The sequence below is a fragment of the Mustela nigripes genome, chromosome 7 (assembly GCF_022355385.1).
Source record: "Mustela nigripes isolate SB6536 chromosome 7, MUSNIG.SB6536, whole genome shotgun sequence".
Lineage (NCBI taxonomy): Eukaryota > Metazoa > Chordata > Mammalia > Carnivora > Mustelidae > Mustela > Mustela nigripes.
The window spans coordinates 52704297-52815499 of NC_081563.1; the positions used below are offsets into that span (position 1 = coordinate 52704297).

General features: G+C 45.2%; 2 protein-coding genes across 3 annotated transcripts; one reads left to right on the forward strand and one right to left on the reverse strand.

Moving 5' to 3' along the window:
• The first annotated feature begins 4891 nt into the window (after positions 1 to 4891).
• Positions 4892 to 110272, forward strand: ADD2 (adducin 2). Of its 2 annotated transcripts, none has more exons than XM_059405896.1 (16): positions 4892 to 5280; positions 63363 to 63480; positions 68867 to 69083; positions 70814 to 70952; positions 77483 to 77634; positions 78047 to 78127; positions 80778 to 80927; positions 82348 to 82491; positions 85009 to 85107; positions 89368 to 89541; positions 94274 to 94531; positions 95632 to 95751; positions 96649 to 96738; positions 98688 to 98835; positions 100381 to 100506; positions 105946 to 110272. In XM_059405896.1, exons 3-16 carry the CDS (start codon positions 68901 to 68903, stop codon positions 106251 to 106253), a joined length of 2172 nt encoding a protein of 723 aa, XP_059261879.1. In that variant the 5' UTR covers positions 4892 to 5280; positions 63363 to 63480; positions 68867 to 68900; the 3' UTR covers positions 106254 to 110272. The 2 variants fall into 2 exon arrangements, with proteins under 2 accessions (XP_059261879.1, XP_059261881.1); XM_059405898.1 differs by lacking the exon at positions 4892 to 5280 and adding an exon at positions 58951 to 59012.
• Positions 26007 to 26487, reverse strand: LOC132022346 (large ribosomal subunit protein eL32-like). Its single transcript, XM_059407636.1, has 2 exons — positions 26469 to 26487; positions 26007 to 26410 (listed from the first exon to the last, which is right to left on the reverse strand). The coding sequence occupies exons 1-2, from the start codon at positions 26485 to 26487 to the stop codon at positions 26007 to 26009; spliced, it is 423 nt and encodes a 140-aa protein (XP_059263619.1).
• Positions 110273 to 111203: the final 931 nt, after the last annotated feature.

Genomic DNA, 111203 nt, shown 5'->3' on the forward strand with positions numbered 1-111203 from the left:
GCAGTGCACATTTGCAACTGAGTAGCTTTGTGGTCTCATCCTGTAAGATCCAAGGAATTCGACAGCCTTCTTTCATTATGTCCTGCTTTAGTTCAATCTAGCACTCTCTCTTTTGGAAAAACCCATCTCTATTCCTAGCCTCTGCTAAGATGACTGATAAAGTCCATGAATTACACTCCATGACCTCTTTATCAAATGGTTATTCAGCCATACCCTTAGTGCTGTCTCCAGAACAAGGTTTTTCACTTTTGGCAACATGGATGGGCTGAGAATTTTTCCAGTCTTCAAGCTCTGATTCCTTTGTGTTTAATGATTCTTCCTTTAATTCATCTCTCCTCTTGTATTTTACTATAAGCAGTAAGAAGGACCCTAGTTGCACTTACACTATTTTGCTTAGAAATCTCTCCTGTAAAATACCTGATTTTATCACTTGTAAGTTCTACCTTCTATAGAACACTAGGACACAATTTAGCCAAGCTCTCTGCCACTTTATAATAGGAATTACCTTTCCTCTGGAGTCTGGGACCTTTCTACCAGCTGTGGGTGCCGCTTTACCACCCTGCCCTATATGGTTCTTCCCTGGGGTTAGGGCTGCTGATTGTCTCATTCTGATCAGTAATAAGACTAAGTACTTACATTTGGTATCCTAATTTGTCTGCATGACAACCCTGGATGGTAGGAGATTTAGTTTTCTAGGGTTGTCCTAACAAATTACTGGGTGACTTGAACCAGAAGTTTACCGAGATCAAGAAGTCAGGGTATCAAGAGAGTTGGTTTTCCTCTCCTTGGCTGTGGGTGGTTGACATCTCCCTGTGCCTTCACATGGTCTTCTGTCTGTGCCAGTCATGTCCACATTTCCTCTTATAAATATACCCATCCTATTGGATTAGGACCTATCCACATCACCTAATTTTTTAATCTTTTAAACATCTCATTGATTTATCTCCGTTATCTCTTTGAAGACCCCATCTCCAATTATAGTCACATTTTGAGGTTCTGGAGGTTAGGTCTTCAACATAGCAATTGGCGACAGGGGTTTGGTAGGGGGAACACCATTCAACCCACAGCAGAGGGCAAGGGCTGTTACCCTTATTATACAGCTAGAAAGTGAAACCTGGGTCAGTTCTTCCTCAGTGCACACAGTCACTAGGAGTGAGGCTGGAGCCCCAGGTCCTGGACTCCCAGTTCATTTTCTTTCCACAGCAGGCCTCAGCCACAGGTTGGCTGTACTTTCGCCTGCTTGGAGAGGGGCATCTTCAGGAAACCTAGACTTGGAATTTATCATTGGTCTTGCTTTGAAAGCACTGTATTTCCTCCCTTCTTAAATTTGATTTCCCTCAAAGTAGGCTATGATTTATAGTTTATTTGGGAGACAAGCCCAGGAACTACCAGTAGGATAGTGGGGAAGTAATATAGGGGAGAAAAGCCAGACTATGAAAGATGCATGACTGGGCAGGTTGCTGCTGTGGGCCACTGGGTCTTAGTCCTGCTGAGGCACTCTGGAAGACTATGTACAACATGCTTCAGAGGTGTCCTTCCAACATTTAGGAATGAGGGAGCCAGGCTGTTCCTCAACTCTTGATGGTCATTGTTTGAGAGCTGATCCTCTGGGGTGTCAATCCCTCCAGCACCTTTGACATGCCCTAGAGAAGGCCATCTATAACTATGCTTGTACCTGGAGAGTGCTAAGGCACTGTATTAGTTATATATTAGTTACTACAAACATAGTAACTTAACACATTCATTATCTCACCATTTCAGTGGATGAGGAGTCACACCTGGGCATGGCTTAGCTGGGTCTTCTGCTTTAAGCTCACTCTCAAGGCAGAAATCAAGGTGTTAGTCTGGGCTGGGGTGTCAGCTGAAGGCTTGACTGGGGAAGGGTCTGCTTCCAAGTTCATTCCTCTAGGACTTATGGACTGATGTTTTAGCTGGTGGTTGACCAGGTATCACCTATAGTTCCTTGTTGTATAGCTCTTCTTAGCATTGCTACTTAATCAAAGCATACAAACCAAGAAGGCAATCAAGAAAGTCAGCAAGATGAAGAATCTTATGTAAGGCAATCACAGAAACGATATCCCATCCCCTTTGCTGTATTCTGTTGGTTAGGATCAAATCACAGGTCCTGTGACACCTAAGAGGGAGGGGATTACACAAGGACATGAATACCAGGAGGTGGAGGCACTATAGTCTATTTCATAGCCATCTGCTCACTTGATAAGTTATTGCTGACTGGAAACATTTTTTGTCAAGAGACCTCAGGATTAGAAATAATTTTACTGCAAATCAGTCAGAAAATCTAATTTTAAACTAAAATTTATTAAAATTTATTTGATGTGGTCATTGGGGGCTAGTCAGATGTGATTTTCTGGACTTGACATGGATTCTTCTGTGCTTTCCTGTCCCTAGTTAAGGGCTAGGCATCTTGGGTTTTCTGTGGTAGGGACTCTGAATTCTTATGATCTTCCCAGGATAGCCTGTGGGGTCAGCTGCAGTTCTTGTTCCTTTTGTAAGATTTCAAGGTGAATTTGGAATTGAGTGAGAACTTCAAGAACTTCAACTAAAATTCCATATAGGTTCTTAATATTATAATATAATATTATATTTATAAATATATAAATTTCCTTAATATGGAAATTTATATACTGAAGTCTTGCTTCCTATCTGATATTTGAAGAATTCCTATAGCCACAGGATGGCATTAATCTTTCCAGCACTTGTCACATGCAGACAGCATATAAGAGAAGATGGCGGATTTTTTTTTTTTTTTAACTGTGATGACCAGAAGAGCAGAATCACTTTTTGGGGAAAGGAATATATCAGCCTTATCAACTTTATCAGTGTCTTGTACTAGTTCTGCATTTTTAAAAAAGATTTTATTTGACAGAGAGAGACACAGCAAGAGAGGGAACACAAACGGGGGGAGCAGGAGAGGGAGAAGAAGGCTTCCCACTGAACAAGGAGCCCAATGCGGGGCTTGGTCCCTGGACCCTGGGATCCTGATTCGAACCGAAGGCAGACACCTAATGACTGAGCCACCCAGGAGCCCCCTTGTTCTGCATTTTAAAGTTAATTTTTTTTTTCATCTCCTTCCAGAAGCCATGTGCAGGGTAGTGGTTAGGGCTTATAAGCTGTGGAGCCGTATTGTGTGTGTTTGAATCTTTGCTCAACCACTCACTAGCTGTGTGACCTTTGGTCAGTTACCTCTCTGTGTGTCAATCTCTTCAACTGTAAAATGGGATAATGATAGTACTGTCTTTATGGAGTTCTTGTGAGGATTAAATGAATAAAAATGGATGTAAAGCCTTCAGAACACTGGCAGGAGCCACCAAGAGTTTGCAATTACTAGTTTGAGAAAGCTAAATAATACATCAGGAAGAGAAATTTTTGAGTGATGGAGATGACTAAGGGGATTTATGAAGCCTGCTATTTCTGGACTAAACAAAAATTCTCTATTCCCTTTATGGATTCTATTTCCGAAAAGGGCCCACCATAACTATAATTTCAGGGCTCTGGAGGAGATGTTCTTAACTCCCTAGGTATCCTCCCTCAGCACCAATAATGCATAGCCACCTGAAGTGTCTCAATAAACACATGACTTCCTGGTGCTGGCCAGACGGAACTTGGATCTTCGTGACTCAGCTGCTTATAATTCTAGCAGGTTTTGACAGGAGAATGGGGAAAAAGCTTGTGGACTCAGCAATTCTGAAAGTGAAATGGGAGTGAGTGAGAAGCTCTGGGTAAGAAAGGAGGGGATAGAGACTGGGGGATGGAGGGGCTGGAAGAGCTAAAGCATCTGAGATGGAGTATTGGCCAGTTCTTGGGTGGTTGTGGTGGCCATCTTCTCTTTTTCCACACCAGGAGTAGCTCACATAGAGTGGCATTTCTTACATGTCAGAGTACAAAGGAATTACTAGGGATGCTTGTTAAATAAAAAGCTTCCTAGGCCCACCTCCAGAAATTGTTTCTGTGGCAGGCCTGTGATGGAGATTCGTGGGTTTTATGGGAGCATCTAACGGTGGTGGTGGCCTAGAGCTAGAATGAGCAGAGGAGCCATGATCGGGTTGGGGGAAATGACCAGGAGCTTTTCTGGAAGCCATACTTGCCCTGCAATCAACATTAAAACAAAAAAACAAAAACAAAACCATGTGGAGTGAATGCTGATTTGGGGAAGCTGGTGGGGCTGGGTGGGGGGAGTGGTTTCCAAAGTCCTAAGCTACCACATGATATTCCTAGTCTGAGGGCATATTGAGAGAAACTGTCAGAAAGTAGAAGTGGAAGATGCTTTAGGTATGCTGTCATTTTACAGACTGAGACAGTATTGCCCAGAAAGGTTAAGTGATTTCATCAAAGTCACACAGCTAGTTAATGGCAGGTCTGAGACTGTAATCAAGTATTCTGGTTCTCCACCCAGTTCCCTATTCACTAAACACCTGTTCCCTCTGGGATGAGGAGAGGGGTGAGAGGAGAAAAGTAATGAGAATTGGAGGGAGCTGGGCGCACAGTCCCAGACCGCAGGACAACAAAAAATTTTGCTATAGTAGAAGAATTAGAATAGGGATAATTTGGGCTCAGATTCAAATGGTCAACAATTGCTATTAAAACCCCTAATAGTTAATTTTCTAAAGGCAGATTTCCCAGGCAATAAATATTTCAGCTGAGGGACTTTTTTTTTTTTTTTTTTTTTTTAAATCCTAGGGAGAATATATCGTTAAATGAAGGTCACGTTTCAGATTTCCTTCCTAGTAACAAAATCCTCATACTAGCTCTTGGCTAAGTTCGTAGTGCCCGAGTGGACGTGGGCAGAGGCCGGGCGGTGGGACTGCGGCAGCGCGGGCGGCGGGCATTGCGGGTGGGGGCACTGCAGCATCGCGGCCCTGGGGCAGCCGGGCAGCGGCCCGCTAGAGGGGGCGCTGTGGGCGCCGCCAGGCGTCCTTTTGTCAGCGCGCACGGCCAAGAGAGCTCTCATTTCCTCCCAGCCTTGTGCGGGAAATGGATTTAATTCTGACCGCAGGGCTGTAAGGGACGAGCGTGAGCGACAGCCTTTTGTCAAGAAGTAGCGGCTTCTGTTGTCTGTAATCACCGCTGACGCGGGGAAGCTGCATTGCTGGTGGAATTCCAGGCAGCTCTGACAAGTGTGGGGCTGCAGGATGGGAAGAAAACATTGCTCTGCAGATTAGCTGGGTGCGTTTATTAAGCAGACACCCACAGGAAAAGACAGCAAAGCAAAACAGCAACCCACCGTGGAAGACCAGGGATGGATAAGATGCTGTGCAGGAGGTAAGTCCGGCTTGGGAATGGGCGTCGTGGCTTGCCTTGGTTTTGTTTCTTTTGATGGAATTTGAGACCCCTACGGCAACCGTCCGTCCACCGTGCGCGAGCTGGTTGGTCCCGATTGTCAAGGGTCTGCTAGTGTGTGTGTGAGTGATGCCGCCCTTCCCCACAGCTGTGCGTTTTGTGTCTAAAGGTTTCTGTGGATGATGTAAAATTGGAGGATCTTCGGAAAGATCCTCCGGGGCTGAGTAGGGCTGGCCTCAGCGTGGGGACGGTGGGACGCACTCGCTCCGAGCGCCACGCCTGACAGGTGGGGCATTCTTCTGGGTCAGGGCTGGCGGGCGGCAAGCGTCGCTTCACGGGGGCTGCCCCTCCCTAACCTTCCTGCTTGGCCGCCGCCCTCCCGGGAAGCGGTGAGGGGTGCTCGGCGGGCTGGGCGCGTCCCCCGGGCGTCGTCAAGGCTCGAGGCGGGGCGCTCTGCCGCAGCTGCGAGGCAGCAGGTGCGGCATCGGCGGCGGCCTGCATTTGGAGCAGGGGAGCTGGCACGTGAGCGGGCCCCAGTGGATCTGGATTTTTATGCCACTCCACCACTTTGGAGGGAAAAAGGGCCACTGTCCCCAAGAGGTCTTGCCAGTCTGCTCCTCCCTTAGCTTTCATCTTCCCTCCCCTCTATTTTCCTGCCTCCTCTCCCCTCCTCTGCCCCCGGTTGGAGACCACCCTTGGTCCGGGAGGCCGGGTGGTGGGGTGGGGGGCGGGCAGCTTCTTCCAATTTTGAAATCACAACCACTGAGCTACCAGGTGATAGGTTTGGGATGGAGTGGGGGCGGGGCAGACTGCTTTAGGATGCCGATCAGGCGCTCGGTCTAGCCTATTGTCTTGCTTTTTCTCCCCCTTCCCTTTCTTCTATAATCTCCACCCCTCGCCAAAGAGAGGGAGAAAGAAAGACCGAGAGAGAAAGCCCCAGGAGAGAGAGGGAGGGAGGGAGGGAGGGGGAGAGAGAGAGAAAAGGGAAGGGGGGAAAAAAAGCCCCAGCCCACACCCTATCAAATTCTTTTTAAAAATTGTCATTTATCTGTGACACATGATTATTACCCATCTGTTTCTTTACACCCACTCTTGCCTCTTGCAGTTTGTTGTCTGAGATTCAACTGACTCAAATGAGCCTTATTAATAATAGAAATCAAATCTCAGTTTGCTAAATGGACATTTTGTGCTTTCTGACTAAGCCCAAAGGAGAGGGTAATCTGACATCCTGGTGGGAGCAAGTGATTGGAGAGGGCAGACCCAACTCCTTTCACATCTAGTGTGTGGGTCTAGTTAAGGTACATGCATGAGATGCATGTTTAACGTGTAGGGGTGGCCTCGTTAAAGGGATTTAAACATTGGGTTTCATTTTAAGAGAGAATTGGTAAACATCTGAAATGAAAATGGTTTAAATGATTAAGAGCAGTTAGCTGAAGTTTCAGACTTGCAAGTCACTCTGGCCACTAGCATATGAATAGTCTATGTTAGATTTTACCGAGGGATTTAGATCATTTAATATTTTTGCTTTATAATGTTCTACCTTCATTCTGTGATCAGACTTTTGTCAGTGGGTAGGGACCAGGATCTTGCCCAGACCTGTCTCTTTCCCCACCCCTGTCCACTTTTCATCTCTCCACCCCTAATAGCAAACCTTTTATTATTGTAATTTCAATATATTTTGGAGAACCACTAAAATCTTTGATCCCAAATCCATACAGTTTGTAGGAAGCCATATATTCTTTCTTGTCCAATTGCTTAACCTTATTAAAAATCTGTTTGTTACATACAAAATACATAGCACTGCCTGAAATGACGCACCACATGTGGTTTCTGGGCTTGAGTTGAGTTGGCTTTAAATGTTAGGATGGCGCTAGAATTAGCACATCACAGCTATTCTCTAAGAGTTTACAGGTGATGACATATGTTTGTTGGGACAGAATTCAGTGTTAAGGTTTCAAAAGTATGTTGGAAAGACTTTGATAAATGTATTTATCTACCTTGTTCTACAAGAAATCTAAGACAGTTTATTGGTCTTCATAAACCATACCAAGGGAGACTAACTTAGAAGTAAATGACAAAGAAAAAAGAAGACTAAGGATAGAGATATAAAATGGTATTAAGAATGAAACTAATACAAAAATACAAGCATAAGACCCCCTGTACTTGTTATGAAAGTAAACAAATCCAACTCTAAACTTTCCAGCATGTCACCGAACAAGAACTGACCAACCCATGACTCATGTGTTTATTTATTTATTGACTCATCCACCCATTTCTTCATTTAACAAACACTCAGTGAGGCCCTACTATGTGCCAGGTTCTGTGAAGGGTGCAGGGCAGACATGGTCTCTGTCTTGACAGCACTTAGCGATGAAGGAGAGGAACTGACATTCATCTGGAAACTCTGTAAATGAATGTATAATCACAGATCATTCTGAGAGCTATGCAGAAAAAGTATGAAACACAGAATGTCACATGTCCAGAACATAAAACACAAAACAAAAATGTAACTGAAGCACAATAGTTCTTGATTCTAAGAGCAGAAAAGAACTCTTCGAAAATATAACAGTGTTTGGAATGGTGGCTTCAGTCATGTTCTTGTCAGATACAAGGAGGGATACATACTGCTGTTGTTTGTTTTTTTTTTAAGATTTTATATATTTATTTGACACAGAGAGAGAGAGATCACAAGTAGGCAGAGCAGCAGGCAGAGAGAGAGGGGGAAGCAGGCTCCCCATTGAGCAGAGAGCTCAAAGCTGGCCTTGATCCCCGGACCCTGAGATCATGACCTGAGCTGAAGACAGAGGCTTAACCCTCTGAGCCACACAGGTGCCCCAAACCATGTTTTTAAAGTGTTCCTCAGTGTGAGTTTATATCACTCATGGGTCTCTCAGACCACTGGGGTTCTGAGATATACACATTTTGAGGGATCTGTGTCTTCTCTAAAATTAGCAGTTTTACTTCAGTGATAATCTTAAATAATTAGTAATAAAATGTGTTCTGTATTATCTTGATGGCAACTCCAAAGCCAATGGTAGGGCCTGTATTTGCCTCTGTGTCTTTTCATGTGAGCCAGGAGCAGGCCTGGTGGCTCAGGTCATGAGGCAGAGAGGAGTTTAACTAGAGGTACATGGAGAGAACGGTGAGTCCCCACAGGGCACAGGCTCGTCAGACTCAGAAGAACAATTCCTGGGGGGCACCTGGGTGGCTCAGTGGGTTAAAGCCTCTGCCTTCGGCTCAGGTCATGATCTCAGGGTCTTGGGATCAAGCCTTACATCCGACTCTGCTCAGTGGGGAGCCTGTCTCCCCCCACCTCTCTGCCTGCCTCTCTGCCTACTTGTGATCTCTGTCTGTCAAATAAATAAATAAAATTAAAAAAAAAAAAAAGAACAATTCCTGGGATCAGCACTATATTGTCAAAGACTGTTGCTCTCATGCTAGTCATAGTCATAGTCATAGTCACTAAGTTGCAGGAACTTATTAGCAGCAGGTGTTGTAGTGAAAACACAATGACAGAGTTCCTGTTGCTAGTTTCAGCAATAATTGGATTAGATCTAAATTTGATGCAGATTTAGTAACCTCCAATAACTACCTTGTGTCCAAAACAATGAGACCGGTAATTTGGTGTAATGATTGAGTGGAGCCAGACTGTCTGACTTCAAATTCATTTTTCTACTTACTAGCTGTGAAACTTGGGCAAGTTACTCAACCTCTGTGATCCTCAGTTTCTTTTGAAACTATGGAGATAAATACATGGTATTGATTTCATAGTGACATTGCAAGGATTAGAGTCACTACATGTGAAAGACTTGGAGCATATAGTAAAGTTCAGTAGATGTTAGTGATGTTAGTTACTATTTTTATTAGTATAAAATGGCACCCATTTAGGTAAGCATCTCAGGATGGTTTTTAGAAGAATTTTAAATTATGATATCTGATTATCTTCAAGGTAGCAAACACATTTTTGAGGTTACTAATATTATTTTGCCTACATGCTTTATTAGTTGCCCCCATTGGTATAATTGAAGCCAAAATTCAGAGAGTGATAACATGTAGTAACTAGACCTGAGACTATATCTTTCTGTTGATAAACCCAAAATGGAGTTTTAATTCCAACAAAACAATATCATCTGTTGCAAGAAGATAACTTTATGTATTTGACATTTTAAAGTTTTATAGTTGCATTTATTCATAAATTTATTTTGGCATTTTAGTTATATGAAAGCTGTAATGCCTGGGTGTTTTTAACTGGTCTTTATGAGTGTACTTATTTAAGTTACATTTTAATAAATGTGACGTAGGTCAACCTTGGGTCCATAAGAGATTTTTTCCTTCAAAAGAGATTTCTGTAGGGGTGCCTGGGTGGCTCAGTGGGTTAAGCCTCTGCCTGCAGCTCAGGTCATGATCTCAAGGTCCTGAGATCGAGCCCTGCATCAGGCTCTGCTCATCAGGAAGCCTGTTTCCCCCTTTCTATGCCTGCCTGCCTCTCTGCCTACTTGTGATCTCTGTCAAATAAATAAATAAAATCTTTAAAAAAAAAGATTTCTGTATAGTGGAAGCATTTTGGACTGTAGACAAAGACACACCCAAGATGTTTGAAATAGAATTTTGAATCTCTAGAAGAGAGATTGCAGCCCTAATATTTTACTCTGTATACCTTGGCTACCATAGGTTTAACTTGAAAGAATTTTAAGACCATAATACCAAAAACTGCCTCTGCTTACAACAACAACATCAAAGTCCCCCAGACTCGTAGAGCACCTATGGAATGGCAAGGTTCCAGCAAAGATTCATCCTGACCTAACTTCCATAGTAAACTACATCTGAGAGGTTTGCCAATGTTGCTAAATGAGGTGAAAAGAGTCTTTTCTCTGTGAACTACAGTGTTCAATTGTATAGTTTAAAATGAGTTTACTGATTATATTGTTCAAATCTGTTTTTAAGTTTTCCTTTTTTTTAAAGATTTTATTTATTTGACAGACAGAGATCACAAGTAGGCAGAGAGGCAGGCAGAGAGAGAGAGAGGGGGAAGCAGGCTCCCTGCTGAGCAGAGAGCCCGACATGGGGCTTGATCCCAGGACCCTGGGATCATGACCTGAGCCGAAGACAGAGGCTTTCACCCACTGAGCCACCCAGGAGCCCCTGTTCTTAAGTTTTCTTTGTACTTAAGTGATCTGTCAAAGATTACAAAATTATGACAGTCTCCCACTATAATTGTTTTTGATAGCTTTCCTTTTAATATATACCTATCATAAAACTATGCATTTATATTGTATTCTATTACACACAGGTTTTATTTGCTGCTGTGTTACTTAGGGCCCTGGTTGCCAGGGACTGATGGCTTTTTTGGGATGGGGGACATTTCATGCTAAAACCAGGACATGCCAGGCAAAGGAAGACAGATCTATTTTAGTTGCAGAGAAGAGAGAGATAACAAAGGGCCTAGATTCTTCAAGGACTCTCTAGAAGATATGGTAGAGATGGTGCCAACCAAGATCAACCAGCCCATGAGTCAACAGGGGCCCTCCCCAGAGGAAGCAGGGATATTCTTCCAGCTGAGTCCTAGAAAAATACTCAGGCTCAATGCACCAGACCTGGATGTGCTAGGGTGTGGTCAGTGGGAAGATGGGGGTAATAATCAGAGGGCTTTAGGAACTTTATCGGCACCTTCCACCTTGAGTAACTGGACCCCCAATCCTGATGTGTGCTGAGGGACCCCTGAATAATGTGGGGCTTTAAGATAGCAAGCTTCAAACCAGGTCAGTTCTGATCACCCCCAACAGTTAGAGCTGAAAATAAAGTACATAAATAAATGTCACTTGACCCAGCTGTAAATATCTCTAGTGTGCTTGGTCTGACAGAGGACCCCCTAAGCAACCCAGGCAGGACCTGGAGGCTAGGGAATTTAGGATGCGGTTGTCAGAAAGCAAATATCAGTGCTCCATATGATATCTGGCACGGTCTTCCTGGGCCCAGCCTTGAAAGTACTTACCAAGCCAAGGAGAAAATGCCTTTGACTACTGTGAGTGGCAGCTTTAAGGACCATTGACATCCTTCACCCATGCCTTCCCCCCCCTGCAGACAGCTGATTGAATAGGCATAGACCTGTGAGGACTTAGGATCTCAGGGCAGGGTGTCCATATGAGGCCAAACAGGGAGGGGGAGTCAGGGTGAGGAGGTAAAACACAAAAACCAGTTCCCGCCCCCCCCCCCAACACCATCCAAAAGAAAATGAACAAACAGAAAAAACAGACATGAGGGCGTTAATAAGTCATTCCCCTGCTCCCCTAGCCAATTTAGAGAAGAAGCCACTTGGTTTTCTTGAGGTGGCCAAGTGATTCTTGTTCTGGTAGCTTCCATGAGGCCCAGCTAGACATTTGGTCTCTGTGTTGATGAGGTTGCCTTTCATCCTGCCGGGGCTAGTTTGCTTGGGCTTGGGTTTCATCAGTCCCTCTTGAATTCCTCTGGATCTTCCCACTTCTCTTGCCTACCTTGAACTCAAACTCCTTCCATCAATCTACAGTGATCTTTCTGAAACAGAAATTGAATCTTGACAATCCTCTACTCTTGGAATAAAACCCAAATTCTTTACCTTTACATCTTCCTTCACACTCCACCCACCATCTTCCTGGACATGTCCCCTCTACAAACCTCCCTCACAGTCTCCACACCTTTCTCAAGCTCTTTCCTCCAACCTTACGTGCCCTCCCCCCACTTTTGTCTGGCAAGTTGATTCTTTTAGAAAGCCAACTGAACAGACAAGCTTCTAGCAAGCCTGATTATGATTAAAACAATACTAGAAATGAAAGGTGGGACAAAGCAGAGAAGAGATTTGAAATCATAACAATGCATTATTGTATGCTAACATATGTGAAAATCTTGATGAAATGGACATTTTCACAGGACATGTAAACTACAAGTATTTCAGAAATCCCGAATGTCCTGTTTCTGGATGGGAAGAGTTGATGTAGCAAAGATGTCGGTTCCTCACAGATTCTGCCACGTGGTTGGCAGCCTTCCTGGTAACCAGAAGTGATGCAGATTTGTTCCTATTTTTCTCTTTTTTTGGTCATTTTCTGTGGAATTTCGAAAGGGTTACTTAACTGCATATGCTCTTTTGCAAATCATTGTATCGAGGGAAAGCCAATACATGTGCATTTGCATGTCATTTCTAAATTGTTTTTCTTGAAGAGCGAATGAAGTCATTAAACTTGAAATGCTTGGGGACTTTATGAAGACAGTTTCTTCTAACAATGGACATGATTTTCAGCCCATGTTATTTTATTGAATATGAATTTTATTTTATTTACTTTCTTTACTCAGCAAGGAGCCCATATAAGAATCTCCCGACTTTTGCTTTTAAAAAAATTGATGGCGAAGCGGTGCCTGGGTAGCTCAGTCAGTAGAGCATCCAACTCTTGATTTCAGCTCAGGTCATGATCTCGGGGTCATGAGGTCGAGCCCCGTGTCAGGGCTCTGTGCTCAGCATGGAGTCCGCTTGAGATCTACCGCACCCCCCACCCCCTCCTGCTGACCTTCCCCCCACTCATGCTTGCTCACTCTCTCTCTAACTAAAATCTTTAAAAGAATTGATGGTGAAAAAATAGTCAAAAAGTGAGGGTGTGTTCAGTTCTTTCCTCCTTTACTGTGTCAGATGGCAGAGCGTCCATACTGATTATCTCGACATTCCTTTATTTAGAATTGATTCTTCTTCCCTCTTAGCACCACATTTCTCTTAGATCCTTCCAACACCCTCATTTGTGTCCCAAATTAGCTACATCTGTTACCATAGTTATGTGGTATCCAGCTTAACCCGCTCCAGGCTTGTTCCTGCTGCAGGGTGTTTGAGATTTCCTTTCTTGCATATCCAGAAGAACTGTCACTATTTTTCTTTCTTTTTCTCCTCCCCTCCCCACCCCAGGTTTGTACTGTTTTAAAGGCAATGCGTGTGTATAGTTGATTAATCAAATAGGACTGAAGGGCTTCTAACAGAAAGCAGCAATCCCTGGCCAGTCCAAATCCTTATCCACAGACAGGCAAACTGCTTTTAGCTCTTTGCCGTTCTCCCATAGTTACTTCTGTTATCTCAAAATAATATGCATACACTGCTGCTTCGATCAACTTCGATCATCCTTTGGTGACCTTCTGCCACGACAGTCAAGGATGTAGTTTATTTACATCATGCCTACTGCCTCTCCTTACTCTCTTTGTCTGGTCATCTCTGAGACTCCAGACAGGGCCTTCATAGGGGGTTTGGGAGAAGGGGGTGGGATTATGGACATTGGGGAGGGTTTGTGCTTTGGTGAATGCTGTGAAGTGTGTAAACCTGGTGATTCACAGACCTGTACCCCTGGGGATAAAAATATATGTTTATAAAAAATAAAAAATTATATTAAAAAAATGAGCTTTCTCATTCTATGGACTGTTAATTGGGTCACTTGACTCTACTCTGTGTAAGGTAAGGCTATTACCACCACCTCTTCTTGCCCTGCTTCCTCCTTCCCTCTAGCTTTCCTTTACTTTTGCTTTATCAAAGTTGATAAAATATTCATTCTGTTCCATGGCCATAGTTAGTTTCTATGATTTGTCTATAATGATGGTAATTCTAAAAGTTGAACAATTTTAAACTGTTCATTATCTGTGTTGATATTGTTCACAAGTAATAATCTAGAATTTCATATCCTTCTCAGGGGCTCCATATCTCAACCCTTGGGCCCCTAGATAGGAAACGTTTCCCAAGATGACCCTGGGGTCAGGAACACCACTACAGCTGCCCTTGTTCACCCATGCAGGGTGTGCAGTTTCCCTAAGAAGACCCCTCCGCTGATCAAACTGATGAACTGAGAACACCTGCCTACTATTTTGAGATACAGAGGTCACCACAGCTGAGTGCCTGGCTGGGGGGTGGGGTGGGGTCACTGTGTATGGGCACAGGAGAAAAGGTGAGTGAGCTCTGCTCTGCCATAGAGACCCACAATTTGTGCTGCGGTGTCCAGTCTCTTTTTTCTTCCTGCCCTTTATCTTGCCTGCCATATCACCAGCTGGGACACTTCAGGGCTGTGCCACAGATCGTCTGCTTCCTGGGCTCTAGCATCCTTTGCCTAAAATTTGGGCTGAGGCTTCTTTTGCTTCAAACATTAGTCACCAGTTCCCCATCTGCTTTTTGTCCTAAAGAAACTTGATGAAATCTCTCCTCTGATAACAACCTGCTTTTACTTTGTTATTATGGGATTATGCATTTTTATCTCCTTATGGTCAATTTAATGGAATCTAAGGAGAAAGAGAGAGAGAGAGAGAGAGAAGAACATAGGGCTATGTGGGATTAGGACCGCCATCTTGAATTAGAAGCCAAGGACATTAATTTTCAATCAAGCCATGCATAGTAGTGATAAAATAAGCTGCTGGCATGCCTATGGTTTAAATTAAAACCCAGTGAAGTTTGTTCTTCTTTGTTTTGAAAATGCCTTCAAATATGTATGGTACCTACCAACTCAATTCCAACAACTTCTCTGGTCTAGGATAGTGCAAAAACTCTGAATCATTCTTTCACCCCACTCTAAGATGAATGACTTTTAGCTTATATACAATTCTAACAGATTCAGTTGTTTCTCTTCAGAAAGGTGCAAGTCGCAAATTAGAAGAGTTTGGCTAACAGTCTGAAAAAGCCCAGGATAAGATGAGGGTTAAGAGAAGATAGAAACTTCTTAGGGGAACCTGGGCTGCAGTTATTGGCTAGTTGCTACGGAAAGTCATTTGTCAGAGTAGCCAGTACTCGATTTGGATGCAGAAAGTAAGGAACTAACAGAGAAAGTTAGTGAATAAACACTGTGTGTCCTCATAGAGGGAAGGGCTGCTGGCTTTTTTTTTTTTTTTTTTAACCTTGATAAAAAGGAGGGATTTTGGGGTTCCAAAGGTGCTTTGTTCAGAAAGTAAATGTGGAATTATACATATTAAGAAGTTTCAGTTGCCTCTGTTTCCATTTAATTTGGAGATAATTGCTTCATTTTTCAGCTCTTGCAGTGATCACTGAGACCGAAGACAGTTTTGGGGATCTTGCTTTATAGATCTTAACTGTTGAAGTTACAAGCTATAAAAACTGTTACCAGTTTTGAAGCCTGTCCTTGTTATACTTGGTTCTGAACTGAAAATGTATCAGGTTTAAGGATGTCAAAGAATTAAAACCTGCTTTTCAAAATCTATTATATTTATAGATGAAATGATCAATGTCTATGATTTGTCTCAAAATCTTCTTTTATTGGGTTATAGGTGGGATTGAGGTGAATTGAGATGGACTACAAGTTGATAGTTTTGAGACTGGGCATAATATCTAAACTGACACTTTTCAAAGTAAAAGGAGATGCTATTAATAATTACACTGGGACAAGAGATGTGACCCAGACCCTCTCAGGAAAATTGCAATCTACTCTAAAGTTAGACAATGGGTACTTGGAGTTCATTATATAGTATGCTCTCCAATTTTGCATATTTGTGAATTTTTCCATAATTAAATATGTCTGCTGTTTTATAGTGTTTGCTCTTTTGTTATAATTGGAGACTTTCATCTTAATCATGATGTTAAACATTAGTCAACTTCAAACACAAAAGGAAAATAGCTAGAGAATATTGTTAAAGGACAAATCTATTAAGTTAATTTATAATAATGGGACAAAAATCCATAGCTCCTACAACTGGGACACCCAGGAAGCAATACTTAATTAAGTCGACAATGTTTTAAAGCAGATCTCTAGCTTTAGTTATGCAAAAGGACCTCATTTTTATTGCTGTGGATTGGGTTCCTTGGGATTTTATGGATAGCTGGGTACATCCCCAGAAAGTTCAAGTCTGCTGGGAAATGAAGAGCCAAGCCAAGAAAGTGGGGCTTCGATTTGCAGAGCAAGTCTACAATGCTGATATGTAATTATCTTAGTGTCTCTCCTATTGAGGTTCTGCATTACTTTTCACCTGCTAAAAGAGTCTTTCAAAGTTAGTCAGAATTTGAGAAAGAAGGTCGCTATTCTTGCTCTATAATTGCCATGGTATGTCATCCCATGGTTACTGAAGTTTTTGCTTCTGCCAGTGTGAGGTGATATGGCTGACGTATGTGGATAAGGCAGCAAGGCTGAGCTCTGTGTTTTAGGATGTCAGTTATTCTGTTTCTACCCATCAGAGGACCAAGTGGTTGTGGATTTGGAGTGAGGTTCTTAGTGCCCGACAGAGGGACTGAGATGAATGCCCAGCTGCTAGATGGTCCCTTGAAAGGAGCCTGGGAGTACCAGGAAAGGTACTCTGTCGTATGTGAGCTCTTTCCATTCTAATGTGCTGCTTCTGTGCGATCAGGAACCAGTTCTGCAAAAATGATTTTTTCTGATGCTACTTGTGTTACAGGTATAATTTACTATTGTGTCCCATGTGTTATGCAAAAGAACATCACTTTTTAATTTATTGGCTTGTGCTTTTTAAAGTCAAGCTTGCTGAGATAGAGTACAGTTCACCTTTCTTAGGTTTATTGTTCTATGAATTTTGACAAATATGTACATTCATGTAACCAGCACCACAATTAAGGTTCCTTTGTGCCCCTTTGGAGTGAATCTCCCCCATCCACCCACAGCCCCTGACAACCACCCAACTGGTTTTGCCTTTTTCAGGATGTCCTATAAATGGGAGCATACAGTGTAGTCTTGTGTCCAACTTCTTTCACTTTGTATAATATTTTTGAGATTAAACCTTGTTGCTGCAAATATTAATGGTTCATTTCTTTTGATTGCTGAGTAATATTTATTTGGATGGCTGTACCAGTTTGTTTAGTTATCCACCCATTAAAGGACATTTGGGTTGTTTCCAGTTTTTGATGATTATAAATAAAGCCACTGTACATATTGATACACAAATTTTTGTGTATTTTGGTTCTCATAGGTAAATAATATCTAGGAGTGGGGTTGTGTTGTGGTATCCTAAGTGTATTCATAACTTTATAAGAAACTGCCAAATTGTTTCCAAAATGACTCTATCCCATTTTGCATCCCCACCAGCAATTATTAGAGTTCTAGATGCTCTACACTTGGTATTGCTAGTTTTTTTTTTTTTTTTAATTTTAGCCCTTATGATAGAGGTGGGGTAGTATCTCATTGTGGTTTTAATTTGCATTTCCTTAATGTCAATGACTTTGAACATCTTTTCATGAGCTTGAATGACACAGTATCTCTTTTTTGGTTGTCTCTTGTCTTTTAAATGTCTGCACGTTTCGGCCATTCTAAGGCAAACAGGAGAAGGGATATTTCCTTAGTCTCAAAGGGGGAGCAGAAGCATAATGGGCCATAGTGAGAGTGTGGGGAGCACTGTAGAGGGATGTAAGGAGAGTTGCCCAAGAGGAAGGTAGTATGGGAGAGGTGGAGGGGGTGAAGTCAGGAGCTAAGCTATCTCATCCTTCCCTCCTACCCCGGCTGCTTCAGGATTTCTTCTCTGGAGGATATTATGGTTTGTATTATGAGGAGCTACTCCCTTAGGAAGTAAGGGAGGGATGGAAGAAGACAGCTGTAATACTGACTCCTTTCTTTTTCTTCTTAATGTGCTTACTTCAAGTTTGGTCTTTACTGGTTATAAAGACCAGTTAATATCTCTTTAAAATAGATGTTTAAAATAGAGAATTTTGAAATAAGTCCAGTTTGCACAGCTGTATGCAAGGGTCAACTACTCAGATGTACACTTGTAGTATTTAACCAAAGGTGGGGCTCTCTGAGGTGAGAATAGTAGAGGAGAGAGGAACAGAGGAGTTAGAGGTACTTTGCAAGGGGATTATTACCTGGCTGGACTAGTTAATATAAGCTAGATAAGAAAGGATGTGAAGAGTGAACTTTGGGGGTACATAGTGAAAAAATGTGTACAAGGTCTCGGAGACATTGGAGAATCAGAGTAGGTAGGCTGGAAGGGGATGGTCCAGGAGGAGGATGTGAAATCCATATGTTGGAGATGGTAATCTTATTGGTAATGGCAAGATCTAGGGTATATAACTATGGGAGTGGGTGGCTGAGGCTGGGGTGGAGAGAGAGATGATTGTCATGAGAGGAAAACGTGAAGGCTGGCTGTTGGTGGATCACCACATGGATGTGAATGTTGAAGTCATCAGGAATGAGAAAGGAGGGGAAGATGGTAAAGTCATCAGTGAGTAAGGGGAATGACCAGGAAATTGGAGGATAGCCACAAGGTGGCTGATGGCAAGTCTGTCTAAATGGGAGTCATGGACTTCCAAGGCAGTGGGTCTGGAAGCAGTGGAAGAAGTAGATGTAAGTGGCTATGGGGCACACAAATGCTATCTACATGGTGCCAAGGCCCCAAGTATATGGGATGTGGCTGTGAGATAACAGTGAGGAGAGTGTGGCTTTAGATTTTTTTTTATTTTTGGATCACAGAAATGGGCTTTATGTAGCAGATTTAGGGAATCCTGCAAAGAGTTACAGGATTGTTCATGAGATTGGCTTCCAAGCAGGAAGGAGGGTAACCAAGGAGGCATTATTGACTTTGGGCTTGTTCAAAACTCAATTAAAGGCAATTAACAGTATCTGGTGTTGTTTATGAAAGTACTGGTCTCATGAGAGATCTCCTAGCAGTCCTCATGCATTGTGAGAAGAGAAGAAAAACTTCCTCTCTTGAGGCATCTTTTGTCTTCATGTCATTATTCATGCATTACCCCCAGCCATAAAGCTCATGGAGGAGACAGAAGGCTTCTGTCCTTCCATATCACCATCTTGCTGTGGCTCTGAGATGACTTTTTTGTCTAGACTTGCTCTATTGATGGTGACCTTTAACAAAATAAACTGCGACAAGAAAAATAAGGATTGATGAAGAAGATGAACTTTCTCAGAATTCGTACTCATGCATTGGAACAGGACGTATTTTGAGGAATGAGGCATGTTAAAGGGAAGTGTGAGGTTTCTTAAATGCCTGATCAAAAATCTCAGAAAAGCACCGTGCCCTATATGGCAATCCTGGGGCATTTACTTTCCCACTCTCCAAAATAAGTATTTCACTCCCTTTTTTTTTTTTTTTTAAATCTCCTTTCTTTCTATTCTCACCCACCTTGCTGGGTGCCTCCAATTTCACTGAGAGACAGAAGCAATGAGGAGAGTGGCCCTGCTTTTATCAGGGGCCATTCTTTCTCTGGGATCTGGGCCCTGGTTCCTCTCACCTTCTAAAAACCACACTCCAGCAATTGGCCATTCTATTTTCTGCATCATTGGCTTCTCTCTTTCTCTCTACTGCAACGTTTCCATTGGCATTCAGGCATGTTCTAGTATCTCTTACCTAAGCATCTCAGGTGCTACCCCATTTCTCTCTTTATGTTCTCAGCAAAACTCCTTGCAAGAATTGCCTTGCTCGCTGTCTCACTTTCTCTTCCCCATTGTCTCTACATGGGCTTCTGTTCTCTCTGTGCTACTGAGACTACTCTTGTCAAGGTCATTAATGGCCTTGTTGCTAAATCTAATGGCCTCTTCTCTGTTCCTATCTTACTGATGCATCAGCAGCTTTCAACAACGTGAACCTCTTCTTGCAACATTCTATTCTTTGGCCTTCTGGGACCTTTCACTCTCCTGGTTTTCCTTTGCCTCTCTGGGTGTTCCTCTTCTTCCTCTGTGAGGTTCTATTCACCTCTACGAGACCTCTGAATGTGGGAGAGTCCCATGGCTCTACTCTGGGCCACAAGTCTCCCTTACACACTGCCCCCCCCCCCCCCCACACCCCTAGGAAGCTCATCCAGGCCTTAGCTTTAGACTCTGTGTATATGCTGATGAATCTAGTCTCTTTTTTCCCCACAACTCTATAGCTTAGTGCTACTCAAACTTCATTGTGCATATGGATCACCTGGGGATCTTGTTAAAATGCACGTTCTGATTCCATTGCTCAAAGGTGGTGCATTTCCAACAAGCTCCTTGGTGATGCTGAGTCTGCTGGCCTTGGGATCTTATTTTGAGTAGTGTTGATCAGTGAGGTTGCAGACTTGTATTCCCACCTGCCTCCTTGACACTACTATGTGATGTCTAACAGATAACTCAGACCAAGCCTAACCTGGCCCTAGGGGAGTCTTGATTTCTTTCCTCAAACCTGCTTTTCTCTGTGTTAGATCATCCTCCCCATTGTTCATTACCAAAAGATCTTGGAATTGTCCATGGTTTCTCTCTTTTTGTCACTTTTCTAACCAATCTATCCAAATTCTATCGGCTTAGTCCTCTAAAACATATCCCAAATATTTCACTTGGCTCCATGAGAAAAGTAGTAGCTGACTTTTACTGAGCACTTTCTGCATATCAGGCTGTGTTAATGATTTGCTATAGACCAGATGTTTATTTCTCCCCAGAATTCATATATTGAAATCTAATCCCTAATTCTATGGTATTTGAAGGTGGGGGACTTTGGAGATGATTAGGTCGTGAGGCTCTGCAATAATGAGATTAATCACCTTATAAAAGAGACCTCAGAGAGTTCCTTTGTCTCTTCTACTATGTGAGGACAGTGAGAAAACAGCTGACTATGAACTAGAAAGCAGGCCCTCACCAGACACCAAATCTACTGGCACCTTGATCTTGGAATTCCCAGCCTCCAGAACTATGAGAAATCAATTTCTGTTCTTTATAATCTACCCAGTCTATAATATTCTGTTATGGCAGCTTGAGCTACGATAATATTGTATATTTGTTTTTATATATATAAAAAATCTGATGATCACAACCACCCTATAAGGAGGATGGTATTATTAATCTCATTATGTAGATGAGGAAAACTTATTTCTAGGTAACAGTATATAAATGAACAGTTTATGACTTAAAAAACCCTATTCATTCCTTTGGTTTGTTCGTCTCCTTTTTTGTACATATGGTAGTCAACAGGGCTATATACTTAGAGAATTAGGGAGGTACTATCTTAAGTTTCTGTGGCCTTGCTTAGTACAAATTACATTGCAAATATCCATAGGCAAATGTCCAAAGGGTGTGCATGCTACAGAATTTATAACCTCTTTAGCTTTCTCAAGCCATTTTTGGCAAGGGCTAAATGCACTTAAAACATTAAAAATATTTATGTCTGATAATTATAATATGATGCACCTTACAAAGACACTGTGTCTTGCAATGTCCTTGTGCAACGCAGGGATTCTTTTATTTTCACTCCTGCATTTCCCATAACCTATAGGATACACTGAGAACACAGCCTTTAAACTTTAAGATGGATTCCTTTGCTAAGCTTCATTTGCATTGATCGGTTTCAAGAGTGTGGTGCTCTGTGTTGGTTATCACACTTATAACCTACGATGGGAAGTGGCTGGGGTTCAGGAACAAACAACCTACATGATCTAGTAGAGGGGAAGAACTTCGTATGAAGAAAAATCTCAAGGATTCAAGGGTTGTTTAGAGAGAACAGGTTGAGCCACTAGTTTGTTATACTGTTCTTTTTAAAGGAAATCTTTAGTAAACTTGTTGGTAAAATAAAGACATAAAGATATCTCTTTTTAAAATAAGATTTATTGGGCGCCTGGGTGGCTCAGTGGGTTAAGCCGCTGCCTTCGGCTCAGGTCATGATCTCAGGGTCCTGGGATCGAGTCCCGCATCGGGCTCTCTGCTCAGCAGGGAGCCTGCTTCCCTTCCTCTCTCTCTACCTGCCTCTCCATCTACTTGTGATTTCTCTCTGTCAAATAAATAAATAAAATCTTTAAAAAAAAATAAAATAAGATTTATTTATCTTATGCAGAGGAGAGGGAGTGGGGAGATGGGCAGAGGGAGAGAATCTTCAAGCAGACTCTCATAGAGCCCGACACACCAGGCTCTATCCCACCATCCCGAGATCATGACCTGAGTCGAAACCAAGAGTCAGATGCTTAACCAACTGAGCCACCCAGGAGCCCTATAAAGACATCAATGTGAGTAATTGGCCTGACTTTAATATGAGTTTCTCTTGTGGGGGAGGGAGACACACATTCACCATTATCCTAGTGATTTTTATTACACCTTTCTCTAAAGAACCACTCCTCTCTTTTAGAACTTCCATATGCCAAGGCAGATATTACACCAAACAACCAAATATAACAGTGCAGTCCTTTCTCCAGCTCAGTTCGTATATCCTTGGAAGTAAGATTCTTACCTATAAATGAACTCAGGAATGCTCTAAAGAAGCCCTCACTATTAGCAAGGGCATTCCATTTTTATGTTTCTGGGGAACATGTGGCAGATCTCCTATATATGAAATGCTCCCTGGAATTCCAGTATGTCAAAGTGGAAGGGGCTATGCAGACCTTGCAGACCTTCCAGTTCACCCCTGGAGTTCTAGAGAGTGGACAGACAAAGCCAAGAGAAAACAAGACACTGACCCAAGGTAAGGCCATAATTACTGGCAAATCCAGAGTTCCTGAAAAGCTGTTCTTCAGGACATTTCTCTTTAAATGTCAATTTCTCCCTTTTTTAATGTCAGAGTTTTCAAGATACTATTTGGTATCTTGACAGGAAGAATCTAAGTTCCTTGTAAGAATCTTAAGTATGGTAGAGGAGACAAATGGGGCTGAGCCAGGCCTCCATCCATGAAGACCCTTAATCCTCATCCTGGACATGGGGAAACTTTACAGTGATTTAAACTTTATTACAGTGTCACAAAGTATATCAGTTTCCTATGGCTGGCTTAACAAAATACTATAAACTGGATAGCTCACGCAGCAGATTTATTTGTACATAGTTCTGGAGGTTGGACTTCTGGAATCAAGGTGTCAGCAGGGCCATGCTCCCCCTGGAAGATCTAAGGGAGGAATCCTTCCTTGCCTGTTCCTGCCTTCTGGTGGTTACCAGCAATGCTGGGTATCCTTGGCTTACAGCCTCATCACTCCAGTCTCTGCCTCCATCATCACACAGGCTTCTCCTCTGTGCTTGTGTATCCTCTGTGTCTCTTTATACCTGAATCACCCCCTCCTTATAAGGATCTCTATCAGTGGATTCAGGGCCCATCCTAATCCACTATGACTTCTTAATTTTCTACAAACACCCTATTTCTAAATAAGGTCACATTCACAGGTTCCAGTTAAACATGAATTTTGGGGAGATGCCATTTAATCCAGTATGCAAAGCTGCAGTGATTTTATGTTTTAAATTTTACTAAGAATTTATGTTTGTATGCTCTAGAAAGGCATGGTTTTTTTGTTTTGTTTTGTTTTTCAGTCCAGAGAGAGAGACAGAGAGAGAGAGATGCACCTGAAACACTGTTTTCCAAAGTGTATCTGGTAGAACACAATTCTCAAGAAATGTAACATGGAATAAAAGTTTCAATGGTCAAGAAACTTCCGGAGACACTGTATCCTGCTCTCCTCTTGAAGCATCATGATGTACCTACGATAAAAAATGTTGAGAAAGGTCCTGTAACCAGGACGTGTGTATACCTTACCAATTCCAAAGTTTATAGGACAGGGAGCACTTTTGTCTGTGTCTCTATATTGATTAAGGGCTGCCTCCACCTCATGAAAAAGAGCCAACCACAGTAGCTTAGTCTAGTAGGGATTTATTTGTCTCATCTAGAACGTTTGGAGATCAGAGTCTGGGATTGACACTGGCTCATTATGGTACCAATAAATCGGACTCCTTCTGTCTCTCTGCTGTGCCATGCTCAGCAAGTGGGTTCTTTCTCTTGAATGTTTGCAAACCAGGTACTCCATTTCTAATCTCCCAACTACCTCCCAGTCAGGAGTAGGAAGTGGTGAGGGAGAAGCAGTAGCATTTCTATCAGGAAACCCGGCTTTCCCAGAAATTCCCAGCAGATTTTTTGCTTGTACATTATTATGAGGACTGTATTATATCGTGCTTCCAGCTTCAGGGAAGGCTGAGAAGTGCAGGGGCTTTTGTTGGATACAGTGTACTTTGGATGAATTTGAGTTTTTGTTAGGAAGGAGGAAGGGACGTGATATTGCCTAGGCAGCTGGTTGGGACAGCCACACACGTAATTTTCCATGGCATTAGTGACCAAGAGATCACTCTTGTTAAAGGTGTGTCCACAGTGTCCCTCACTAGAGAGTGTTTCCTATAGAGTGCTAAGTGTTTCCCACCAGCCTCCAAGTTTAATACTACCAAACATTCTAGTTCAGCTCAACTCAGGAAGTTTGAAGTGCCCATACTTATATGGCTCCACGCTACCCTAAGTGCCTTTTAAATTATTAATGGCTTGATGTGTGCTTGTACTCCTAAGCTAATTTCATTTTCTTTAATGTGCTCTAATGGAATTTGGAGCTTCCCTCTCTATGACCCCAAATCCCTTAAATATATAGCTGCCCTGTTTAATACATTCAGAATGTATTGTAGAAGCATCACCATTTTTTCTGCCCAACATTTAAAGCAGTGAAAAGGGAAACTTCCACCTTCTCTGAGACAAGGATGCTGTCTTGTGACTTAAGAGGCTTTGTCATTGCCAGGGTTTTCAATGATCACTGTTGCCAGCACTCATTCTAATCACTAGGGGCTCCACAGCGCATGCCTCCGTTCCCAGATAGGACCTGCAATTGGAAGCCTATTGCAGGAGGAGCCTGCAATAAAACTCTTTTTCCTTCCCCCCTTTTACTTTGTGTGGTCAGGGAGAACACACAGGCCAGGAGAAAGAAGGCTAGCTAGTGTAGCATAACATAGCTTAGCCTGAATACAACAGGCTATAATGTCAAAGATACAGAAACATACAGCATATTCTAAAAAAGGTTTCCTTTTTAAAATTTTTTAAAGATTTTATTTATTTATTTGACATACAGAGATCACAAGTAGGCAGAGAAGCAGGCAGATAGACAGGAGGAAGCAGGCTCCCTGCTGAACAGACCCCAGCACTCTGGGATCATGACCTGAGCCGAAAGCAGAGGCTTTAACTCACTGAGCCACCCAGGCACCCCAAAAGGTTTCCTTTTGATCTTGTTTGAATATGTGGTGTTTCTAATCTTACCTCTGGAGTTAGGTGAGGAGGAGGAAAGGACCCACAGGGTGAGGCAATCAGGTCATTAAACCTGAGAACAGCAATGTTCTTTGCAAGTGAGGGCCTTAGTGGCCTGGGGAAAACAATCATGGAGATGGGGCCGTTTTCCATTCTCTGCTATGTGTACAAGATCTTTCCTTCATTCTTGGTGCAGGTAACCAAACTGGAATGTCAAAACACCTGTTTTTCCTTTCAGCAAAAACACGTCAAGATTTCTTAAAAACCATTTAAGTTTTATGCCATCATACATTTCTAACAAAACACCGGTTATACTGACCTATCCAAAGGCAGCAGCTGAAAGGAACAAATGCCCTTGTACTCTTTTGGTAGTTGACATACTATTCAGAAAAAAAAAATAGAATTTGTAATCCCCCTGAGAGCAAAGGAAATGATTTATTTATCACAGAGTAATGTCTCAGAAAGGTCGATCTGAAAATTGTAAGTGGTTCCCATAGACACTGTCCCTGGAGTAGAAAATGTGTATAGAAGGTATAAGGAGAAGGGTGATGTAGCAGACGCCAGGGTGAGTTTCTCTTGCCTGAGTGACTGGGTTGGGGTATGGTGGAGGAGCTCGTGCCCTGAGGCTCGGGATTGTATCTCAAGACTTGGCTTCCTTGTCTGAATCCACTGTTGGAGTCTTAGTTCTGGATTTCAGGGATCATTTGCTAAACCTTTTTTTTTTTTTTTTTTTGGTAGTTGTCTGGTTTTATTAACACAAATACGATGTGCACATAAGCTGTCTATTCATTTTCTTTCCTGCGCAGCCTGGCATTGGGATTGGCGACTTTGGGGGCCAGCGGGGCTGCTCTTTCTGCAGTAGTCTTATGGTTCTTGGTCAAGACATTGTCAGCAGACCCCGCATACTGAGATTTGTTGCACACCAGCAGTCCTTCAAGCTCCTTCATGCTGTGGGCTGGGGACTTCTGGAAGCCATTGGGCAGCCTGTGCTCTGTTTTCTTGTCGCTCCCATAACCAGGGTTGGGCATCAAGATCTGGCTCTTAAATCTTTTGTGCACCCTTTTGTCAGTGCCTCGGGGTTTCTGCCAGTTGAGCTTAATTTTTACATATGGGTCTGACTGGTGCCAGAGGAACATCTTGGTCCTCTTTTTGATAGTCTTGGGCTTTGGCAGAGGTCTGAGGGTGACTGTGATGCCAAGCAGGAGAGGGCTGCCACCTCTGCAAGCAGAGCCTATTTGCTAAACCTTTGCTGTCTCCCAGCATGTCGCCCAAAAGCTGTGAGATGAGTAAGGGCACGGGAAAGAAAGGATGCCCTGGCAAATCCATCTAAAAACATTTGGTTCAGATGCTAACCCAGTAACCACAGGCTGTACTCAGTGGTGGGAGGCCGAGACCCTCAAGGGACAGTTGCTATCCTTGAGGTGAGGATGATGAGACCTGGAACTCTGGGCTTGCAGGGAAATCTCAAGGCCAGGGAGTCCAGTGAGTACCGTAGGATGACACGGCTAGTAAACTACCAGAATAAGACCTTGACCCCAGGTATTTGGACCCTCAGGCCAGCACTTTCCCATCTCCCCGCAGTGTGCAAGGTGGAAGAATGGGATTGCCTGACTTAGAAACCTGATGGTCCTCACTTACTAGCTGTGTGACTGAGGACACATCTTTTCACCTCTGTTGCTGGGTTTACTCCTCTTGGTGGGACCTACTTCACTGCAGTCATTGTGAGGATCAAAGGAATGATTGCACGGGGTTAGTGCCTGGCCCCATGAACTGTTCCCTCATGTTAGCATCTGCCAGCTCTACTGTTAGAGCTTTTCACATTTGCATCTTCTTTAAGGCCCCAGAGTAATAAGAAAGCTGAGTTGTATGCAGGTGCTGAAATAGTAGAGAACGACCAGAGAGACTCCCCATGATAATAATCCCACTACCCGCTGACAAGTGCCGTAAGGACTCGGATGAGAGGCCTGTTAATTCTGCTCAAGAGATCAGAGGAAGCGCCGCAAAAGCGCGGACATTTGAGCTGGGCCTTACAAAGCAAGTTGGAATACTCCAGCTTGATTTGATTCCTTCTTGAAAGACTCCTTTTAAGCACAAAAACTTTATTTATTGGATGCTGTTCTATAAGTGATCATTGCAGTTGCTGGCTCATTATTATTTGTGTTCTGTCAAGGGGATATTTATTACTTACGACTTCTCCCCACCATTTGCATAATCTAAATTCACAATGAATTTAGATTATTAGTCCTTGTTTTGGCCATAATCTGCATGGAGGGATATTTATGCAATAGATACAGTTAATTTGTTTCTCTCACTATTGGCTACAGATGCTAGACTCAATTTATCTCCTCTCTGCAGGGTCCTTTGTTGTCCTTGAATATCCATCTCACATATGTCCCTGAGTATGTGCAACTGATTAATCATAAAAATGATGACATTCTTTGGAATAATTGGACATTATATAAAAAGCATCTGCTGTGCTTTTCCAAGAGGGAGGGGCAGGCAATCTCCCAGTCGGCGGAGCAGCTGCTCTTCCTGGGGGGCAGTGTTCTGAGGCCATGGTCTGGCAGTGGATGGGGACTTGGCCCTCAGCACATGGTGCTTCCCTGCTTTGTGCTGGGATATTAGAAATGCCATGCTACGCTGAGGGCTGTGGCCTGTGCCTCAGGAGCAGACCAGCCCCTGTCATATCTAAAGGCCTCTTCCATACTCAGAAGAACTTCTCCCCACAGCTTGCATTTGCTGTCTCTGGTTCTGTACTTTGTGGCACTGTCTGGAAAAGAGGTATGGGAAGAAGAAGCAAAACAAAGCAAAGCAAAACCCAAACCTATAGCAAGGGTAAGGTGGGGCACTTTAATAGCTCCCCTCGAAAGCTTAGGTTCAGTTCCCTTAGCTGATCCGAAACTTAAGAGGACCAGAGGGCACAACCAGGTCACTACCAAGTCCTGTTTGATTTTTTTCATCCGTCTTCTGAACATTCCCAAATCCATGCACTTTTTCTCATCTCCCCTTTCCCTGAGTCCAAGCCTCATCATGGCCGTCACCCCACCTGGACAACTGCAGTGACCTCTGACTAGCTCCCCATTCCCACTTGTGCCCTGCCCCTGAGCTCTGTGGTTCACACTGTTCTTCTTGCTTCATTGTTTCTCTTACTCTTCTTCACAGTATCAGCTCCGAGGTAATTTCCCCTGGCAAGCTGTCTCAAGCCTGCTTTGCTGTAAGTATAGGTATTCCTGTCATGGTTGGGTCCCTCCTAAAAAGAAGTAATCACAGGTACACATACAATTGTTTCTGCATTACTGGCCAATGCCAATTTCTTATATCAAACTGTAATTTTCATATTTGCTAGGATGCTTCCTGGTTTTGCTTACCAGCGTACCTTCTATACAGCATGTGCCAAATCCTTTTTTCCCTCAACTGAATCACTGACAACATCTAACAACAGTGTTCATTTCTTTTCTCCGAGTGTTCAGTTTGGATGGAGTCAATTGAACAAGCCCCTCTGCCAATTTAAATCATTAGTGTTTAGGGGCGCCTGGGTGGCTCAGTGGTTTAAGCCTCTGCCTTTGATTCAGGTCATGATCTCAGGGTCCTGGGATTGAGCCCCGCATCGGGCTCTCTGCTCAGCAGGGAGCCTGCTTCCTCCTCTCTCTGCCTGCCTCTCTGCCTACTTGTGATCTCTGTCTGTCAAATAAATAAATTTTAAAAATCTTTAAAAAAAGTCATTAGTGTTTGGTAGATAATTCTTCTCAGTGGGCTTTTAATACTACAAATTGTCCAACAATGCTATTAAGTTTTTCTTTAGCTATTCTACCCAGATATTTACTCAGTTTAAAAATAGTCAAATACGGGACGCCTGGGTGGCTCAGTTGGTTAAGCAGCTGCCTTCGGCTCAGGTCATGATCCCAGCGTCCTGGGATCGAGTCCCACATCGGGCTCCTTGCTCAGCAGGGAGCCTGCTTCTCCCTCTGCCTCTGCCTGCCATTCTGTCTGCCTGTGCTCACTCTCTCCCCCTCTCTCTCTCTGATAAATAAATAAAATCTCTTTAAAAAATAAAAAAAAATAAAAATAGTCAAATACGTGTTCTTTGGAATGTTCAGTTCAAGTGCTTTCATTTTTCAATACTGAATGATGTGTGAACAGATAATATTGTGACCCTAAATTGCCAAATTAGGTTCATTTGATTTATTAAAAATATCAACAGGATATGCAAACTAGGGTATTCTTGTTATGTTTTAGAGGTAGCTAGTAAGATTCTTGTCAGAGAAATAAACCCAGAATAATTTCTTGCATTTAAAATATATATATAGGGGCACCTGGGTGGCTCAGTGGGTTGGGCCGCTGCCTTCGGCTGGGGTCATGATCCCAGGGTCCTGGGATCGAGCCCGGCATCGAGCTCTCTGCTCAGCAGGGAGCCTGCTTCCTCCTCTCTCTCTGCCTGCCTCTCTGCCTGTTTGTGATCTCTCTGGCAAATAAATAAATAAAATCTTTAAAATAAATAAATAAATAAATAAATAAATAAAATAAAATATATATATACCAGCACCTTGCCTTGAAATAAGCAATAAAAATTGTAATGAAAAGCTAATATTCTGGGATTTGGTCTCCAAAATATTACAAAGAATTCTCGATGAGAGTGTTTAAAGACAATGTCTTAATTTGCTTGTCACATTAAAACCTTGACTTGAAAGCCGTTGCCTCCTTCTTAATAGCTTGTGCACAAGGATAGCTTTAAATAAGCTACAACCATGCTTTTGGGATATCTCTCCCCCTGGGTTTTTAAAACCAGGTTTAATTAAGGGGTGCCTGGGTAGTGCAGTCAGTTATGCATCAAGCTCTTGGTTTTGGCTCAGGTTGTGACCTCAGGGTTGGGAGATCGAATCCCGTGTAAGCCTCTGCACTGAGCATTGCGGAGTCTGCTTGAAATTGTCTCTTCCCCTCTCTCTGCCCTTCCCACTCATATTCTCTCTTGAGCTCTCTCTCTCTCAAATAAATAATTAAATCTTAAAACCGGGTTTTATGGGCACCTGGGTGGCTCGGTGGGTTAAGCCGCTGCCTTCAGCTCAGGTCATGATCTCAGGGTCCTGGGATCAAGTCCCGCATCGGGCTCTCTGCTCAGCAGGGAGCCTACTTCCTCCTCTCTCTCCGCCTGCCTCTCTGTCTACTTGTGATCTTTGTCTGTCAAATAAATAAATTAAATCTTTAAAAAAGGGGGGTTTTATTTTTATCTTATTTTTTAAAATTTAAATTCAGTTAATTAACATAGAGCATATTATTAGTTTCAGGGGTAGAGTTCAGTGACTCATCAGTTGTATGTAATACCCAGGGCTCACTGTATCACATGTCCTCCTTAATGCCCATCACCCAGTTATCCCATCCCCTCATTCCTGTCCCCTTCAGCAGCCCTCAGTTTGTTTCCTGTGGTTAAGAGTCTCTAACGGTTTGTTTCCCTCTCTGATTATGTCTTGTTTTATTTTTCCCTCTCTTCTTCAGTCCTCCTTTGTTTTGTTTCTTAAATTCCACACATGAGTGAAATCATGGGGTAGTTGTCTTTCTCTGATTGACTTATTTCACTTAGCATAATGCTCTCTAGTTCCATCCATGTCAATGCAAATGACAAGAGTTCAGAAACCAGGTTTATTTAAAAATAAACCTGACAAACCTTTCCAAATTTAACAAATGTATTTGAGATTTTATAAAATATTTTCTTCTCTTCTTGTATTAAGGTTAAGTGTGTCAAAGCATGTATTCTTCCTTAAATTACCTGAGTGATTGTAATATCCAAAAAGCAGCAGAAAGAGAACCACAAGTTCCGACATTTTTCTGTCAAAGAAACTGAACATTTCCTGTAGAGCAGAAGTTCCATATGCTCACATTTATCTCATAGTATTCCAACTCCCAGAAAAAACAGTAAAAAATATGACCAGATTTTATTTTGTATGTATTCTTTTGAGTCAGACGTTACAATGTACATATTACATGCACATTACTGTGTGGGACCATCCGTAGAAAACCATGCTCTATTACCATTGAGATGCTCAAGGATAATTTTGACTTTAACCAATTTTGTCCCTTTTAATGCACTTTGGAACCTAATTCATCACAGATGTGACTTTGTGGTGATAATTTTGACCCACTTAAATCATTAAATGCATAGTCTTGGATTCTTGGGGAGACTGTGCTGACAGCAGTGTTATATTTTTAAAGTAGGCTTTTCATTTAACACATATGTAACAAGGTCCATAGCATAAGATTTAATAAGCTTTTTTTTTTTTAAAGATTTTATTTATTTATTTGAGAGAGAGTGAGAGAGAGCATGAGTGAGGAGAAGGTCAGAGAGCGAAGCAGACTCCCCATGGAGCTGGGAGCCTGATGCGGGACTCGATCCCAGGACTCCAGGATCATGACCTGAGCCAAAGGCAGTCGTCCAACCAACTGAGCCACCCAGGCGTCCCAAGATTTAATAAGCTTTTACAAGAGAGCCTGGGGTTTTCCCTCATGGACAATGTTAAACATGCATGGTCAAACTTAAATATTACATAACTTAAAAACACATTAAGATGTTTGTTTTATAGTAAGTGTAGCCAAGAACTTCATTTTTAGGCTCACTAGATATATGTTGTATGGCAGAGACCCTAAGGTTATTTTATCAGAGTTTGCTACAAAGCACAGCAAGAACTTGAATGGATCTTGTTGTCCTGAAAGGTGAGCTCCAAAGACAGATATTAGCTACTGCATTTTCTTATCTTTGAGTTTTTATGGTCTTCCTCCTATTTCATTCACTGCTGTTCTGTAGCCAAAAAGAGTTAAAGGGTCAGTAGGTACTAGTTGAGTCTGTCTTGATGTTTCACCTTGAACTTGATCACTTTGGAAATGGCACCATCGTATTTTCTTTTAAGATTCTCTCTCTAGGAAGCCTGGGTGCCTCAGTCGGTTAAGTATCTGCCTTCGGCTCAGGTCATGATCCCAAGGTCTTGGGATCAGGCCCCACATCAGGCTCTCTGCTCAGTGGGAGGGATGCTTCTCCCTTTCCCGCTCCCCTTGCTTGTGAGCTCTCTCTCTCTGTTGGTCAAATAAATAAATTAAATCTTTAAAAAATAAAATAAAATTCTCTCTTCAACCAGCAATCCATTTCTCCTTTTAACAGTTTAACTATTTCACTTTCCCTAAATGAAACAGTGTGTATAAATTAAAGATAGATAGGAACACCCAGAACTTAGTTTTGCCCTATCAGGAGCTGCCTCCAAGCACAAGTGGGGTTGAGCTGCTCATGGTGTCTTATTGGGCCCAGGGCACATATTGTGTGGTGATGTACTTGATGGTACATTTTTATATGCGCAGACACGAAAAGGCTTTGCTCACTCAAAAAAAAAAAAAAAAAAATCACCAGCTCAGAAACGGAACTTTCCTGTCTTAGGATATGTTTAAGGCAGTTCTCCAATCTGCAGAAGGAAAACAAGTTATGGAAAAGAAGAATTAGCATAAAGTATTGGTACTCCCAGACATATTAGGGATATTAAAGGTATGGCATATTATAGTATTTCAAATAGAACAGATGGAATCAAATGCTTATAGAATGCCTATGCCTTTCTTTAGAAATTGAACATTCTCAGGATAGCTTGAAAATTTATAATACAGACCAGCATCCTCATTTTATTGCTGATTGGAGAGATGTCAAAATGGGATAATTGATTTGCCTACAAGTCCACAGCTGGGTTCGCAAGTGGTGAAGGAGCTGAGATTATGATCCTGGCATCCTGACTCTAGGGTGACCAGACTGGTCTGAAGTGAGAGAAGGGGAAGAGAAAAGGAAAAGAGAGAAAGCTAGTAAATGCCAAAGGAGGGCAATAAGGGGTGGTTGCCTAGTCAGAGCTGCAAATAATAGGTTTTTGTAATGGAGGTTTTTTTTTTTTAGAAGATTTTTAGGTTCACAACTAAACTGAGCTGAAGGTACAGAGGTTTTCTGCATACTCCCTGACCCCGCATGTGTTTAGCCTCCCCCATTATCAGCATTTCCTACGAGATTGGAACCGACAGGGACACATTATCCCCCAAAGTCCATAGTCTACATTAGGGCTCACCCTTACCAGTCAGGTTTTAAGAAAGGGCTCAAGCTGGAGGAGGGGCTTGACCTCACCCTGAAAGGAGAGGGAAGGCCTTGATCCTTACCATCTACAGAAGTTTAACACTGATCTCTTGTACCGCATCTTGGGGGCAAGTTGTTCCCCTGAAGGACTGTGGCTCCCTCCCCCCTCTCCAATAACTAGTGGTACTTTGTGAACCGGTATGAAGCTGAGGCAACCGTCTGGATCCGGGGAAGTATGGATTTCAATGATGCACCATGACCCAGTCATAAAGACGTTATCTGTTCCTTTCCTCCCAACAAAAGAACAGAATTGGGTTGTTCTCTGTGTTGAGAACTGTGCTTCTTATGGGCTCATTATGCATAGAGCTTGTTGAAAATATGGCTCTTCCTGGAAGTTGCCAAATTAAATGCTAACACTGAGCACAAACAGGCAGCCATTTTCCAAAACAAGTTCATTGCTGAGTAATATCACATATTCCTCCCTTTTCTCAGTATCTCCCCTAGCCCCATTGGCTGGGCTGGCTTTGCATCTGTCCTCATAGATTTTTTCTTTCCTCTCTGTAAACTGATATGTTCCCAATCGCATTCCCAATTTTGTGTATTAGCTATTTCTTTATTGAGTTGCTAAGAATATGTCTTATTTATTTATAACCAGGTCTTGGATTAGTTAATTGTTTCATTAACTTTTATTATCCTAATTTGCTTCTTCTTTCCTTAAACTTACTCTTTCTAACTTTTTTTAAAAAGATTTTATTTATTTGAGAAAGAGAAAGTGAGAGAGAGAGAGAATGAGGGCATGAGCAGAGGGAGGGGACAGAGGTCAGAAACAGACTCCTTGCTGAGCAGGGAGCCTAATACTAGGCTCGATCCCAGAACCCTGGGGTCATGACCTGAGTCAAAGACACCAGACAATTAACTGACTGAGCCACCCAGGAGCCCCAGTCTCTCTAACTTTTAAAATTGAATGCTTAGATATTTTATTTTCATTCTTGTTAATAAAAATATTAAAGGCTATAAGTTTCTTTCTAAATGCGGCTCTGGCTTCAGTCACCAGCTATTGATATATAGTGTTCTTTTTGTCATTTTCTTTTAATATGCAATTGCAGGTTGATTTCCTTTGTGAACAAATAAATGTTGTTTAGGGGAGAGTTTTAAGATCTTTAAGTGAATTTGTTTGTGGTTAAAAATGTATTACTGGGTACCTGGATGGCTTAGTGGTTTAAAGCCTCTGCCTTTGGCTCAGGTCATGATCCCAGAGTCCTGGGATCAAGCCCCACATTGGGCTCTCTGCTCCACAGGGAGCCTGTTTCCTCCTCTCTCTCTGCCTGCCTCTCCACCTACTTGTAATCTCTTCTGTCAAATAAATAAATAAAATCTTTAAAAAAGGTATTACCTAATTTTAATGTTTTGTGGTCAGAGAATATGTCTTTCTCAATTCTTAGGATTTCTTGGAGATGGTTTTGTATCCCGATTCATAATAAATTTTTTTAAAGATTTTATTTATTTATTTGACAGATAGAGATCACAAGTGTTGTAGGCAGAGAGGCAGGCAGAGAGAGAGGAAGGGAAGCAGGCACCCTGCTGAGTAGAGAGCCCAATGTGGGGCTTGATCCTAGGACCCTGGGATCATGACCTGAGCCGAAGGCAGCGGCTTTAAACCACTGAACCACCCAGGCGCCCCCATAATAAATTTTTATAAATGTTCCATCAATGTGTAATCCAAATGTCTCCAAGATCTCCAGCCCATTTTTTACATATAATTTACCTTTCTTTTAATATGTAATCAAAATGGCTCAAACCTCTATTCCACAAACTGTGGGAAGGTCCATGCTTTTCACAGATTCTGCAAGACATTTTGGGTGGAAGAACTTGCATTTCTTGGTCCACCTCATAGTCTATATTATTTGTGGTTCTGACCATGACCTTAGTCAGACTGTTTGTTATGACAGACCTGTTATGCTGTGGTATCAAGCCCTTCTGTGACCTCAGTGGCTGAACACAACAGAGATTTACTTTCTTGTTCTTGCTGCATGTCTACCTGGGATCATTGATCCCAAGAAGACATCGGCAGTGGTGAGCTGGAAGCGGGTGGGAAATTATCCTCTTCTATCTCTGGAAGTAGAGAGGAAACAGATACTGGTGAACAGGAGTGTCTGTCATACTTGACAGCTTGCCTCCCAGAAGAGCTGCCCTCTTTGTTAATACATTTGCCCCCATTAAACATTGTCCTTTCTCTGTTCTTCTCCCAGAGCACCACTAACACAAGGCTCTTCTGCAGATCAGACTTCTAACCAAAGGATTAGGCACACAGAAGTTTTTTATTTATAGTATAGGGCTGGAAACAACTTTTAAATTCAATTCAGCATCAGTGATTTTTAAAATTTATTGGCCATTCTCCATCAGAGGGGGTTTGTCATTGTCTGTTTCTTTCTGTAGGCCCCTGTTCTTTGCCATGTTCTTGTCCCAGTGCACCTGTTTTTGCATTTCCCATCTTTCCCCATATGGTACTGGTGCACCACTTTGATTTTTTTTTTTAAGACTTTATTCATTTAGTAGAGAGAGAGAGAAAGAGAGCATGCACAAGCAGGGGGAAGGGGCAGAGGGAGAAGCAGACTCCCTGCTGAGCTGGGAGCCCAACGTGGGGCTCAATCCCAGGACCCCCGTATCAGGACCTGAGCCGAAGGCAGACACTTAACCAACGGAGTCAGCAGGTGCCCCCCACCTTCTGATATATTTGTTACTCTTTCTACAAGACAATTTATCCCTTTGTTTTCCCATTTTCTTCCACAGCAAGGCTGATAAGTAAAAGGAAGTTGTTTCCTTTACCCTCATTTCTGACATGAAATGTGTAGTTTTTTTGTTTTGTTTTGTTTTGTTTTTTGTTTTTTTTTAAATACTGACCAATTCCATAATACAGAATAATTCAGTTCAATTCTGACAATACCTACCTGGAGTTAGCAACAGATACAACAGGTTAAGTGCTCAGTCCCACAAGACTACAGCCATTTCAGATGCTAATTGCAAGCCTAGGCCTCTGCACACTTCTTACTGATTGGCTATAAATCAGAAGATCCCCTACCCCTCTTCGGGTTTAATTATTTGCTAGAACAGCTCACAGAATTTAGGGAATTTCTTATATCCACTGGTTTATTATATAATGAAAGATATGATACAGGATACAGATGGTCAGATGAAGAGGTACGTAGAGTGAGGTCTGGAAGGGTCTCAAGCACAGGAGCTTCTGTCCTTGTGGAGTTGGGAGAGGCTACCCTCCTAGCATGGGGATTCATTCACCAACATTGAAGCTCTTCAAATCCTGTATTTTAGGGATTTTTATGTAGCTTGATCACATAGGCATGATCAATTATTAGCTCAGTTTCCAGCTCCTCTCCCTGTGCTGGAAGATGGGAGATAGGACTGAAAGTTCTAGGCTTCTGATCATACCTTGGTCTTTCTGGTGACTAACCCCCATCCTGAAGCCCACCAAGAGTCACTTCATTAGAACAAAGGATGCTCCTATAATCCAGAAAATTCCAAGGGATTTAAGAACTCTGTGTAAGGGGCACCTGGGTAGCTCAGTGGGTTAAGCCTCTGCCTTCGGCTCAGGTAATGATCTCAGGGTCCTGGGATCGAGTCCCACATCAGGCTCTCTGCTCAGCAGGGAGACTGCTTCCTCCTCTCCCTCTCTCTCTCTCTCTCTGCCTATTTGTGATCGCTCTCTGTCAAATAAATAAATAAAATCTTTAAAAAAAAAAAAAACAAAACTCCGTGTAAGATGTGCCTATCATCCCTATCACTCAGAAAATTCCAAGGGTTTTAGGAGCTGTGTGTCAGAAACCTGGGTCAAAGACCAAATATTAGAACAGAAGATGCTCCTAGCACCCCTAATTCTCCAGAGATTAAGAGTTCTGTGTCAGGAACTGGGGGTAACATATTTCTTACTTCACCACAAGGGAGGAAGGAATTTAATTTTTTTTTAAAAGATTTTATTTATTTGTTAGAGAGGGGTGAGAGCACAAGCAGGGTAAGCTGCAGAGGGAAAGGTAGAAGACGACTCCCCACTGAGCAGGGAGCCTGATGATGAGGGGCTGGATCCCAGGACCCCAGAATCATGACATGAGCTGAAGGCAGATGCTTAAACGACTGAGCCAACCAGGCAGCCCTCACTTTTTGTTTTTTTAAGAGGCCCATCAAAAAAGTTCCCAGACCCAAAACACACACAAAACCCCCCGAAAGAAACCATAAAACCCCCACTATCTCACTCAGGCTTACTGATGCTTCTCCTAGAAGGAAGAAATGTTTTGCTGGACTGTTTTCTTTAACAGTCATTTTGCCCTGCACTTGATGCTTACAGTGAAATTGCTTTTACAGTATTAATGTTCAGTATACATCTTGTCACCCAAACCTATTGACTCCTGAGTTTGTATTGTGAGAATGTGAATATCGAGAGATACATTTAAGTCTAATCAACTTATTCAGGCTTTTGTACCCTCCGCCCCACTTTTCTAACCTCTTTAATTTGTTATGAACTGAGAAGTATATTAGTGTCATCCATTATCATTTGGATCCTGTTGTTTTCTCACCAATTCTCAGCTGTTGATATATACAGGTATATGTATATATAACATGTATATATGTATGTATAACTAATATGTATGTATATACATATGTATCAAAATACATACATATAGTCCATACTATGTTATTTGATGCATAACATCAATCATTCAATATGATATTTTCACTGTGGAAACTACTCTCTTCATATATAAAATGATCTTTGCTTTATCTTGAATTTTGTTATCTTTGATAAAAATGTTGTAATCCATTGTTTGTAACATTTATTTTTTTCCTGGATGGCTAATGATTATTAATCATGTTGAATGACATACATATATCTTTTTATAAGTAGCCTAGAGGTAGATTTTGTCTGACTCCCACACATATCCTATTACAGTCTCTTCTTATCTGTGTCTTCAAATCTCTGGTTTTAACTTAATATTGGAATCTGTGTCTGTCTCCAGCCATGTTGCTTGCCTAACACTGCAGTCCTGATACAGATGTAGCATAAGATGTGCTCACGGTGATGATATGTGTGAAATGGCCCTGACACTCAAGGGAAAGCTCCATATCAGAGTGGGAAGGTTGCTAAAGTTTCTGGAGAGTACAGAGCCAGTAGGCAGGCAGTGGGGGAAGAATAAGGTGTCACCTTCTATCTGATGAGCTTTCTCTCCTCCAAATGACAAAGACAGATGCCTGTGTCAGTCACTCTTTGTGCCTCTCCTTTCAATAACATAGGTCTTGTGATGAGTAAATATTCCTCTGTTGTTCTGGCTCAAGTCAAATTATCAGTCTTTGTTTCTGGAGTATTTATGAATTATGATCTGATTTAGTGTGTGAGTCAACATGGGGTTTTAGTGAAAAGTTGGGGGAGACTGAGTAATGGAGAACTAGGTAGACACCATCCTCAATTGGAATTTCTCATAGTATTTGTAATTATTTAAAACATTTCTGGTCATCTATCACCAGATTTTTGTTTTCATTTATAAATAGGTCTCTCAAGTAGTATTTGATTTTCTTTTTAAATAAACAAGCTATGGAAACAATTGCATGCCTCTTGGTACACTGGAGTTTGGAATCAGATGAACCCAGGGCTAGTGTTCATTCAGCTCAACCACTTATTAGCTGAATGATTCTGAGAAACTTAAATTGCTCTGGGTCTCAGTTTCCTTTTTTGTAAAATGGGGATAACAATTTCCACTCTAAAGAATGGTAGTGAAGATTGGAGGTTATCTATGGTATGTTTGCTAGAACTTGTTCTCTTTTGGCCTCACATGGATGTGAGAAGCTGAATTGCAGAAGAATTCTTAGGGAGATGGAAACAGAGCATAGCTCGGATGAATTAAATGTTTCAAAATAATATCAAGCCGGAAGTATCCTTTTTATAATAGGGATGGTCTTTCTCTCCTGAATTGTGCCGTTATTAGAAACTAGGTGGACTAAATGATTCTGCCTTCCTCCTGATATTATTTAAGTATTTTTTTTACATGTTTTATTTATTTATTTGAGAGAGAAAGAGAGCACAAGCAGGGGGAGGGGCAGAGGGAGAAGCAGACTCCTGCTGAGCATGGAACCTGGTCAGCAGGACCAGGCTGGGGCTTTGGTCCTAGGACACTGGGATCATGACCTGAGCCAAAGGCAGACATTTAGTGGACTGAGCCACACAGATGCCAGGTACTTATTTAAGTATTTCATTAAAAAAAACAATTTTTTTTTAAGCAAGAGTGGGGAGAAATAAGTATTTACAGGTCTAAAGTAAAGAGTCTTACTACGACTTTCTGAACAAGGCAGCTTGTAAGGCATTTGAAGAGTTCTAGACGTTATATAATCTAAATAACTTATCTCTGTATGTAGCACTCTGTCTTGTCTTATTTGTTTAGAAGTTTCAGCTGAGTGTTCTGACTGACCTCAGGGAACTGTTATGCATTATCAGGAAGCCTAGTGGGGGCATTTTGCAAAAATACTTGAAAATTGTAGGTCAGCACGATCAAGGAGCTGTCAGAAGTTTTCTGTCTAATCAGCGGGAGCAGAACCAGCTTCAATCTCACCATTAACGCGAGGAGTCTGGTAGAGAAACCTCAGCGAGTGAGAGCTGCTTCTGTGAACAAGCGGTTAACTGACACTCTATTTCTGCATAAACCAGTGTTAACTTGTGCAAGGATGTTTCCGTGCAGCTTGATGATTAGTGCTCTGAGCTCTTGCCCAGCTGGCCCACTGTTTAATCCAGTATCCCACTGCTGCTCTGTGACCCTCCTAATGCCTTCATGCCAGTCTGGGGCTCCTTCCTCTGGACACAGGCTTTCTTTAGGGGATGGCAGCTGAAGACATTGCCATCTATCTGATTGTTCTCAGTGTCTCTGCTTCCTTGACAGTTGAAGAAGACTCTGCTCTGTACACATAGCTTCTTCCCTTGCCCTGTTGGACCCTACTGAGGGGGAAAGCCATGACTGACTGCCTAATTAAGCCTGTTCTCCTAGCTTCTGGAGTGGAAGGTGGGGGAAGAGAGCCAGGGCTTGGAAAGAGAGGTGGGCAGGGTAGAAGAAAGGAAAGACAAACTGAATGATGTTTAATTTGCATGATAAAGTTGACGCTGTCCGGGGGCGCCTGGGTGGCTCAGTGGTTAAAGCCTCTGCCTTCGGCTCAGGTCATGATCCCAGAGTCCTGGGATCGAGCCTCGCATCGGGCTCTCTGCTCCGCAGGGAGCCTGCTTCCTCCTCTCTCTCTGCCTGCCTCTCTGCCTACTTGTGGTCTGTCTGTCAAATAAATAAAAATCTTTAAAAAATAAAAAATAAAAACTTTAAAAGTTGACGCTGTCCGGGAAAGAGTGAGGGGAAAGGAGGGGGGCCTGAGGTAGGACTAAGGCAGAGCTGGCTGGGGCAGAAGAGTTTTGGGCAGTGAAGAGATTGAGACTTGGGAGTAAAGGTCTGTGGTAACTGTGTATGTGAGTGTAGTGAATCGGAGAGGAAAAGGGAGATGAAAAAGTACAGCTGGAGTCAGTGCTGTGAATGTGTAAGACTGATGAGTCACAGTCTTGTACCTCTGAGACAAATAATACATTACATGTTAATTTAAAAAATTAATAAAAATTTTAAAAAGATTAAAAGTGCTGCTGGAGAGACTCTCTATTCTTCTTGGTGCTTGAGAAATCTAAGCAAAGGATTCAAGATATTTTAGAATTTTGTGTTGCGTGAATTGTGTCCTCAGGACTGTGCCATCCTTCCAGGACTGACATGGGTGTGCAGTGACACTATCAGATTAAACTCCAGTCCTACTGGACAAGGACTTAGTTCCTCTTTCAGTTAATCATTATGTCTGTCTGCCCCCAGCCCTGTGTACACTCTTAGGGTTTAACTCAGAGAGCGCGTTTAATTCCCCATTTCTCTGTTCAGGTGTCTCACTGTAGCTTCCCTGTGTGGACAGGGACCAACACCATCACCATCGGTGGTCTTACCGGTTATAGTAAGGCAGTTGCAGTAACTGGGAGAGTCAGATAAAGCACTGTGGGAAGTGAAAACCTAACTGATACTCTTGGAACTCGAGAGTTGAAAACCTTAAATTTCTTTCTCATAATCACTTCAAAATTGTGAGCACTTTCTGTAGGTGATTTCACAGTGTCTAGAATAAGCATTCATTCATCATGAAAGCTCTGCAGACCCACATCAGGCCTCATATGTGCAAGTGGTTCTTCCAGGGCTGTGAGGGTAGAGAGATGGGTCAGAAAAGGGTCTGTAGGACTCCTGGTTTAAAAGGACAGTTGAGGGGTGCCTGGGTGGCTCAGTGGGTTAAGCCTCTGCCTTTGGTTCAGGTCATGATCTCAGGGTCCTTGGGATCGAGCACGGAGCCTGCTTCTTGCCCCCTCCACCGCCACCTGCCTCTCTGCCTGCTTGTGATATTTCTCTCTCTGTCAAATAAATAAAATAAAATCTTAAAAAAGAAAAAAAAAAGGACAGATGAAGCATGTATCCAGATGGGTATGATGCAAGGTAAAGTGTGCTCACTTCTGAAAAGGGAGCTGACAGTGTTGGCTCAGGGAATTCAGAGGATCAAGTGCATGGGTTGTTTTCCAGGCAAGATTGTCCTTAATGTGTACCCCTTTAGGGCCCCTTTAATTTATTCCCCATGCTTGGGGAATCCCTGAAGGTACCAGTCATCATATTCCCTCTCTTGCCAGCAGGCAGTTCACTCTGTCTTTCTCTGTTTCCGTTCTATCTCAGACTTCCACTTCCCTGGTGGTAATAATATTGGGGTTCTCCTCTCTCCTTATCCCCAGATCCCTGTCCTGTCCCCGACTCTCCAGTGCCCCCTCCCAAACAAGGGAACATTTACCCAGATCCTTCTCCTGCAAAAAACTTCCCTGGGCCCTATTTGCTGCCTTGGGTAGAAAATCAGGTTGGAACAATTGGTCGATCCCAGTGGGCTGACTCTTGTTTGGAGAAATGTGGGGTTGGATGTTTTGAAGGAATAAGTGCTGGGTGGCATTGGGTGGTCAATCCTCTTTCCCTATGCCATTTCCGGTAACATGGGTCAATCGCTTGTCCCTTGTCAATTGTCCTGTCCTTTTCGGTGTGGATGAACTCATTCCCCCCCCCCCCCCATGGATTTGTTTGTGTGGGCTGGGCTGGTGTGGGCTGTGAAAGGAGCCCCTGCTCCACTAGCCAGGGTTAGTGATTTTGTGACATGGTCTTTAGTGTCCCCAGTGGGGAAGAGATGGCAGGCCCTGTCGAGAAGTGAGCAGAAGGCACGGCTGAGGCCAGGCCCAGGCTTTCTAATTCTAGAGCTAAGAACAGACTGGTTTCCTTGACAACAGAGGCAAAGTCTGCTCATCTGCTCCTGGGGGTGGGCTTTGTGTGTCTGTGGAAAGCACTGGGACTTGGGAACAAGAAAGGAGATCCTTTCTTTATCAGTGCAGCAACCCATTTCTGAAAACTCGCCAACTCTCACTGTATTTTAAAAATATTATACATTTCCCAGGTGGCACAATGACATCAGTTATGTAATCTACACATTGGCAATCCAAACATAGAATCTCCCCTTCCTTTCCACTGCATTGCTTCTGATTCTTGACATATTTTATCAGACCGGCAACACCTTTTTGATAACGTGTTTTAAGATGTCAGTCAAATATGTATCTAGCACTCTTGATGGCTACATGAAAAGCATTTTTCCCTTCTTCAGCTAGAAGAGATTTGTGTGGCCAGGCAGCTGGGAGGTAATGAAAATCAGCACTTGACAAACTGATATTGGCTCAAACATACACTTGTCATATGGCATCTTCAGAAAAAGCTTTGGGATCCAAACGCTTTCTTGATACAAACCAGAAGATTCAGGCGAAAAGCTGATCCCTTTGAATATTTACCCAGCCATCAACAAGGATGAAATCCTACCACTTACATCAACATGGATGGAACTGGGGAGTATTATGCTGAGTGAAATAAGTCAATCAAAGAAAGATGATTATCATGTGATTTCACTTATATGTGGGATATGAGAAACAACAAAGAGACTCATAGGGGAAGGGAAGGAACACTGAATGGGAAGAACAAACCACAAGAGGCTTAACTATGGGAAACCAACTGAGGGTTGCTGGAGGGGAGGTGGGTGGGGGGTTGGAGTAACTGGGTGACTGGCATGAAGGACGGTACCAAGCACTGATGTGATGAACACTGGATGTTATATGCAACTGACGACTGACTGAACGCTACATCTGAAACTAATGATATACTGGATGTTGGCTAATTGAATTTAAATTAAAAAAAAAATTACCCATTTGCTTTGCCCACCAGGCCTGATTTCAAGGCAGCATATCTTGGTAGCGGTTTGGTGTTGAATTCATGCACTACCCTTCCCTTCCTATGCATTATTAAAGCCTCCTTAAAAAGCAGCCTGCAGATCACAGGGGAGAAGACATGCCAGCAGTGACTTCACGTCTCCTGCAAGAAGCAACATCTGCTGCCAGAAAACTCAGGAAAAAGATCTGCAAAATTGCAGCCTGTGGTAGATTTGATAAAGATGGCTCTTGGACCCTGAGCTTATAAAAAGCAGCGAATTTGTCCAAATCTGTCTTACTTTTTGTGTGTCTGTGTCAGTGCACAGCATTCTTGAATGCTAGGTAATTTAGATGAGAAATTGTGAGGAGTACTTATGTGCCAGGAGTGACTGATGAGATGGGAATTAATTAGCAGAGGGAGGCCGATTCTGACAGATGCACGAACAGACAGGTAGGGGCCAGAACCATCTTTTCCATGAGATATTTTGGTGACTCTCCTCTAGTGAAGTCCAAAGCACTAAGACTCAATCTTAGCTCTTCCATGCCCCCCTCCCAGTAACCAAGGGAGGAGCTGTGGCATTCAAAGCCCTGTATAAGTTCCTTTGTTCCTTTCATCTCCCCCAGGCAAAGGCTCCCCTGGCAGGAGAATTCCTAGGCTGAGTTCTTTGTTTAGAGGCAACCTCCTGGGACCTTGCTACTCTGTGGATGCCACCAGATTCTCTTCCCCACCCACATTTCCTACATCTTTGAGGGCCAGCTGAGGATGACCAGGGAAAGGGAAAGCCCACCTCAGCCCTTCCCTTACATGGACCAAGCAGAAACACCACTGGAGTCAGTCAAATCACAGACTCTCAGTAAAAGAGCATCTCTGTACTGGAAGGAACTTCAGAGGCTGTCTTATCCCACATTTTATTTTACAGATGCCCGGAAGCCCAGAGATGTTGAGGGACTTGCTTTGGTCACACAGCAAGTTAGTTAGAGAGTTAGGACCAGACCTCTGGCTCTTGAGACTGTCCAGGGCTCTTTCCCAGGACACAACTCCTAGAGTGCTCACTTAGGGCTGTGGTTTCTCAGTATGGTGTATAGATCAAGTGTGTATCCAAGGCTCAGGAAAGCTTTGTTTTATACATATGTTGGCCTCTGCTGGTCCTGACATACATTGCATTCAAATGTTTCTCTGTCAGATAGAATTTGAAGACTTACTGTGAATCTAGAATTGTGCAAGGAGGTTCCATGTGAAGCTGGATTTTTGATGTGTTTTGGTAGGAGTGTCACTGGCTAACCCCAGTGCTGGTTTTGATTTGTTGACCAATGATTTTGCAAATTATAAAGATCTGTAAGTCTCATACTGTATATTTTTGTACCACTTCGTTATTTGGTTAGAAATGACTGTCGGGGTGCCTGGGTGGGTCAGTGGGTTAAAGCCTCTGCCTTCGGCTCAGGTCATGATCCCAGGGTCCTGGGATGGAACCCCGCATCAGGCTCTCTGCTCTGCAGGGAGCCTGCTTCCTCCCCTCTCTCTCTCTGCCTGCCTCTCTGCCCACTTGTGATTTCTCTCTCTCTGTCAAATAAGTAAAATCTTTTAAAAAAAAAAAAAAAGAAAGGAAGAAAGAAAGAAATGACTTTGTCCTACCTTCCTACAGAATCATGGCAAGATTCTTACCTGTTATGTATAGCACTTAATCCTCTGAACCTCATGGCGGGGAGGGGGAGGGGAGACTGAAAAGAGGCCCGTAAACATCACCTTGGGACAACAGAATATCAGCAGTTTCATTTTGCCATTGTTGCCTCCAAAATTAAGGGCAGAATATACCCCAAAGAGTTTCCCTTCGGTCTCTTCGGGTGCAGAGCTTGCCTCCTGTTGAAGGGCAGAAAGGTTTGGTTGAGGGAAGTTTAAGGTTGGTTGGGGCAGCACCTACCTCCTGTCGTGGGCATCAGCAGGGAAGATGCCCCAGTTGCTTGATGCAACATGTGGGCTGACCATTCAGCAGATGCTGCCTAATGAAAGCAGTGACCCGGGGAACAGCAGAAAGCCTGCCCAGCTCAGCATACATAGCTGTAGGGGAGTGCCAAGGGATTTCCCTTTCCCCCAGAGCCCCACCCACAACTCCAGCAAGAGACTGTGCTGCCACAATGGTCAGTGGGCCATCAGAAAGGCCACTGGAAGGACCTGGGGGTGCCTCCTTGCATGCTGGTCTGTACCACCTCATTCATTCAGCCAGTTCCTGTGGGGCCTCTCCCATCTCTCAGGCACTATTCTAGATGCTGGGGATACAGCACTGAACAAAATCAGACAAGGCCCTTCCCTCTTAGAACATCCAGTTTAGTGACAAGTGAAAGCCTATTCTAGTCCTTTGTTATTTTTAGAATTTCCAGAAAATAAGTTCCACACAATGAGCTTTTCCCCAGTCACACTCAGTCTCTTCTCCCTAATTATCAACCTTTTGTTCATGTCTCCTTCTTCCCCCAAAGAAGAAGCAATACCAAGGTCGTAGTGGGTGTGGAGAGTGGGAGCAGGTGCAGATAGGGTCATCCTAGGCAGAACCCTGGGCAAGTAGATGCTCCCACCTCCCTCGTTGGGGCCCCATCAACCTCTAAAAATGCCTTTCCTTGACTCCTCAGGTGCCCAGGGTCCCTGGTACAATAAAGTAAGGCAGCCTATATCTTCCCAGTGCATCCCCCTAAGTGTTGCATGTTCCCTACAGGTTCCCTGACCCATCAGCCCTTGAGGTCTGCAAAGCTCCAGGAAGACAGCTGTCTCATGAGGTCACACCAATGTAGGAAGAGACTAACAAGTATTTGGTCAACTCCTCCAGGAGTCCTGGCCTTTAAAGGGAAGAGACATTAGTCTAAGAAACCTCTGAATGATTGAACTTCTGGCACAGAAGGATGTTTAGGCAGCCTGATGAGATCTGGGGGCCGAGTGCCACAAGCACTCACTCTGCACCTGTGGCTTCATTTGCCTTGCCTGTCAGATTCATGCAGACTGGGTCATCTTGCCCTGGCAACTGGCTTTTCCTTACAGGTGCTCTGTGTTTGTGTGTGTGTGCGTGCGTGCATGCGTGCATATGTCCAGGTCTTACTAGGTCGCTGTTGAGCTTATGTGTGTCTATGTAATCAACCTGGGCTCAATGGCCCTTTGCAGAGCATCGGTGTTTAAAGCGTCCGAGGTGATGCTCTGCTCACATGTCCCTGTCACTCAGCCCCGGGGGAGTTGCCCTCGTCATCTCCTACCACTTTGTTTCCATGAGGTGGAAGAGACAATATCCTCCACATACACTATCCCAGGACTGCAATTCAAGAAGGGAATAGGACTCATTTTCTTGACACATCTTTCACCAGTTACAAATAGTAGCAACTGCCTATGGGACTCCTGAGAAATTATGAAGTGTTAATTAGCAGAAGCACTGTGTGTTTAAAATATGTAGTGCATTTAAATAACTATTAAATTAAACCTACTTTGCAGAATTGAGAATCCATCTGGTCCAAAATCTAAGGAGTTGAATTTTGCTGCAAATATTAAGAGGACTGTTTAAATGCTTCTGGAAAGGATAATTTTGTGGTACTTTTGTTTCCTGAGATGTAGAAACCGAGGCACAGAAGCCCAGGGTGACTGGCAATGGTCACAGCCTGGCTACTCTAATTGATGTGACTCCATCCCTCACAGGAAAGGTTTGAATCACTCCTCACGTCCAGAGGGCCTGTGAAAGGACTGTGGTTATGCCTTAGAATTCACATCTTGGAAACTTGTTGATCTCAATGATTTGCAACTCTTTTGACTTAAAGGTGAAAATAAAGCATTCCCTGACATTTTCTGCAGAGATGAGGAGAGCAGAGCCAGGAAGGCCAGGCCAGACACTGACCACAAAGTATCCCTGAGTCTTTCTTTGGATGAATCACACTTTCTTGGCCTCAGTTTTCTCACAGGTTTGATGAAGGGAGGTAGGGAGTTGGGCCGTGTATCAGTCAGGCTCTAACAGGGAAAATAGAAACTTCTCTAAGGATCTAAGCAGAGGGCATGTAATGGAGGACATTTACACAGGTAATGGAGAAGGTGAAGCAGATCACGGGGAGGTAGCCCAGAGATTAGCCCCCATTGGTCACTTCTGCCAGGAAGGAGGCTGGACGGAAAATGTGGGAAAGTGGTACTATCCCAGCCCTGGGGCCAGGGCCACTCACCTGTGGAACATGGTGGCCTCTCAGGTGGGAACAGGGGCCATGGAGGAGATGCCATGTGAAGCAGAGAGGAAGGGAAGAAATGCTCTGGCATCTTCCTGCCATCTTGGGTTGGTGCTTCCTATTGCCCCCAACCCAGCAGGAAGCCAGCTGACATGGAGCCTGCCATGGTCAACAGGGAGGGCTGAGGAATTATTCGCTGGGAGCAACCCAGGCCAGGTGGCTTCCAAAGTCTCCTTAACACTGACATTCAGTGAGAGCCAATGGGCACGTCAGGCCAATAAGGTCAGAATGGTCTTTAATGAGACCCCCTGCTCCCATCATCAGAAACAAACATTCCCAAGGTGCACCTAGCATGTTCTGCATTGGACTTGCCTCTATGCAGGGAAGATGATGCAAGCCTTCAGGGATGGTGTTTGTGGATGAGGGGAGCAGGGAAAGTACAAGGGTAGGAAAAGATGAGAAATTGGAAATAGGAGATGGGTCATACCTGTGACTGGAGAGCTGAACCCAAAGGCAAAGGGATCAGTGTCTCACCCATGATCTGGGATGATTACTATCTGTGCAAAATTATGATTCCCATCATAAAATAATTCACAGCAGGTCAGTGTCCATAGCATGCTTCTCTGGAATGTTTAATGTATTTTCATACAAGGCACACTTTCCTAGCATGTCTTCAATCAGTACCCATCAAACCGGATTGGTTTGCAATCCCCTTACTAGGCTACCTCTGCTTGAAGGAGGAAGGAAGGGAAGAGGGACTGGCAGTCACGCTGTGCTGTCAGCTTGGGACAGGCCACCCACACAGGCATTTTATCTGCAGTGGAATTTGAGGGGTTACCGACCCCCCTTTCTTTGGGCTTCAGACTCTGAATCTGTGGAGTGAATATGTTGGGGAGCATTCAGGGCCACCCTGACTCTGCCACTCTGGAGTCTGCCTCAAACCCCGGAAGACAGGCTCAGGAATGGCACCTCAAGCCATATGGGAAAAGAGCAGGGGAGGCATAAAGGGGATACTTACGCAGCCATGTCCCATGAGGGTCAGCATGAGTGCGTGACTGTGACCTCAAGGACAGATATAAATAATCAGAAGCCTTTTATGATAACTCATGGTTTTGCATTTCTTGACTGTGACATGGGGCATCTGTAGACCACAGAAACTCCTGTAAATCCACCTTTCTCTGTGGCCCATGGCCCCCACACCTCATATTGCTGCTCCTTTCTCAACACAAGACCTTAAAAACCCACCAGCTTTTTTGAAGGTCCCGCCTCTCTTTCTCTCCCAGCTCCCTTCCCTGTTGATTCTACCTCACGAAGCCCCAAAGAGCCAATGAGGCCAGGCGAGCCCTTCTTGGGAGTTTAGGGAGAAGAGGCTGTGGGGAGGGGAGAAGCTGGGAACACTCATGCATTAATCATTTTTGTCCTGACTCATATACAGGGATGAGTGGTAGCAGGAAAAGATGGCAGTTTGGTGGCAAATGAGAGGTGCCAGAGCCAAGAAGAGGAAAAGAATCAGGCACTGGAGCATGGAGAGACCTTGACCAAGGGAAGAGGAGAGCTGGGGGCTGATGTGAGGTAGAGGGTGGTCCTGTCTGTCTGGGGTGGGCATTTCATGCAGAGGAAGACTGGGGGAACTGTTGGCTTGAGTAGCTTGAGAGCCAGGATGACTTCATCCTGTTGTTCCGGAAGAAATGGCGTTGTGCCCCTCCCGGTGCCCTGAGCCCATGGCTGACCCAGAAAATCAATCTCCTCCTTTCAGATTGAATGCAGAGGAGGACTCAAGCTCTCTTAAGTCAGTGCCACAAATCCACTGGAATTGGTACGTGATCTAAAGCCTTGTGGCTATCTTAGCTACAGACAGTGGGGAGTCTTGGGTGGTCTTGTGAAGCATTTTAGATAAAACTGTGTGTATAGATTGGATTGCAGGAGGAGTGCTAGCGAAAGAGATCAGTGGGAAATGAAAGTAGTGAGAATTCAGGCTGTTAGAAACAAAATTCATCTGAGTAAATATAAAGATCAACTTGGCTTTATTCAGTGATTCATGAATCGGGCAACATCCCATTTAGCAAACAGAAAGGAGTTTGGAGGAGCTGTACAACATGGAAGGGTGTTACAGGCAAAACAGGGGCAGAGACAACTAGCAAAAGACTAGAAAAGATTGTTTTGGGAAGGTCACATTGCCTTAGGGGACAGAACAGGGGGTCTTATTAGGTGGATGACTTCATCTTCCTTCCTGACCGATGAGGGTCGTGTGACAGATTACATCACTGGCGCTGACCAGAAAATTCCTGACTGGCCAGTTAAGATAACATTTCCTGGGGGAGGTTGAAACTGCAGTTAGGTTAGGTAGTGAGCCCTGCTTTGGTGGATTGGCCTAGCATAAGTAACTCTCTTGGGCTAGTGCTTTTCTTTGTAACAAGGCTTCTTGTTTTTCTTTGTAACAAGAAGCCTTGTTACAAAGAAAAACATGGGCCCAGGGAACATCTGTACCTTCTGCCCATTCCTACGTTGGACTTGGCGGAACAGCTTTTTTTTTTTTTCCTTGAACCCCGGCTTAAATTTTAGTGGGTAAGCTGCTCCACACCCAGCCTCATCCTGGGACCTACCAGTCGCCTCTCCTCTCTTGTTGACCCTCCTGAGCTTCTCAGTATCAACACACATAGGAGCCCAGGCTACATTACTGGCAAGTTCTCATCCCCTTTTCGGACCAAGCATTTTTCACTCCATGAAAACAATAAGGCAGAGGTGCCTGGGTGGCTCAGTTAGTTAAGTGCCTGACTGTTGATTTCAGCTCAGGTCATTATCTCGGGGTCATGGATGAAGCCCCATGTTGGGCTCTGTGCTCAGTATGCAGTCTGCTTGTCCCTCTCCCTCTGTTCCCCCAACTCTCTTTCTCTCAATCTCAAATGAATACATAAACAAAATCTTTAAAAAATATAGGGCAAAGTGCTGACATGTAAGTCTCCACCAAGTTCATTAAAATTAGGAAACTGGGATTCTATCACCAAAGTTTCCATTCTACTAGGAATTATTCTGGGCCTTCCATAAGCCAGGGATGAGGAAATCATATTTTGTTTTTGTCTTTTATTTCTCTTCATCCAAAAGGATGAGACCACTTCTTGGTTGACCCTGTTAGAGACTGATGAACGGGAGCAGTCAGAACCCATTAGTGCTGCCCCACTGAGCTGCTGTTCAATTCAGAAGCATTGACCGAGTCTAGGGAGACATGCCAGCAGAGCTCAGTGACTTGCTTCTGCCCTTTATCCTCCAGCTGAAAGGGGGGGCTCATCTACTGTCACAGTGGCTGATTGGATCTATAACTTCTGTCCCTTTGTTCCAGGCATCCCCTTTGTCATCACGCTGCTGTTGGTGACAATATGCTCTTAAACCCTTGCTACTCAAAGCATGGTCTGTGGACCATCAGCAACCACATCACTTAGGAGCTTCTGAGAAATGCAGAATCTCAGGCCTCACTCCACCCCTGCTGAATCAGAACCTGTAAATTAGCAAGATCCTCGGGCAGTTAGTACGCATATTAAGGTTGGAGTAGCCCTGAGACACGTCTAGAGGCCAGAGGTGCAAAAAATGTGTCAGCAGGGCTGTGCTCCCTCCAAAGGCTGTAAGGGAGAATCCTTCCTTGCTTCTTCCAGCTTTTTGGGTCTTCCTTGATTTGTGGCTGCATCACTCCCATATCTGCCTGTCTTCATGTGGCCATCTCATCTGTGTGTCTCATAAGGGATAAGTGAATTATCCAGGGGCCCCCCTGGATAATTGAGGATGACTTCATCCTGAGATTCTTAATTTCATTGTTCAAGATCCTTTTTCCAAATAAGGTCACATTCTCAGGTTCTGGGAGTTAAGCCATGGACATATTTTTTGAGGTGTCCCTGTTCAACCCATTACAGACCCCACTGGAATGTTCCCGTGCTTCTAAGCTGCATGCTCAGCTGGTCCAGCTTGGTGTTTGGATTCACTCATGCTGCTGACAGCCACCAGGTAATAGCAGCATTATTGAATGTGTCTCCTGTGACAGATACTGTCCTGTGTGTTTTCATGGACAGATCCATTTGACGGCAACAACCTTTTGGGGTTGCTACCATAATTACCGTCCCCACTTTATGGATGAGGAGGCATGGGGTGGTTCAGTAACTTGCCTAAAATCTCACAACTAGTAGAGGTGAACCTAGGATACAAATCAGGCAGTCTTCACCAGAATCTGCGTGCTTTGCCATATCATAACACTTCTGAAATTATGTAATACGTTTCTGAAATTATAGAGGGTTCACAGGGGTAGGAGAGAGATGGCATCAGGCCTTTGTCCCACTTCCCAGAGAAGTTGGGCACAAAGAAGGCAAAGATGGAGGGTGTGCAGCTGTCCTGCCTCTGCCCTATAGTGTCGGGAGGTTGGGGGACCCCCAGCTATTATTTATTCTGCCCCGAAGTCTTTTTCACTTAACACTATATAGGTGTACTTTTCCATGAGACAGCTTGCCCAGGCTAAATGCCTATGGGTGTTTCTTATCAAAGACGTTTTCAGGTGAATGTTTAGTGTGGCTTCCTACACTCTCAGTATGGATCATGTCTTGGGCTCATACATTCCATTTATTTACTAACCATATGTGAAACTTTGCTTAATTTGCTTTAAATGCCTTTGTTTTGAGTGACGAGGAGTGGGCTCTCCCCCTATATTTGTTCTCTTTATACCCTCCATGATTTTCTGCCTCGGCTTCCAATCCTTTGCCACTTTTATTTTTCCCAGATTGAAAACCTCACCCCTTTCTTTGGATTCTAAGCTCGACTGCCAGCAAGGGCCCGAAGTCCTCCCTTCCCGAGGCACAAGCATATCAGATCGGTGGGCACAGCTTTCTGTGCCTGTAATAAATAGCCACGTCAGGGAGGTCAGGGAATTAGCTGGAAAAACCTGTAACCAGTCCAAGCAGTCTTGTCTGTGATGCAAGGAGCATCGTAACATCACTGGAATCTCTAGATTTACCTGCTCGATGGAGAAGTGGAACCCACCATTTAGAACTGCCTATTGACCCAAAATCTACCTGTGTCTTTAGTACAGAAATTCAGTAGCAAATATAACCTGCCTAATTTTATTAAGCTGAGTTTCACAGATGCATTGACATTCCCTTGAGAACATTTGATGGGGCAGTGAGCCATCAAATATATGCTTGCTGGCAAGATGGAATCCAGATGGCAATTTTAAAAATTCAGTTGTTATAATGTCAATAGACCACAGGAAGAATGATTTAATAGTAGCACCTAACATTTACTGAGCTCACATTATTTACTAGGCCCTGTGCTTTCATATCTTATTTTATATAATCCTCTGAGGAGATTCTATTCCTCTCGCCATTGTACAGACCAAGAAACTGAGGTTTAGAGAAATTAACTAATTTGCCAAGTACACACAGTTAGACAGATGCAGAGCTGGGATTTGATCCACGGCCCTTAATGCTTTCCAGAACCTGGATTCTTAGCCACAAGGCTGTATGGTGGAGCCAGCTCCGTGGGTATAGGGAGACAGCTTTGGGCTTCTACTGAGTTATTTACCACTCCGCCCACCCCTTCAATAATTGTTAATTTTCCCTCTTTGCCTCAAATCTGTCTACTCTCAGTTGAGAAAATGCAGATCTCCATGGCAAATCTGGGAGGTTTCTTAAAGAGAGGATATAGGAGATGGGAACTAGCGTTTGTTGAGCACCTACTGTGTGCTAGGCCCTCTGGAGAACACTTCCAGCCACAGTGGTTTTCATCCACTCAGTGAATCAGAAATCCAGGGGCTGGGTTCATCTCCATGTTTGTCTCATCTTGTCTCTTAAGCTTTGGCCTTCTCATCCTAGTCTGGTCTAGCCTTAGGACATGATCCTTCTGTTTCACGAAGGAGGAAGATGCTTCCTCAGAAGGACATGGGTGTGTGCGAAGTGAAATATGTTTAGCAGTTGGGCACATCAGTCTGTCTTGTGGCCGCCAATATAGGATCACTGCCTGGCGGAAGCAGGACTGGCAGCCAACAAACCTCGTCTGCCCAAAAACCCTGGGTCAGGGTTCACGGGCCTCTTCTAAAGCCTCATGGCCTCTTTCTCCTGTCCCATAACTTGGCTTCCTGACCCAGTAGATGACCTGCCACCCATAGTGAAGAGCAGTCCCAAAGTTGGTGACCTAGCTTCTAAGTTGGGTTTCCATACTTCCTCAATTCTTTTTTTTTTTTTTAAGATTTTATTTTTTTGACAGAAAGAGACACAGCGAGAGAGGGAACACAAGCAGTGGGAGAGGGAGAGGGAGAAGCAGGCTTCCTGATGAGCAGGGAGCCCGATGCAGGGCTCAATCCCAGGACCCTGGGGTCATGACCCGAGCAAGACAAACGCTTAACCAACTGACGCAACCAGGCACCCCATACTTCCTTAATTCTAAGGTACACATTTTCCCTACATGTCAGCATCTCTGAAATTGGGATGTGTCTTCCAATTAATGATGACATACAATTACAACTGGCAGTGGTTTTCCTCTTCTAGTAATACCTAAAATAACAGCATATCAACCAGTGGTGTCTTAGATTTGAAGAAATACAGTGATGCCAATGTTTATTTTCACCTCTCACTGTCAAATCAATACCTGGGCTTGTATCTTTCTGCCTTAACTTGAGGCCTGACTCAAAAGTCTTCCTTGTGTTCATCTGTATGACTAGCTTCCCATGTCATTTCTTCAAGTAGGAGGTATCCTGGGAGTGAAGCTGACTGAGTGTCCAGGATCTGATATTGCCATGATGCTTATCTTTCATTCCCTTCTTCCTAAATCTTATCAGTAGTTTTATGGGATCTCAGGAAATTATGAAGCAGGAGGTCCTATTTTAAGATTTGTGGATTCACCTATTTATGTCCTCAAGTCTGATGTTAAGAGACCCATTGCCTAGAAATGAGTTTGATTGAAGGAGTACCCATTTTATAACCTAGATGCAGGATTGGGTTGTTTTCCTTGATAATTGTCCTTTTATATCTTTGATCTTATGTGAACTGATTATTAAAGTAATTGCTGTGGTCCGCTAGTACAGAAATTGCCACATGGTATTAAAAGTCACTATTCATTGTATGTACACCACATCTATTTCCAGCAAACCTGTGATTTCCTCATCACCTTTTACTAGAAACTATTTTCCCTATGTATTGTATCTTAGCGGACTCGATTTCATCTTATTTGAGAATAAAGGGAAGGGAAAAGCAATTAGAAGTGTCTTGAGAAACAGCACTTCAGAGGAATACAGATGATCTGGGACACTTGAAAGAAGCACGTGCTTCTTGTAATAATCTGCTATAAGAATCACAAGGAAAGAGTTGGAACGTGACTTGATTTCCTCTGTACAGTACAAAAAGACACAGCTTCTAAGAAATAGGAGAGGACAGCCTAGCCTGAAGGGGCTGAGGGGAAACTGGACATAAAGGAAAGGGTGCCACAGATAATATGTCCCATGCTATCATGAGACACACACTCGTTCACAGAATTAACGTTGGTAAAGGGGGAAGTAATGACAGACTGTCAGAATGCAAGGAAAGTGTCAATAATAAGACTAATGAGAGGAAAAATGAAAAATTTAGAGAATAGAGATTCGGCATCCTGATAACTGGTAACTGGTGATCCTGAAGGAGACATCAGAATTAAGTTAATGGGAGACCATCTTGAAGTTAAAAAGGAAAAAAAAAAAAAAAGATGACTATGTTGTTCAGGGTAGGCTGTCTGCTGTAAGAGCAAGCTCAGCATCTCCAATCAGATGCTCAGTGGGCTGCCTTCAGGGACACCATGGCTCCTTCCATTTGGTGGCTGCACTATCCCCAAGGGCCCCAGAATTTCTACAGGACCCTCTGCATCCAGGAGAGAGGCAAGAAGGCATTTCTGCTCTTAATGGCCTGGGTTACAGGTGATGCACATCACTTCTGCTTATAACCCATTGACTTACATTCCACATGGCCCTTGCAAGAAGAAAGAGGGGGCACTGGGAAATTGGGTACTCAGGAGGAAGAGCAGTGGGTTTGGTGAGCACATGGCATTGTCCTTGATGCAAACACACACACACACACACACACACACACACACACACAGACAGATATGAAGAGAAGTTGAAATTGTTCCTCCTTAACAGCTTCACAATAAAATCCAAGCCGTATAGAATCACAGGGAGGATCACAGAGCGGAGAAGGTCAAACAGCATGCCTCCTGTTTTTTTTTTTTCTATCTTAGTGCTGACACTCTGTGACAGTCTGAACCCCTATGCTCAGGCTTTGGGGATATCTCTGCATGGATATCCAGAGGCCAGTAGAGTTTCCCGTGTGAGCCTTTAGACCCTCTCACCCTTTAACACATTTCCTTACCATCCCTTCTTCCTGGACCTGTGAATCTTCTTTCCCACACCCCAACTCAGCAAGGCCTGAGTGTCACTGTGGTTGTGAATTTTTATAGCTTCTTTCGTCTGGAGAGGGGTGAGATGGTGTCAGATTCCTTTCTAGTTCTAGATGCAAGGTGTTCTTATAATTTTCTCTTTTGCCCAGTTAGGGAAATGCTGCTGACAAAACAGTTCTGACCTGAATGTGCTAAAAAAGCATTTGTTTTCACCTCTGTGGTCTAGGATGAACTTTATTCTACTAGACATAGAAGAACATGTCATCCCATAGCTGTTTCCTAGATTTCTTGGCTGGAAATGGGACTGGTGGGTAAGGGTCATCCTGCCACATGGTTCAGTGGGTTATGTTTCACCTTCCTACTGAAGAACAAAATATTCTCAGATTAGGTCAAAAAGCAGAACCCACTGTTTTATGTTTAAACTTGACCGAGGTGATGCTTTTCAAAATACAGCATCTTTTGGTCTTCGGTGCAGTCTTGCCAGAAGTGAAGGGTAAAGCTGACTGCTTAGAAGTATCTGTGACTGGATTCTAGGACAGCCTGAGGTGTGGAACATTGAATCCAGGGAATGTCTGTTCAATTAGACAGTCTTTTTGACGACCTTTTTATCCACAAGTTTGGCTGACCTTTTCACTGAAGGGACTGAGTGAAAGCCTGAACCCGGCCTTCCTGCTACCTCAGCATTGCCTCTGCATCACCAAGGTTTCCTGAACCCCCTTTCTTTCCCCTTCATTGAAGCTGTGGTTTTATGATTGGGCAGAGATATCCAACAAGTGGATTAAAGCTTAACGCTGGAGACTCAAGGTTGGGGCCTCCCTGGAACCCCATGGTTTATGAGTCTCTACCAGAGCTCTGTGCCCCCAATACTGTAGTGATCTCTCTATGGTCCACACCTTGCCCCAGCTCCATCATGGGCCTTTTGAGAGCAGGGATTGTGAATTAGACTCTTTGTTGTCCCCATGCCAGAAATCAGAATGAGAATTATCCTTTAAGTGGCTGGCTTCATCCTTGAGGCTTCTTCAAAGAATATGAAGCCTGGACCTCGGGCTTTAGCTATTTGCTGATTTCCATTCCCCACCTTCCTACCAGGTCTCTTGCATGTGATGGAGGGGAGGAATGCTTGGTGAAGTGGCAAGCGAGACCAGGGTCTGGAACCAAATAGGTTCAAACTAGGCTCTGCCCTTGAATAGCTCTATAGCCCCAACCAGGTCATTCCATCTCCTGGAGCCTCCAGCTCCACATGGGAAAGCCAGTGCAGTGAGCCCTGCACTACAGTGCTGAGAAGGGCCCAGCACACCCCTACCCATCTGGGTTTAACAGCCTGAATTTTGTTGATTGAATAATGGCTTCCTTCAAGATCTAACCCAGAACTTTGGTCCTCATAAATGTGGATCCTGGTGTAGGGGATATGGGGTAACCGGGTGACAGGCGTGAAGGAGGGCACGTGATGTGATGAGCACTGAGTGTTCTATGCAACTGATGATTAGCTGAACTCTACCTCTGAAACTAATGATGTGCTCTTTGTTGGCTAATTGAATTTAAATAAAAAAATAAATGTAGACTCAGGGTTTCCAGTCTCCTGTTCTGAAAACATTGAATACATACATTTATTTTCAGTTTCCTTGTGTGTGTATGATTATACAGGAATACTTATATACATATATGTGTATATATAGGATATACATATCTATAGACAGGAAACTGAAAATAAATGTATATATTTGATATATCTATAAATATATATATAGGAAACTGGAAAAAATATATATTGAGAGACAGAGAGAGAGAAATAAACAGATATACACCATCATTTCAGAGATGGTCTGAAATGAATGTGTTCAATGCTTGTTATACACACACACAGTTTTATTTGTATTCATATTTTTCACCTTAATGACTCTGGGCCTCTCTACCAGGCGGGAGCCAAATCTCACTTCTTTTGGAAATCTTTCCACTCATGCCCAATTCCAGTACTTGCTTTACTCTTGGGTATGAGTAGATACTCCACAAATAATTGTGCTTGTCCAGTGAGAAGGAACGGGACTGATTTTAAGTGGTGAGAGAAAAGCCTGGGTCCATTCATTCCATAGCAGTGCAATTTCTGGATAATACAAGAATGAGAAAAAAGTACCTACCAACCATTAGGTCTGGGGTCTTTTAGGAGAAGGCTTTAAAAATTCCCTGGACTTTTCTGGGAAAGGATGCGTCAGGGATGCTCAGAAATGGGCACTTCTTAGACCTGCAGCAGTCTGGGGGTTAAGGGATTCCTCCTGCCCAGGGGTTCCAGAGATGGACGGAGGGAGACTGTACCATTTCTCTCCTTCCTCCTTCTCCCTTTCTTCTTCTTCTTCTTCTTTTTTTTTTTTTAAAGATTTTATTTATTTATTTGACAGAGATCATAAGTAGGCAGAGAGAGAGGAGGAAGCAGGCTCTCTGCAGAGCAGAGAGCTCGATGCGGGGCTCGATCCCAGGGCCCTGGGATCATGACCTGAGCTGAAGGCAGAGGCTTTAACCCACTGAGCCACCCAGGTGCCCCCTCCCTTTCTTCTTTTAAACTATTTTTGTCCTAGATGGTCACAGCCATTGATACCTAAAGCAGGACTTGGGAAATTTGGAAACGCGTGAAGAAGCTCATGATAGGCTTCCCCCAGAATCCCGCCCTGCAGAGGCGTGAGCTTTCTCTTTATCTGAATATGCCAGGCAGGGTGTGGTCCAACCTCTTTTTTGGCAGGTTCCCTTTACTCTGGAAAGTAACAGCAAGGCCTCAACTGTCTCCTCTCTCCCTTCTGGAAGTCTCAAGGATCGGTGAGCGTGGGTTCTGACTCCAAGTCTAAGGCTTGGAACAGACGCTGTGCTGAGAGGCCGGGGGCTGGGGGCCAGGGGCTTTCCAAGGCTGGCACCACTCGGGTGGGAGGCCATGCCCATGGCAGTGGTGGGGGTAGCTGAGAGCAATCGCTGGCAGCATCTTTCCATTTTGGGCTCAGTGTGCTCAGACTGTCCGTTCCTGTAGGGACACCTCCCACGGGCGGGGCAGGAGATATGCACCTGACTCTCTTAGGTGCACATGGAGCTTCCACAGCTTCTAATAAAGAGTCTCACAATGTGGGCATCTGTTACTCTCCTTCTAGACCTTCTGTTCCTTTTATAGCTGCTAGGAATGATCCATAGAAATATAATTTTATACTCCAGTGATTACATATACCTGGTCTTCAGTGGGACAGGGGGGAAAATGACTTGTGACTGAGTGATGATTTGCGTTCCCCAGCTGCTCTCTGAGGAGGGTGCATCCCGGCTGGAGTATTTCTTGAGTAGGGGTCAAGGGTGTGAGGATGCAAACTGGCGATCCTGAGAGGGAGCCACAGGGCTCCCCTGAGCAAAGAGTTGAGGGTCTTGGGGCAGGGGCAGAGGTGGGGTTGCTGGAGGGAAGAGGTGAAATAGACAGATAAGGGGGCACAGCTGAATTTTGGAGGACCAAAGGGGTTGCAGCTGATGGCATGTGGAATCTATTGTTTTCTCCTCTGTCTCCCCATAATCAGTGTTATATTGTGAAGTTGGATTTGTTAGTTTAAGAGTTGTATTCGATTGCTGGAATTCTGCTTCCAAATAGGCAAGAAGAATATAGCTGCCAGAGAGGGTCCAGCCATTTGGGGGTCATACAACAAAAGGATATTTTGTTTTAAAGGAGGAGATTTGGGCACTAAGGAACCTACCATGCGTACCTCTACCAACATTTGGCACCTTACTAGGAACTCTCTCCCCACATGGTTTCATGAGCTCCCCTAGGGCCTCTCTCCCCTCGGGGGCCCCAGTGCTGCTTTGCAGAACCCGCCCAACTTGCAATGCACTGTTACTAGAGATCCATTCAGCATCTACGTGACACCAGGTCTTATGGCAGAGCATGAAGAACAGAGGAGTGCCACAGACACAGGCCCTGCCTGCTAGGAGCTCATGGTAATAGTCTATTGCTGTCAGATAGTACGTGAAACAAAGGAGGTGAGTGAAGGTGATGTGAGATCCAAAGGGACAGGGGGAGGTGGGAGGCTTCCAGGAGGAGAGGACAGCCTGAACGAAGGAGGTGAGTGAAGGTGATGTGAGATCCAAAGGGACAGGGGGAGGTGGGAGGCTTCCAGGAGGAGAGGACAGCCTGAACGGGAGGGAGAAGGAAAAGGGGAAAGTGTTCTCTGGGCAGAGATCGGCATGGACAAAGGCACAGAGGTAGGAACCAGCCTGGTCCCTTCCAGGTCCTGTAAATAGCCCCAGAATACCCAAGAGAGGCAGGTGGGGTGGGGGCGGGCACCGAGATACTCGTGGGACTTTGTGTGCCAGGTAAGAGTCAGGATAGCATTCAACAGGGTGGCAATCCTCAAGAGGAAGGAGGTGGGCAAAGAGAAAAGGGAGGGCCCCCTCCCTGCCCCCCCATTCTCCGATTAGGGATGGATGGGTTTGAATTTCCAGCATGGAGCTTGTGTTTGGTTTGAAAAATCAAATTGAGAATTAAAACTATATCTGATAAATGTAAAAAGGATACCTGTTGCAATCTAAATTTGACTGAGTTTTGGCTAGAGGAGCAGGAATTGGGGAAAAAGAAAGAGAAGGAATACTCCCCAGGTGATGGGAGCCTCAGGTGGGATTTTAGCAGGGTGGTGACAGGCATGGGCCAGTTTTGCACCTTTAGAACAATAACTCTGGCCACTGATTGGATGGTGGATATGAGAGAGGAAAGACTGCACAGACCATGAAAGGGATGGAGAGATGGCAGGCATGATTCAGCGCCTTGTGTTCTGGGTAGGGAGGTATTTAGTGGACAGAAAACCAGAGAACTTGGTGACAGAGAACGTGCATAGGGCAAGAAAGGGAGGAGTTAGGCTGCATTCTACAACCCTTGGTGGGACGGGTTCCACCAACCCTTGCTGGGTTGGGGGGGAGTAGCTAGGGGAGGGAGGCTCTGGTGGCTCTGGGTAGCCTGGTTCTGAGAAGTCAGTTTTAAAGTGGCTGTGGAACATCTGACTGAGCAGAGGTCCTCGAGCATCTGTGAGGTGTCCATGTTCACACTCTAGTGGGCGACCATCTAGGGCTGGGATCCTATGTCCAACTCTTCCCACCTTGCAGCCCAGCTTGACTGGACATGGAGAAAAAGGAACAGGTAGGCCTCCCGGGAGGTGTCAAGCACCATGGGGGTGGGTGCTGCTCTTCTCATGATATAGAGTTGCTTGCTTCTTAGCTCTGTCCCAGGGGTGTGAATGGTTGGAAGGTAGGTTCTCGAAACACATGCTGGGGAAACCAAAGGTTGAATGGCTGGTGATGCCAGCCTTGACACTGCAGCAAGTACAGGCTCAAAGGGTTATCATACCGGGGTCCCCTGAGGTCCACCCAGGGTGACAGCTCAACCCCAGTTGCTAGACCCTTTGGAGTGGCCCTGGCATCATGTCTCTTTCTCATTAAGAATTGGTGCCTGTCCTGGCCCTGCTTAGCCTGACTGTGCAATCAGAGATCTGATAGTTTTGGTACCACAGGGGAATGTTTTACAACATTTGCCTATGATACCTCTTAGACGTGTTTTCATTTTAATCAGGGGATAATACTGTAACCTAAGGAATGAAACTCTAATAGTGGAATTTCAACACCAGTAGAAATTGGGATGGGAATTATTGTGTTCACTGTATACTTCTACTGTATACTGGGGGACAGTTGCCTGTCTTCTTACAAAATGGCACAGGACACTTCTGGGGGCAAAATATTAGTTCTTTCCGTGGACACAAGAAATAGCTCAGACTCTGAAAATCCAAATCTTAGCAAGCTATGGCCATGAGACAACCTCATATTTCTGTGGCACAGGCTGCTGGGGAAGGGGAATAAACTGGTGCTTCAGGTAAGACAACTTACAAGGCTGCAGAATTAGTCCTTAGGGAACAGCCTTGGTCACCCCTCAGAAGAACAGCATCCAAGGGTATGTCAGTAAACCTTGCATAGAGCCAGCCGGGCTCCCTGGGAAGGAGGGGTCCTTTTCCTGTTGGTGGGCATTGGAAAGAAGCAGCATGAGGTTGTGCCTGTGACCCTGTTCTAGCTAAAAATAAGACTAATGGGAGGAGAACCCCAGCTGACAGCTGGATGTGCAGAGCATAGAGAAGAGGTCATGGAAGCAGCTTCCAGGTCCCTGACTAGAGTCTTGAGCATCAGGACTGGGCTCAGGCTGTCCTGGCTGGGCTGAGAAGGAAGCTGTGCCTCAGTGGGCATGCAGTATCCTGGCCTTCCTCAGCCACACCGTACCGACCATGATGGATTCTCTCTGCCCCTCAGTGGGAAGTCCAGTCTTTCCAGATGCTCCGCTGTAGGCAGTGCTGGATCAGGGATGGAGCTGAACTGGCCAGTGTGGAAGGATGGGCGGGGCCTGGCCCCAGAGCCATGTAGCAATAAGAGTTGGTGTCCAGGATGCTGCCAGCCCTGGGGGAGACAGGCCTCCTTACTCTGAGCAACAGAGTGCCCCAAATGGAAAACTATCTCTTGTGGTTTTGTTTGTTTAAATATTTTAACAATTAACCCTTTGAAGACCTTGATCTCCAGTATTTTTAGAGTAGTAACTCATCCCTGTTTGTAAGATACTAATGCTTGGTGAAGTTGTCTTGAATCCAACTGATGGCCTGTGCACCTCTAAAACCCTTCCGCTGTCCTGGGGTATGATATCCTTCAGGCAGCTTCTGCTTCTGCTTCTTCAGCTCCCCAAAACACTCTCATACCGGTGTCTGTGAGTTGTGTAGCAACTAGTGAAGTACTGGGGGGGTGGTATCAGGAAGGGGTCATCATGCCTTCCAGTCTGGCAGGTGGGAGCCCTCTGGGCTCACGCAGGAGTTCCACATCCTACTTGCTCCTCTGTGGAGAGCAGCTTCTCTCCTCACGTCTTCAAAGCCAGGACTCTGAAGAGATATTCCAGTTCCTCTCTTTGAAAAGAATTTTGGTCCGACTCGTAAAGATAATGAAGATTTCTGTATCTTTCACAGACATAATTTGCTTTTAAAATAAAATTTCATTTCTAGTTTATTTTTAAGAATTTCTCAGCAGTCCTGAAAATAAATCAGCATATAATGGTACTGCAAAACCAGGGTGAGGAGCCCTGGTGGTGCACACAAGACCCTCATGTTCGTTGTTTGTGTCTCTCAGCTTCCATCCAGATGTTTGAAATCCAGTAGATGTGGTCAGCGTCCCTGAGAACGAAGAGAGGTGTACGGGCCGAGCACTGAGAAGCAGCAGCCTGGGACAAGGCTGGTCCAGCCTCCCGGTAATTTGTTGGCAGTTTTTGGTGATGGTGGGGGGTGAGGCACACTTGTTGTTTGGGTCCGTCTCACGAGGATGAGCTTCCAGTCACCAACAGGATTAGGGGAGTCACTGCCATGGGTTCCCCCAATCCTGCTGACTTGTGAGCTACCATGGGATCTGAAGGACTTTAGAAGGTGGTAGTACAACCCCCTGTGGGGGCAGAAGCCCTTCTACAGCATCCTGGAGTTACCTGATTCTGAGGAGAGAGTGCACTGCCTGCCTTGGCTGCCTGACCCATCTTCCTGTTCCCGAGCAGCTCCTGCTGGTGCAAAGCTGTCCGTTGCACCCTCCACTAAATCCTTTCTACCTCCTGTGGGCCCTGGAGGCTCTAAGGAATAAGCTCAGTTTCTCTTCCACATGGCAGCCCAGCAGACATTTGGGGACAAGTGGAGTGCAGGAGTGCAGGAGGGTCTGGAGCCAGAGACAATCCTGGTTGAGACCATGACTCCATCATTATCTGTGTGATCTTGGGCAAGTTAGCTAACCTCTCTGCAGTGCAGTTTATCTTTAAAACAGCAACAATGACATCTGCCCTATGAAGTAGTCCTAGGAATGAAAATAAATCATGAATAGAAGTTGCCTAGTATTGCTCTACCACCAATTCTCTGATGCAAATGCATGTCCTACGGTTCAGCTCAATTCTGACACTGCCGAGTTAGGGGCCACACAGGTTACTACCACAAGTTAAAGGGCGAGGTCACCAATCAATCTGCCCCCACTTCAGAAGCTACAAGTAGGGTGCTCAGGCCAACTGCACTCATGACTCACTAGGCTATAAATTTGAGGGTCCCCATGCTGCCCTTTAGTCGCTCACTCCCTATACCAACTCACAAAACTCACTGAAGGCACTGGAATTGTGATTACAGTTTTAGTAGAAAGGATTCAACTCAGGAACAGCTAAACGGAAGCAATGCACAGGGCAGGGCCTGGGGAAAGTGGGGGATTAGAGCAGAGCTTCTGTGCCCCCTCCTTGTAGAATCTGGGTGCATCACCACCCCAGCATACCAATCAGGAAGCTCCTCCAAGCCTTGATATTTTTAATGGTGGGCTTTATTACTACTAGGCATAATGGTTTAAAGCAACTGCAACTTGTTTGAACTCAATCTCCAGCCCCTCCCCGACCTGTCCTCCATGGTTTGTGGGGACAGGGTGCTGAAGTTCCAAACCTGTAACCATGTGCTTAGTCTTTCTTGGTGGTCAGTCCCTCCCTTGAAACATCGAAGGGCCCACCATAAGTCAACTTGTTAGCATGGATTCAGGTTCTATGAAATGAGCTCATCATGAATAACAAAAGACCTTCCTAATGTTTTTTTGGATACTTTAGAAATACCAAGGTTTTTTGAAGTTCTGTGCCAGAAACTGGGGAGAACGACCAGATATATATATACATATGTTTTTTAAAGATTTTTATTTATTTATTTGACAGACAGAGATCACAAGTAGGCAGAGAGGCAGACACAGAGAGAGGAGGAAGCAGACTCTCTGCTGAGCAGAGAGCCTGATGTGGGGCTCCATCCCAGGACCCTGGGATCATGACCTGAGCTGAAGGCAGAGGCTTTAACCCACTGAGCCACCCAGGTGCCCCCAGATATATTCTTTAAGATATCAGACCTGGCCCGTCGAGCAGTGGCCTCTGATGCTCACCACTCTGCTTATCCTCTTTGTTGTGATCTCCAACTTGACATGTTCCCAGTATTTGGTCAGAGAACTAGTCATTCTCATCAGTCTTTTTCTGGATTTTTTTTTTTTTTGTTAATATAGCTCAAGATTGAATTAGTTCTTTGGACTACAACATGTAATTACAGTCATTGAGTATGCACCTGTTTACAGTTGAATCATGAGCCTCTCATTACTCGAGTTCCTAATGCTATGATAATTCCAGCCCCTAAATGACACATAATAAGAGCAAATGCTTAATAGCACTTGATACACACCAGGCACTGTTTTAAGTACTTCACATACATTAACTCATCTACATCCTCACAACAGCCTAAAAAGGTAGCTAAATAGTTCAATCCCATTTTATACAGAGGGAAACTGAGGCACAAGAGGTTAGTAACTCACCCAGCAAGACAACACAGTGGCATAGTTAAGATTGGAACTCATCGTCTTCTTGTTCCAGAGTCCATGCTTTTAACCATTAAGCCACACTGCACATAACGTTGGTCACCTATGCAACACTTTGGAAGGGAAGGAAGGAGCACGAAAGGATGCCCCTGGTTCACAGAGTCAAAGAGTGGGCCCCAGTGTCATGGTGAGGGTGTCAAGGCTTCCAATTTCTACCCCATTCCCATTGGAGCATCTGGAGTAACCATCTGGGGATAGGCTCTGAGAAGTGCAGGCAGGCCTAGGGTACATGTTGGTGTGGGCTCCCTGCCCAGCAGGACCTGGGCTTCTTTGTTCCTTGTGTTTCATGGAGGGAAGTGCTACTTCAGGCCTTCACAGACCCATTCCTGGGAATGCAGCCATTCCCAGAGGAAGGAAAGAAGATTTAGGCTAGAAATAGAAAAGATTTAAGCTAGAAACATTCAGTACTGGGCTGTACTGGCCAAAATGACCCAAATCCCAGAGAAGCTGAGAGTTCAGGGGGCTCTGGAGCTGGTGGGACCTGGAGCTATGAGAACACAGGGCATTCATCCCCATGTGCATATCCATGGTACCCATTGGGAGAATGCTTGTTTTGTTTTTTTTTTAAATAACATCAAAGATCAGGACTACAGAAGCGCTAAAGAGAATTTAAACAGGAAGGGCAGTGCCTCTGGAAAAATGTCTGCAGCGCTGTCTGCCCAGGAGAGTCTGGCTGGTGACTGCATGTCTGCCTAGCTCTGATGCATTGTCTTTGCCCTTGCTATCCCTCACCGCTGCTTATTATTGCAGGGATGAGGCTGGCCGAGAGCATGGTGGAGGTGAAATATTCTGAACTCGCTCCATACACAGGGGCTTGGCTTGAACCTACAAGGCAAATGTCAGTAGGTCATGTGTGTTCTTTGAAGCTGCCCATTTTGGCATTTGGACTGAGGGGTGGGGAGACAAGGATGTAGGAGGAAGGCCTCTTGCTCCAGGAAACCCAGATCCTCCATCCTTCTGCATTCTCTACACGAATCTCTCTCTCTCTCCATATAGTGTAGAGCTGGAAGGGGCTCCAGAGTCTGTTCTGTTCACTCCCTCATTTAGAGATGGACAAAAGGAAACCCAAAGAGGAAAATTACCCACTGCCCAAGCCCATGAAGCTAGAGAATGACAGAGTGAGGGTGATACTGTAGACTCTGACCCTAGCCCAGAGCTAATTCCACTGGAAATATCCCTGATGGATTCAATCACTCTTTCTCCGCTTAGATGAAGAATCTGGCTTGAGTGTTGCTAGGTACAACTTCAACCATTCTAGCAACCTCTAAATCTGTTTCAAATCTTTCTTTAGAGATTTTTTTTTTTTTTTTAAGCTGCCACTTCCAGAAGATGCCTCCTCCATACTCTGTCACTCACAGGCAAATATTTCATCTACAGGACCGGTAGGCATGGTGCTGGTTGGGAGACATTGGTGAGGGCATTCATAAGGAAATGATTAATTAGTGAAAGAATGAAGATGAGATGTCACAGTTTGGCAGACTTGCAAAAGCAGGTTGTGGTGTCATTTGGAGCACTCCTGCTGTCTCAGGTCAAGTGGCTGGTGGCAGGTGGTGACTGGCATTGGAGGATGGGGCCTAGACAGCCATGGGAAGTAGCAGTAGTGTTGGAAGATGAGGTTTGTGCCATCTTTGGCTGGCTTGCTAAATGGCCGACATCTGGAATGGATACCATCCAATACACGGTACAACTATTAACATCTAGCCAGTGCTATTTCAACTCTGGCTGCCTGTTGGAATCACTCAGGGAGCTTTTAAAAATCATGATGTCTAGGTCACACCCTGGACTAATAACACTAAACTCCTTGGTATCAGTATTTTTTAAAGTTCCCCAATGGATTGCAACATGCACCCAGGTTTAAGAACCACTGTTCTAGGCCACGGGTTCAGGCTATTAGTTGAGGGACTCCGTACATGTGCCCTCCCTTGAATGTGCTATTTGCTGTTCCCCAAAAGGGGAAAGATAGGAAGGAAGGAAGGAAAGAAGAAAGGAGGAAAGGAAAGGGAGAGAGGGGGAAGAGAGAGAGGAAGGCAAGGGAAGGGAAAGGAAGGAAAGGAGGAAGATATGGAGGGAGGAGGGAAAAATGAAAGAAGAGGGAAAGGAAGAAAGATCACCTGAGCGTTCGGGGCTGATGGGGTAGATTCCCACGTCTCCCACAACCTAGTGGTTCACCCACCTGCCTCACTCAGAGGCACTGTAAGTTGGAGGGTAGAATCCCTCCATGGAAGGAGGTCACAGCTCCATGACAACAAGACTATGCTTTACTGGCTGCCAGCAAGGCCTCTTGTATAATGAACTGCTGGCTGTAAGGAAGGTCAAGGTTTGGGCTAACCAAATGGGCCAAGGGGGAAGAACAGATGAGGACAAGGAGGCAGGAGTGCTCTAAGAGAACAAGAGAGTATTCCACATCCCCGTGGAATGCAAATGTGAGCTCACAGAGGTAAAGTGTGGGAGGGCAGGTTAAAGATGAAAGCCATGTGTCCCGAACCCCTGTAATGCTCTTTTGTTGGCATCTCTCTACTCGTGTTCAAAAGCTAATTCTTGTTCAGTCAAGGCACTTGCCTTTCTTTGCTGAGAAGGGGATCACACAGCAGGGAAAAGGCTAGGGCTTTGTCAGGCTGCCCTGGGTGTTGAAGGCTCATAACCCAGATTGGAGGGCCTCGTGGCCCTGACACACAAAAGGAGACTGGTGTGCCCAAAGCCCCACAGCTGGGAGGTAGAGGCTGGAGCAGCAGCCTGCTTCTTCAGGAGGGCTCCGTAGTAAGAGAAGACATTCCTTCATTCACATTAGGCCTTGGGGGGAAAAGCATGCTTGAGTAGAAAAAATAGGGGTCGCACCCCAACTCTCCAGAGGCTGCCCTCGTCCTTATTCCAGGGATCAGGTCTAGATCTAGTACATTAGTAAGTACTGATGCCCAATACATAGCTTTACACTACGTGGGTATGCAGCACAGAAATGATCCAAAAGGTATGCGGGTCCTGCTTGCGGAGTGGCAGACCCAGCAAGGGTAGTGGGCCGGCGTGCCTGTGCCCCATTTTCACTAGGTCGGATGGTGTGTTGGCGCCCCCTATCGACCAGCAGCCGTCGGCGCCCTGCCCTCCACACCGCCGCTCCGCTCACACCCTCCAGGGAAGAGCCGCTGGCCACGCGAATCCCTCAAATCCAGCCCCTCCGCCGGAGGAAACTGTACAGGGACCGGCGCTCCCTCTTGCCTTCTCCGTAGGCTTCCAGGAGCGGATTGCAAGCCCACCAGGACAATGAGTGAAGAGACTGTCCCCGAGGCTGCCTCCCCGCCGCCCCCGCAGGGGCAGCAGTATGTGGACCGCTTTTCCGAGGACGACCCTGAGTACCTGCGCCTCCGCAGCCGCGCGGCGGACCTGCGGCAGGACTTCAACCTGATGGAGCAGAAGAAGCGCGTCACCATGATCCTGGAGAGCCCCGTGAGTGGGGTCCGCCCCAGGCGGGCGGGGGAGGAGGAGGGAGGGAGGCAGGGGAGCAGGCGGCGCCGCCCATTGGTCTGGCTGAACGTGAAAGATAAACAACCCCTCTTCCACTTGCTCAGTGTTGCCGCAATTTTAAGCCGGCTGAGCAAGACGGGCCCTGCGCTGTAGGGGTTTCCTTCTCTCCTTGGGCACTCGTAGATGGCAAAAACCTGGTTTATGTGCAGGCGGTTTGGCTTGGTACTGGGAGGGGGTGGGTCCGAAAGACAGGAGTCCTGCCTCAGTTTCCAGGCTTCCCCAAATTTGTAACAATGAACTAACGGATATTCCTGTAAACCGGAGGGCAGCAAGGAGTGCCACGTGGAAGGCTTGGGGCCCCCGTTTTTGAACACCACAAAGAACTCACTTTGGGGGCTGTAAGGTTGACACGCATGGGGCAGAGGTGAAGAGGGTCTGGAAGCCCCAGGAGGTGATGCGAGTGAAGGATTCAGGGTGCTATGGGCCAGGGAAGGGAGGGCAAGGCATGGCCCCAGACTTGAGGTCAGTTGGTACCTGCATGGCATGGAGACAGACCTCATCCTTGAGGCTAGTGGTGCTTTGAGAAGAACAAAGCATGGGCCCAATGGACCGCTGAAGTGGGAGGGTGATGTAGGCCTTGGGTGAGGAGAGGAAGAGCAGCGTGGAAGGAGGCAATGGGAGTGTGAGGCCAGTAGAGTTGGGGGTCCCTCAGGAAACAGTGATGATACTAGGGGCTGGGAAGCTCAGGATGGAGCTGGCATCTCCAGGTGCCTGCCAAGATGGGTTCTGCCTCGGTCCCCACTGGGCTTTGGAGAGACAGGACACGTAGGTGGGCCATGTGTGACTCTGTTTGAGAGCACACAGTGAATGCTCAGGCTTCACAGAGGACCACTGAGGTAATGCGCCTGAAGTCTCCGTGACAGGTGACGCTGTGTGAGGAGCCTGGAGGAATATAGCAGGGACTAAAATTTTTGGGATGATGGAGAAACTCCAGGGTGGGAGTAGGAGAGATGACAGGTGTGACGGAAGTGGCAGAGTTAGTACCAACCCAAGTTTCGGGCCTGAATGGGTAGGACTCTATTCTCAGGTAAGAAGTAGGACAAAAGGAGTTCATATTTATTCTGTCCTTTTATAGACTGACCAACACCTGGAACACCCCCCACCTTTCCTTCTCAGTGTTCCCTGCTGCCACCTGGTGGACAGGCATGCCTTATTTATGGTCTGAAAAGCCAGGCTTAGAGCCGAGGACATAGAAGTGGAAGTGACAGGGAGGACAGGACATCCTTCAGTATCTGAGGAAATTGAGGTCCAGAAGGACCATAGGCATGGCTGATGGACAGGAAAGATAGAACACCTTTTCATCCAGTTCTGCTTTTTAAAGTGTCTCTTAATGACTAAAGTGAAGCCCTGCCATGTCTGATGGCCGGGGTTGGGGGGTTAGAAGTAGGAGGGACTTCTTGAGTATCACTTAGACCCAGGGAGGACCTGGAGTCTGGATTACTGCCCACAGGACATTTTTTTGCTTCCCAAACAGCAGTTTTCGGAGACTCCTGAGGTCCCAGTGGAATTCCCAATGTCCTCTGAGGCCTAAGGATCCCATGTGTGGCCCTAGCCTCACTGACCCAGGGGATGGGGTGGGCTCCTTCAAGAGGGGTCCTAAGTCTCTCCCATGAGACGCACTGGGGGTACCAGCACCGTGGGGCCTGCTTCAGTCTTTCAGAGAGGAGCTGGAAGGCCTGATCCAGGAACAGATGAAGAAGGGGAACAACTCCTCCAACATCTGGGCCCTGCGGCAGATCGCGGACTTCATGGCCAGCACCTCCCACGCAGTCTTCCCAACATCTTCCATGAGTACGTGGGGAGCTGGGGAGCTGCCAGGAGCAGAGGTGGAGGAAGTGAGGTGGGGAAGAGAGGGTTGGTTGCCAGGCTACGGAGTGAGTGGTGCAGCTGAGTTAGTTGACCTGGAGGAGCAGGCAAAGAGGCACCTGGCTCTGCTTCTGATGCTGCTAGCTTTAAAGACCCACAGGGGAATTATTCCTGGTGCCCAGAAGTAGAAGAGGGATGCCGTCTTATGGGAAAACCTCTTTCTGGTTCTGTTGGGGGAGGGGACAGGATGACATGGTGTCACCATTCTGAGAGGCAGGGCAGCCTCTCTATGTGACTCTTCCTTCTCCCTTCACAAGTGGGTTAAAAAGAAGGGAGGAGCTTTGTAACTCCAAGTTTCTCACATGGCCTCTGCTTGAGGACCCAGGAGTGGAGAGTGCAAATTCTACTCCCTGTTATTCTAGCTGTGGATACAGAACTGAAGGACAATCTCGTGTGCTAGCAGCAGCCCCTGACGCAAGCTGCTCTTTCCTCAACCTCCTGGAGCCACTCCCTTGCAGATGGAGTGGTAGGGGTGGGAGGAGGCTGTTGAAGCCAGTATCTTGGTGCCCACAGGACAGGCCAACCTGACTCCATAGACAAGGACGCAGGCAGCCAGGGCTGGACATGAAACCCTCTTCCTGGGTTCTCAAGTTCTGCCTACAACCTTGAAGAAACAAACATCAAAAAACACTTTCCCGGGGTGCCTGGGTGGCTCAGTGGGTTAAGCCTCTGCCTTCGGGTCAGGTCATGATCTCAGGGTCCTGGGATCAAGCCCCATGTCCGGCTCTCTGCTCCCCAGGAAGGAGCCTGCTTCCCCCTTTTTCTCTGCCTGCCTCTCTGCCTATTGTGAACTTTCTCTCTCTCTCTCTCTTTCTCTCTGTGTGTGAAATAAATAAATAAAATCTTAAAAAAAAAAACCCACTTTCCCTCAACAACATAAATACAGGATTATGATGAAAAAATTCGGAAAATAATCAAGAAGGGGAAATTAAAATCAATGGCCTGTGTTCTTATAACTACAAACTGACTATTTTCAGTATTTTGGTGTATATCCTTCCAGCCTTTCTCTCTTAACATATATAAATTAGGAAAACAAAAATGGAATCGTATTATACATGCAAATTTGATAGCTTTAACATATCTTGACTAATTTTTCATGTAATAAAACTTGAGTCTGTAATATTACATTTGGTGAGAGTACGCTATTCTGTGGTATGACTGAATATGCCATAGATTATTTTTACACTATTTCCCATTTTTAGACTTTTAAGTTGTTTACAACTTTTTGCTCTTATGAACAACAGTGCCAAAAACAAAAAAACACAAAAAAATGCCATAAATCCTTTCCTTTATTCTATGACCATTTTCTAAAGACAAATGACTGGAAGTAGAATGGCTGTATTAAAGTATTTGCGTGTTTTAAAGACGTTAACGCATAATGCCACATTACCCTGGAGAAAGATGGAACCAATTTACATTCCCACCAGCAATGCAGTGTAACGCCCGTTTCCCCCCCTTGATCTGTAGTATGTTTTATACCATCCGTTTCGTCCTTCTGATTTGATAGGTGATAAATAGTCCTTTATCTGTGTTTAATGTGCATTTATTTGATCACTAGGATGTTGGATATATTTTCATATACATGCTGGGATGATTTTCTTTTTGTAGTAAATTGCCTGTCACAACAAATCCTTGCCAATTTTCCTACCCGCGTATTCTTTTCTTACGAATTTCCAAATCTTTATAAATGGGGACTATTTCCCTATTATCTGCCAGATATATTGCAGTTTTTTCCCAGTTTCTCCTTTGCCTGTTTTGTTCGTGATGTTTTTGTCTTATAGAACTCTTTAATTTCCATGCAGCCGAATCCATTGTTACTTTCCTTTGTGTGTTCTTATTTTGATAGCACACTCAGAAACACCTTCCCCATGTTTTATCATCCCATGGGACAAATACCCTTAATTATTTTTAAAAATAACTTAAAAATTATTCTATCAAGTCTCCCCTGCCCCTACCCCATACTCAAAAATTCCCTATGGAATTATATTAAATAAATAGATTAGTTTGGTGGAGAATTTATAAATTTACAATTTCATATATTTGAATATAAGCTTCATGGGGAAAAAGATATTTGTATGTTTTGTTCACTGCTGTATCCTAGAATAGCATCTTGGACTTAGAAAAGTAGCTGGCACAGAGTAGGTATTTTTAAAACATTTGCACAAATGAATTTTAAGTCTGTTCAGAAACGATGTATGTCTTCTCTTTATTTGCTTTTTTTTTTAGTGTCTATTAAAGAAGATAGTAGTTCTTTTCTTATAGTCCCTACTAATTTCTTGTGAAGTTTGTTCTGGAAATTTTATGTAACTTTGTTATTTTAAATGATTTTTTTCTCCATTCAGTTTTCTTTCTGGTTATAGCTGTCATCCAGGGAAAGTAGCTTCTTATAGAACTCTTAAATTCTAATAACTTCTCAGTTAATTCTCTTGGGTTTTGTATATACGAAAATCACATAACCTGCAAATAGTGATAATTTTGAATCCTTCATTCCAACATTTACCCTTTGGTTTCGTTTTCCAGTTTTCTCACTGCATCCATTAGAACCCTCAGAACAATGCTTAGTGATAGATTAGAGAGTAATCATCCTTGTCTTGCTTCTGACTGTAATAGAAATCCTTTATCACAAGAGTTTGAGTTCATTATTGTGTTGAGGAAGTATCTTTTTATTCTAGTTCAATATGGGTTCTCAGAAACGGATGTTGAATTCTTATAAAATGCATTTGGGCATTTATTGATTTCTCTTTCTTTGAACTATTGATGTGATGAATTATGTTAATAGATTTCTGAACATTGAACTCTTTTTTCTTTCCTGAAATCAGTTATTCCTGCTCTTGATGCACTCTTTTGAAAATACGCTTCTAGATTTGATTTACTAGACTTTTATTCAGGATTTGCATATTCATACATGAGATTGGTCAGAAATTTACTTTTTGGGCAGTCTTCATTTAGTATTGGTTTTAAGGCTAAAATTTCATAAGATAAATCAAAGTGATCCCCATCCTTCTCTTTGTCCTGATGGAATTGAAATAAGATAGGAAGTCTCTCTTCCTAGGAAGTTTATTACTCACTTATAAAGCCATCCATATCTGGAACATTTTTTATAACATTATTTTTCACAGTTTCATCAGGTTTCTAAAAAATTCATTTTGCTCTATCTTGAGTAAATTTTGATCATATGTTTTAAATAAAAATTCCATTTCATGGAGATTTTCAGAATTATTAAAGTGACTTACAATATTGTTTCTATCATTTAAACTTTATGCTGTGAATGAGATGACATCCCATTTTTATTCCTGGTGTTGTGTATTCCCACTTTCTTTTATGGCCAATCCAGATGTTGGTTTATTCATAGATCTTCTCACATAAGCCAATTCTTGGATTTCTGTAATAGCTCTACTAATTTTCTAGTTTCCCAATTCATAGATCTTATTTTTCTATTCATGAATTCTTTTCCATAACTTTTCTTTGGTTTATTTTGTTATTTTTATGTTTTCTAAAGCATAATAAATGGATGCTTTATTTTCATATTTAATTCAATAACAAAGACATTTCAGGCTATGAATTTTTTTCCTCTGAGTCCCATGCATTTTGATACAGTATTTCCTTTATTGTTAATTTCTAGATAGTTTTCAGTTGCTGTTTTGATTTTATTTTTAATCTTAAAATTCTAAGATTTTATTTTTATTCTATTTTTATCTGGAAGTGTGTTTTCTCATTTCCAAGTGGTTGAATTTGCATTGTTTTAAGGGTTTGTTGATAATGTGTAGTTTGATTGCATTGTGTTTAGAAAATGGGGCCTATGTCTATGTTGGAGATTTATTGAGATTTTCTCTGTGGCCTAATAATATCATTTTTTAATGATATGTAGGTATAGACTCTATCTCCAAGGCATAGTACTTAATCTGTATCTTCATTTTTTTATTTTGTAAAAAAAGAGTGTCATGTTGTCTTTCGCTGTATATTTAATTAATGTTCATTTCTCTTCATATTACTGGTAGCTTTTGCTTTATATCTTGACGAAATGTTATTCAAAGTGTAAATGTTCTTTATAGCTATAGCTTCATGATGGGTTATATGTTTAATTCATGTAAAATGACCTCCACAGTGACCCTCCCAATCATGGCCCCTGCTGCCTGGCTTTGTCTAGGGAGCGTGTGCTTTTGCTCTGCCCCCTTTTTTGCTGCCAAGGATGAATATTTCAAAAGAATATGGCTTTCCCTGATTTCTACTTTGATAATATTATGACCTCTGTTTTATTATTATTTTTTCTTTATATGCAACCTCTATTTATTTTCTTCTTTTTTCTCTGCTACAACAGAGAAATCTGAAACAGCAGGGGTTTTTTGTTCCTTTGTAGGCAACCAACATTTTTTGGGGTAGCTGTCTTTATACTTTTTCTTTTGAAAGAGAAATAGAGCTGACTGGCATTCCCTCTGCCTCGCCGACCAGCACCCATCAGGAAGAAAGCCAGATACCTAGAAATCTGATTAGGGCATTTCCAGCGTATCCAAGTCAGGGAACGTGGAGAGTGGAAGTTCCAAGAGTCACGAGTTCAAGCGCAGATAGGCTGTTTTTTGTCCAGCTCCATTTGCTTTAGAATTTTGTGGTTGTTTTGTGTTTTTATTTTGGTTTCTTTTTTTACAATCACATATCCTTCAGTCTTAGCTTCCCTGGGGTCAGTTAGGGACTTTTCATCTCTTTCTGTGTTTCCTTGGGTCCCCTGAGTAAATTGACATGGTTAGATCTGAGTCATAAACCTGGCATTCAGTCATCTTAACTTTTGTGAGGCTGGTGAGAATAAGCATTCTTTTTCTTGAAACCCTGAGAGCAGAGGCTCTGAGACACTTGTGGAGCCTTCTGGTCTCTTCCGCTCTGGGTCTGTGGGTGGGGTAATCCTTACAGCAAAGCTCCACAGTGTTGGGGAGGGGGACACTGATACAGGACGCAAAGGATGGGATGGCGTGTTTTTAGACCTAGTCTGGCCTCCTGGCCATCTCTGGGATTCCATAGTTAATTTGTAAGAGAAGGACTTACAGAAGTCTGGGTCTGAAGACCCTGCCAACAATAGCTCCCTCTGCCTGGCTTTGTCTGAGGGGCTTATACTATGGACATGCCTTCCTTCTTGCTGTTAGGGATGAGGTAAAGAGGTAATTGCTTGTCTCGGGAATGTGCAGAGCACAGAAAGGGATCCCAGACTGGTCAAATCCAATGAGAAATTATTGAATTTGGAATTTTGCCATTCTTTTTGCCAGTTCAGCTGAGCCTTTGGACCTCTTCTTCCTCTGTCAGCTTTGGTTCCTGGACACATGCCCTGGAGGTATCCCTCCTCTGGTGGGCACAGGCTTTTGGGTGCATATTCCTGACATGGGTGTTTTGAGGTCTGCTCTGCTTGCCTTACATAGCCCCAACAGTACCTGGTCACCCTTCACCTTTGCAGACCATCTTATCATTTTGACTAATGGCAAACCTGATGCAGGACAGAGATCACAGTGTGTAGTAACGAGTTTATTGAGATGACGGAAGCTTCTAAAGGGCCTTTAATCCATTAAAGTTTTTAGTGGGATGCTGGGAGAGGCAGTGTGAGGAGACATAATTTTAAGCCAAAACCTTTTCCTATTGATTCTTTTATTGGTTTCTAGACACCGACTAATTAGAAGTCTTGGGGCTCAGCCAGATGCCCTCTTATGCCTTCCAGAGGCACACAGGGTATGGTCATCATTTTTAATGGGATGGACTGGGCACCACTTCTTAGACTCCTTACAGACCCTGTAGATAAGACCATCCAGCCCTCTAGGCCCATTTCCAACTCCCTTCCATATCTCCCATTCCCACAAAGAACCATAAATAACCAAGGGACTGCACATCCAGAGGGGAGCAGATATGGCCCACATGAAGCCTGAAACCCTTCAGCTAGCCACAGTGACTTTTGGAAGTTTATGACTTGTCAGAAGAAGTTGACGAATTTACTTCCTGGCTGACTCAGCTTTATGATTTGCCCTGTTTCCAAAGCAGAAGAAAAGTTATATTACATGGTATAGTTTAAAGCAATAGCACGTCTGATGATTAGCATCTCCTTCATCAAAACTAGCGATGAAATATACCTATATTTCCACTCAGAAACTTATTCTTGCTTTTGTTCAATGTCCATCTTTAGGATTTATTGTGAGCTTGGCATCCCGAGACATCTTCATTCTGTGGTTTGAATCTTGCCATGATTTTTGACCAAAAGCAATGCCATGAATAAGCAGAAGTCTTCCTTGGGCACAACTATCCATTCTGTGGATTTTCTCCCCCTGGATAAGGGTCAAAGAGTATTTAATTGCCTGCCAATGGAAGTCTCTTGTGCAGGTGTAGTGCCAGTGAGAATGTAGAGGGGACTAGGGCGAAGAAGGAAGGGGGGCAGACAGCAGCCCTGACCCTGAAAGCTGTGCTGTCCCCACCCTGTTTCTCTGCAGACTTCTCCATGATGACACCCATCAATGACCTCCACACAGCTGACTACTTGAACCTGGCCAAGCGTGAGCGGAGCATGCGGTGCAAGATCAGCAGCGTTTATCGTCTCCTAGACCTCTACGGCTGGGCCCAGCTGAGCGACACCTACGTCACGGTGAGCAGAGTGTCTTGGGGTGGGGTGGGTGCTGTGTGTGGCCCTGACAAAATCCCAAGGGGGAGCTCCTGCCTGTAGGCACGGCCATGCACTGAGCCCTTCCAACGCTTCTAACCACTGTGGTCACCTGAAATAGACAAGCTTCCCATGGCCACTTCCCTGGAGCAGGAGCTAGGAAATCCTGGATCCTATTTCCAGGGCTACCCTTGATCATTGGAGATTCCTCTTATAGGTCCATTGCTCCAGTTCTAAATAAAGGCCAGGTCCTTTTCATCTCTCAGGTGCTGGGGAGAGATAAGGGTTCTTGGGAATTGTAGGTGCAGTGGATTCAGGGGAAGAAGGAATTCATGCAGAGGGTCCTTAGAAATGACCCCACTGTCTCCTTGCCACTGAGAACATGTCTTCCTTTCAGCTGAGAGTCAACAAGGAGCAGGATCACTTCCTGATTAGCCCCAAGGGAGTTTCTTGCAGTGAAGTCACTGCATCCAGTCTGGTAAGTATAGTCTAGCCTCTCGCTGCCCATTGCTTCTTGAAATGACAATAACCTACAGTGACAGGTCATCTACAGACTAGCCATTGCTGTCCTGTCCCTCATGGAGCTTGTGGTCTGGTGGGGGTAGAGAAGACACACAGCCCCAAAGCAGGATTCCCAGAGCACAACGCAACCATGAGACCAGATATGGACGCGGGCAGCCAGTGCAATAGGAGGGAGGAGGGGGAGGAGATGGGCCTGCGGTCCTCTGTGCCTGAGATTGGCCCCCAAAGCCTGGGAATGGGGAGGCCTTCCTAGTTTGGGGAATATATTAAAACAACAGCTACCACTTTGTCTCAAAGCAGTGCAAGACTGGCTTAGTGCTGTACCATTAGCAATAGCTTCCAGGACCCCTTTTGGTTCTCTTGCTCCTTTTAGGTATAGTAGGAATAAACTTCTTAGAAGTTGGTCTTAATCAGCAAAGATTCCTGGGTGGGAAGAGGAAGACAGTAGAAAGGACTGTCTTACAAGCAGAAGAGGCCCAAGGGATCTTACATGTGTGGGCTGCAGCTGCTGTGCTGTTCGCCTGAGGGCAGAGGGTGCCACCTCAGGGCCTCTGCCAGGCTTGAGACAGTGGAGTCCAGGTATGCAATTAAAAGAGTCATCTGACAAAGTGACAGAATATCTAGGCAGGGTAGGACCTTGAGGGCTGCCAAAACCCCTTTACAGGCAGGAGAGGACGCTGGTGCCCAGGGAGGTAAGTGACTTGCACAGGGCCACCTAAGGAGGTCATGGCCAAGCCAAATTAGGGTCAAGGAAGTACAGGCTCTGCCTTAAAGGCATTTGTGACTAATTGGAGAGGCAGGCAAGACAATGATTAAACTCAGTGAAGAAGGCTCCCATACAGCAGGAAAGATGGAGAGCCCAGAAAAGGTGCAAGGGGCAAGGGAGAAACATCTGGGTTGACCCGATGGTGAAGGAGCTAAGTCCCCAGGAGCCTACAGGAGAAGCAGATTTAGACCAGGGCTGTAGGGAGAGACTGGGCAGAGAGAACCGTGTCCTCAGCAGGAGGAGGACGGTGTGCACAAAGCCAGGCACATGCCACATCCTGGTGCACTTGGGAGGACAGTGAGAGGCTGCGTCTGGCTCACGTATTCAGAGTCTGGAAGTGAGGCTGAGAGGGGCATGGGGACCAGATGATACGTAGCCCTAAGAGCATTGTTACGGTGCTTTGGCTTTGCTCTGCTGGACATGCAGAGCCACTGAAGCACTGTAAGCAGGTGAGTCACACACACACACACACACACACACACACACACACAAATACAAATGTGTGACTGCTAGCCATGACACATACTAGCTCCTTGGCTTCAAGAGCAGGTTATAAGACCAGTGACTAGTTTCTACCTGTCCTTTAAGATCTAGCTTTTGGGTGATTGGTAAATGGGTGTTTATCATACTATTATCTTTACTTTTGTGTATGATGCTTAAAAATTCAAAATAAAGAACAAAAAATCCCAAAAAGTTTCAGTTTAGGTGTTACTCTCTGGGAATGTTTCTTCTTCTGCTCCTAGAGAAGTCTGTGATTCACTCTTTTCTAGCATCTCTACCCAAAGTGTGTTCTGTGGACCAGCAGCATGGGTATCACTTGGGAACTTGTCAGAATTGCAGACTCCTGGGTCGCATTCTTGGCCTGTTGAATCAGAATGTGAAAGTTTTTTTTTTTTTTTAATTTAAATTTTAGTTAGTTAAAATACAGTGCAATATTGGTTTCAGGAGGAGAATTCAGTGATCCATCACTTACATACAACACCCAGTGCTTGTCACAACAAGTGCCTTTCTAATTCCCATCACCCATCTAGCCCTTCCCACACCCACATCCTTCCATTAACCCGCAGTTTATACTCTATTGTTAAGAATCCCTCACTCCTTTTTTCCCCTTCCCATATTTCATCTGTTTTCTTTCTTAAATTCCACATGTGAGTGAGATCCTATGGTATTTGTCTTTCTCTGACTGTCTTGTTTCATTTAGCATAATACACTCTAGCTCCATCCATGTCATTGCAACTGGCAAGATTCATTCTTTTTGATGGCTGAGTAATATTCCACTGTGTGTGTGTGTGTACACATCTGGTGGTGGTTCTGGCTGGCCCCCGACATAGTAAGGCAGTGGTGTTCACACACACACACACAGACACGTGCGTGCACACACACACACACACTCTCTCTCTCTCTTCGCATCTTTATCTATTCATTAGTCAATGGACATTTGCGCTGTCTCCATAGTTTGGCTATCATGCCCCTTCAAATCTGTATTTTTGTATCCTTTGGGTAAATGTCTAGTAGTGCAATTGCTAGATCGTAGGTTAGTTCTAGTTTTAACTTTCGGAGGAACCTCCGTACTGTTCTCCAGGGTGACCACCCCAGTTTGCAGAGAATCTGCATTTTGACTGGATCTCCAGGTGATTCTTACACCCAGTCAAGTTTGAGAAACTCCACTCTAGCGTTTTCCCTGCTGAATTATACTCAGCCAACTCTCCTGTTAGCCTGCTCCTCAGTCCTGGAGGCAGTGGGTATGGCCTACCTCCTGGGAGAGTCCTGAGTGCACCCGCCCTGTCTGCCCCCTGCCCTGTCCCCACCCTGTGCCTCTGAGTTTCTCTTCCCTGTCCAGATCAAGGTGAACATCCTGGGAGAGGTGGTGGAGAAGGGCAGCAGCTGCTTCCCCGTGGATACCACGGGCTTCTGTCTGCACTCGGCGATCTACGCAGCCAGACCGGATGTGCGCTGTGTCATCCATCTGCACACACCAGCCACTGCCGCCGTGAGTGTCTGCTCCCAGGCCAGCATTTCTGTCCCCAAGGCTGGCAGCAGGCCCATGCTGCCCGCTTCTCTGAGGGGCTCCCTGACGAAAGACTTAAGCCTCCCCAAGCTAGTGTCAATCTCCTTATTTAAAACAGTTCTGGAAAGTTTTCCTGGAACTCAGGACAAGGTAAGGATGGGAAACATCCAGTGTGGTCACCCTAATCCTCCCCACTTTTCTAAGCACGGAAGTCTTCATCTGGGGACATGAGGCAAAGATATGCAGTGTTTGTTCTACTGTGCCCCCCTCCCCCCACTACATACACTCACAAATCCCACTTACCCAAGTGACAGCACCTCTTATGTTTCCACTCAGTCCAGTCCCTCCAGACTGAGGGCTGGCACTGCCCCAACCCCCACCCCCAGCCCAGGCTCTGGTGAGGAGAGAGCTTGATAAAACATAAGATGGTGGGAACCTGGACTTGTCCACTTTTCATAGCCCAGGTTAGGCTGCAAGCTGAGGACAGGAGCAAGGAAAACTCAGAGAGAATAGAAGGAATACCTTCAAGGATCAGGTTGTCCCCTCAGAGGCTCTGGTAATTTCTCCATGTGTACCTAAAGCACTGTAATGTCACTTAGAAAGGCAAGAACCAAGCAGGTCTGGGTGTCCTCTCAACCTTCAATCCCTCTTACTGACTTCCAGGCCTTACTCCTGCACAAGCAGAGTGGACTCCTCATTGGCCCAGGGTTCTTCTGCGAAGCACACCAGTTACGGGCACTCAGATTTTCCAGAATTTGGGCCAAGACTGAGTGACATGTTTGTGCTGAGTATCCATTTCTGCAGAGCCCTGGCTTACTCATGGGGCAGAATAAGGGCACAAAAGCCAGAGGCTCTCCTAAACCTCTCCATGTTCCTTGCTTTTAAATAAAAGGCAGGGTATGGAGAATGGATTTTAACCTGATTCCCTGGCACTCTTGTTGCCCTGTTACTAGTCAAAGGGGGCCTCTCAATGGGCCTCCCTCTTTCCGCACTGACCTCAAGGCTGAGGATTTCCATCAGCTCACCCCAGAGGCCCCTAGACCCTGCTTCACTCCAGCCTGGTGCTAGGTAGCCCCACTATCCCCAACCTCTTCCCAGAGTCCTAGGACAAGAGAAAAGCAGGAGGGTAGCTTTCTCAAAGGCATTTTTGGTAGCAATTTTAGAGAGAGAGAGATATTGATGTAGCTTTCCATCAAAATGGTGATGGAAAGACATCAGAGGAAGCAGACAGAAAGCCAGAGCCCAGCCAGGTGCAGCAGAGTCAAAGGGCAGTGCCTTTCTTGAGGGCTGGCTCCCAAGCCCACTAGTCCCCAGAGGAGAGCCTGGCTGTGCCCCTCTGAGGAAAGGGCGGAGATGGGATGGGGGAGCTGCAGGTGCTGACACTTCCATTGTCTCACTAAAGGTGTCGGCTATGAAGTGCGGCCTCCTGCCTGTCTCCCACAACGCCCTGCTAGTGGGGGACATGGCCTATTATGACTTCAATGGTGGGATGGAGCAGGAAGCGGATCGAATCAGCCTGCAGAAGTGCCTTGGACCCACCTGCAAGGTTTGCTCAGCTGTTGCGGGAAGACACTCGGGTGGGCTTGCCCAAAGCCTACATCATGACTGACACGTGTTCAGCGGACAATGTGTAGAAGTTGCACGTAAACAAAAAAGTGAAATGAAATTCTTTATCCAATTATCCCGAGATTTTGGCACGCATTCCACAAGCATTCACGTATCTTTAGCAAACTAAGAACATAAAGTGATTTTCCTTTTTTCCCTTAGTAATATCAAGTAAACACCTTTGCATATTATTAAATATTTTCTAAATCATTGTTTTAAGATTTTATATATTTATTTGACAGACAGAGATCACAAGCAGGCAGAGGGAGAGGAGGAAGCAGGCTCGCTGCTGAGCAGAGACCCCAATGCAGGGCTCAATCCCAGCACCCTGGGATCATGACCTGAGCCGAAGGCAGAGGCTTTAACCCACTGAGCCACCCAGGTGCCCCTAAATCACTATTTAAAATCATTAGATTATATCTCATCATATAAATGGCTGTGTCACCATTTACCTTAACAGTCCTCTGTGATTGGACATTGGAAGGTTCCTTGATATAAACAACACAGGATGAAAACCCTCTTAGCTGAATCTCTGTAAGTGCTTGAGATCATTTCCTTGGGATACATTCCTAGGGATACACATTTTAGAACTCTTACTTCCTATAGGCACATTGCCCTCTCCTCCCCCAGAGTCTAGTTATAAGAATGCTGCTTCCCTGCAGTCTCCCCAAACTTGAGTATTACCACTCTTTTTTTCTTTTTAAAAGATTTTATTTATTTATTTGACAGACAGAGATCACATGAAGACAGAGAGGCAGGCGGGTGGGGGGGTGAGGAGCAGGCTCCCTGTTGAGCAGAGAGCCCGATGTGGGACTCGATCCCAGGACCCTGAGATCACGACCTGCGCCGAAGGCAGAAGCTTAACCCACTGAGCCACCCAGGTGCCCCACCACTTTTTTTTCTTTTGCTAACTTGATAGAGAAAAACAGAATCTCGTATTGTTTGGCTTAAATCTAAAGACTTATTTCTTCACAGCACATCATTAGGGGTAGGCAGCTTCGTATGGGAATTTCCTAAGCTGAGCTTAGGTTGAAGGACACTTGACTCTGTCCTCAAAAGGCACTCACTGCCTGAGTCATTTCCAGTATGGGAGCCTCCGCCTTCCCATCTCTGACACAGAGGAGAAACCCCGCCACTCTCTCCCACATTCCCTAAAGCCTCATTAGTAGTGCCCGGAGAGGGAGGAGATGTTCACATCTGCGAAATGCTATAAGAATTTCAGAGATGGGGCATTTGCTATCTGCAAAATCTTTTTAGGCCAGAGTCCTCATCTCTTTCCATGTCTCTGGCACTTGAGAGGAAAAACCTCCAGCTATTTCAGCACGAAATGATGAGATGATTAGGCCAGCAGGCCTCAGCCAGGTCTGCAAGGACACCTCCCGCATGTGGATCTGTGTCCCTGCTGCTGGAAAGGCATCATCTGGATCATCTGGTTTCAGGGAGTTCATGAGGATAAGACCAATCAAGAAAACAGTTTCTGATCTGAATTTTGGGGAGTCCAGCTTTTGGTATAAATTCATTTCTGCTTCTTTCCCTTTTGTCTGCCTGTTCCTGGCAGAGTCACAAACATTGCACCAACAGTGAGAACACCTGGGTTCTAGTTCTGATTCTGCCCCTGATTAGCTGGGAGCCTTTTGATTTCTTTAGGCTTCTGTTTCCTCTTCTGAAAAACCAGAGAGTTGGAGTAGAAGGTCACTATTACCTCCTTCACAGAGATGTAGGATTTTAGAGCTACTGGGGCCTCACTGAGCTCATGGAGAGAAGACTTGAGGTCCAGAGAGCTGACATGACTCACCTGTCTCTGCAGGGCCACCCCGCAGAGAGCCATCCTCTGGGGTTTGATTTCCAAGCCAACTAAGTCACAGGAGCAAGAGCTTGCTTTTGAGGTTAGACCCTTCTATTGGACATGAAGTAATTTCATTCACTTTAACACAGACACCAGTTTTTCAGACTTCGAAGTTCTCCAAGGCCTAAAAATCCAGGTATAGCCCAAAGAAATCCACCAAGCTCTCTAGTCTCTGTTTTAAAAAGCATCTTCTAGGGGCACATGGGTGGCTCAGTCATTAAGTGGCTGACTTCTGCTCAGTTCATGATCCTGAACTGATCCTGGGATGGAGTCCTCCTTTGGGCTCCCTGCTCTGCGGGAAGCCTGCTTCTCCCTCTCCCATTCCCCTTGCTTGTGTTCTCTCTCTCACTGTGTCCCTCCCTGTCAAATAAAAAAAATCTTTAAAAAATAAATTAATAAAATTAAAAGCATCTTCTATTTGTTAGGGACGTTGCTTAGGGTTAGCATCACATGTGGAGTAGCACTGGGGTGTTTGTATGGGAAGAATGAACAAGGAGTTGAGGGCATGCTTTGGGAGTGGATATGGAAAGTGACTGGAGTAAATGAAAGATCTCTCCTTCTTCACTAGTTTAAACAGCTTGGAGTTTTAATTGGCCATTTGCTCCTCTGCAGATCCTGGTGCTAAGAAACCATGGAGTGGTTGCTCTAGGTGACACCGTGGAGGAGGCGTTTTATAAGATCTTCCACCTGCAGGCTGCATGTGAGATACAGGTGAGCAAGCTCCCCTGGGGAGGGGGCCCTGGTGTGGCTCTGATGGAGGCTCCACCGGCCATGATTTAAGGAGTCCTGGGAGCCAGCCATCTAAAAGCCTTGCCCTATTTCTCTGCCTTGGCACCACCTTATCCTTCTAAAGATTCACACTTATAATCAGTTTTGTAACTTTAAAATAGTCATCACTGTTGCCTAACAACCAGTACCCTCCTCTTGGGGGGCAGTGTCTGGAACAGGGAGCTCCCCAGGTTCATCAGTCGGAGCGTAGGAGAAATTGTAATAGGGCATATAACAGTTCTTACCATTAAGTATTACCTGGGGTATAACTGTTACATCTAGCTATGCCAGATAGACACCACGTCATAGGTTGGTCTTTTCTTTCTTTTTGTCTGGAGGGTGTCGTTTGCAAAGACCATGAACATGGTCTGGCCCAGACTGGGGTGAAGTTACACATGGCAACCCTGAACACCAGGGAACCCCCAAGCATAACATCCAGGGAGCCTGTCAGGAGGTTCTCCTAACTAGTCGGGGATGGGGTGGTGGATGGGTGGGGATTGTCAGCAGCCATGGGACCCCTAAAAAAAAGAAATAGGAAAACACAAATCCTATAGTTTTGCCAGATAACAAGGGGGTGTTATATAAGCCAAACGCATGCCCCCTTCAGTGTGGCAAGCTGGCAGAGGTGAGTAAGGGGGTCTTGCTAGCTGAAGGCATTCACCATCCTTCCCAACTCTGGAATGTGTCCTTGGGTCAGGGAATTGCTTTCTACAGTCTGTGTTTCCTCAGCTGGATATCGGGGGCCTATGGGGTCCTTGTGAGGTTGGGGCCTTTCAAATAAAGAGAGGTGATGCTCATGGTATTTTTAGGACTCAGTTGACAGAAGGGAAAGCTGAGTGCTCCAGGAGGAGTCAGTCCTTTGCAAGGTCCTTGGGTGTCCTGTCTGCCCTCTCCTGGCTGGTCTGGGCAGAGCAGTGCCCCAGGCGGAAGGCCTGCCTTTGTCTTAGGAATTGTAGGACAGGGGAAAGAGTGGGATAATCCCAGAGGCATTGCTAGTAGAGGTTCTGCAATTCCCAAGGAATGAGAATTCTGCAAGTGGCAACTTTCTCAATAGTTTTTAAATGAGTATGTTGAGAGGACAGTTGTTAAGACAATGATGAAGAGGTGTTAGAAGTGAGATGAGACTGCCCCGTCCCCCCAGACAGCAGTGGTCAGAACAGAAGGGAAAACCAGGATCAAAGCAGTTCCTTTCTGAGGCAGCAGCCTCCCTGCCCCAACCGAAGGTGGGCCCTGAACTCTTAACCCTGACTGATGTTAGAACCTGGCAGACTCTTTCTTTCCCCCATATCTGCGCTCTAATGAGTCCCCCCATCTTCCTTCTAAAGAAGAGGTTTCCATGAGAAAATAGTTCTTATAGCTTTGCAAAGACAGCATGGCCTGAAAATGAATGGTGAGAGATGGCCCTGCCTCCCCCTGCCCCGCCCCCGTGTCGGGGGGGGGGGGGGGCGCTCTACACTGAGAAATGGCCTCTGTACTGTTTAACCAAAGGCAGGATGGCCGTCTAGCAGCTGCGGAGATGAAAGCACAGAGCTGCCAGGCACCGACCCCGACAGCCCCAGCGGCTTCTCTTGGCCCTGCCTGCTGTCACTTTGTTTTCAGTCAGGACTCATTCCATGGGACCTTGTTAAAGTACATCAGGCGATGGAAGCAAATAACCCCCAGAAAAGCACCCATGGCTCTTTTCAGCTTCAGGGAGGCTTCTAGAGAGAGAAAGGAAGCTGGAGGGTGTAGGAGCAGAACAGGCTAGATTAGACCAGAGGTGTAAGTGGTTTAGGGCATGGGTGACCCCAGGGGCTAGCAGTCTGCAGATGCTGTTGGGATGGCAGCCCCTGGCCAGCTCATTTCTGCTTGAACAGCCCCCACGGACGTTCTGTTTCCGTCGTGGGCCTCCTTTTCTCCCTCAGTGACCTTGACCAACAAGCAAACGTGGCTGTGGTCATTTTAGTCGTTCAAGGCTAAGAGCCTAGTCCGTTCTCCTGGGGACAGTGTTCTCATCTCTCTTCAGCAGTCTGGGGTTCTAGGAAACTGGGTCACCCCAGCTGAGAGAGGCAGCTCCCTGCTCTGCTTATAGAGCAGACTTGCTCAGGCAATTCTTCTCCATCTGCTCCCCATCGCCATGGAAACTGATGGGGGAAGAGGGAGGTGGGAGGAGGCCCAGCTCTTGTAAGGATGTGGGCAGTTCTCTCCTCCGTGAATAACTAGTCCCCTGGGCACATCGTTTCTTTCATAGTAAAACCTCGGCATATATTGATCATAAACACTGACGTGGCACTCTCAGCACCAGGTGTTTTATAATTATCACCCTCCATAATGCTCATAATTTTTTTCATTTTACTATTTTTTTTCATTTTACAGATGAGAAAACAGGCACAGAGAGGGTAAATAGCTGCCCCAGGCCACACAGCAAGTGTCCGTGCCAGGATTCAAACCCAGGCAGCCTGTGTCCAAGTCCATGTTCTTAAACACTACACTGCATTGCCTGGTGGGAGGTGGAGGGGAGATGAGGGTCTGCGGGAAAGATCAGCTGACAGTCAGCACTCCAAGTCAGGATTCCAGGGTCCCAAGCCCTGCCTTGGCCAGATGAGGGTCTGGGATGAACAAGGTAATGGATCTTCCAGCTGGGATTCGCTGCCATTGAGAGTGCATTCCCTCGCACTCAGCCTTTGGAGTACGTGGGACTTCGGCATGAGAAAACATGGCAACGGAGGCCCAAACCGGAATTAGTGAACGAACATAGCAAAAAGGTGGATTTGCACTCTGTAATCTGTATCAACTCACCATAACCCTTCTAACCTTTGGACACAGTGTAGTAGGCTGCCTCACTAAGCGTGCAGCTGGCTATCTTCCAGGGATACTGGACAAGGACCCTTAGCTTTGGTAGGAGGATGACATCAGTGACTATTCAAGTCTCCACCTTTGCCAGATAAAAATGCAGCCCAAATGAGTGTTCTTGCTTCCACCTCTTAACAATGTGACAGGGGTCACCTTGCAAAGGTGGCCTGGCTGACCTCTAGGAAGTCTTATAGGAGCCGTTTGTTACACTGGTGGATCTAACACGCTCTGGGGATGTGTGACGGGTCCTCACGGGCTCATAGATGCATGTTGGCCAGCAAGCTCAATTGCACCCTTTCCTTTTCAATAAAAACAGGAACACTGGAAGTTTATATAATCAAATCCTTCTCCTGCAATAAGTAGGCTTACAGGAGATATCAAATATTAATCTGATTGCAGCACAGGACACCTGGCTCCCTGCCGAGAAGACTCGGAAACCACATTCTCTCCCTCTTTCTGGTCTCACCCTGGATGCCAAATCATAACCGATTATATCTGAGTAGACAGAAGGTACCATTAGATGGGTATGGAATTAGAAAATAAGGATATTAATTAGATTAATAAATATTTTCTAGGATCATTCTAAAATCACCTGCTGTACACACACACAACTCTTGTCCTAATACTCAGCTCATCGCCAGCAGCCACTTGTTATGTCCCCTTGCTGTGGAGCCCAGACAGTGGGGCAAACGCTCCAAGAGCACCAGTGAAGCCTCTTGACCCTCCACAGGGCCTGGCTGTGTATTCCCACCCCTTCAGGTGTCTCCTTCCTCTGGGTTTCCTCAACTGAGCGTACCACTGTGGAAGATGAGCTCTGCCTTTAGCCCAGCTCATTCGGGCCATCAGGCTACTGTCTTGTTTTATTGGCCAAGGAGCCAGCCTATTTCTTTCAAGTGACTTTTTGCTTTAAAAAAAAAAAAAAAGCAAAGGGAGATATTTCAAACTCACAGAAATATGCAGAAGAATAATAACACCCACTACCCACCACTCAGATTTAAAAAGTAAAAGCCTTTTTACTTATTACTGACAAGAATTGAAAATTAAAGTCCCCTTTGGAGTTCTTTCTGACCGTACTCCCCACCCTCCCCAGAAATAATCACAAACTGAGGTTGGTCAGTATCCCAGGTAATTTTTCAGCCCTCTGTATTGCTTTATTCCTAAGGTTTAACACTTGTTCTTCCTCGTCTTCTATAGTTTCTACGAACTAACATGAGGAAAAAATGGCAAAGACCTCTTTCCCTGAAAGTGGGTTCATGTCCAGTAACTTTGGTGTAGCTTTTCCCCTGGGCAGGAAAAAGCCAAATACAGCTCACATTTCTGGATATATGTCCATGCACACACATACTGAGGTCCTTCTGCTCTTCACTGTAGGTCTCTGCCCTGTCCGGCGCTGGGGGAGTGGACAACCTCATCCTCCTGGAAGAGAAGCACCGACCCCATCAAGTGGGCTCCGTGCAGTGGGCAGGGAGCACCTTCGGGCCCATGCAGAAGAACCGGCTGGGGGAGCACGAGTTTGAGGCCCTCATGAGGATGCTGGACAACCTGGTGGGTCTCCTGCCATTGCCCTTCCCAGCTAGTTGGTTGAGACTCAGTGCCCTGGAACCAGTCAGGGGGGACACAGTACGTGGGCATGAGAACAGCATCAGGGTGAAGTTGTTAAAGCCTCATTGATTGGCAAGTGTCTCAGAATTTGTGGTCATTCTACAAGTAGTTGAGTTTTCTTAAATGATGGCCTTCACTGCCCCTGTTCTGAAGGCTGTCGATGACATCTTATATTGTGGCTCAGTTCACTCTTTAATAGTTAGTTCTGCCTTTGTTATCTCGTGACTTTAATGTAGAAACCACATAATACTCTAATTTCCTTATTCTGATGAGCAGCATTCGAACAACACCCTGTCGTAATGACTGAATGAATCAATCATGTAAGGAGTTAACTGGTATGTGTCTAGGTGGGCTTTAAATGATACAAAATCTTGGGGCACCTGGGTAGCTCACTGGGTTAAAGCCTCTGCCTTCAGCTAGGATCATGGTCCCAGGGTCCTGGAATCCAGCCCCGCATCAGACTCTCTGCTCAGCAGGGAGCCTGCTTCCTCCCTCTCTCTCTCTGTCTGCCTCTCTGCCTACTTGTGATCTGTCTGTCAAATAAATAAATAAAATCTTAAAAAAAAATAAAGGATACAAAATCTAACATTTTAGTTGATAATATGACATATAGACAGTTGGAGAACAAAAAGAAAGCATGCACGATGAGAAGCTAGTTGCAGGAAGAGATCATAACTTCTTTGATTGCTCAGAGAAGTGAAGATGAAACCTATCCTTGGACCATTTCTATATCTGATTTATGTTCCCTTACTCACTGCTACTACCTTGGATCCTCTTATTGTGTCCAGGTTATTGCAATAGTTAATCTTTTTCTCCTTACCTCCAGTCCCTCCAAACCATCCCTATCTTATTACTAGGCTGATTGTGAGGGTCATAGATTATTTTTCAAATAATGAAAAACACAACCCACCTTGAAGATACAGTTCCCCTTAAGACTCATGTGCCAAGTAACCCATGCCTAAAAGCACCAGTGCCAGACAGTTTCATATGGGAATTCTTTCAAATCTTTAAGAAGACAGACAAACAAAAAGACCCCTTTTTTAAAAGATTGTATTTATTTATTTGAGAGAGAGAGAGAGTGCACAAGCAGGGGGAGCAGCAGGCAGAGGAAGAAGGAGAATCAGGCTCCCCACTGAATAGGAGCCTGAGGTAGGGCTTGATCCCAGGACTCCAGGATCATGACCTGAGCCAAAGGCAGGTATTTAACCAACTGAGGCACCCAGGCACCCAAGATACAGACAATTCTTATGCCATTTAAATTGTTTCAGAGAGTGAAAGTGGGACATGAAACCGTAATAATTATAATACATTCAGACCAATCTTGCTTTGAGTTGATAAAAAGTGCTACATGAAAGCTAGCAGGTAGTATCCTGTATAACATTAGAGTAATAATACATAAAAACCAAGTGAAGGCTCATTCCTAGTATTCAAGGATGGTTTAATATTATAAATCTTTTAAATATATTTCATGATATTAGTGCATCAAATGACCTTTTGGCCATTAATAAATATCAAAAATCATTTGATAAAAAGGTAGTATCACTTTATACAAATAATAGCTGTTAAGAGAGGAGAAGACTTATTTGACATGATTAAAATGATATTTTTCTCAAAACAAGAGTCAATATCCTGGTAAAACACTAGAAGAATTTCCATTAAATTTTTAAATAAAACAAGTGATTCTTGCTGTCCAAACTTTTATTACTGTTCTGGAGTAACACTGGAACTCAATCTAAAGTGGTGAGGTATAAAAACAAAACAGATGCTGAAAAGGAAACAAAATCACTATTCAGTTTAGATAGTATGGTTACATGTCTATAAAATGTCAAAGAGTCAACGAAGAAAAAATATTAGAAATAATGAGTACCTTTTAAAGTAGTCAGTTATGGGGATGCCTGGGTGGCTCAGTTGGTTAAGCGGCTGCCTTCTGCTCGGATTGTGATCCCAGCATCCTGGGATAGAGTCCCACATTGGGCTCCTTGCTCGGCAGGGAGCCTGCTTCTCGCTCTGCCTCTACTGCCACTCTGCCTGCCTGTGCTCTCTCTCTCTCTCTCTGGCAAATAAATAAAATCTTAAAAAAAAAATTAAAAAAAATGTTTTAAGTAGTCAGTTATGAAGATATATTTAGAAGTTAGTAGCTTTTTTTGCATCTCAACATATAATATATTTGAAAATATAGTAATGGGAGAAAATAGCCCATTTGCAAATGTAAAAAGAACATAAAACATGAAGCAGAACTGATTTAAAGAAAACCGTAATTCTTTACCATTAGGCATCAAGAGAACACCTGAATTTAATAAAGAGCCACAATTTCCTGTTGGTTAGAAAATTCCATAGGGTTAAAGGTTGCCTTTCCAAACTCCATGTAATTCCTTTAGTGAGAGGGGAGCACAGAGGACTTAGAAAAAATGTTTTTCTAAGTTTACTTCAGAATGGGATGGAAATCCTATAGAAAGAAAAGCAATTAGGGAAACTTGTCCCATCACAAGGTAAATCATGAAAAACTTCAACAACTAAACAGAAGAGCAGAGGGGCACCAGGGAAGAATGAACAGGAGAATCAGTGGGACAGCTTAGAGAGAATCCAGAAATAGTTCCAAAATGGATGAGAATTTAACACGGGCAAGAAGGCATCTTATAAAGCAGTGGGAGAAAGATTGCTGGCCCTTTGGGAAATAAATAAGGTGGATCATTCCTTTCAACAAGATGAATTCCTGATTTATCAAAAATTTGAGCATAAAAAGTAAATTCATATAGGTATTAAAAAGAAGATTTATATTTTTGATGCTCTTGTGTTGGGAAAGAACTTGTCAGGTATGGTGAGAAAGTGTGAAATCATGATGGCAAATATTAACAGATATGATTATATTTAAATGGAAAATGTACATTTTTATAAATTATCCCTCCCATCATAAACAAAGCTAAAAGACAAACTATGGAGGAAAATACTGCAACATCTGTGACAGTCAAAAAATTAATACCCTTAATGTAGGAGGAGGTATTATGAATCAATGTGAAAACAATAAATATCTCAACAGAAAAACGAACCAAGAACACAAGCAATTTACAAAGGAAGACATTCAAGTGGCCATTGAAAATATCTAGTTTTACTATTAATCAAAAAAGAATTTAAAAAATTGGAGGATTTTACTTTTAACACTTCTGATTGCCAAAGATTTTTTTTTAGATTTTTTAAAATATTTATTTATTTGACACAGAGAGAGATCACAAGTAGGTAGAGAGGCAGGCAAAGAGACAGGAAGGGAAGCAGGCTCCCTGCTGAACAGAGAGCCAATGTGGGGCTCCATCCCAGGACCCTGGGACCACAACCCGAGCTGAAGGCAGAGGCCTTAACCCACTGAGCCACCCAGGCGCCCCCAAAGATTTTTTTTTTAACCTCAGCAATATTCAGCAGGTGGGAGGGAGATGAGAGCTGGGAACTCCAGCCCAACTGGTAGAAGTATAAATTGGCTCAACATGTTGGGAAGATGTTAAATACATTAAAACTTTTAATATATATCCCTTGGCCCGATAATTTTTATTCTAGGAATTCAAGAAGAGAATAATTTAAAGAACGAAAGAAAATACATTTGCCTAAAGAAAAATGTATAAAGATATTATTTTTATGATATTTATATTATATGATAAATTTATAATATTATTTATGATATTTTAAAAATGACAAAGTGTCAGTGCTATCAATTACTTTTTACTAAATCATAAAAAAATAAAGGTTTCTATGTATTATAGGTTCAATAATGTGGAAAATATGTCAGTCATATCAATAAACTAAAAAAGCAGCTTGTAAAGTTGCTTATGCAGTATGGTCCCATTTTTATACAGTTATATATATATTCTGTAGTTATATATATGCTAACACACATGCATATATATATATATTACAGAGATGACCAGAAAGATTTTTAGTGGTTATCTCTGGGGATGAGATTTTTTTTTTAATAGAACCCACTTTTTTCTTGTGTTTTTCCACATTGCCTGATTTTTCTAGATAGGTCTGTATTTATAATTGGAAAAATATTTTAATATCTCTTTAATATATTAAAAAAAGAAGAAGAAGAAGATAGCCAAGAAAGAATCATATGAGGAGGTGTCAAGGTGGCTGAATGTTCCCACCGAGCAGGAATCATTTCTATCTCTGTGGGACATGGTCTTGCTTAGGAGACAGGGATGTTCCTGAGTCAGGCTCAGGGTTCCAAGAAGGAAATGGTTTAGAAGGCTTGGAGTCAAGAAAATGAGGTTGACTGTTAGAAAGAGCTGGCAGGCTTTTAAAAATGCTGCAGCCCAGATCGCACCCCTCTCCACCGGAAGTCAGCCACTCTGAGGAGGGCCCAGGATCCCAGTGTGTAGCCAGGGCCCAGGACACCTGGAGTAGATGGAAAATTGGAGCACCGTTAGGGTAAGGAGCCTTGTCTGTCTGGTCTGCAAGTTTCTAGGGATTTCCTCAGCTCTGAGGAAGGAAGGAAGGAAGAGGCTGGGGGGCCAGGAGAAGGGAACAATTCTGAAACACATCAAAGGAGCAGCAAGGCCGACATTGTGTTATGGAGTTTTTGGGTTAAACTGAGTCCTTCAGAAAGAAGGGGGGCGAAATGTGTGTGCGATATGTGCGTGGGGGCCATGTTCCCCACAGTAAGTGGTTCTGTTTCTGTCCTTTTTAGGGTTACAGAACAGGCTACCCATACCGATACCCCATTGTTCAAGAGAAAACCAAACACAAAAGTGAGGTGGAGATCCCAGCCACTGTCACAGCCTTCGTGTTTGAGGAGGACGGCGCCCCGGTGCCCGCCCTGCTGCAGCATGCCCAGAAGCAGCAGAAGGAGAAGACCCGTTGGCTCAACACTCCCAACACCTACTTGCGGGTCAATGTGGCCGATGAGGTCCAGAGGAGCATGGGCACCCCCCGGCCCAAGACCACAGTAAGGAGGAGATCAGGGTGGCGGGAGGGCATGTGGCTCCCTCTGTGGGCCAAGCAGCTTTAAAAGGAGAACAGAACAAATATCCCCTGGGCTGGGTTATTCCCTTTAGGGCTTCCTCTTGGGCATCTAGGAGCAGCTGTTCATGCCCATAGAGCCTCTGATCACCAGTTTCTTGCAACTCTGCAGTGAGTTTTGGGGCCGCGGAGCAAATTTCTCCAAGGGGGGATATTTCTCTAGGGGGCTGGACCTCACTCCCAACAGCACAAAACCCAGGAGCAATTGGCTTTTGCTTCTTGCTCCCCCTTTTACAGAGTCCTTCTGGGAAGTTCATGGGCATCCAACATTTGGACTGTCCATCTGGTGCAAACCCAGAAGGTGGGTGGGATATTAATTTCTATTGTCTCCCCCCTCCCCCACCTTCTCTGTCTCTCTGTCTCTTTCTCTCTCTCTGTCTCCCTAACACACACACCAGTACACACACACGTCAACTCTAATTTGCTGTTTCATTAACAGTTAAGTATCTGAAAGCCAAGTAGAATAGCTCTTCATTAGAAAAAAAAAAATGAAGCCCTACAAATTAAAATCAGTAAGTCAGGGCACCTAGGTGACTCAGTTGGCACTGGACTCTTCAGCTCGAGTCATGATCTCAGTCAGGGTTGTGAGATCGAGCTTTACGTGCTCCGTGTGGAGTCTGTTTGAGATTCTCTCTCTCCCTGTCCCCCTGGTCTCTCTCTCTCTCTCCCCCATCTCTCTCTCCCTCTACATAAGTAAATAAAATTGAAAATCAATAAGTCATATGATACTAAAGTTCAAGTGGCTGCCTGTTTGTCACATTGGTTGTCAAGGTTCTGAGCCCCACTCTCCAGCGCTCTTGATGGCTGACTGTTGATCCGGGGGCCTTCTTTGGCAACCAGGTCATTTGTTCCCCATCTCTGTTTTGGGAGACAGACAGACCTGAAGGAGGCCCAAGAAGGGAGAACATCTTTGCATAGGCTTGCTGACCTTCCATGGAGGGCCGGTTGGCCCAGATCTCAGGGGTGGGCCATCGGGGAGGACATGGTGATTTATTCCTTTGCCTTACCCTGGCCTTGTGTGTTCAGTGGATGAAGGCTGATGAGGTGGAGAAATCCAGCAGTGGCATGCCAATACGGATCGAAAACCCAAACCAATTTGTGCCTCTCTATACCGACCCCCAAGAAGTACTGGACATGCGGAACAAGGTAAGACGGGAGCTGCGTCTCTTACCATCTCTTCTCCCTCAAGCAGGGAGCCATCTCAGGTCCCACAAATATGAGCTGATTTTTTGGGATGTACCTTTCTTATCAAAACCCCAGATTCTGCTTAGGGGAAAGAAACAACCATTTATGGGCCCAATTCTAGCACTGTGCTAATTCTATACTTAATGTGGTCCTAAATAACCCTCATGCATAAAGAGGGCTTGTGTGAGACATTAGATACACCTAAAAAACCAGCCCACAAATTGAGTTTTTGTGAATCTTATGCTGTTCTCCTTTTGGCTCATTTTCAAAATTTCAAAATCCTTTATATTTATCTCTCAACCTTTGCTTTACAGTTCACTCACTCACATTTCTCATGTTACTTTAAAAACTTAGGTTGTACTAGAACCCCTCCAAAAGGTCGGGTGCACTCCCAGAGCAGTGATTTACTGTATGGTTCAAGGACCCTCTGCAAGGTTGGTTTAAAATGCACATGTTCGGGTCCATCCTCTTGTTCCTCCCCAAGGAGGGACTCCAATTCAGTAGTTATAGGGTGGCACCAGGACTTTGTGATGGTCAAGAAATTTCTCAGGGGCTTCAGTGAAGCGTGAGGATCCCCATCAGGGATCTCCTGTGCCTTGTCTCAGTCTTCACCTCTTACAGTTACCTCCTCAGAGTTCACGAGAATCTGGTATTTTACATAAACTGACCATTTGTCTCTTAGAGGACACACTGTGTTAAGCAATAGGGGAAAGAGACCCCTCACCCCCACCGGAGGACCTTTGTAGACCCTGTCACAGGGCACACGAGACACCAGGATGCCCTCTGAATGCTCCCCTCCCAAACTCCACACGCTGATGCTCAACAGCGAGCTCACTCTCCCCTTCCCTTGCCTCACAGATTCGAGAACAAAACCGACAAGACGTGAAGTCGGCCGGGCCTCAGTCCCAGCTCCTGGCCAGTGTCATCGCTGAGAAGAGTCGAAGCCCGGTACAGCAGAAGCTGCCCCTGTCTGCAGGGGAAACGTGTTTGCCTTCTGGGTCTTCAGTGCTTGGGGCTGGGCAGCAGGACCCCTGAGTCCTCATGCCCATCTTCCCCTGATCTTGGGTGCTGGTGCTCTTGCTACAGGACAGACGCTGTGAGGACCAGGGACAGTGTGTCATTGCCCCCTGTGGGTCCCGGGCAGGGGGACAGCAGCCCAGCCTGCCCCCAGAGTGATGCTGACTTCCATGCTTTACCCATGGAACTCCACTCTGCCCTTTACTGGTATCCTGCAAAGTGGGCATCACGCGAGTATGGCCGGCAGCTCCCGGCTGCTCCAGGCCTGCCTGCCCTGAGCGTTTCTGGCCTCTGTGCGTGGATATGGCATCATGAGGCCATAGCCCTGGGAAGATGCTCACGGGGTCGCAGAGAGGAGGCATGTACATAAGGACTGGTGCTCCATTTGGGACGATTAGTTGCCCACACAAACCCCCACAGAGTTAGAAAGTATAAAGTTGTTTCCATGCCTGAGATAGGACAGTGTCTGTCTAGTGCTTAGCAAAAAGGATAAAGATCAGAATTCTGGCTTGTGTTGAAGACCACAGCTACTTATGGCAAGGTAGCCACGTGGATAGCACTTTCCTTAGTGGTGGGAAGGGGAGGGTTACAGGAACTGTTCCTCTCCGGAGAGTAAAGTGAGATCGTTGAGGGTAGGCTGCAGCCCACAAGGTGGGTGCCCATGTAGGGGAGTGTGAAGGTTATGTCATTGTACCACCATTGTCACCCACTGCCACTAGCCAGGATGAGGAATGCCAAAAGTGCCATGGGACCACAGATAGAGAAACCCCATGGTACTGGGGTGGGAGCTCAGTAGAGTGAGCAAAATTGATAAAAACTCTGCCATTTGTGCCAAGTATTCTCCTTGGAGTCCCTTTTCTTGGGACCCTGGGCTTGGATTCTGTTTTGAACTCTGTGATTCCTTAACATAGGCCCGTGCTACTTCTGTTTCTGAAGATGCCACGGGCCGCCCTCAGAGGACCTGGCAGGCCAGGGAAGGCGGCCCCGAGTGCGTGGTGTGGGCCCGCTGCCCTTTGCTCGCCTCCCCTGTGTTTCGTGCTCTTTGGCCGCTCCTCAGCTTCAGGGCGGCGCATTCTCAAGGACCAAGCTGAGGATGCCAAATTAGGAGAGAGGGCTACGGGGTCTGAATTTTAGACCCTGTCATGGGCTAGAGGGGACAAAGGATTCCTGAAGCTCACGCAAGGCCCCGCTGGTGAGCTCCCAGAGGCAGCGGCTCCACAAAGTCCCGCAGGGGTTTTGGCCAGTGTCACCCCCCAATCCCCCCCACCAGGGACCTGCAGTCCAGGCAGGTTGAAGATCCAAGATTCAGGACCTTGGCCCCCTGTAATTTATGACTGTGTGCAAAACAGGACTAACAGTTTGGACTGAGAACGCTGAAGCCATTGTGTGTTTTGCATTTGACTTCCTGCTGTGTGCTATGGCTTGTGCTGCTGTTGGGGGGTGGGAGGAGGGCATGGTGGGGAATGGCTGGCATGAAGCGGGCTTGAGCCAACGCTTTGCTTGCTGGCTTTTGGCTAACTGACTCCGGGCTGTGGACTGTATTTGCGTAGTGATGGCTTGCAAGCATCCGCAGGAGGGACTGCAATAAACGTGTGTCTTCCTTCCACTTGGGAGCATCCTTTGATTTTATTTCCCGGGGCAGAGGGTGGACTCCCTGCATTCATCCAGGCAGTTGCAAAGAACCCAGGTCTGGGGGTGAGGTAGCCGTGGGAAGGAATGAACAAGCCCTGCCCCAAGGCCCTGAGCTGTTTCCGAGGAGCCACATGCCACACTGCCCCTGGCAGAACCGCTGGCAGCCACAAGAGTCTGAGAGGACACTCGGACCTGGGCCCTGACTGCGGCATTCAGAGAGCAACACACACTCTGTGGTTAACTTTCAGTCTACAGAGAGCCAGCTGATGTCCAAGGGCGACGCAGACACCAAAGACGACTCAGAGGAGACCGTGCCCAACCCCTTCAGCCAACTCACTGACCAGGAGCTGGAGGAATACAAGAAGGAGGTGGAGAGGAAGAAGCTAGAGCTTGACGGTAAATACGCTGGGCTCGCCCGGAGTGGAGGCAGAGTTGGGGGCACCCAGAGGGGCAGCAGAGCAACCAGCAAGGCTCGCTCCCACCAGTGACCCTGGGACCCATGCCTCCCACCTGACAGGCCCCGGGGCTCCGACTAGCCTTGCCTCGCCTTCACATTCAGCCTTTACCTCTCCCTCTTCTCCATCACATTCCCAGTTTGCCCTTCCTGCCCCGTCAGCCAAGTCATATTCTTACCAGAGTGATGCTGTGACTTACGTAATGGTCCTCATGGCCCAGCACCTCACAGTGACATCGTGCTGCCATGACCTTAGTCGGACCCTCTCACCTGGGCTTAAAGGAGGTAATTAATCCTCGTAAGTGCTTAGAACAGAGCCTGGAAGTACGGCGGAGGTCCGATAAACATTAGCTATGATAAGATCATTATAATAGTGATAATTACTAGAAATCTATCAGATCCAGTATAAACCGTTTAGCCTGGCAATGAAAACTCCCACCAGCTACCTCTGGTCTTTTCCTCATTCCTTCTTTATTTCAGAATCTCCAGTCAAGTCCATCTCTCTGTGTTGAGTGCCAGATATGCCTTCACGATCACCTGTATCCTCGCATTCATGCCTTTGTCCCTTCCGGGCATGGTTTCCCTTTTTGGCTATCCTGACCCCAGAACTTCCATCTCAAGCCCCTCTTCCAGCTAAAAAGCCCTCTCTGTCCCTCTCTACCCCACCCCGTCTTTGAGCTGTCCCTTCTCTTTGTTTCAAGAGCACTTAGGGTCTGAGACACAGAGGAATTCAGCTCCTGGTTTTGCCCACCAGGCTGGGCTGTCATTCCCTCAGGAGGACCCTCTTCCATGACCCCCCACCCCACCCAGGGTCAGCCATCTTCCTGGGCACAAGCAGGCCCTAGAAAAACCCTTGCTAGCTTGCTTGAAGTTCTAATGGAACAGTAGAAAAAATAGAAAATGTGGTGTTTTCTATCCCTAGGGATTATTTGGGCTGAACATGAAAATTAGATAAATAATAAATAATAATAATAATAATAAAAAATAAGCCATACGCAGGCTTGGGGTTCACATTGGGGCTGACATCCCACTGGCAGATGTGTTTGGGTGGAGGAAACAGAATACGACTCTGACTCCTCCCATTTGCCTCCCTGCTCCCCAAGATGTAGTGGCAATTTTTAAAAGTTTGGGGGAAGCAGGTGCACCTGGGTGGCCCAGTGGGTTAAGCCTCTGCCTTCCGCTCAGGTCATGGTCTCAGGGTCCTGGGATCGAGTCCCGCATTGGCTCTCTGCTCAGCAGGCAGCCTGCTTCCCCCTCTCTCTCTGACTGCCTCTCTGCCTGCTTGTGATCTCTCTCTTGCAAATAAATAGAAATAAAATCTTTTTAAAAAAATAAGAATAAAAAGATAAAAGTTTGGGGGAAGCAGCTAACTTCAGTTAGGAGAAATGGGGGACAGCTGGAAGAAGGCTTTTTTTTTTTAAAAAAAAATAAATATTCTCCTTTCATCTATTTGACCCCTATCCTGGGGTGGTTTTCTGTATTTTCAGGAGAGAAAGAAACCACTGCCGAGGAGCGTGGCTCACCTGTAAGGTCTGCACCAGCTTCTCCAGCACAGAGCCCAGCGAAGTCAGAGACTAAGAGCCCTGTGGTCTCTCCCTCCAAGTCTTTAGACGGTGAGTGGAGCTGAGCAGCTGGATGGGAGGAGGCATCTCCACAGCTCCAATAGGGGTCTACACGGAAGGCAGGGCATACATGCTCACTCCAGGGACCCTGCCTCTCAACAGGACTTGCCTGCTACCCAGAAAGCTTTCTGTTCTGCCGTTTCTAGGGAGTTTGAAATAGAGGTTTCCAAATTTAAGCTTGCTTCATTCACAGGCTGTGACAACACAGCTTATGGTTAAGTCCCTGTCTAAGCAATAATGATTGACTCACAGCCTTCCCACCTCTCACTTAGACTAGGTTGGCTGGTGGGTCTTTCTAGATGCACCAGCCTAGTGCTCAGACTTTAATGTGCTTAGGGATCACCAGGATCTTGTTGCAATGTAGTTTCTGATGCAATAGGTGTCGGGTGGAACCTGAGACTGTATATTCCTAACAAGCTCCCAGGTAAGACTCATGATGTCATTCTCAGCCTTTGGAATCTCAACACACTGGAATTACCTGGCGAGGTTTAAAAATCCTGGCACTGGCCTGGGTCCCACCACAGCATCCCCCGTGGTTCTCAGTTAAATGGTCTGGGGATGGGGTACAGAAGAGTACATTGGAGTTTTAAGATCTCTCCAGCTGCATTAAATTTGTAGCCCAGGCTGAGAACCAGTTCATTAGATATGAGTTTACAGAAGTAAGGTCTAGGCCCTACTCAACTGCTAATTTTAGAAAATCAGATAATCTTTGTGCTTCAGTTTCCTTGTCTGTGAAAGAGACTACCAGTATTTTCCCTTCTTAAGGTTCTTATACATATAAGAAAGTTGTAGATTAGAACATGAAGCATGAAATGGAAAATATAAAAATTTCATTCATAAAGAATGAAATGAAAAGTATAAAAGAAAAAATTAAATGTAAGATCTGATTGTGATTATGATTAATAATATACATACAGTGGATAATAATACTATTATATTATATTATATTAGTCTATACTACCTAGATCATAAAACTGTCTTTATTGAGGTCCTGGAGTCCCTCTAGGCAGGAACACTGCTCCCTAGGTCCCCTGTGATTTTCCCTGTTCTGGATAGAATGACCACACATGTGGATGCTGCTAGAACCCCCCAACCTCTGAGCTCCCTCCACAGGCCGATTGCTGCCTTGAGTGTAGTCCCAGTGTTGCCAGAGGAAACCCATCTGCTTGTGGCCAGAGCTCCAAGTGGATGTCTCCTGACTGTTTGTGTTCATTTTGTCTCATCATGGTGTTATCAACCTGTCTCCACAATGTCTTCCTTTCTCTTCCCATTTGTGCCTTCATCAAAGGAGTTTCCTCCGATTCTGAATACTTGTCTCTGTAGTAAGTATAGAGAGGCTATTTACTAACTCACCCCAACACTTGTAATGGGGGAGGGAGGTCTCTTTAAAAAAAAAAATGTGTTTCTCCTCAGCTTTTTCTTTGGCAACCCTGACTTTGGGAGGTTTCCTGGCCAATTCCACATGTGCTCTGCATGGGCAGGCTTCCCTCCGGGATATGCACACATAGGATGGACTTGTGCACATACACACACTCTCATCCTCACATGGGGCATGCCACCCAGAGGCAACAAGCCTGAACAGTGAAAGGGCAGGGGGGCCAGCTCCTGGGTCCTCCCTGTAGAGGAGTCCTTATGGCCCTCATGGGCACATTGACATCCCTTTTCCTAATGGCCCCTCCAAGGAGCCCATGAACTCTTCTAGGGCTGTGGCGCAGAGCCTGAATGGCCCAAGAACAAACTGCCTTCTGGAGATGCTTAGAGCACCTGGCCTGGACCATGTCTTCAGCATCCCCCAGGGGTGCGCACCAGCTGCAGGAGGGAAATCCAAGCGGGAGAGGCAGCTTATGGCAGCAGTGGGACAAGGGATAGTAATCGCATTTCAGCTCCTGGGAACCTCTGGGAGCAACCTCTGCTGTTCAGAGGGACAGAGTGTGGAAGGAGGGGTGTAGGATAACTGCTTACCCACCCCTGACATTATTCCCATGGGTAGCACTATTCTTGCTCTCTCTGGTGCAAATCTGTGCCTTCATGGAGGGGCACACCCTGGTAGAGTTGTTAGAAAAATCAAGTTCTTCTTCCCTGAAGATTCTGTCCATAGTACAGACAGAGCTGAGCCCGCACGATGAGGCCAGTTGTTGCTGCTTTGGGTAACCAGGGTAGAGCATAGAGGATCATGGCCATGCCACCCGGTGGCTGGCCCCAGCTCCTCAGGGCTGACAAAGCTGAGCCTCCCACTCCCATCAAGGTGAGCGCTTTCACATTAGCTCCGTTGAATCAGGGCTGGCTTTTCACTGCGTGCCACCATGCTCTGGTGCTGCGTCACCTTGGTGTCCCTCCTCCTCTCTCTCCTACCTCAACAGCCTCCCTGAAGGAGACTCTTTCAAACCTTCTTCCTCCACATCTGGTCATCTCTGTCATCGCCTTCTCTTTGACCGGCTTCTGATCCCTGTGCCTGCTGACTCCATCTCCCAATAACCTCTCCGGAGCCCTGGCTGTGCCTGCCGGAAAGAGCCCTGCATTCAGCATCAGATGATCAGCACTGTCACTCACCGACTTTGCCATCTCAAATAAGTCACTTAAAAACCCTGCAGAATGGAGGGCTGCCTAACAAGAATCCTTGTCCTATCCTAAGCCGTAGCACTGTTCCTGGGATAAAATGAGCAAACGGATACAAAAGGGCCTTGTAACTTGCTTCCATCAATCAGTTCTCATTACATACCCTGTTCTTGGGATTGTGAGAGAGAATACAGGCTTGCTGTTTCAAGCCACTAAACTTGGGGGTGGAGGTTGTTACGTAGCAATAGATAATTACTGAATCACAGTGCATAAGAAGAGCTGGTTTTATGGAAGTCCGTTTTTCTGTGGGTTGACCAGGCTCACCTGGATGGTTCTGTTCCATTCAGGTGAGCTGTGGCTGCGTTGGTCCGGGAGCATGACTGAACCGGGACTTCCAAGATGGCGTACTCATGTCAGGCGCCTTGGCCGGGACAGCTGGAAGGCTGGGCTCAGCTGGGACACGGGGATGGCTGCGTCTCTGTCTCTCTTCATGTGGTTGTAGGGCCTCTCCATGTGTGTTTCCATCAAGGCAGTCAGACTTCATTACACAGTGGCTCAAGGCTCCCTAAACTCTGAAAGCAGGAACTTCTAGGCCTTCTTAAGTCTTCAGCCTAAGGCTGACTCCTTGGCACTTCCTCAGCATTCTGCTGGTGGCTGTGAACCACAGGGCCAGCTCAGATTCACTGTGGCAGGGGACCACACCTAACTGTGTCCTCTTAAAAAAAAAAAAGAAGAAGAAGATAAATGACACATGAAACTATAAAATGGATATATCAACAATAGATTTAGAGAATTCGGGGCAAGATCATTGTCAAATTTCAGGGGAGGCTTGAGCCAGATCAGAGGATTTAAGAGGCCAACTAGCAGGTAAAGGAGGAGAACAGACAGAAGGTTGAATTTAGACAAGTGTATTGATTTCAAGACTATTGCCAGGTGATGACCATGGGGACACATGGTGGGAGGGTAAGCGTGCAGGCCATCGGAGTACAGGCTGGATGTAGTAGGGAACTTAATAACTGGATGATGAGAGGACATGGGCAAGACAGTAGAAGGATGGAAGGTGTTGGATGCTAAGAGAGAGATAGTCCTCAAGAGCCATCTGGAAGAGGACGTTGACTTGCGTAGAGAAGTTCAGAAGTTAGAAAAGACCTAACAAATAAGAATTTGTCCATAGTCAAACTAGCCCATTCTGTCCCCAGATTTACACCCCTCTGTCCTGTGTCCCATGTAATCATACATTTCTCTGGTCTTTACCCCATCAGGTACCCTAGTTTTTTCCTAAAACTTCCTTCCCCACCCCTTCCTTCTGTAAGTCATACCAGTCCTACGTCCCCCATTGCTCACATTCCTAGAGAGTGGAGCATGCTCAGTACCTTCCTGTGATATGAGATCTCATACAGCTCACTCACACACACCAGCATTCACACACCACACCCACATACCCATTCACAAACTCACATGCCCACACACACAAACTCAGCACAACTCATACACTTAATCCACACACTCACGCACCACACCCCCGTACGTACACAGCTCACTCCACATTCACACACTTACAAATTCACACATGCACACACATCCTCACACACTCACAAACACATGCACACACACGTTCTCATACACTCACACACTCCTTTCAGTTTCACATAGTGAAAAGAGCACAAAACTGGATGTCAGGAGCTTGAGATCTGCTCGCTTTTACTACTTGACTCAGTTTTCATTTCTGTAAAATGGGAGGAGCTGAGCTAGATGATCTTTAAATTCCTTTCTACTTTTCAGAGTCTGTGGTTTTAGAATCCCCCCTCTTCCCTCCCCATCCAGGCATTTCAAAGCTTGAGTGGAAGCAAGGTGGGGGAGAGAGTGGGAAGGTGGAGAAAGGGCAGTAGTGGGGTTCAGTTTCTGGGGCCTGAGCAGCTCTGGCTTTGAACATGGCAGCCATCCAAATAGGTTCCCTCCAGGTGACTGCTAGAGTGGGCCAACCAGGCAACTTCCCCTTTCGTTAATCCTTTTATCTTGGAAATATGCGGTCCATATCACTCAGGGAGTTCCATTCTCCCTCTGCCTTCCCCTTTCTGCCTATTGGAAAGATACTCTCCATTTTTCCAAAAGTTCCTCTTTGGTTATCAGAAATGAGATTGGTATTAAAAACATGTAATTTCCATGTTAACTAACTAGAATTTAAATAAAAGCTTTAAAAAATGTTTAATTTCGGGGGTGCCTGGATGGCTCAGTCGTTAAGCATCTGCCTTTGGCTCAGGTCATGATCCCAGGGTCCTGGGAGCGAGCCCCGCACTGGGCTCCCTGCTCTGCGGGAAGCCTGCTTCTCCCTCTCCCACTCCCCCTGCTTGTATTCCCTCTCTCGCTGTCTCTCTCTCTCTCTCTCTGTCAAATAAATAAAATGAAATCTTAAAAAAAAAAAAAAACCACCCTTTAATTTCCATATTTTTACTGGTGAAACTGAACCGGTTACAACAGTTCTTAGATTCTTCCACTGAGTTGTATGTGTTAGTGGTCTCCTCCTTCCTATAACCTCTCTCCTCACCTGGGTCTGTCCCCACATTTCGTCCTACAGAAGCTCTCAACTGGGTCGTATTGCCACATTTGGAACATCATTACCTGTTTACATTTGCAGACAAGGACCCAAAATAAAGGACTTGCCAAGGGCCTGTTCCCAAGGCAGGGTTTCATGAAAGGGGGTACAGGTTTTGGGTGAGAACCCTGCCTAACCCTTTCCCCCTACAATGTCAGCCTGTCCCTCCTTTTGCCCTAGACTTATTTTATAGAACTGCCTAGAAATGGTTCTGTTAGCCGCACATGGAAATTCTCACCTGGTCGAAATCTTACGGGTCGTATCTTTTCATCTTTTCCTAGAAGGTGCTAAGAAGACAGAAACAAGCAAAGCCGCCACAGAGCCTGAAACCACGCAGCCAGAAGGAGTGGTGGTCAACGGGAGGGAGGAAGAACAGACCGCAGAGGAAATTCTCAGCAAAGGCTTGAGCCAGATGACCACCAATGCCGACACAGATGTTGATACCTCTAAGGACAAAACCGAGTCAGTCACCAGCGGCCCCATGTCCCCAGAGGGCTCACCTTCCAAGTCTCCCTCCAAAAAGAAGAAGAAATTCCGAACCCCGTCCTTCCTGAAAAAGAGCAAAAAGAAGGAGAAAGTGGAGTCCTGATGGGTAGTGCCCTTGGGCTCCCATCCACACCCTCTCCCTCCACCCCTTCCCTTCTCCCATCTCTGTCCCTGGAAGCACAGGGCCAAGGAGGGATAGAATAGGACCCTGGATCACACTCTGAGGGGGAACTTAGAGATTACCCAACCAACCCCTCATTTTCCATTTGCCCCAGAGAAATCAGGTGACTTTCCCGAGGTCACACAGCTAGTTAGTGGTAGAGCTTCCACTAGCATTGGGGTCTCCTGGCCCCCGGTCCAGTGCTCTTTCCACTACACAACACTGCCTAGTTGTGGGCTACCTTTGTGAGGATGCGGTCCACCAGTCTGAGCCCAGGGCAGAAGGTCAGAGTGGGCTGCAGAGGCCTCACAAGTCTCAGACCAAATCAGATAGGCCGAGACTTCCCCTGAGCAACGTCCTCTTCCTCACAGGAATCCAATCTCCTGCTAATGGAGCTGTCACAGTTTAGAAATCTCTCTTTTCCATAGGGTCCCTGCCCTGCTGCTCTCAGTAACCAAACTGACCCGTCCCCTACACCAGGAGTTAATCTTTGTTCCCAAGGGCTGATGGCTTAGCTTGTGCTTCCCCAACCACTAACCCTGAGCTTTCTTCATGGAACCTCCTGAATGACAGATGGATGAAGAATTGTAAGAGCAGGCAGACATAAGGGCAAGCCAAGTCAGCCACAGGATCGGGAATCGTTTAATCAATGTAAGAAGCCAGGAACTTGGCCCATTTGAATCGTGCATCTCAGGCGCTTCAAAACTAAAACCAAATTTAGCTTAGAGAAAAGTTGTCTCATGCTCAGGGCAGAAATTTGGGGTAATTCAGATCCTCTGTTGGCTTTGGGTTGTACAAGGAGGATCAAAACAACACAGGAAATGCTATGCCTTTCTAGCTTTGCATGATACATGGAGCAATGTGGCTGTACCTGTTTCACTCCTGTCTGGCAGTCAGGTGTCCCCTGACCTTCCTTCTAACCTGGAAGCACTGGCTCACAGACTGGAACTGGCATCTTACCCTTGGCACCTTGACCTTGGCTCCTTTGGGTTCTGACTCAGTCACTCTGGGTCCAACAGAGGAGAATGAGATGAGCCCTTGAGAATTAATTCTCGTGGATCAGCTATCAGAGCAATCAGCTTGGGTGTACTTGCCCTGTCACTACCTGTCCATCCCGGGGCCTAGCAAGAGCCACGGCTGCTGCTGTTACCGCCAACACTATACTTTCATACTCTTCTACAGGACACCGATTAATGAGCATTGTTGGCTCCTAAAAAAAATAGACAATCCATTCTCTTTATAGCACAGTGTCTTCAAAGAGTATTTTTCCTTTTTGTTCTGATTAGGGTGAAAGTACTTTTGAAGTTCTTAATCATAGTTTTTCACTTTTGAGCACTTACTTTCTATATACAGACACTGTGCAGGCTTTCCATACGTTATACCCTTGGACGGTCACGATAGTCCTGTGACATGGGTAAGACAGTCCCATGTTACCAGTAAGAAAACTGAGCCCCCAAAAGGACAATTGACTTGCCCCGGGTAACTTGGCTAGAAAGATCCAGAGCCTGGATTTGACCCCTGGGTCAGTCTGAGTCCAGAGCCTCTGTTCTTAACAATTACGATGATTCGAAAACTTGAAATCCCCAAGCGGGGGGTTTAATTTAGTCTAGGACCCATTTCTGTGACTGGTCTCCACTGTGTAATGTCAGCATTTGAAATGAAGGCAGGAAACTATCTGTGTTCTCCCTCATCAGTGCACGTTAGGCTCCTGACAAACGTGGACTGTGGCGAGGCCAGTGCGGACCTCTGACGGAGGAGAGGCAGGAGCCTTCTGGTTGGGCCAGAGTACAGGGGGGTGCTATTTCTTGAGAAGAAAGGAAGCATGACTAAGGAGAACGCAGAACTGTGTCTCTCTCGTGCAGATCCCTAACTGCTATCCCAGCTCCCACTCCGCTCTACTTTCTGATGGGCCTTGTGATGGGCAACCCCGTGGTCAGGGGCATCTGATGTCTCAGAAAAGTCCATGGGAAATGCCTTTAAAAGCCAGTCCTTCGATGCCTTCTTTGAAAAACTAGATTTCACATTCATCCTTTCATCCCTCGCAATATTTGTGAAGCACCCACGAAGCACCAGGCATGATGCCATCATGAAAAGAAACCCCTCGTTGTGGCTAGAATCAGCAGCAGCAAACAGTGTTACGGGACGAATGGAGAGGATGACCACTGATGCAGCTTTTTGTGTGGTTGTAGCTCAGAGATGATGTTGATTGACTCTCCGCATTCAACAAATTCTCTTTATTCCCTTGACCACAACGAGGCCTCATTTAGGTGAAAACGGCCCAGCCTTGCTGGAGGATCGTCCTTGGAATTTATGCCATGGATCCACCTTTTATTTATGCATTTGTTCCTCCTCATGCCTTCGAACACAACAACCAACAACAGCAAAACCCCATGAGCTTGGGTCATGGGTCGAGTCAGAAGGCAGAACGTAGTCCCTGCCCACAGAGGTTTTTAAGTATCGGAGGCTTGTAGGCAAGTTACGAAAAGGGCAAGGCGGCAGAGATGACATAAGGAAGTAACGATTTATTGTCTTCTGGACCAGAGAAACTTTCCTGAAAGATGTGATGATTGAGTTAGGTTTTCCGACAAGGAGGAATGCTCCAGGAAGACGAAAGGGTTGGTGGGATATTCGTGCGGAGGGGAGAGCATGTGCAAAAGCACAGAAGCACAAAACTCCACGACGGGCCCACGGAGTCACGCAGGAACGCCAGAGCATAAGATGTAATGGGCGGGGGCTTTGTTTCATAGGTGGGCAGGGCTGGCTCAGAGAGAAATCTGCCGAAGTGTGCAACTAGATTTTATACTGAAGGGGGTTTGGAGCTGCTGATGGCTTCCAATCAGGGTGTCATGATCAGCTTGACTTTTACAAAAGTCCACTAGGCGGCTGGGATGGAGAATGGCTGGAGAGGAAGGCGGTGAAGGCCCAGACCTCCTAATGAGGCCTATCAGCTCAGAAATGTGCCTGGTGGCCTGCCTTACACTCCGTTTTCCCTTTAGAGTGCATAGCTTGTTTCCCGCACAGAATTTCACTTCCCCAAAGCTCTGTGAGTAAGGCATCTTAGGAAAGATTTTCAATAAGGAGAGGGAAGCATTCAAAGAGCTAACGCTTGGTGCGGTTTCCAGGTCTGTCTTGCCCCACCGCAGAACTGCCACGGGAGCCGGGAGGCCCTCTGCCGGTTTCTTACTCTTGTGTGAGTGCCGGGGTAGCACATTGGATGCCGCTACAGGAGACGCGCAGTCTGAACAAAACCGTGGGCTTCTAGGGAGAGGACGGGGCGTTTTCTTTGGGTCTGGAAAAAGTTGGCTGAAAACTTTGACCAGTGTCTGTCTGGAGAAAATGTCTCTACGGGGAGCTCAGAGTGGGTGGGCAGGAGGAGCCGCTGTGCTCGGAGCTGCTGCACTAAGGGCTGAGAACGGGAGCCAGTCTGCAGTGTGACTGATGCCTGAGCTGGAAAGTGGGGAGGTTTGGAGGCTGTTTCCGTGGGAAGTCAGGCAGCGGTGGCTTGGGGAGGCAGCAGGAGAGATGGTTACAGAGACACAACTTGGCTCCAGTGACTCTCTGTGTGCTGGTGGCTGGCACCCAGAAATGATGTGAGAGAACCGTCCACACCATGTGACCTTTCTCAAACTTTGCAAAAAGCTTTGCCAAGAGGCAAGCCTCTAGCACAGATCTGTGCTCCATTAGAGCTTCCTGGCCTGTAGTGACCCAAGTAACTGTCCAAATTCAGCCAGGTATCACAGAGATAACAATAACCTGCCCCAAGGGGTGCCTGGGTGGTGCAGTTGGTTAAGCATCTGACTCTTGGCTTTGGCTCAGGTCATGGTCTCAGCATCCTGAGATCAAGCCCTGTGCTGGGTTCCATGATCAGTGTGGAGTCGGCTTGAGGTTCTCTTTCCTCTCCCTCTGTCCCTCCCACCCAGCCTCGCTCCCTCTCTCTCTCGCTCTTTCTCTCTCTCAAATAAGTAATTCTTTCTTTTAAAAAAAAAAAAGATTTTATTTACTTATTTGACAGAGAGAGTCACAGCAAGAGAGGGAACACAAACAGTGGGAAAGAGAGAGGAAGAAGCAGGCTTCCCGCAGAGCAGGGAGCCCGATGTGGGGCTCCCTCCCAGGACCCTGGGACCATGACCTGAGCCGAACGCAGATATTTAACCGCTGAGCCACCCAGGTGCCCCTCAAATAGATAAATCTTTTTAAAAATATAGCCTCCCTCAACAGTCCTCTAATGAAAACGGGGCTCTTCCTCTGCAGACAGAGAAGTTCTTTTTAAGGGACTTGCAGGGGTTTGGATGAGGACCCCGGTCTGTAAGAACTCCATTAGAAGCATTGCTCTCCTCCTGTGGATTTGCATACACTGAGCCTTGACTCCTCTCCCGGGGTCTGATGCCCTGAGTGTGGCAAGGCAGTCATTCAGATGTCATTTAGCACCATCACAACAGGGCTATCACTGTCCTTATAGGCCACTGTTCTGCTTAGCCTGGATTTGAAAGAACCAATCCCCCAACAGCATGATTCACTTCTGAAAGCCGAAAAGATCAAAAAGAAGTTTGGATTTTGCAATGGAGGTATGCATCAGGGTAGATGGACACATAGCCCACCATCAGCCTCTGGAGGCCCTTTTCTGCACAAGTGCATAATCTATGTTCCAGTTCTAGGCCAAGAGTAATCAGTTTTTGACCCTTGAGCAAATGCGAAAGCATGCAGTCCTTACTCCTGTTCCTTACACAGGTCAGTGGAAGCCATTGAATTGGTTGCTAGAGCTGCTGTTGACTCTGAATGAAGAGGGAACAGATCTTGTGTCTCTCTCACCAGTTGAGTCAAAGCAAACTCTCAAAGACAATAGCACTGAAAGGGTCTGAGAAGAAACTAGGGAGGAGGTAAACCCATGCTCTC

Bases quoted from the DNA above. Each gene is read 5' to 3' on its own strand.
- ADD2 (XM_059405896.1), top strand. From the start codon at position 68,901: ATGAGTGAAGAGACTGTCCCCGAGGCTGCCTCCCCGCCGCCCCCGCAG. The intron at 85,108-89,367 runs GTGAGCAAGCTC...TCTTCACTGTAG, and splicing joins AGGCTGCATGTGAGATACAG to GTCTCTGCCCTGTCCGGCGC. The intron at 89,542-94,273 runs GTGGGTCTCCTG...TGTCCTTTTTAG, and splicing joins TGAGGATGCTGGACAACCTG to GGTTACAGAACAGGCTACCC.